At 45.0% G+C, this 140425-nt stretch overlaps 5 protein-coding genes across 9 annotated transcripts in view; all 5 read left to right on the top strand.

Annotated features, from left to right (window-relative positions):
- SYT17 (synaptotagmin 17) overlaps window positions 1-8802 on the top strand; it is a gene marked incomplete at both ends in the record, with an annotated part of 23418 nt that extends 14616 nt beyond the window's left edge. For both annotated transcript variants that reach the window (XM_083373115.1, XM_083373116.1), the window contains 5 exons: window positions 691-839; window positions 2513-3132; window positions 4255-4375; window positions 6790-6945; window positions 8606-8802. In XM_083373115.1, the coding sequence (XP_083229241.1) occupies window positions 691-839; window positions 2513-3132; window positions 4255-4375; window positions 6790-6945; window positions 8606-8802 (1243 nt within the window). The remainder of the gene's footprint in view (window positions 1-690; window positions 840-2512; window positions 3133-4254; window positions 4376-6789; window positions 6946-8605) is intronic.
- Window positions 8803-16255: 7453 nt separating this feature from the next.
- CLEC19A (C-type lectin domain containing 19A) lies at window positions 16256-29842 on the top strand. Of its 2 annotated transcripts, XR_014493684.1 has the most exons (6): window positions 16256-16574; window positions 20097-20262; window positions 22112-22205; window positions 23846-23978; window positions 27937-28089; window positions 29639-29842. XR_014493684.1 is itself a non-coding variant. In XM_083372876.1 (5 exons), the coding sequence occupies exons 1-5, from the start codon at window positions 16466-16468 to the stop codon at window positions 28014-28016; spliced, it is 582 nt and encodes a 193-aa protein (XP_083229002.1). In that variant the 5' UTR covers window positions 16256-16465; the 3' UTR covers window positions 28017-28895. The 2 variants fall into 2 exon arrangements, 1 of the variants encoding a protein (XP_083229002.1); XM_083372876.1 differs by lacking the exon at window positions 29639-29842 and having other exon boundaries at window positions 27937-28895.
- Window positions 29843-39490: 9648 nt separating this feature from the next.
- Window positions 39491-111963, top strand: SMG1 (SMG1 nonsense mediated mRNA decay associated PI3K related kinase). Of its 3 annotated transcripts, XM_083372724.1 has the most exons (62): window positions 39491-39752; window positions 48061-48224; window positions 49304-49459; window positions 50428-50564; window positions 51836-51894; window positions 53321-53534; window positions 54015-54140; window positions 54230-54302; window positions 54932-55029; window positions 55613-55786; window positions 56923-57147; window positions 58350-58451; window positions 59133-59402; window positions 60809-60939; window positions 62111-62272; window positions 62662-62780; window positions 62981-63068; window positions 63176-63277; window positions 63759-63899; window positions 64283-64482; window positions 65569-65765; window positions 66758-66922; window positions 67636-67790; window positions 68644-68789; window positions 70446-70647; window positions 71121-71230; window positions 71396-71543; window positions 72026-72185; window positions 72964-73084; window positions 74342-74590; window positions 75361-75645; window positions 76382-76526; window positions 77148-77283; window positions 78159-78389; window positions 78505-78682; window positions 79479-79640; window positions 80931-81148; window positions 81315-81469; window positions 82572-82794; window positions 84379-84625; window positions 86081-86310; window positions 88098-88340; window positions 89362-89610; window positions 90840-91058; window positions 91556-91746; window positions 92398-92570; window positions 92931-93210; window positions 94103-94375; window positions 95885-96119; window positions 96572-96795; window positions 98341-98491; window positions 98843-99032; window positions 100078-100547; window positions 101857-101994; window positions 102848-103000; window positions 104012-104191; window positions 104579-104806; window positions 105717-105928; window positions 106238-106344; window positions 107227-107406; window positions 107552-107658; window positions 108906-111963. In XM_083372724.1, exons 1-62 carry the CDS (start codon window positions 39622-39624, stop codon window positions 108981-108983), a joined length of 11016 nt encoding a protein of 3671 aa, XP_083228850.1. In that variant the 5' UTR covers window positions 39491-39621; the 3' UTR covers window positions 108984-111963. The 3 variants fall into 3 exon arrangements, with proteins under 3 accessions (XP_083228850.1, XP_083228851.1, XP_083228852.1); XM_083372725.1 differs by lacking the exon at window positions 49304-49459; XM_083372726.1 differs by lacking the exons at window positions 39491-39752; window positions 48061-48224; window positions 49304-49459; window positions 53321-53534 and having other exon boundaries at window positions 50434-50564.
- A 1879-nt stretch (window positions 111964-113842) lies between these two features.
- On the top strand, window positions 113843-126286 carry ARL6IP1 (ARL6 interacting reticulophagy regulator 1). Its single transcript, XM_083373073.1, has 6 exons — window positions 113843-113922; window positions 119204-119337; window positions 122077-122196; window positions 123049-123166; window positions 124001-124085; window positions 124243-126286. Exons 1-6 carry the CDS (start codon window positions 113887-113889, stop codon window positions 124359-124361), a joined length of 612 nt encoding a protein of 203 aa, XP_083229199.1. The 5' UTR covers window positions 113843-113886; the 3' UTR covers window positions 124362-126286.
- A 2137-nt stretch (window positions 126287-128423) lies between these two features.
- On the top strand, window positions 128424-139024 carry RPS15A (ribosomal protein S15a). The gene is made up of 5 exons (XM_083372886.1): window positions 128424-128537; window positions 131285-131422; window positions 132079-132158; window positions 137437-137522; window positions 138883-139024. Exons 2-5 carry the CDS (start codon window positions 131290-131292, stop codon window positions 138974-138976), a joined length of 393 nt encoding a protein of 130 aa, XP_083229012.1. The 5' UTR covers window positions 128424-128537; window positions 131285-131289; the 3' UTR covers window positions 138977-139024.
- The last annotated feature ends 1401 nt before the right edge of the window (window positions 139025-140425 follow it).

Here is a 140425-nt window from a genome sequence, read left to right as displayed (position 1 = left end):
TGTCATGGTTGAGAAACAGTAGTCTAGGGTCCACTGTCCCATCATCTAATGTCTCTCATATATTTTGAGAGTTTAGGGGAAAAAAACTCAGAGAAGAGCAACTATGATGATCCAAGGCCTGGAGGCTAAAACATACGAAGAACGACTGCGGGACTTGGGTTTGGCTAATCTAAAGAAAAGAAAAAATAGGGGAGACATGATAGCAGCGTTGCAATATTTGAGGGGCTGCAACAAAGAAGAGGGGGTCAAATTATTCTCCAAAGCACCAGAGGGAAGGACGAGAAACAATGGTTGGAAACTGACCAAAGAGAGAAGCAACCTGGAATTAAGGGGAAACTTCCTGACAGTGAGGACAATCAACCAGTCCCCAGAAATCGTGGACACTCCATCACTGGAGTGAGTTTTTAAAAAGAGGCTAGACAGTCACCTGTTTGAGATGGGTATAGATTCTCCTGCTTGAGCAAGGGGCTGGACTAGAAGACCTCCAAGGTCCCTTCCAGCTCCATTTTATTCTATATATATATTTTAATGCTCCGTCTAGGATGTATCGTCAATGCACTCATGAAGTAAAAAAAAAGGGTTTTATCTTTTCCTGAAATGTCCAGGCACTTGCATGCTCTTGGTACTGGGGAAGAAAACGAGGCATGGAAACGTTGCCTGGATGATTCCAAGATTTGATCTTTCCAACAGGCTAAGCAATCGAAGTGAAGACAAAAATGGCAACTCGGATAACGCAACGGGTGAACCATCCCCAACCCCTCAGAACGTTTCATTGGACAGAAGACGGTCGTCCACGGATACCTCCCGTTCCACTTACAGCCTTACAAGACGGATTTCGAGTAAGTTAGCTGGGGATCCGAGAAGCTGGACCACAGCTGGACGCCATGTTGGCAGATAGGATGGGTGGAGCTTGATGGAAGAGAAGGAGGAGCTTAGTTGTGCTGATGATAGATAGGTCTCTCCAGGGCTTTTTTTCCTCATAGAGCGCTCAGAACGGAGTTCCAGCACCTTTTTTGAATGGAACCTTGTAGGGTAGGCAAGGCGGGTTGTATAACATGTGTGAGTTCCGGCACCTTTTTCTTTTACAAAAAAAAGCACTGGGTCTCTCTAAGTACCTTTACATTTAACCTGGATAAGTGAAAACCCAAATGGTAGGGAGTGCCCACCCGATTTATCATTCCACGAATTCTGCAAATTCAGATCATTCAGGAAGCAAATTCAATATGTTGTGTGAACAAAGAGTATGGGGAAATGAATGTTCTCTGCCATCTCCACTTGCTTTCTCACTTTCTCTCATGCCTGCTCATTTATTTATTTTATTTTTTTTAAAAAAAATCACACTTTCAGACACGTACACGTACATTCCGGAACAAAGGCCTAGAGAGATAGATAGTTCTCAACTTACAACCGTTTGTTTAGTAACCGTCCAAAGTTACAGCGGCTTTGAAAAATGTGCTTCATGAGCGTTTTTCACACAACTGTCACAGCCTCCCCCCCCACAGGTCGCGTGATCAAAATTCAGTTGTTTTGGCAACTGACTCACCTTTGTGACGGTTGCAGTGTCCCGGGGTCATGTGATCCCTGTTTGCAGTCTTCTGGGCTAATGCCTCCTTAAGTAACACCAGCTGCCTGCAGTTAGTGCAGGTTCGAGTCCCACCAGGCTCAAGGTTGACTCAGCCTTCCGTCCTTCCGAGGTAGGTATAATGAGGACCCAGATTGTTGGGGGCAATAAGCTGACTTTGTAATAATGCCGCTTGGGGTGTGTGTGATAGCCCTAACAAGCAGGCATATACATAGAATGAAGGCTACTGCTAAGCTTGTAAGCCGCCCTGAGTCTTCGGAGAAGGGCGGGATATAAATGGAATTAAAATAAAATAAAAAAAGTCCAGGGGGAAGCCAGATTCCTTTAATGACCATGTTACTAACTTAACCACTGCAGTGATTCACTTTGCAACTGTGGCCAGAAAGGTCGCAGAATGGGGCCTAACTCCATTAAACCGTCTTGCTTAGCAATGGGAATTTGGGGCTGAATTGTTGGAAGCTGAGGACTACCTGTGCACACACAGCCACCCACGCACACACGTAACAGACACACATACAGTCTGGAAGAAAAGCAAATTCTTCCCCCCACACTTTTTTTTTATCAGCCTCCCACCACCACCAAAAAAAAATCCCCACCAAAAACCAACCCTGCTCAGATATGTCCAGGGCTTTCAGCAGGAGTTCAACTGAATCCAAAGCATTTTTCCCCATTTGGACGACTGCTCACGGCAACTTTCTGCCCTTTTTTAAAATAATAATAATAATTAGTGCAATTAGTGCAGGTTCGCATCCCACCAGGCTCAAGGTTGACTCAGCCTTCCATCCTTCCGAGGTAGGTAAAATGATTAGGTAGGTAAAATAATTATTATTATTATTACTGCTAAGCTTGTAAGCCGCCCTGAGTCTTCGGAGAAGGGCGGGATATAAATGGAATTAAAATTAAATTAAATAATCCTGTTTCTTCCTCCAGGTCTAGAGCTGAGGAGACCGAGTTCTCCCCTTATTGATATTAAGCCCATCGAGTTTGGAATTCTAGGCTCCAAAAAGGAGATTGTCCAGCCCAGCATCCTGCGGAAAACCTACACTCCGGATGAGTATTTTCGGAAATTCGAGCCAGGACTGTATTCTCTCGATTCAAATAACGACGATCTGGATTCCTTGACGGACGAAGAGATCTTAGCCAAGTATCAGCTGGGGAAGCTCCATTTTAGCACTCAGTACGACCTCTTGCACAACTATCTCATCGTCCGGGTCATTGAAGCCAAGGACCTGCCTCCCCCCATCTCCTACGATGGCGCCCGGCAGGATATGGCCCACTCCAATCCCTACGTGAAGATCTGTCTCCTTCCCGACCAGAAGAACTCAAAGCAGACGGGCGTCAAGCGCAAAACCCAGAACCCCATCTTTGAAGAGAGGTACATGTTTGACATCCCGTTTTTGGAAGCTCAGAGGAGGACTCTGCTCTTGACGGTGGTGGATTTTGACAAATTTTCCCGCCACTGCGTCATCGGGAAGGTGTCCATGCCGCTGAGCGAGGTGGACCTGGTGAAGGGCGGCCATTGGTGGAAAGCGCTGGTGCCCAGTTCTCAGGTAACTTCTGGGTCTCCACTCAGTGAATCGAAAGGGCGTTGTTGTTTTTAAAAAAAAAATTGTTCTTTTAATTTGCTGGGTTTGGTTTTAAGGACTCCGCCGCAGTGATATTTCGTAGGTCATTTTAGCCTCAGGTTGCTTACAGTTTCTCCTCCTGACTATCGTGGAGTTCTTTCCCTTCCCTTCCCCATTTTTTCCTTCCCTTCCCTTCCCTTCCCTTCCCTTCCCTTCCCTTCCCTTCCCTTCCCTTCCCCATTTTTTCCTTTCCTTTCCTTCCCTTCCCTTCCCCTCCCCATTTTTTCTTTTCTTTTCCTTCCCTTCCCTTCCCTTCCTTCCCATTTTTTCTTTTCTTTTCCTTCCCTTCCCTTCCCTTCCCCATTTTTTCCTTTCCTTTCCTTTCCTTTCCTTTCCTTTCCTTTCCTTTCCTTTCCTTTCCTTTCCTTTCCTTTCCTTTCCTTTCCTTTCCTTTCCTTTCCTTTCCTTTCCTTTCCTTTCCTTCCTTTCTTTTCCTTCCCTTCCCTTCCCTTCCCTTCCCCATTTTTTCCTTCCCTTCCCTTCCCTTCCCTTCCCTTCCCTTCCCCATTTTTTCCTTTCCTTTCCTTTCCTTTCTTTCCTTTCCTTCTTTCCTTTCCTTTCCTTTCCTTTCCTTTCCTTTCCTTTCCTTTCCTTTCCCCTTTCCCCTTTCCCCTCCTCTCCTCTCTCCTCCCCTCCCCTCCCCCTCCTTCCCTTTAGCTTGTAAAGCGTTGGATTAAAAAAAAAGTGACATGTCAAGAATCCTTTTTAATAATAATAATAATAATAATAATAATAATAATAATAATAATAATAATAATAAGTTGGAAGGGACTTTGGAGGTCATCTAGTCCAACCCCCTGCTCAGGCAGGAAACCCTATACCATTCCAGACAAATAGCTGTCCAGTCTCTTCTTAAAAACTTCCAGTGTTGGAGCATTCACAGCTTCTGGAGGCAGGTTGTTCCACTGGTTAATTGTTCTAACTGTCAGGAAACTTTTCCTTAGTTCTAGGTTGCTTCTCTCCTTGACTAGTTTCCATCCGTTGCTTCTTGTCCTGCTTTCAGGTGCTGGATTGTGTTTGATTCCGCTTGCCCTTTTCTGTTTGCAGAACGAAGTTGAGCTGGGAGAGCTGTTGCTCTCGTTAAACTACCTCCCCAGTGCGGGGAGACTCAATGTGGACATCATTAGAGCAAAGCAGTTACTGCAGACTGACATGAGCCAAGGTTCAGGTAGGGTTTGCGTGAACGCACGTGTGTATTCTCTTATCGGACCTGGAGCGTGTAGGTGAAGATAGAAGTATTTCGCAAATGGGAGGAGAGAACGGCTCAGCTCTTGATTCTTCTGGCTCTCTCGGTTCTCCAGGGCTTCACCCAGAAGGGGTCCCGCCAAGCCCAGGACCTCCGGCTGAACCCTTCCAGGCTTCAGTGTGGCCCAGTGCTGTCTCGATGCCTTCTTCTCAAGGCGGAGACGGTACAGTGGACCTCTCTCTGCCAAGGAGAATCTCCTTGGCTGTTGCCTTCAGCCCCAGTCTGATTTCCTGCCCGCTCTTTTCTGCCGAAGCGGGCTTTCCCCCCACCTCAAAGACAGCAAGGGATTCGTTTCTCCCTCCCCAAGGTCTGATGGGAAGCCAACAGCGCGTTCTGACCTCTCCTGCTCCACAATAGCCGCCTCGCATTTGTCCTTTGAAAAATTGAAATAGCAGGCCTTCGTCTTTGTCCAGAAGAGGCTTCTCTTTCTGAGGAGAGGTCAAGGCTGTTTCTTTCCCCCCCACCACCCTTCCTTTAGAAAAAGGACCCCCTCTCCTTGCAGATTTTCCCCCCATTTTGTTTTGTTGTTGTTGTTGTTTTTACCATAGGGACGCGGTGGCTCAGTGGGTTAGGACGCTGATCTTGTCGATCGGAAGGTCGGCAGTTTGGCGGGTCGAATCCCGAGTGCCGCGTAACAGAGTGAGCGCCTGTTACTCGTCCCAGCTTCTGCCAACCTAGCAGTTCGAAAGCCCGTAAAAATGCAAGTAGAAAAATAGGGACCACTCCGGTGGGAAGGTAACAGCGTTCCGTGCGCCTTTGGCGTCTAGTCATGCCGGCCACAGGACCACGGAGACGTCCTCGGACAAGCGGCGGCTCTTCGGCTTTGAAACGGAGATGAGCAACGGCCCCTAGAGTCGGAAATGACTAGCATGCGTGTGCGGGGGAACCTTTACCTTTACACACACACACACACACCCTTCTATTCCTTAAAAGCCTGCATTGCTATACAGGTAATCCTGTACTTAGGAGCACAGCTGAGCCCAAATTTTCTGTTGCTAAGTGAGACATTGGTTCAGCGAGTTTTCCCCCATGTTACAACCTTCCTCGCCACAGTTGCTAAGTGAATCGCTGCACTTGTTAAGTAAGTTAGTGATACGGTTGTTAAGTGAATCTGGCTTCCGCCATTGACTTTGCTGGTTGGAAGGTTGCAAAAGGGGATCAGGTGACCCCCGGGGACGCTGCAACCGACGTAAATTTGAGTCAGTCGCCAAGAGCCTGAATTTTAATCACGTGATTGAGGGGATGCTGCAACGGTCGTACGCCTGAAAAAGGTCATGTCGCTTTTTTTTCAGCGCCACTGGTCACAGAATGTTACCGTTGTAAGTCGAGGACCACCTGTGTAATGCTGAATTTTTACCATAGTATATATTTAATGAAAATACAAATGTAACACTAATAAGGAAAAATATGCATGATGATTCAAACCAGGAAGAAAGAGAGAGAACGCGAAAGAGGGGAACGATTCATACAGCATTAATATAGAAACAGCTTAACCTTTGAACACACAATTAAATTGAGATTATAGACCTAGGAATATTGGGCCCTATTTTCTCATTTGTACAAACGCAAAGCATTTTAAAGATGGATAGAGAATATAAATGTCTTATCCTCTCTTAACATCTGGCGTGTTGGTTTCTTTCCACCTACGTGGGGACAATTCCCTAGACAGAGCTTGAGATTTTCATAAAATGTCAAGTTCCATATTTTAGGAATAGAAATGCCTCACATTTCATGGTTATGTGTTTCCCCAGAGTTGTGTAACATATGTTTATGACTTGAAACCTAAAAAAATTAGTGTGTAAAGGAGCATGACCAAATCATGTGAGTCAGACAGCCCTCAAATCTCTTATAGTGCCAAGACAGAAAAAAATGGATATCCATCCTTTTTTTATACAGTCTTCAAAGACACCAATAAAATGGAATGAAATGTCTGGGAAAACAACTACATCTCTAGATCATAAGAAATACATTCCACATTTCTTAAAACTTGAATAGAAGATTACGACTCATCCATGATTGCCTTTAGGGTTTCTTCTTGGTTTTCCAATTGGAATTGTGACTTAGCATGACATGTGACTAGGGCATATATTTTCCCGTTTCCTGGGTTGCTCCTGGTTTAAGCAAACTCAGCAAACTATAATTACGCAAAAGGAGAACAGAGGGTTTTAAAAAAAAGGAGCTGGACAAGCAAATTAGGATCTCCAGCTTTAAAATTCACTCTGACTGGTTTTTGACTCGCTCAACCAACTTGGGTTCAAAATAACACGTAGCTTCCTCTGATGCACGCATGGAGCCGTTCATTTGCCAAGCTGGAATTGTTTGTGCTTTGTGTTCAGATCCTTTTGTGAAAATCCAGCTTGTTCATGGGTTAAAATTAGCCAAGACCAAGAAGACCTCCTGCATGAAGGCCACCATTGACCCTTTCTACAACGAGTCCTTCAGCTTCAAGGTTGCGCAAGAAGAACTCGAAAATACTAGCCTGGTTTTCACAGGTATGTGACTCGTATCCTTCCAGTTTGCTTTTCTTGCAATACAATTAAGTGTGTGTGTGTGTGTGTGTGTATTTCCATCAACATCTAAACATGACCCAATGATGAAGGCTGTCTTGCAATTGTAGCATGCAGCCTGCACTGCGCCTGGTTCCTTTCTCCAGATCAGAAACCCTGATAATTATTGCAGGAGTGAGTCATCCCTTGCCAGCGTTTGGGAAAGGAAAGATGGTCAAAATAACATTCGCTGTTTGAAAAAAAAATAAAACAGCGATGCAGTTCCAGATCTTCTCCACCGTGTATTTCTTTTGCATCTACAACAGGACGGCGTTGTGTCACATCTCTGTGGCTTTGTCCCGGGTGTGGCTTCTCTGGATTAGCTGCCCTAGCCTTGAAAGTTGGAAATCAAGGCACCTTTGAAGAAGGCAAGAAGCTCCTGGGATCAATGGGCCATGCCCGGCAATTATTTAATTATGCTTTATGGAATGAACGTGCCTTGAAGGTTTATGGCAAAGCCATTAATCAAGATTGGCAAACATCTCCTCTGAGCTCAGGCAACAATCGCACTGAGGTTCCTGCCACAGCCTAAGCCCAAACCAAATCAACCTCATGATTGGTCAGCATGTTGTTCAACATCATGATTGGTTGAGCTATCATTTCAACCATCGCTGGCTGGGTTAGCCCTTCAACCTAAGCCATCAAACGTGGTTTAGAGACCATAACGTCTGAACTTAGACAATGTGTGAAATCAAAGTTCAACGCACAACAGGATTCTAGAGTGATGGGGCAAAATGAGGACTGCTTTTGTGTCGTGTTGTATTGTCAGTTTTCAGGCATCTCTCTCTCTCTCTCTCTCCCTCCCTCTCCCTCCCACCCTCTCTCCCTCTCCCTCCCTTTCTCTCTCTCCCTCTCCCTCCCTTTCTCTCTCTCCCCCTCCCTCCTTCTCTCTCCCCCTCCCTCCCCCTCCCTTTCTCTCCCTCCCACCCTCTCTCTCTCCCTCTCCCTTTCTCTCTCTCCCCCTCCCTCCCTCTCTCTCCCACCCTCTCTCTTTCCCTCCCTCCCCCTCTCTCTCCCTCTCTCTGCCTTCCTCTCTCTCCCCCTCCCTCCCTCCCTCCTTCTCTCCCCCTCCCTCCCCTCCCTTTCTCTCCCTCCCACCCTCTCTCTCTCCCTCCCTCCCTCCCTCTCTCTTCCTCTCTCTCCCCCTCCCTTTCTCTCCCTCCCACCCTCTCTCTCCCTCTCCCTTTCTCTCTCTCCCTCCCTCCCTCTCCCTCCCTCTCTCTCTCTTTCTCCCTCCCTTTCTCTCTGTCCCCCTCCCTCCCCCTCCCTTTCTCTCCCTCCCACCCTCTCTCTCCCTCTCCCTTTCTCTCTCTCTCCCTCCCTCCCTCCCTCCCTCTCTCTTTCTCCCTCCCTTTCTCTCTGTCCCCCTCCCTCCTTCTCTCTCCCCCTCCCTCCCCCTCCCTTTCTCTCCCTCCCACCCTCTCTCTCTCTTTCTCCCTTTCTCTCTCTCCCCCTCCCTCCCTCTCTCTCCCTCCCTCTCTCTCTCCCTCCCCCCTCTCTCTCCCTCTCTCTCCCTTCCTCTCTCTCCCCCTCCCTCCCTCTCTCTCCCTCTCCCTCCCTCCCTCCCTCTCTCTTTCTCCCCCCCACTTTTTTTTTATTCCTCCAGTCTACGGCCACAACGTGAAAAGCAGCAACGACTTCATCGGGAGAATTGTCATTGGCCAGTATTCGACAGGTTCCTCAGAGTCCAAGCACTGGCGACGGATGCTCACTTCCCACCGTACCGCCATCGAGCAGTGGCACAGCCTCCGCTCGCGGGCCGAGTGTGACCGGGTCTCGCCAGCTTCCTTGGAGGTGACGTGAGCCGCCAATGCGGCTCCAGACGCCCGTCAGACCAGTTTCCCTCACATGCACGCCATATACACGTTCATTGCCTTTGGATTGACCATCCACAACCGTTGGCAGCCCAAAGTTTGCCATTGCTCCCTGAGTTTTGGTCATCTTCAAGTCTCACCTGCAGTTTTAGTTGTCTCAGGCTCATGGATGCACCCTTATCCAAGATGCTCTTGTCGCTGTTGAGGAAGCGTGGGCTTTTGGAAAGATGCCCATGCTTTGAAGGCCTCCTTTGATTGCCACCCGGCATTAACCATCTAGGACAGATCATTAGCCATACAAAATGCCGGGCTACATTGACATTTTTCTGTCCTTATTGCTCCACCCTAACTCTCCATTCCGACGGTCCGTTGTCTTAGACAAGGTCAATTCTCCCATGTGAATGTCTGGTGAGCCAGCTAGAAGCTCTGACAGTATTTTAGCAGTAGAGTGTAGGGCGAAGTCTGTGGTGTCTAAATCCCGTCTTTTGTTCTTGTGGTGGCTTGGCAAAATATCACGTGCGCTTCTGTGTCTCAAACGGTCCACGTGGGTGAGGGCCAGGGGAGGCCAAAGGGTCTTTCACCCACAACCACGCTTGTTTGTCCCACATTTTCATCTGACGGATCCCACGGCCAGAATGGACCACCACAGGGTCAAGAATGGGTGAGCCCCATGGAGGAACCGCTATAGGTTGGAAGGAAGGAAACAGGGCCATGGGTGATGAAGATGTGGAAGACATCAATCTGTGACTTGGGGAAAAAATGCATTTCATACCTGCCTCTCGACTACACATCTTTGACCACATGAGTGAGCTGGAACGAAAAGCTTGTCAAGAATTCTGGACAATGGTTTATTTTTCTAACCATCTTGAACCTCTGGCACTTGAGTTTCAAAAGCCCCAGTGAGTCGGTCTTTACTCTCCCGGCTTTAGATTTCAGTGTAGTTAGCTGCTTCAGGGCTTCGTCTTATGCCGAGCTTTTGACGTTTGGAACGATTTTTTTAAAAAAACAGTGGCTTAAATTTGAGAAAATGATGTTTAGTTCGGCGCCAAATGGTCTAAATTTGAGATAGACCTCGACTTCCAATCACAACTGAGATCAGAATTTCGGTCGCTAAGCAAGGTATTATTGAGGAAAGCATGACTCGTGAAGTAAACCCCTGCAGTTGGAGGAAGGAAGGAGCTTGGCTGTCCCAAGGGTGCATTTTTTCCACGAGGCAACTGGACTTTCTTGTTTTTCTTCGACAAAGTTTTGCTTCTCATCCAAGAAGCTTCTACCATCCAGTCAGAGCTGAGGAAGCTTCTTGGATGAGAAACGAAACATCTTCGAAGCAAAACAAAGCCCAGTTGCCTCGTGAAAAAAGGCAGCTTTGGAACAGTTCCATAGGACTTCTATTCAGCCTCCTCAGAGCTATGGGAAATTAATTTTGCCATGCCGGAACTGTGTTGAGACTGTGGAAATTGTAAGTGGGAGCGTTCGATGGAAGGATTTTGCTCCTTTCTGCAATTCCCGAGGAGACTTCTGTGTCTTTCGTGTATTTTCCAACCATGTTGCTCCTTCCCTTCTCAAAATGGCTCGCCAATTTAACGATCCTCAGATTCTGTCAGCTTCTGTAAATCCCTCCTTTGGCACCGAACACGCCACATGCTCTTCAGAGTTCTATTTATGGGCAAATAAAGATCTGTTTTATTTGTGTCGAGTAAGAGACGCGTGTCCATCTTTTGTACAGCTCTTGCAAAACGAGGGCTGCCTTGGGTCTGAGAAGATGGCGGTCTTCCTCAGAGGTAAGAGAAGAACACCAAAAATGCAAGATCTCCAGAGGTTGGTGTGAGCAGCTTCTAGAAGAGCCATCTTGAAACCGATGAAATGATTTTAGATGACAAGGTGGGGGACATGGATGTTAAAATGTCTGAGTACTTCCTGGATAAGAGGGGGTCAGCCACAAACCCCAGGCAATGAGCTTGGCTTCCTCAGAAGAAATGGGTGCAAGATGTCCGGCAAAATAAATCGAGCGTCAGGGTTAGATCCAAATTGAGTTTGTTACGTGCTCCCTCTAAACAGGAATCAGAACTACTGAAGTCTGAAGTGGTGCAGTGTCTCTTGCTTGAGCAGGGGGCTGGACTAGAAGACCTCCAAGGTCCCTTCCAACTTTATTATTATCATCATCATCATCATTATTACTATTACAATTACTATTACTATTATTACTATTATAAAAGTTGGAAGGGACCTTGGAGGTCTTCTAGTCCAACCCCCTGCTCAGTCAGGAAATCCTATTCCATTTCAGACAAACAGCTGTCCAGTTTCTTCTTAAAAACTTCCAGTGTTGGAGCATTCACAGCTTCTGGAGGCAGGTTGTTCCACTGGTTAATTGTTCTAACGGTCAGGAAGTTTCTCCTTAGTTCTAGGTTGCTTCTCTCCTTGGTTAGTTTCCATCCGTTGCTTCTTGTCCTGCCTTCTGGTGCTTTGGAGAACAGCTTGACTCCCTCTTCTTTGGGGCAGCCCTGAGATACTGCATGACTCCTATCCTGTCCCCCCTCGTCCTTCTCTTCATTAAAGTAGACATACCCAATTCCAGCAGCCGTTCCTTATACATTTTAGCCTCCAGTCCCCTGATCACCTTTACTGCTCTTCTCTGCCCACTTTCTAGAGTCTCAAGATCTTTTTTACATAGTGGTGACCAAAACTGGATCCGGGATTCCACGTGTGGCCTTACCAAGGCCTTGTAAAGTGGTATTAACACTTTACATGAAGAGATAAGATTCACGTGAAGAGATAAGAGAACGGAATTGGGCTGGATTTTTTTTAAAATCCCATTTATATCCCGCCCTTCTCCGAAGACTCAGGGCGGCTTACAATCTAAAGCACAATGTGCTTAGCAATAGCCTTCATTCTATGTATATACCTGCTTATTAAGCAGCATTATTACAGAGTCAGCTTATTGCCCCCAACAATCTGGGTCCTCATTTTACCTACCTCGGAAGGATGGAAGGCTGAGTCAACCTTGAGCCTGGTGGGACTCGAACCTGCACTAATTGCAGGCAGCTGGTGTTACTTAAGGAGGCATTAGCCCACTGCTCCACCAAGGCTCTAGACCCTTAAGGATGGGAAGGGACCCTCCTTTGGGCTCTGCCTGGTCATCTCCTACATCAGAACAGATAATGGGGCTGCCCTTGAGATCCACTCGGAAGCTTCAACTGGTGCAAAGTGCAGCGGCACGGACACTCTTGGGAGCCTCTCGATACTCCCATATCACACCTCTCCTCCGTGCGCTGCACTGGCTTCCGGTTGCCTTCCGTGTGAAGTTCAAGGTGCTAACAATGACATACAAAGCCCTACATGGCATGGGTCCGGACTACCTACGGGAGCACCTTCTGCCAATGTCAGCACCCCACCGTCCTGTGCGCTCCCACAGAGAGGGCCTCCTCAGGGTGCCACCGCTCAAGGAATGTCGGCTGGTGGCCCCCAGGGGGAGGGCATTCTCAGTGGGTGCGCCAGCCCTCTGGAACTGCTTGCCAACCGAAATCCGGATGGCCCCCGACCTCCGCACCTTCCGGCGCAACTTAAAAACATACCTGTTCCAGCAGTCCGGCCTGGCCTGATAGCTCTAATTGGGGTCCCAGTTTGTTTTTACTATTGTTTTTCAGTATTGTTCAATCTGTATACCTACCTTACTCTGTACACCGCCCCGACTCCCTCGGGAGAAGGGCGGTTTATAAAAACAAACAAATAAATAAATAAATAATGGTAACAGATCTTCAGAGGGTATAGTTGCTTTATGGCAGAGCTCAACCCGAGCGCCATTTCCTCCATGGGATGCTTTTATCCTGAGAAAAACCAAATGCTTCCCCTGCCTCAAATGTTTTGGAGTCTCACTTAAGATACAGGTGGCCCTCAACTGAACGGCCACAGCCAGGCCCAAGATTTCTGTGGCTAAGCAAAACATTTTCTAAGTGAACCTTGCCCCTTTTACAATCTCTCTTGCCACCGTCCTTAAGTGAATCCTTGCAGTTAAGTTAGTAGCCCCCGTTGTTAAGTGAATCTGGCTTCCCCCTATGGACTTTGCTGGTCAGAAGCACTAAAAAGTGACACTGCAGCGGTCATCAAGGTGAACCAGTTGCCAAGCGCCCGAATTTTGATCATGTGACCATTAGGGATGCAAAAGTGTGAAAAACGGTCTTAAGTCCCTTTTTCCCCAGTGCTACTATAACTCTGAATGGTCACTAAATCAACTGTTGTATGTCAAGGACTTAAGCAGGTCCTCAGCCATACTTAGATTAGTTGGGGGTTGACCTTTCCAGTCCTCTAGATTCAGTTCAGGGGTCTGGCCCTGAGCTAACAGACCTTCATCACCAACTGATGAAGGTTGCTCATTCTGAAGACTCACGTGGAGTTACTTAAGAGTAGTTTCCTTGACTGCTCTTCACCTATAGACAGAATTTTGCCAGACTAAAACAGCTATTTGCAGAACTACAGATATACACCGAGAATTGCTAGGGAGGAGCCATCTTAACTCTCTCCCTACCAACCAAACTATATCTTAAACTTTGCTGTCGCTTGGTCCTCTGGAATGCAGCCCCTCCCTGTTGGGAATCCAGGCTACATTCCACCACATCTTGCTTTTTTTTTGTCATCAGTCCTCTGCTGTCCTTGGAAAATCTGTACAACTCGAAATCCTTACAACTCTTCCTGTTCTTGTCTGATGGACCAATTCTGCTTCTCGGATTTGGCAGACTCAAAATAGCCTCGCTCTTAGTCACTCTAATTCTCTTATGATGAAATAATAATAATCTTTCCATTGTAAACCACTTCGGTCAGAGGGAAATATAGAAATATAACGAATGAAGAGGTATCATCTGTTGATCTGTAATCAGTGATCACCTTTTGATGCCAAACGTACATAACTCTTCGAAGGCTAGCCGGATACACAATTCAGACTTCCTTCCAAGCCAGTTTTAACAACAAGTTTAGCAGATGGTGTATGTAACACCTACACGAGTCAAGCACATTTCTTCTGGAGTATCCTGCTTCGTGGCTGCCTTCCTCAAACATCTGTCGATGCAGCAGAAGAATTCTCAGCCTTTATGAGGGCCATGATGGTGCTTTGCCCACTTTCATTCCAGTTGGAGGTCTGAATGTTATCGACACGGGGGAATTGCAATTCCTTCTTTTGGCACAATCCTGTTAGAATCTGGCAAGCATTAGAAGACACAAAACCGCGCTCTCTGCCAAAATTGTCCAGTCCAGATTTTTTATGTTTTATGGACATCTGTGGCCACGGTGTGGACTGAGATGTTCCAGCTCTACTACGTATGTCAAGCTTTGAATCTGATGTGGGAATATTCTGGATAATTTAATTGTTGTTGAGAAATTTACCATTTTACTAAGCACTAAAGAGGGAATTTTAAGCTGGCCTCTTAAGAGGCTGAAGTTCTAGAAGCAAAGTTTGAACAACGGCAGGAGACTCCATCCCATTCCAGAGAGACATAAGTTGTCTTATCACAGTCTAATTCTACATGATGATTTTTCCCCCCTCCCTCTTTTCCATCTACAGTTAGTCCTCGGCTTACAACCAAAATTTTGGTGGCTAAGCAAGGCATTTATTGAGTGAGTCACATCTGATTTTTACATCCTTTATCCTGTGGTTTGTTAAACAAATCACTACCTCAGTAATGTCAGATTTGGAGTCTTAAGTGTTAAGTGAATTGGTTGTTAAGTGAATTATGCCGTCATTAAGTGAATCTAGCTTCCCCCGTTGACTTTGCTTGTTGGAAGATGGCTGCAAAAGGTGCAAGTGGCGATCACATGACCCTGGATGCTGCAACTGTCCTAAGTACGTGGCAGCTTCCGAGCATCCACCTTTTGATCACCTGACCATGATCAAAATGGCCGTAAATGTGAGGACCAATTGTATGTCACTTTTTCCAATGCTGTTGTAACTTTGAATGGTTGCTAAATAATAGTAATGAAGTTGGAAGGTACCTTGGAGGTCATCTAATCCAACCCGCTGCTCAGGAAGGAAACCTTATATACCATTTCAGACAAGTGGCTGTCCAGTCTCTTCTTAAAGACTTCCAGTGTTGGAGCATTCACAGTTTCTGGAGGCAGGTTGTTCCACTGGTTAATTGTCCTCACTGTCATGAGAATGGTCGTAAGCCGAGGGCTACCTGTATTGTATCGTAATCACCCACAAGCCTTTGGTTTAAGTGGAGCAGAGAGCTCTGCAGAGATAACAGGGGTTAACTAAAAATAAAAGCAGAGAAATATCAAGAGACTGTGCTGCACGCAGAAAGGCATCTGTTGCTCTGTTGCTGTCCTTTGAAAAGTTTAAATAAACACAGCTCCAAACTCATCTCTTAGAATGATTCATCTGGAAAGATGTTTTCGGCTAATCAATTTAAATGTCCCTGTTGATATGGGTAATGGGTTTGTTTATCGTTACCCAAACGAAAAAGCACTTTTACACAATGTGGGGTCACTTAGCCGGGTTTGGGAAGCTCCGGCATAAAACGTTGGTCCACCACTCTAGGAAACGTGAGCTTGTGAGAGATAAAATGGTTGCTGAGTTTGTTGCTGGAAGAAAGTATGTCGGTTGAATAAAGAAATAAGCCGAATATCAATCCAGTTGTTTTTCCCAATCCAGTTCTGTAAGTCGTTAACTCGCCTCTTCCAGCATGGACTCGTAAGTAAAACAAGCCAGGAAATTTTGGGTTCAAATACAGGCAATGCTACCAAGAATGTTAAAGATTAAGTGTCAGCTGAAACCAGAAGTTTCCTGGTTGGGATTAATGAAAAGACAAGTAGAAACAGTCACGGAAGACTATTTTTTATATATGATGACTGCTGAGAGACTACTAGATACATATAATGAATTGATTTATGGGTTCGATCGTCAGAAACAGAGGCTTGTGGAAGAAGGAAATTGTGATGTAACATTAGAGAGAGATGGTGAAATGTAAAGCATAAAATGCATTTATAACCGCTGACAAAAGGATTAGAAACCGTTTCTTTATAATATTTCTGTCTTCCTTTTTTTCTCTTTTCTCTCTCTTTTTCCTTTTTTCTTTCCTTCGTTCCTTTTTCTCTTCGTCTGTCTCTTTTTTAATTTACTGTTTTACTCATTCACTATTCTTTACTTTTTTGTTCTAATATTTATATTGCCCTGTCTCGTTAAAAATATGTATGTATGTATGTATGTATGTATGTATGCATGTATGTATAAGGAAATCTTGTTATATTTCTGGGTGAGTTCTTTAGCTTAATTCCAGCATATTTGGAACAGCCTGAGTGCTTATCCTTAGGTTTGTGTGTGTGTGTGTGTGTGTGAGAGAGAGAGAGAGAGAGAGAGAGAGAGAGACAGAGAGAGACAGAGAGACAGAGAGACAGAGACAGACAGAGAGAGAGAGGGAGGGAGGGAGGGAGAGAGAGAGAGAGAAAGAAAGGAAGGAAGGAAGAAAGGGGAGGGGAAGCTCTGAGTATTTTTTATGGAGTGAAGATGTTGGCTGGTGTATCTTGTTAAGCAATTTTGCTCTTCCAGACCAGAGAGCTGCACAGCAAAATCTCTTTGCAGCTGCTCCAGGAGTTTTACTGGCATTTGGAAATTCTTGGGAAGTTGAAGGAAGGACAGCCAGCCTTTCTGCAGCTTGTGGAGAGATATGTCCTCCAGGTCAGCGATGGTTTTGGGGTGGAATTTCTGGGCAGCTCTGTCCGCCGTCCTCCTCGCAGCCCATACATTCCCGCACACCAACATTAAAATAAGCCAAGGTGAGTTGACTTTTTTAAAAAAAAAATCAGCCAATTTGAACCAGGGCAACGCTAAGTGCTTTGACGGGGAGGTTAATGTAATGTGACTATTTCAGTCCCTGGCTGCTAAAATGGATCAAAGCAAACCATTTCCCTCAGTTAAAGGGCGCTTTATTTGCATTTGGTTTCCAGTTTTTACTTACAGGTCACCAGTGGCTCTGCTAATATGTTCCCTTGGTCTTGAGAAATGCCTACCTGAATAGAAATACTGGATGTGCGCTTGTTTTGAAACGTGGGTCTCTCACCTTAAGGTTAAAAAATGCACTGATTGTTCAAGCCAATTGTGGTAGCTTTGTAGAAAAACTTAGTCAATGGGAAAACGGATCAAGTTTAGCATTTTGGGTGAATGTGCGAGCAGGCATTTAACCGATAGGGTTAAATGCATTTTGTGAAGACTTTGTGGTTATTTTTATTTTCATTTTTTTCTTGTGTAGTTGCTTGTATACCCCTTTTGTTTGTTAAGCGTTTTGTGTATTTTTTTTAAATTGCTTTGTTTGGGGAAGATTGCTTTGAAGTCTAAATAATAATGCTGGGGCTTATTTTGAAGTTTGTGGGTGCGTATGGAGGCTGGCGGCGGTGGGGGGGAGTGTCAACCCAAAGAGTTGATGTGTCGAGAGACAAAAAATTGTCTCAACCTGGACAAATTTGATATCTTCCAAACCTTGTCCAGATGTTGCAGGTTTGAAAAGTTGTGCCCATTTCCCCCCCCCACCAACTAATCCTTCTAGAATCACACAGTATGTATAATCCACCAGACGGTTTTTTCAATAAATGTGTTCCCACATAAAATCTGATGCTGCATTTCCTAACACCGTGTGGATGCAGGAATCAAACTCGACTCCAAGAGAGGCAAACTTTTTTCTTGTTGTGACGTAGCGGTTGAATAGTTCTGCATTGGAAGAACGCAGACCTGTTGTTGGAAAACTATTTGTAGACATCTTGCACCTTTTAACCTAGCTGACATCTGTAGGTGAGGTTAAAGGAGGTAAGATTGAGCACCGCTGGAGTAAAACCTTAGCTGAACCGGATCCTGTCTAGCAAGACATAATGGGATTTTGGTGTGGCAAATTGTGTGAACTCAGCCAACTGGAGTTGATTTAATGAACAATGACTTATTGTGATGTGTGCATTCAGCCACTCAAGATGTTGGAGTAAGGATTAGCAGACAGAGGGTGAGTTTGGATGCCGAACAGAGGGGGGGGAAAAACTGAAGAAGAGATGAGATTTAGGGCACGCCAGCTAGTGAATGTCTTAATTAATGTACTTGTTATTGCTTCTCAGACAGCAGAACTATGCTTTATTTTTTTTTTCTAAGGCAGGCTGGAAAAATGCTCCCTTTCCCCAACACTCAACATTTTTAACTGTGTGCTTTGCATTGACAGCATCTCTGTATGTGCACCTTGGTGGAGCAATTCATGGGCTTGACTTACAAACTGTGTCTGGAGGTCTGGCTCCTTTTTATTCCTTCCAGCCCAATGGAATCTTGGAAATCTATTGTCTAAAGAAGCTCAGGGTCTGTCCGTCTGTCTAACAGGCAACAAGATAAATCCCTGTAAACAGAAGAGAATTAAACTAAATTTAGAATGTGTAGCAAAGCCAGGGAAAGAAAGATGGAGATTAAAGTTGAGTTGGATCTTCCCGGAGTCTGCAGAGAAGAAAAATCCTGAATAATTTCCCAATGCATCCTCAATGGAAGATGCCACAGCTGCCGATTCCTCCATTTTAAGCATCCATCCTTTATGGTCCCTTCTCTTCTTTTCTCTTCTCTTCTCTTCTCTTCTCTTCTCTTCTCTTCTCTTCTCTTCTCTTCTCTTCTCTTCTCTTCTCTTCTCTTCCCTTCCCTTCCCTTCCCTTCCCTTCCCTTCCCTTTGTCCTCTTCCCTTCCCTTCCCTTCTCTCCACCCCACCCCAACCTTTTTCGGGGTCCAAGAGCAAATTGGTCCAAGGGCAGATACGTCCTTTTTGATTATCATCCTCTCTGAGTTCAAAGCTTGATGGATTCTTTGCTAAAGACCATTGACAATTTAACCGGACAGGTGCTAATTAGAAATTGGCCCGCTTGTTTCTTCTTCTCTTCTGGCACATTCAGCCCTGAAATTCCTGGGGGCACTTTTTGCACACCGGAGTTAATCGAATTAGCCTTACCTACTGGGGTAACTGGGGCTTGAAAACCAGAAGGCCAAAAAGTTCAGATGACCTCCCCCCCCCCTTTGCATTCCAGAGGACTTTTTTTTTCCTGAAAAGGAATGCAGAGATGCCGAGGGACAGACGAGGTGGGACAGCTTAGAAACCTCTGATTAGGATTTGAATTCAGCACTATGGTGCTTGATGTTTTTTTTTTTAAAAAGGGTATTGTAACCTGACTGAATCCTCTTAGTCAATTTAGGATTCTCAGTGCTGGTCAGCAGCAGATGGCTTTCCCAGCCTGGCCTGGAGAACTTGGAAGTTCTGCCATTGTAAAACAAATGGGCCGGGCTTGGAAAATGTTGGTGCCTTTATCTTACAATGGGCCAGCTTTATCTAATCTGTGGAGTGGGGAAATTTTAACTTTGGTATCCTCCCATATCTCCTTTAAGCTCCCGCTCTGTAATTCGGAGATATAGACTCAACAGCTCCCTCTTGTCCTATCTGACAACACGGAGAGATAGAACGGCTTCTTGACCCTCGTAATCTCCACTCTGACAGCAAGTGTATATACATAACATGCACCGTATGTTGTGTAAATCTCATAGGGAAAAAAAGGAAGTGTAAACTGCTGCTACTTATGGCGTTAATATGGACTTTGAAAGAGAAGGCGGGGAGATGGGGAAGGCTTGGGAAACTATCATAAAACCAAACCCCTAGATTTTGATCAAATTGTTCAAAAGACCCTTTCTGTTTTTTGCTTTCTTGTCACAACTGATCTCAACAGTCCATCGTGGTCAATTCATTAAAGCAGGGGTCTTCAAACGTGGCCCTTTGATGGCTTGTGGACTTCAAGTCCCAGAATTCCTCAGCCAGCTACAGGTTGAAGTCCACAAGTCATCAGAGGGCCACGCTTGAAGACCCCTACGCTAAAGCCATTCTAAATGATAATTCATTAGGGCGTAGAAGAATTGTTTTGTCCATCTGCCGTGTAAGAAAAGTCTATAATCTGTGTGTTGTGTGGCTGGGGGAGTACGTAAACACACACACACACACACACTTCCTATAATCTATATACATTGGTGCCTCAGTACTTCTCATTAATTGGTTCAAACTCACAATATTCTGCCAATGCAGCTTTGCAATAAAATAGAACCAGCTTGTCAGGTTGCGATTCCTGTCTGTTTTACTCTGCAAGGCTGATAAAAGGCAGGACAAGCCCAAAGCATATGAGTTAATATTGGCATCTCCCAATACTGATAGGTAGGGTTGCCCACATAAATCTAAAACCTCAGGCAGGACAGGAGAAAGAAATATACAAATATGTACCTTGTAAAACTGTTCCATCTTTTCTCCCAAGCTTTGCCAGAGTCAATCCTGTCTTATTCTTGCCCTCTCTTCTGGACCGAATATGAAGGCTACTGTTACCGGTATTTTCCCATTAATAAAACTTGGGCAGAAGCGGATCTGTACTGCGCAGAGTTCTCCATCGGCTTAAAATCAGCCAAATTAGCGTCTATTCACAGGTAAGAACCACCGAATGGGCTACGCTCTGTGTTTCCTGTTCTCCATTGTTATGGCTGATTACAGATAAGTCCTCGACTTACTTACAGCTCCTTAAATAACCGCTTGAAATTACAACGGTACAGAAAAAGGTGATTGATGACCATGTTTCACACTTATGACCATTGTGGCGTTCCCATGGTCGCAAGATGAAAGGTAGATGCTTGGCCACTGAGTCATATTTATGACAGTTGCAGAGTCCCGGAGTCGCATGATCCCCTTTTACGACGTCTGGCAAGCAAGGTCAATGGAAGAAGCCAGATTCCCTTAACAATTGTCAGAACATGCACAGTCTTAATGCTCTGAGGTTTACCCAGGAGTAAATGGCGTACACAGTGGTTTGTATTTAAATGTGGTTTATATTACAACTATATCTACAAATAAAATACTAGAAATAAAATAGATACATGTGGTGAAACAGCAAACTCCAATACAGAGCAGTTACAGGAGGACAAGAGAGAGAAAAACTCCAGCGAAAACCCTCCCTTTTATACTCAGACTCTTAAAGGGATACACATACCTGCTGAGTCATTCTTATTATTGCATCATCCACATTACATTACATTTTTACATATGCTGTTTAGCTATTTAATTACCATCCTGATAACTTAACAACTGTCTCAGTTGTTTTGGGCACCACTTATGGTCATAAATCAAGGACTACCTGTAGTTTCTTCATTTGGATCCTAGCCAGTGCTTTTTTTGTATAAGAAAAAGGTGCCGGAACTCACACATGTCATACAACCCGCCTTGCCTATCCTACAAGGTTCCATCCAAAAAAGGTGCCGGAACTCCGTTCTGAGCGTTCTATGACAAAAAAAGCCCTGATCCTAGCATTGTTGTGATTCAGGGTCAGCCTGTGGGTTCGGCAGTTGGGTCGGATGATTCAGAGGAGGAGGAGGGGGGTGTTGGAGAGGTTGCTGAGGGGGTTGGAGAGCTTGCTGATGAGAGCCCTCAGCCAGGCCCCTCCCACCTGGTCACGACGCAGACCCAGCTGTGTGAGCCTGACAGTGTGGATGAAGATGACCCACAGCTGGCCCTGTTCAAGGACGCCCGATGCAGGAGGCAGTCAATCAGGAGTAAACAGAGGAAGGCAATGGGGCACCTCGGAAGGAGGCAGAGAGAAGCCACGCCCTGAACTGTATAAAAGGGGAATGCGTGGGAGGGCTGGTTTGCTGAAGGCAACCGCTTGAAAAGCTCCTGTTTCATGGTTCATGTTTGCTCTCTTTGCTCTCTTTGCTCTGTTTATGTTTTTATGTTAATAAATTTGGCAGGCTTAGTTCCAGCCTCTTGCCTTCTTGTAAAAGGGGTTGTCCCTGCCTTATCTGCAGGGCCGGTAGGAGGCTGGTACAGAACAAGCATATCCAGGGTTTATGATGGCACTCAGTAGCATTATAGTGTCCTGGGGGGACAAGCCCAAACCATACGACGTGGCTTTTCCATGTAGGAGCAAAAAGGATACAATCTGAAACCCCCTGCCTAGTCTTTAAATTATGTCTTTAGAGTGCTTTTTTCTTCTTCTTCTCTCAACGGTTTTTAAACTAATGGTTGTAAGTCTAGGACTAGCAGTATTATATTTGTGGCTACAACTTAGCCGTGTGACAGTATCTTCACTAAATTCACTTTTTGATGTTTTTTATACGGACCAGCATCTTTAAGTATCCTTTCGATCCTTAAAAACTAGAGGACTGAACTGGTTTAAATAATAATGCTTTTAAAAAAAATAATAATTGGAGTATTTGCAGTTAATGTTACCTGTCAATATAATTTATCAACTACAATAAACTTTCATGTAATATATCTCTCTGGCAGCTGGGAAGAGAACGTCTTTGTCTATGACCTTGTAAACAGCAGAGTACCTGGTATACCCACGGATATCTGGATGGGATTGAATGATCTTAGACAGGTAAGAAAACTCCACTTTTGTGGGCTCCTTGGTGCTCTCTGAGTTTGGTGGCCTTCTTCAGAGGTTTCATGACAAACTCGGTGACCTCATCAGTGCTAGAAGGGAGTAAGAGTTACTCTCTGTTTATGTACTCTGTTTATATACAAGGAACTACTATATACTAGTGGGACGCGGTGGCTCAGTGGGTTAGGACGCTGAGCTTGTCGATCAGAAGGTCGGCAGTTTGGCAGGTGGAATCCCGAGTGCCGTGTAACAGAGTGAGCGCCTGTTACTCGTCCCAGCTTCTGCCAACCTAGCAGTTCGAAAGCACCTAAAAATGCAAGTAGAAAAATAGGGACCACTACGGTGGGAAGGTAACAGCATTCCGTGCGCCTTTGGCGTCTAGTCATGCCGGCCACATGACCACGGAGACGTCCTCGGACAAGCGCTGGCTCTTCGGCTTTGAAACGGAGATGAGCACCGGCCCCCAGAGTTGGAAACGACTAGCACGCATGTGCGGGGGAACCTTTACCTTTACCTTTACTATATACTACTGCAGAGGTCCCCAACCTTTTGGGCACCAGGGACTGGTTCCGTGGAGAGAGGTTTTTCTGCGGACTGGAAAGTGTGTGGTTTTGTGTGCTGCCTGCATCTTGTGGATGGGGGTTTTTCTTATTTGTGTAGACCAGTTGCTGGCATGCTGTGGCCCGGTACTGGTCCACAGACCAGGGGATTGGAGATCCCTGTACTAGTGGCTTGCTCTGCCAATGTTAGTGCAGTGTTTCTCAACTTTGGAAAGTTTAAAATGCGTGGACTTCAACTCCCAGAATTCCCCAGCCAGCACAGGGAATTCTGGGAGTTGAAGTCCACACATCTTCTAGCTGCCAAGGTTGAGAAAGACAGATTTGGGGAGTATAACTAGCTTGAATGTTTGCAACCTCTGCTTGCATTAATGCCTGAAGATTGTGATTAAATACAGACTCCAGAAGCATCACAGTGGGGACTGGAATCTAATTTGTATGTCTGTAATTTCCTCCCACGCTGAATCTTGAAACAATAGTTCAGCTGCAAGCTGGATATTACCATCAAGAAAACAGACTTTCCTGCATCTCTTTGAATGCTGGGCATCGTAGCACCGACTCCCATCGTAGATTGTGGCCTTGCCTTTCTCCTATTTTTTTTTATTCAAGCCAATTTATTTTGGCCTTGCTCTCTCATTCAGACAATGTCGTTTCATAGCTTGACGGGTTGGGGTGGGGATTGGAAGTGGAGATTTACACTTGTGTTTGTGTTTCTGCCTCTAAGTCAGTGTGTCGCAACCTTGGGGACTTTAAGATGCGTGGACTTCAGCTCCCAGAATTCCCCAGCCAGCATGCTTTAAGATGCGTGGACTTCAACTCCCAGAATTCCTCAGGCGCATGCTTTAAGAGATATGGGGACTTCAACTCCTAGAATTACCCAGCCACCAAACTGGCAGAGGAACTCTGGGAGTTGAAGTCCGCACCTCTCCAAGTTGCCAAGGCTGAGAGACGCTGCTTTAAATGGCAGGAAACAGTGACCTTGTTTTTGCGCTTTGGAGGATTTGGAGTTGCATAGAGTCCTCAAGCCACCAGTTGCCCACCTCTGCCCCAAGATTAAAGCTCCAGGGATTTCTTTGGCAGGAGAGCAACTTTGAATGGACAGATGGCTCTCCCTTTGACTACAACTACTGGGATGGCAATCAACCGGATGATGGGATCCACGCTATCCCGGAGGAGGAAGACTGTGTGCAGATCTGGTACAGATACAGCAGTGGTAGGTGGCATCTGATTCTCCAATATGTCCTCTTCCCAACCCCAAACCCTTCTGCTATCAGCAGCACCTGGGCAGAAGAAGCTAGGATTCCTCTCTTGTGTGGGAGCATGGACAGTCCGGGACTGTGGTCTTCAAGCTTGAGAAAGAGGGTGGAGAAGAAGGGAAGCGGGAATGGTCTGTATCCATATTCCTCAATCTGGGCAAATTTCAGCTGTATGGACTTCAGTTCCTTAGCCAACATGGATGTTCCTAAGAATCCTGGGAGCAGAAGCTCACACATCTGGAAGGTGTCCAGTTTGGAAAAGGCTAGGCTAGTTTTCCATCCCACCACTCCTTCCTTCCTTCCTTCCTTCCTTCCTTCCTTCCTTCCTTCCTTCCTTCCTTCCTTCCTTCCTCTCTCCCTCCCTCCCTCCCTCCCTCCCTCCCTCCCTCCCTCCCTCCCTTCCTCTCTGTGATAGGATTCAGGCAGAAGTTCACACATCTGGAAGGTGTCCAGTTTGGAAAAGGCTAGGCTAGTTTTCCATCCCACCACTCCTTCCTTCCTTCCTTCCTTCCTTCCTTCCTTCCTTCCTTCCTTCCTTCCTTCCTTCCTTCCTTCCTTCCCTCCCTCCCTCCCTCCCTCCTTCCTTCCTTCCTTCCTTCCTTCCTTCCTTCCTTCCCTCCCTCCCTCCCTCCCTCCTTCCTTCCTTCCTTCCTTCCTTCCTTCCCTCCCTCCCTCCCTCCCTCGCTTCCTCCCTCCTTCCTTCCTTCCTTCCTTCCTTCCTTCCTTCCTTCCCTCCCTCCTCCCTCCTTCCTTCCTTCCTTCCTTCCTTCCTTCCTTCCTTCCCTCCCTCCCTCCCTCGCTTCCTCCTCCCTCCTTCCTTCCTTCCTTCCTTCCTTCCCTCCCTCCTCCCTCCCTCCCTCCTTCCTTCCTTCCTTCCTTCCTTCCCTCCCTCCTTCCTTCCTTCCTTCCTTCCTCCTTCCTTCCCTCCCTCCCTCCCTCCTTCCTTTCTTCCTTCCTTCCTTCCCTCCCTCCCTCCCTCCTTCCTTTCTTCCTTCCTTCCTTCCCTCCCTCCCTCCCTCCTTCCTTTCTTCCTTCCTTCCTTCCTTCCTTCCCTCCCTCCCTCCCTCCTTCCTTCCTCCTTCCTTCCTTCCCTCCCTCCCTCCTTCCTTCCTTCCTTCCTTCCTTCCTTCCTTCCTCCCTCCCTCCTTCCTTTCTTCCTTCCTTCCCTCCTCCCTCTCCTCCTCCTTCCCTTTCTTCCTTCCTTCCTTCCTTCCCTCCCTCCTCCCTCCTTCCTTTCTTCCTTCCTTCCTTCCCTCCCTCCCTCCCTCCCTCCTTCCTTCCTCCTTCCTTCCTTCCTTCCTTCCTTCCTTCCCTCCCTCCCTCCCTCCTTCCTTTCTTCCTTCCTTCCCTCCCTCCCTCCCTCCTTCCTTCCTCCCTCCCTCCCTCCCTCCCTCCCTCCTTCCTTCCTTCCCTCCCTCCCTCCTTCCTTCCTTCCTTCCTTCCTTCCCTCGCTCCCTCCCTCCCTCCCTCCCTCCCTCCCTCCCTCCCTCCCTCCCTGTGATAGGATTCAGGCAGTTCACACACTTCAGCAGAACTGGTAGATTTTTGTTGTTGTTGTTGCCCAGGCCTAGAAAGTACATCCACGTAGAGAACTGGTGGTTCACATATTTGAATCCCACCACTGGCACCGTCCCCTGTAGGCAGCGACGGCTAGCAGAGTAAAATCCACCGGGACTCTTTTATCCTTATGTATGTTAGTCCGTAAGACCTGGACTTTGAATCCTAGGTTGCATTCTCCCCCTCCCACCTGTCTGAGTCAACAGGCACATGATTCCTTTCCTCCTGGCCTTGAAAGGGCCCGCCATCTGCCCACTGTTTACAAAACGGCTTTCTCTGGCATGAGAATCAGAGATTCCTCCCTCGCCAGCTTCACCCTTTACGCTGAGGCTGCTTCTCTGGCTTTCTGCTGTTTGTGGAAATGTTGGGGTCCAGAAGCCCGGTACTTTCCAGAGGTCTAAATTGGAGGTACAAGTGCCCTAGCTGGGATGCTAATGCACAGTGGTCCTTTCCACATACCCACCTCTCCTCAGGTCAATGATTCTGTGCATCCAATTGAATTGAGTTGCATACTTTATTTGGCCAAGTGTGATTAGACATGCAAGGGATATATCTCCAGTACAAAAGCACTCAGGGGTATGTGCAAAGCAGCATAATGATAATGCCAATAAAAGGGGGAGTAAAGAAGATAAGAAAGGTAAATAATAATAATACAGCTACAGTACATGGGTTAATGGAATAGAATAGAATAGAATAGAATAGAATAGAATAGAATAGAATAGAATAGAATAGAATAGAATAGAATAGAATAGAATAGAATAGAATAGAATAGAATAGAATCTTTATATGGAAAGGGATGGAATAGAATAGAATAGAATAGAATAGAATAGAATAGAATAGAATAGAATAGAATAGAATAGAATAGAATCTTTATATGGAAAGGGATGGAATAGAATAGAATAGAATAGAATAGAATAGAATAGAATAGAATAGAATAGAATAGAATAGAATAGATGGAAAGGGATGGAATAGAATAGAATAGAATAGAATAGAATAGAATAGAATAGAATAGAATAGAATAGAATAGAATACAACAGAATATAGAAACTTTATTGTCACTTCAAATGTACACTAAGCAGCATACATTAAAATGAAATGTCGTTGCATTCAGCTCACAAAGGGTGTAACCACCTCCAATGTGCACTATATAAACACAACAAAAGATTATGCGTATACCCACATACACAAACATATATGACGCAGAGAAACAACACAGTCTAGGCAGCGCTGTGAGAATTAGGTGTTCAGCAGAGTGACGACACGAGGGGAAGCAACAGTCTTTTTGTCCAGTTGTTTTGGCATGCAGCGCCCTATAGCGCCATCCTAAGGGTAGGAGCTGAAACACTGTGACCAGGATAACTTCTCAGCCCTCCTCCTGACCCACACAATATACAGGTTTTCTACAGAGGACAAGACTGCTTGCAATTGTTGTTACGAAGACAGATATAATCCTTGACCTACCACCGTTTGTTTAGCAACCGTTTTTAAGTTACAACAGCACGGAAGAAGGTGACTTATGACCGGTCCTCCTCCTTAGGGCCGTCTCAGCATCTCCACAGTCAAGGGGTTCAAAAACCGGGCACTCGGCAAGCGATGCGCATTGACGATAGTTGCAGAATATCGTCCTTTGCAACTTTCCTAGCCAGCACACTCAATGGGAGAAGCTGGAATTGTATAATGGAACACACAACTCATTTAAGAACTGCAGCGATTCACTTGGCCGTGGCGAAAGAAAATCTCACAAAATCCGAACACATCTCACTTATCGGCCACTTTGCTTAGCAGCAGAACTTCTAATCCCAGTTGTGGCTGTAAATTGAAGACGACCGAGAGCTGAGATGGAAGACTTTTTTCCGGAGGGGTTTTGGATTCCTTCGGGCAACCTACCTCTCAATATTATTATAGGAAACTGCCAGTGTGAGTGTGTGTGTGTGTGTGTGTGTGTGTTGTAATAGCATGGCTGCTTGGTATAGTGTGCCTTCACAGACAACTTCAGTTTGTAAATAAGCCGCTGCTGGCTGATTTGAGATTTAAGCTAAGCTTTTCACCAGCAGTGCTTCAAGTTTGCTGGTTCTTCTTTAAAAAATATTATAGGGGAAATACAAAAAAAAGTAAATAAATAAAAATAGAAAAAACAACTGCTCAGAGAAGAAACCAATTTTTAAAAAATGTATTTTTGCAGATCTGCAGAGATCAATACATCCTTCGCTGTGGTCACCCGTGAACGGATGGGTGATCCATTAGTGGATGATCTATTAATACCTCAACCCTCTAAATGGTTGGAACCACGTGTTTGTAGAAGCCTGTCTAATTCTCCTCTCCTCTCCTCTCCTCTTTTTTTTTGTGGTCTTTTTATAGCTTTACGGTCTTGGAACGACAATAGCTGCAGCCGAGAGTTTCCATTTGTATGTAAGATCCCCTCCTTGGCAGCTGATTAACCGACTTCCCAGCCCTGGAGAAAACATCGGAATCTCCAAGGATCAGCTGGAGCGAAATGAGTGTTTGTTTTAGGTGTTGTATTGTGTTGTTTGTGTTCTTCTCCTAGGCATCCTTTACCAAATGCTGCACTGACTCACGTCCTCTGACAAATCATTCTTGGATCAGGGCTAAAAAAATATCGGAGCGGGAAGACTGTGACATGCGTTAATTTACCGTAGCCCCCAATCAGAAAGAATCTGACAGCTCCTTTTCTGACTAACCCGGTTTATTAAAAGGCGCTTTTGCGAGTTTTTTCTGCCTTTGCTGAACTTTGCTGATCCAAAGGCTTTTGTGAGCTTATGCCTTTTAATAAGGGTGTGGGGTTAGTCTGCAAAGATGCAAATTAGATGACTGAGGAAAGATAGTAGGAGCAAAGTTTTTCTTTGGCTTTGTGGTCTATACGGGGTGGGTGGGTAGGTGGGAGGCAAAATGTAGCTCCACCGTTTGGGAAAAAAAAAGGAATGTCTATCCTTTTTTTTTTAAATGTTCACCAGCTCAGCTTTAGAGTGCTGTAGGGATTGCGCTAAAAGAGTCTGCCTTGCAAAAACATCCCTGCAAAGTTGGTATGGGCCAACCGGAAGGGCGTTGTTGATATGATCATTTTCACGAGGGCGGAAGTGTGTTAGAAATTGTTGAAAATTATCCATAGCTCGGGTGATAGGTTTGTCCAGCTGCTTGCCGTTTAGCTTCCAGATGTTTTGTTAGCCTGGCACCCTACCAATGGATCCGCCAACAAAGAAACTGATTTTGAACCAGCCTATGGCTCATCTCATAAGGGACGCGGTGGCTCAGTGGGTTAGGAGGCTGAGCTTGTGGATCAGATGGTCGGCAGTTTGGCGGGTCGAATCCCGAGTGCCGTGTAGCAGAGTGAGCGCCTGTTACTCGTCCCAGCTTCTGCCAACCTAGCAGTTCGAAAGCACGTAAAAATGCAAGTAGAAAAATAGGGACCGCTACGGTGGGAGGTAACAGCGTTCCGTGCGCCTTTGGCGTCTGGTCATGCCGGCCACACAACCACGGAGACGTCCTCAGACAAGCACTGGCTCTTCGGCTTTGAAACGGAGATGAGCACCGGCCCCTAGAGTCGGAAACGACTAGCACACATGTGCGGGGGGAACCTTTACCTTTACTTTATGGATCATCTCAACCACTATTCAGCAACAGAACCGACCCCCTCCTCACCAGTTGAATTTCATGCCCATAAACAACCAGGTGACGTGACTAACCGACTGCAAGACCACACAGGACTTATAGAGATGGTGAAGAAGCCATATGAGATGCTTTGCCCAAGACACCCAGCTGGTATTGAAACATCTGGAAGCTAAACAGCAAGCTTGGAGAACAGAAATATGCTGAAGATGCCACTGCGACGGAACCAACTCTGTAGTAGTAGTAAAGTTGAACCGAGTATAGGGTAGCCCTTGGCCTACGATGGAAATGAACCCAAAATTTATGTTGCTAAGCGAGGTGGCTGTTAAGTGAGTTATTTAACTACCTTTCCTGCCACTGTTATTAAAATGAATCACTGCAGTGAGTAACCTGGCTGTGAAATGAACCTGGCTTCTCCGTTGACTTTGCTCGTCAGGTCGCCAAAGGGGATCATGAGACCGCGGGGCACATTGTGACCGTCATAAATATGAGCCAGTTGCCCAGCAGCTGAATTTGGATCATGTGACCATGGGGGAGGCTGCGATGTAAGGGTGACAAGTAGCCCTGGAACGCTTCTTTTTCAGTGCCGTTGTAACTTCTAACAATCACGAAATGAATTAGTTGTAAGCCAAGGACTAGCTGTGATACAGTTAAAGTTGAAAGCTTCAGAAACTGGGGATCGAGAGTGTTTTATTTTGGAGGGTTTTGTGATTTTTTTTGCCCTTTTGAGGAGCATTGTTGTTGTTAGCTGTGAAGTCGTGTCCAACCCAACGCGACCCCATGGACAACGTTCCTCCAGGCCTTCCTGTCCTCTACCATCTTCTGGAGTCCATCTAAGCTCACGCCTACTGCTTCAGTGACTCCATCCAGCCACCTCCTTCTCTGTCGTCCCCTTCTTCTCTTGCCCTCAATCTTTCCCAGCATTAGGCTCTTCTCCAGTGAGTCCTTCCTTCTCCTTAGGTGGCCAAAGTATCTGAGTTTTAGTTTCAGGATCTGGCCTTCTAAAGAGCAGTCAGGGTTGATCTCCTCTAGGACCGACTGGTTTGATCGCCTTGCAGTCCAAGGGACTCGCAGGAGTCTTCTCCAGCACCATAGCTCAAAGGCTTCAATTCTTTGGCGCTCAGCCTTTCTTATGGTCCAACTTTCACTGCCATACATTGCAACTGGGAAGACCATAGCCTTGACTGTACGCACTTTTGCTGACAGGGTGATGCCTCTGCTTTTTAGTGTGCTGTCTAGATTTGCCATGGCTTTCCTCCCAAAGAGCAAGCGTCTTTTAATTTCTTGGCTGCAGTCCCCATCTGCGGTGATCTTGGAGCCCAGGAAAATAAAATCTGTCACTACCTCCATTTCTTCCCCATCTATTTGCCAGGAATTGAGAGGGCCGGATGCCATGATCTTGGTTTTCTTAATGTTAAGTTTCAAGCCAACTTTTGCACTCTCCTTCTTCATCCGCAACAAGAGGCTCTTTAGTTCTTCTTCACTTTCTGCCATTACAGGAGGAGCATTACAGTTCCAGAAATGAGAAGTGATTAAGATGTCGGCAAGGACATTCGTTTTCCTTCTTTATTTTTCTCCTCCTGTTCTTCCTCCGTGGCTTTATCTCCTCCTCCTGTTTTTCCTTCCTTCCTCACCCTTCGGCTAACCTTCCCTCCCCTCCCCTCCTTTTCTGACCCCCCCTCGCAAAAAAAAAAAAACCTGGCTGCTAGATCAGCATGGAGCTGATCCCCTGGTGAGAGAGCTTTCAAAAGTAGACTGTCACTTGAGATTAAGCGGAGATCACAGGATCCATCAGAAAGAATTTCAAAGGCTTTGCCCCGGTCCTCCCCGTGTAATGTCAAGAGAGACCCCCCCACCCCCATAAAAAGGAATATTCAGGCTTCGGGGGCCTTAATCTAGCTAATCAATTAAGGTTTGGCTCAACCAAAGAAGCTGCCTCGATTTTTTTTAATTATTTTTTTCTCCCAATGCAGCTATTTTTATCAAACGACAGGTGGCAAGCCCTGTTTTAAGAGGCATTTTCCGCCCCTCTTGGAAGGGACATCTGTGTGTTGTCAGCAAGCAAAGGAAATGTGTCCTTCTAGAGTTCTTCTGGGTTTATCACTGGCAGATTAGTCATTCAGTTAAAATCCATATGATTGACGTGATTTCCTCAACTGAGTAATAATTACCCTGAAATTGGAGTAACATGGGAGTACTGTTTACATCCTTCAAGCCTGACTTTACACCAGGGGTATTCAGCAGGGCAGAATTCCCTAATCAGTCGTGTTGAAGTCCACAGGTCTTAAAGTTGTCAAGGTTGGACAACCCTCATTTACACATTCCCTGGCCCAATGTGCCTTATTTGGGCTCTGGAGTATTTTTTTACACAGCTTCAGGAAGAACTACTAGGTGAAGAGAGCTGACAGGATATCAGAACCATGGAGAGCTCCCACTGGAACACTAGAATTGGGGTATTCAACTAGCCCAAAACATCGACAATGGGATAACAGAGTAACACAGGGGTCTTCAAACTTGGCCCTTTTATGACTGGTGGACTTCAACTCCCAGAATTCCTCAGCCAGGCATTCTCTCTCTCTCTCTCTCTCTCTCTCTCTGTGTGTGTGTGTGTGTGTGTGTGTGTGTGTGTGTCTGTCTCTGTCTGTCTGTCTGTCTGTCTGTCTCTCTCTCTCTCTCTCTCTCTTGGATTAGAACTTGCCATCTCCTGGTGATTGACCCAAAGTCACCCAGCCAACTTTCATTCCCAATGTGGGACTCAGTTTCCTGGACTTTGGGTTCCTGGTCATTACCCAGCTTTCACACCTAAGGTGGGACTTGAACTCAGGATCTCCCACTTTCTAACCTGGTGCCTTAATTACTAGACTATACTGGCCCTAAGTTCTGTTCTTGAGCCTGTGGCTGGGAGGGAGGGGCTTAAAATGCAGCGGCTGACCATCTTCTGAGCTGCTGTCCATCTGCCTCTTCCACAGAGATGAATGGGGATCTGGGGGAGATTTTTTTTTATTATGCCCCCAGCCTGATTCAGCCCATGGTTGAACTCAGTCTTTCTCTGCTTGGCTTCTCTCCCCCCACCCCCACCAAATTTGGTCCCGCGGAGTTGTGTTTTCAGAGAGAGACATCTCGCTGATGGACCGGTGGGCTGACCTTTTCTGTTAATTCCTTCCAACTTTCTGTTGGTGGGTTGGAAATAACACAAACGGACGAAGCTTGCCAAGCTTTCTGGAGACCTGGGGGAGCGTTCCGAAGCTTTTGATTTCAGAGAGCATTAAACAGTTTGCTTCCACCTGACCGGTTTGTTCGAGCTGATATTTCCCAAGGAGACGAAAATGTACATAATTGCCTTGCTGTATATAGCTGGCAATTTGCTCTTGGCTAAAGTCCTGGAGCCTTTAGAAGTCAAGTGATTGTTGGGGTTTGGGTCCAAGGCAAGTAAGCAACAGAGGTCTGCAAATGAAAGTTGTGAACTGGCGACACTGGAAGGAAGCCTTGTTTGCTAAAAAGTCACATCTTGGTAATCATCCAAGCAGGTGGGCACTGAAAGGTTGGATTCTCACATCACATTAAGCCATGTTGTTGCTGTTTTTTTTTAAAAAACAATCCACATGTTGAACTACAAATTGAGACCAAAAAAAAAAAAATTCTGAATGGTGGATGTGACAATACCTCCAATATCTGGAGAAAAGTAGAAGAGAATTGCAAAATTCTTTGTATTGCAAAATACAAAGACTTGCAAGTAGGAGGAGAACAACCGTGGCAAAAGAAAGCAAAGATAGTAACAATAGTTACCCTTGGGTGCAGCCCCAAAATGTCTGAAGGACCCCTTGAACACAATCGGCCTTGACAAAACCACCACCAGTCAATTGCAAAAGGCAGCTTTACTCGGAATGGCTTACATCCTGAGACGACACCTCTAAGACCATCAAACATCTACATTTGCTTATTCCAGATCATGGGGAGGGCCACAATAGGTGGACAAAAATGTCAAATCCAGTCTGAACAGCTGGCCAGTTTGTGTGACCAACTATAATAGCTTATTAAACATAATGCCACCCGACTCTCCACAACTCTGAGCATTAATACATCAGTAATGAATATTTTATAGGTAATATGTCATAAAAGATGGCTTGGCAGATTGCTGAAACTCCAGGTGAGACTCATGCCAGCAGCCACGAGCCATCTAGTTGTTGGGTTTCGTTGAGCCTGCTATGAAATTCCTAGCGTGGTGACTTAGTTAACTGTGGTTTTACAGCTTACTAGCTTGGATGAATCCTGACAATTGCGGCTGATGGTGTCAACCATAATTAAGCTACGGCACAACAAAACTTGAGAAACCAGCTGGTCCGTAGCTTGTAAGCCAAATTATGACAACATAACTTTGAACAATATTATTTAAGAATTATCTGTTTCCGTTGTTCCTCAGATGGGCTGTTTGTTCAGTCTGGGAGATTTATTGCTGTTCTGAAAATTCTTAATTAACCTTAATTCGTTATATATATATATATATATATATATATATATATATATATATATATATATATATATATATATATATATATATATATATATATATATATATAAAAGTAGATGATTCACCAAAGAGGGAGACGATATGTAGCAATAATCACACTCTTGATGTTAAGCAACTGGAAATAAGACAGGTTGGCCAAGAAACTAGAAATATCTGTGGATGATTCCTTAAGCCACAAGGCATGAGAACATCTGGGCTTCGCTTGGATGTGACTGCAATTATATTAAGCTTTAGTGCGTTTTCCTTGTAGTCATTCATCCCGTTTGAAGCCGAACATACTAGAAAACTTCAGTCATTGTTTCAACATGAGACAAGCCACATCTGGACAGAAAATCAAGTGGTGATGAGACTTAAGGGGACACACATAGCTGTTTCCTGGTTTCCAAACCTTCAAGCTGTACATAAACAGACAACAAATCAGAGGTGGAAAATGTGAGAAAAGCTAACAGTTTGGCTCTCTGGTGAAGCGCCATCCTGACTACAGGGGAGCAAAACAGTTTTCTCAACTTTGCAATAATGCTGGGCAAAGAATTGAGCACTTTGCCTAATGGTATGTCAAATGTAGGACATTCAAAATGCTATGAATTCCGAGTGGCTGAATCAAAGAGCATTGAGCTCAGAAAAAAAATATCCTTTCCTTTCCTTCCCTTCCCCATTTTTTCCTTCCCTTCCCTTCCCCATTTTTTCCTTTCCTTTCCTTTCCTTCCCTTCCCCATTTTTTTCCTTCCCTTCCCTTCCCTTCCCCATTTTTTCCTTTCCTTTCCTTTCCTTTCCTTTCCTTTCCTTTCTCTTGCCATCTCCCTCTGGGCACTGTACAATAAAATTCTGAATACCATCGAATGCAGAAAAAACGGTAAAATTTAAAAGGGGCATCGAATGTTAGAAATTGATTCGAAGGAGGGGAAAAGGGCTTTCCGGCTGCCAACCAGCTCTGTGGAGGCTGTGGGTTCCTCTGTCCACCCAAATCAAGGGCAAAGAGCCATCTTTTCACACTTTTATGGAAGCCCTAGAGAGGGAAGGTCTACCCGGCTTCTGGGGTTGGAATAGGGGGTGGACAATGTTCCACAGGACAGAGGCTTCAGAAGTCTCTCTTCCTGGACCGTGCTGGTCCTAATTCTTTGATAATAGATGGGTGATAGTTTGCAACAACTGAACAGGCCACATTGGGGTTTACATTGAGTGTGTAGGCTGCATTATTTATTTCCCCCCACGCTTACCTCTTTCTTTTGGCCAGCTTAGGATGTGCAAGTGTCTGTTTAACAGGCCGCTGTCCACCCTTCCTGTGGAGTTGAGAGGATGCAGCCTTAACGAAGGCTGTTCCCCGTGAACACAAGAACCTCAGAGAAGCTGCTAGACACACACACACACACACACACACATTTTGTTTTTGAATCCTCAGCCCGCAAAAGCTACAGAAGCAGATGTCGCAGCCCCCAAACTCAGCTCTCCACCTTTAGGCTGACTCAAGCCAAGTTACTCCAAGGATTCTATTTTTAGCATTATCTCTACTCGGGGAGGAGTTGCTTAGCAGCTCACCTTTTGAACTCCCAGAATGAGCTGGGGAGCAAAAGGGTTTACGCAGAGGTTTATAGGTAACCTGATATATAACTGCTTGGGGGCAGTGATGTTAGGAAGACAATAAAATATCTTTTCAGAGTTGTAGCAATCTTTTCAGTTGCAACTTTTTTTTTTTACAGGGAAATAGCCAAAGGGGTGCAACAAGGAAAAAAAAAAGATGATGCTTGGAATGGACAGCTATTTTAAATGCTAGCAGTTGATCACACGTCCAGCTGAAATTTGTCTACAAGCTGTATAGGCCCTTCCTTGTTGGCCTTGTGGGATATTTAACACTTATTTATCTAAGAAAGGCTGGGATGCAAAACGGTACCACTGGGCTAGGTAAATAATTGTGGTGAAATTCATTGGGGTGATTACGATTTGGCTTTAATTAAACAGAACAAGGAAAAGCTTTGGTGGAGCAGTGGGCTGATGCCTCCTTAAGTAACACCAGCTGCCTGCAATTAGTGCAGGTTCGCATCCCACCAGGCTCAAGGTTGACTCAGCCTTCCATCCTTCCCAGGTAGGTAAAATGAGGACCCAGATTGTTGGGGGCAATTAAGCTGACTTTGTAATAATGCCGCTTGGGGTGTGTGTGAAAGCCCTAATAAGCAGGCATCTACATAGAATGAAGGCTACTGCTAAGCTTGTAAGCCGCCCTGAGTCTTCGGAGAAGGGCGGGATATAAATGTAATAAAAATAAATAAATAAATAAATAAATAAATAAATAAATAAATAAATAAATAAAACAACAGAGAAAGAATAAAAGAAATTATTTGTACTATCAAGTTAATATTGAGATATTCTCCTCTGTGAGTGTTTGTTCCTAATTTGAATTTCCAAATATTCCAGTGGTGCCCTCATCACCGCTGTAACTGAGTCCGTCCGTCCGTCCATCTATCCATCCATCCTCTTCTCTTTCCTTCCATCTTTTGTAGCATTTAAAACGTCTTGGGAAAATGAAAACCTACCGACGGAGGAAGAATTAATTAAGAAAATCTTAGACTGTGCAGAAATGGATAGATTGACATTGAAGATAAAAGAGAAAGAAGATTCAGTATACTTTAGAACCTGGGAAATTTTTTTATCCCTGGCTAGAAAAACGAGTTAGAGAGAAAGGAATGTGATATGTACTATGTAATATTAAATAGGTATTCGTACGAAAAAGACTATCTGGCGAAGTGAAGATGTAAGAAACATATTAACTAACGTATTGGTTATGAAAATACAGGAACTAATTATTACTAAATGTGTTTTAAACACATGAATCCAAACGTGCTGTTTGCTAAATGCTAAAGAATGTTATTTTATAAAAATTAATAAAATACACCTAAAGATAAATAAACAAAATGCCTTGAAGGAACTGAGTCTTTAGATAATGTACCCCAAGTATGGTAATGTCTACACAAGCTCTAAACCAGACATGTCAAACACAAGGCCCGGGGGGGGGTGCATGCGGCCCGCGAAGTGGTTTCATGCGGCCCGCGAAGCCATCCTGGAAACAGTGAGGGAACGGCCCCCACTGCCTTGGCCCTGGCCCAGAGACCCTCCTTCTGCCAGAGACCCCCAGATCTGTCCCACTCCTGCCCAGGCCCCCATAGGCACCCTTGATGCCAACGATGTAGAGCTGGCCACGCCCACCCAGTAGGCCATACGCACTCTAGCCATGCCGACCCAGTAGGCCACGTCCACCCTGGCCATACCCACCCGGCCCCTTGAGGGCAACCGCAATGCTGATGCGGCCCTCAATGAAATTGAGTTTGACACCCCTGCTCTAAACCCCTTAATGCTCCACGTTTTGCATCCCTGCAACCTACATTTTCATCTGCAAAAAAAAAACCCCACCAAAAACTCAATCTAGACATCTGCTGGCAGGCGCAGGAACTACATCAAAGGTTAAGCTTGGCTTGAGAAAAGACAGTTGCCGGGTTCACAATAAAGTCCCTCCCCATCTTTTTTCTTTTTTCCTTCTTCTTTCATCTATTTCTATCTTAGAATCTATATTTCCATCTATTTATCCACCCATCCACCCATCTAAAAAACAAACACACGAGTAAGCAAGCAGGCTAGCCTGATTTACCAATCACATTGGTTGCAACCGAAGCTCAGTGGAAACCTTGCCAGAATGGGCTCCAAGTGGGTGTCTGTGTATTGTGTGAACACAACCATTTCACCTTCACCGTACTCAGCTGACAATCTGGGTGGCTGCTTCCACACAACCATCCAACGTAGCTGAGCCTGTGCTTTGAGTGCGTTGTGCAAAGCCAGAGCTCAGCTACAACGGGGGGGGGGGGGTGTGTGTCAACTCAGAAGAGCAGAAGCTGGAGGGCATTAATGAAGACGGCAAAAGTGCAGGTTCAAATCCTGCTTCTGGAGATCTTTGGAGGCCAGGACAATTGGAAAACATCTGCTCCCGACCCAGAAGCAGTTAACTTCCTTAGATATTGAATAATAACATTTATCCCATTGCGACTCTATAAAATTTATATTATGATTTTATTATCATCATCATCATCATCATTAGGCCTTGTGCAGAGCATATGGGGCGGCAAGTGTTTTCCAGTGGTTTCATTTTATTATTATTCCCATTTTATTATGGTTTTGTCTTAATTTTTTATCTTGTATATCATATTGTCCGTCTATCTATCTATCTATCTATCTATCTATCTATCTATCTATCTATCTATCTATCTATCTATCTAATCTAATCTATAGATAGGCCTGCCTGTCTGCCTGCCTGCCTCTCTCTCTCTCTCTCCCTCCATCATCTATTTATCTATATCTATCTATCCATCTATCTGTATGTACATCCATACATCCAGATGATCCATCCATCATGTCTGTCTGTCCATCTATCTATCTATCTATCTATCTATCTATCTATCTATCTATCTATCTATCTATCTATCTAATCTATAGATACGCCTGTCTGCCTGCCTGCCTGTCTGCCTCTCTCTCTCTCTCTCCCTCCATCATCTATTTATCTATATCTATCCATCCATCTATCTGTATGTACATCCATACATCCAGATGATCCGTCCGTCCGTCTGTCTGTCTGTCTGTCTGTCTGTCTATCTATCTATCTATCTATCTATCTATCTATCTATCTATCTATCTATCTAATCTATAGATAGGCCCGTCTGCCTGTCTCTCTCTCTCTCTCTCTCTATCCCTCCATCATCTATTTTACTATGTCTATCTATCCATCTATCTGTATGTACATCCATACATCCAGATGATCCATCATCCATCTATCTATCTATCTATCTATCTATCTATCTATCTATCTATCTATCTATCATCTATCTATCTATTATCTATCTATCTATCTATCTATCTATCTATCTATCTATCATCTATCTATCTATCTATCTATCATCTATCTATCTATCTATCTATCTATCTATCTATCTATCTATCATCTATCTATCTATCATCTATCTATCTATCTATCTATCTATCATCTATCTATCTATCTATCATCTATCTATCTATTATCTATCTATCTATCTATCTATCTATCTATCATCTATCTATCATCTATCTATCTATCTATCTATCTATCTATCTATCTATCATCTATCTATCTATCATCTATCTATCTATCTATCTATCTATCATCTATCTATCTATCTATCTATCTATCTATCTATCTATCTATCTATCTATCTATCTATCTATCTATCTATCTATCTATCTCCATCATTTGTCTGTCTGTCTTTCTCTCTGTGTCTTTCTGTCTATCTGTATGCATGTACACATACATACATAAACGATCTGTCCATTATCTATTTATCATCATCATCATCACCATCATTAATCTCTCTATCATCTGTCTCCCTCCCTCCCTCCCTCCCTCCCCGCATACACCCACCCACCCATCCACAGCCAGACGAGCCAAGAGACGCCCACCTCAGCTGCCGCTAACACCCCCCCCGGGGACCACAACTCCCGGCGTGCTCCGCGGCGGCCCGTCTTCCCGGCGTGCTCCGCGGCGGTCCGTCCTCCTCCTCCTCCTCCTCCTCCTCCCCCGCCCCCCGCGCAGCGGCGGCCCCTCGGTTTCCTTCCCGGCATGCCGCGCGCGCTGCCTGAAGCCTGACTCGATCGGAGGAGCCGCCTCAGCAGCCGCCTCAGCAGCAGCAGCAGCAGCAGCAGGCGGGGCCGTCGCCGCCGTCGCCCTTCCGCCGCGCCTGAGGAGAAGGAGGAGGAGGAAGGAGGAGGAGAATCCCGCCCCGCCGCCGCCGCCGCCTCTTCCGCCGCCGGGCTCCCCTCCGCCGGCCCGCCCTCTCCCCGCGCCGCTTCCCCCGGCCGGCCATGCCGTCTCGGGCAAGGTAATGAGCCGCAGAGCCCCGGGGTCTCGGCTGAGCGGCGCTTCGTCCTCCTCCTCCTCCGGCGGCGGCACCAGCAGCGGCAGCGGCAGCAGGCAGCACTATCACCCGCGGAGCTGGAATGACTGGCAAGCCAGGTGGGCCGCCGCCTCGGTCGCCGGGAGGGAGAGGCGCGGCCTAGCCGGGCGGGAAGGAAGGAAGGGAGGAAGGAAAGGAAGGAAGGAAAGAAGGGAAGGAAGGAAGGGAGGGAGGGAGGGAGGGAAGCCGGCCGGGACGGGCAAGGGGGAAGGAGGCAGGCCTCAGCCCCGCTGGTCTGCCTGGCTAGGCCTCGGCCGGCCCTGACAGCAGGAGAAGGAGAAGGCGAGGAAGGGGCCGTTGCTGCGGCCTGCCGCCTTCCCCGCCGCCCTGGCCCGCTCCCCCGGCCGCAGTTGCCGGGCTCGGCCTCCTCGGGGCTCCGTCAGGGGGGTCCCAGGGAGCCCTCTCCCCCCCCCACAAGCCCCCCCGCCCCCTTTTCTGGGCCAGGCCCGGGTTTTTCTCCCCCCCCTTGCCTGGAGCAAAAGGGGTGGGGTGGGGGTCGGAGGAGGAGGGTGGGTGGGGGTGTCGTTGGGTTAAGAGCCTCGTTCCCCCCCCCGAGAAGTGGGGAGGGAGGAGGGGGCGGTTTACTAACCGGGGCTGGCTTTAAACCTGGTTACTCGGCTGGCCTGCAAGGAGAGAGAGGGTGGGGGGGTGGGGTGGGGGGGGGTTGCAAGCCGAAGGGTCTTTAGGGCTTGGTTTTAAAGTTTGGGGGCTTTATTTGGTGTGTGTGTGTGTGTGTGTGTGTGTGTGTGTGTGGTGTTTCCCCTGAAACTCATGGCCCGTTTTATTCTTCCTCTCTTTTTTTGGGAAAACCTTTACTCCGGTAGTCCCAAAGGTGCTCTTTCTTTCTTTCTTTCTTTCTTTCTTTCTTTCTTTCTTTCTTTCTTTCTTTCTTTCTTTCTTTCTTTCTTTCTTTCTCTCTCTTTCTCTCTCTCTCCCTTCCTTCCTTCCTTCCTTCCTTCCTTCCTTCCTTCCTTCCTTCCTTCCTTCCTTCCTTTTTCCAAAAGGCAACTGGACTTTCTTGGTTTCCCCCCCCCCTCTGAATAGCTTTCGTTTCTCCTCCAAGAAGCTTCTTCGGGACTGAACCGAATTGAAGAAGTTTCTTGGATGAGATAGTGAATCCTTTTCAAGCGGGGGGGGGGGAGAAATACCCCAAAAGAGTCCAGTTGCCTTTTTTGGAGGGCGGGGTGTGTGTGTGGAAAGAGCAAAGCACCGTTGGGACAATTATGACTTGGATGATTGAGAATCTCCATAGATTAGTTTAGCGATTCCTTCCTCGTTGGCAGTTTTTACTCCAAGGGACATGTTTAAAAAGGGATTTCCCCCCCCCCCCCCCCTCTGTTGGTTTTGTCCGGTGTGGAAGGGGAGATGTTGTCCCATCGGATGAGCTTCAACCTTGGGGAAGCTGGACAAACAGGCAGGTAGTTTTTTTGGTGACGAGCCTTAGAAGTTACTTTCGTTTATGGTTATGCACCTGGGCGGGTAATATTTCAAAAGTGTACGTAGGCATAATAAAGTTGGCCAAATGGAGCTAACAAGGTCTGCCAGAGAGGTGATTCATAAGGTTTTTCTTTCACTCTTCCTATACTTTTCAGTAGGCCTTTTCACAGAAGGATTGCTTCTGCAACGTTGTCTTTCCTTGTTGTGTGTCTGTTGTACACAGAACAAAATGTTGTGCTCTGTGTGGTTCCTGTTTCCTGTTATCTAGCTTACTGTGCTGCTTTTGGGATGGGTGAGAGAAGGAGACCAGGAAAAAAGCATAAGGCCTTTTTTTTTTAAAGAAGACTTACAGGGAGAGGGAAAACTATATAAGAGATTTAAAATGTTGAGAAAGACCTTTCTTTCTTTCTTTCTTTCTTTCTTTCTTTCTTTCTTTCTTTCTTTCTCTTTCTCTTCTTTTCTTTCTTTCTTTCTTTCTTTTTATTTCTTTCTCTTTCTTCTCTTTCTTCTCTTTCTTTTCTTTCTTTCTTTCTTTCTTTTTTCTTTCTTTCTCCTTTCTTTCTTTCTTTCTTTCTTTCTTTCTTTCTTTCTTTCTTTCTTTCTTTCTTTCTTTCTTTCTTTCTTTCTTTTCTGTGCCAATTCTACTTTATTGTAAAGAAACAATAGACTCTTGCGCTTCTGAAGGTGCAAACTTCCCACCACCGCTTTTTTTTAAAAAATCAATTTTATTTTCCCATTTCTTCCACAAACAAGCCAACAAATATATCGCAGTTCTAGGAAACTTCCAACTGGGAGTAACATTTGATGAAGTGCAGCCTCTTTCCTATTTGTTTCTAAAAGGTAGTAAAATTAAACAGTTTTGCTGTAACAAACTATCAGCGCTCGTCTCCGTTGAAATATTTCCAAATATGAAATATTTAGATACGCAGAAAAATATCAGTCGTATTTCAGTTTTATTTCGCAGGATCTTTAATATGAATTGGGATTTTTTTTAAAAAAACTGGGGCTGTTGGAGGGCTTGGATAATTTCACAGGACTTTCCTTTTGCAACTTTGTTGCCTAGTTGATAACTTGTTGATAGCTTTATGGGAAGGAGAAAGTCAGTGAGATAATGTGTTTGTTAGATGTTAAGGCTTCTTTGCCCCCCCTTTTTTTGTAGATTCACACTTCTTTTTTTTTTAAAGAAATACACTACTGCAAATTTGTGATAAGTTAGAAAGGCATGCCTGTCTGGAGCAATTTGTCATATTTGTCATTTGACATGGACATAGACAATTCAGATATATAAAAACAAAAACCAATTCTGCTTTGAGAGCAAATACAACCTCACAGACAGCTTTTATATTATTTTAAGATCCCAGTGATTACTTTAGCTATGCTTGCAGGCATAACCTTGAGCTTTTTTTTTTAAACTATTACGTAAGAACAGGTCCTTTTGTGATATCACGATCTACTTTTGAAAATTCCTTGATGTAGCCTGGAGACTTAACTTGTTCAAGAAACTTAAGGCCCACCTCTCCTTGGGCGCATGGAAACGGATGCACGGGTGGGTTCTGGGGGGCAGGGGAAGTCCCGAGTCTTTATCTTCTAAAAGGTTTGTGTTTTTAAAGTAAGATATATTTTAGTGGTCTGTCAGTTGGAAGAGGGGTTCAGACCGTGGTCGGCTCAAAAGCCACAGTAAGCTTGGTCTGATGTGTTAAGATCTGCATTTCAAAAGCGGGCAGGTCCCCAATGAGCCTGATCTTGTGGGGTTTTCAGAGGGGGAAATGGGTGACTAAGGTGGCTTTTAAAAAGGATCAGAATGTTTTGGTTGGCCACGTGTGGTCTGTGGGCTACATCTTTTATGCAGTTGGGTTAGGGAATCATCTTATTAGGACCAGACAAACTATTATCACTAGTTTATTTATTATTATTATTATTATTATTATTTTTAAAAGACGGAGTTTTGGTGGGAAACCGATTGGTTTCGCTCACTAGAGACCTAATGTGATGTGCCCGGTGTTTGGTTTAATGTGTTATGGTGAACCCAGCCATTGCAGATTCTAAAGCATTGTTATGGCTTAGAATGACATGTGAATCTAACCACTGGCCAACACAATCTCAAATGTTTCCCACTGTGTGTACAATTAAAGGCATAACGTTGGAGCTTTGACAATTCTTTTTGAGTTTTCTTGTGGACTCCAGAACGTCTCTCTGAAGTATTGTATATTTGTTTTATTTATTAAATTGTTTGCCACCCATCTTGCTTCAGAGTGACTTGCAACATTAAAAGGCAATAAACCCATAAAAGATAAATATCTCTTAAAACAACAAAAATAGAATTACAATCCAAAGTATACATTGATTTTTCAAACATATAAAACTAGATTTATTTCAGATATAGAGATTTGCCATTACAAAGCCCTGGAACACTTGAAAGCATACATCTATGTCAGGGGTGACAAACTGCCGGCCCATGCTCACCCCATTGCTGATGTGGCAAGCTTGACACCCCTGATCTGTGTGGATATTCAGCCGGGCCCGGCATTACAAGATCTTCCTTTCTTAGTGACCAGGTTTCCCCCATGCTGGCTCAGGAATTCTGGGAGTTGAAGTCCACAAGTCATGAAAGGGCCAAAGTTTCCCCCATGTTGGCTCAGGAATTCTGGGAGTTGAAGTCCACAAGTCATGAAGGGGCCAAGGTTTTCCCCATGCTGGCTCAGGAATTCTGGGAGTTGAAGTCCACAAGTCATAAAAGAGCCAAGGTTGCCTATCCCTGGCCATGCTGAATGAACTGGGAATTCTGCCTCAGCAATACCCGTAATCCTTGACTTACAACCATTTGTTTAATGACCATTCGAAGTTACAACAGCACTGAAAAAAGTGACTTATGGACCAGTTTTCAGATGACCTTTGCAGCATCCCTAGGGTCACATGATCAACATTTGGATGATTGGCAACTGGTTCATATTTATGATGGTTGCAGTCTCCTAGAATCCTACGATCCCCTTTTGTGACAATCAAAAAGTCAACGGGGAATCCAGATTCACTTTACAACCATGTTACTAACTCGAACAACTGCAGGGATTCACTGAACCCTGGCAAGAAAGGTCATAAAACAGTGGAAAGCTCCCTTAACAACTGCCTTCCTTAGCAACCGAAATGTTGGACTCCATTGTGATCGTAAGTCGAGGACTATCTGTATCTAGAGAATCATAGGTTCCCCACCCAATTCTGATATTTCATGTGGTTAGATTTGTTTCTTTCCCCCTGCTGTCTGAAACCAAACTTTGCATGTTTCGCCTCCATGATGTTGTGCTGTTTCTGTTGAAACTATTTTTAAACTGACGGAATAGATGGTAGATGGGGCTGTAGTTGGGTAACGCAGCTCTTCCACCAAGGTGAACCCCGTCAGGTGTTGCAACCCCCCCCCCCAAAAAAAAACCCCAAACCCGAAAGTACGTGGGAAATGAGGTATTTAGATTTGAGATTTCAGGAAATACTCCAGCTGTAGCTAGGTTAGTGAATTACTAATTATTCCCATCATGCAGTTTAGATTGGCTCACAATCTGGCCTTTATTTCTCTTGTCTAGACAACTTCATAAAGCTAGTAAGATTCTCGTAGAACTTCCACCTAATTTGGATTTGCTTGAGTTGGGGTCCGGAAGGGGAAATAAAGCATTATTTGTCTTTAATTTGATTCGGACTGTGATTTAGGATGGCTGCTTAAATAGAGGCATGCCTTCTGAAACATTTCAAGTATGAAATGCTTCATTCCAAGCATGAGAAGTATCTCAGCCCCCCCCCCAAGTATCCCAGCCTCAGAATAAAGGCTTTCAAGCCTGAAACTGCATTTTCGCTCTCAAAACGAGGCTTTTGAAAATGAAATGCATTTTGCCTACCTTAGTAATTAGTCAGTGAGGTTTTGCCCACCATGTAATTGCACAAGTTTGGGCTCTTAGTAGATGACTTTACAGCCTAAGCTTCTTAGAAGTATTTGGTTTCCATTGTCTGTCTGCAACGCCACATGATTTTTGCAATTGTGCGTGTAGGAAAACACTTGTACACCACCATACATGTTTAGTTCCCTTTTAACAGGGGCTGCATTCTTGTTATCATACTAAGCCATTAATATGTCTTGGCGCAGCATGTCACATGAACCTAGGCATGTGGTTGATCTATAATGTTACAGCTTAGTGGTGCGTGTAGATTATATACGACGGGTCCTGCAATTGCCCTGTTTTATATGTAGAAAAAGATGACATTAAGACTATTTTGATTAAATATTCTATCTACATTTATAGAGATTAAACAAATCCTCAGTATCAATAAAAACATGTCAGTTGTATGGTGACTTAGCTTGTATGATACCAAAATACGGCTAGAGTCCTACATTTTATTAATATTAAGCTGTGGTTTATTTTAACCTCCTTTTTTCCCCCATAAGCCACTGTTACTGATTTGTACACGGTCATTCCGAAACCAAACCAAACACATTTATTGTCATGCTGCGTGATTCTCTCCTCTGCATAGTATTCAGAAATTCTCAATTCAGTTTCAGGATTCTTAGCAAGGAACGTGGTGGCTGCAGTTGGGAACGTTATCTGCCTACTATCTATAGTACTATATACTATATATATATATATACTATATACCCAACCGAACGCTCTCTGTTGGGTATATTGGAGACAAAATGAGGCTTTTGAAACTTTGAGTATTTCCACACCTCTTGAAAGTGATGGCTGCATTGGCTTTTGTTTCTCCACAAGATATTTCCTGTTGTTGACCCTGCCCTCTGAAACAGCATTTCTCCCTGTCCCCATATGCATATTGTGCCAACACTACTACAGTTCTGGGAGGCTCTTAAGACCTGGCTTTGTTCCCAGGCCTGAGGGGTGTGTGTGTGTGTGTGTGTGTGTGTGTGTGTTAATTTTGGTGGTTGATTTTAGTTCAGGCTGCCATGTTTTGTTTTGTTTTTAAAACCGTTTCATTTGTACATTTGGATTCTGTCAGCTGCCCAATCTTCTGGAGGGGTGGCCATAATAAATTTAATTAAAATAATAATAATAATAATAAAGCCCTTTATTTATTATGGTTCTCTGCACAATCAGCCAGATGTTTACACTGGATTTGGCATTTTTTTCCATCTATCAAGTCCTTTCCAGTGATCTGCCTCAATCATCATCATCAACATCATCATCATCATCATCCCTTGATCAAGGCAGCTTTATGTATTAGCTAGTTTCGATTCTGAAAGCCATTTTGTTTAGTAAAGCGTATAAAACTCATGCTCGCTTAATAATCATGTTGGTTATTTTTAATGAGATATGGGATACACGTGCATTATAGTAATGACCTACATATTATGGCTTTTAATATATGAAAATTAATAGATCCGTATGTTACCTTACCCTCTGAGCAACTGTTTATTTATTTATTTATGCGTGGCATAGTTTGATGTGGTGATGAGTTAACTTGAAATGGCATGAAAAAACATGTAATTGTGCATTTCTCAGAAACTAGCATGCAAAGAATATTTGGCTATGTATTTTTATAGCAGACTCAAAGAAGGAAACTTAAAAGAGGTTCCTTATTTATCCACTAGGTTACTCATAACAAGAAAATGTTCCTGCCTGATTTTAAAATGGAATTCATGTACTAACTTCTGTATCCATGTTTTATCAAGTCCCAGGGGATACAAACTGCAAAATCTATCCCCTGGCTGAAAGCTTTGTCAGAATATCCAGTGATGTTTGCTGGTTTGTCTATAGAGCTGTGTACATTTGTGCTGACGTCATTGTAGATACAGGCGAGTATGTAAACAGCTCTGCTTCTTTCTTGGAAAATGACCCAGTATGGCTGTTTAATAATCTCCCTGTCCCTTCTATCTTTGCACAGTGATCTTGTTCACACCAGGGGCCCAATGAGCTGAAAGAGGGTGTTCTAACCCTCTAGGTCAGGGGTGTCAAACTCAATTTCATTGAGGGCCACATCAGCATTGTGGTTGCCCTTGGGGGGGCAGGTGGGTATGGCCAGGGTGGGCGTGGCCTACTGGGTGGGCGCAGCTAGAGTGCGTATGGCCTACTGGGTGGGCATGGCCAGCTCTACATCGCTGGCATCAAGGGTGCCTATGGGGGCCTGGGCAGGAGTGGGACAGATCTGGGGGTTTCTGGCAGAAGGAGGGTCTCTGGGCCAGGGCCATGGCAGTGGGGGCCGTTCCCTCACTGTTTCCAGGATGGCTTCGGGGGCCACATGAAACCAGTTTGCGGGCCGGATCCGGCCCCCCGGGCCTTGTGTTTGACATGTCTGCTCTAGGTAATAATACAGCATTTCCACCCTCCACTCTGCACGTTTCTTGTCTCAATGGGATGCTCTGAAGCTGCTCCTTGTTGAATTCTGCTCTACAGTGGGCGGGTGAAAAGATTGCAGAAGAAAGAGCGTCTAAGCATAAATGCTGGGGCACACGGCATCCATATTTGAGAAGGGAGCCGAACGAACTTTTTAAGAAGGAGACGCCCTCGAGTTTTTATTCTGCTCGTGGTACATTTGCTTCTTAATGCATAGAAGAGCTCTTGCTACTAGTCTTTTTGGCCAAAATTTAAAAAATTAAAAATAAAATAGTATCTTCCTGGCTCAAGTGTCCCTTCTCGGCTTGTGCAGGTGGTAACAAATCATCTTAGGGGATTAATGAAGAACTACTATTAATTTGTTATCTCTTAAGGAAGATTCGTAGGTTTTACTTGTTATCTTATTTATTTTTTTCTCTCTTGTTTTACTATTCAGCCCTTTTGGTTTAGATACGTTTTAATGTTGTAAGCCACCCATAGTCGCCTTGCGGTGAGATGAGCAGGAAGTGATTGGTTGAATTAATGACATTGTATATTCTAAACGTCAACCCAACTCCTAGGGGCCAAGGCTTGAAAGCACCTCACAGACTTTTTCTTCTTACAGAAGTGACAATCAATCAGCTGACCAAGAGAATTTAAAATACTCTTCATCCAGAGACCGGAGTAGTTCTTCCTCCTATGGATTACAACCTTCAAATTCAACGGTGGTCCCTCGACACAGACATGATGATATCAGAGTCTCCGCTGACCTCCAGAATGAAGAAAAAGGTACAAAGATGATCTTAATTTGATACGAAGCAGTTACGGCTGTAAAAGAAATGAGTTAGTTTGGATATTTTGGTTTCATGGCTGTCACCCAAGCTCAGGGTTAGGCAACCTTGGCTCTTTGATGACTCGTGGACTTCAACTCCCAGAATTCCTGAGCCAGCGCGGCTCAGCTTGGAAACCTCTCCCTTTCCCCTCGGCATGGCTGGCTCAGGAATTCTGGGAGTTGAAGTCCACTAGTCATCAAAGAGCCAAGGTTGCCTACCCCTGCCCAAGCCCCTGGTCAGTTTTTATTGGACTCAGTATTGTGCTGTGTCACATTTTGTTAAAGATGGGGCAATTGAATCACATCCGTGTTAATTAGTGAAATGATTTTTATAGGTGGAAGCCAGTGGTGGGATTCAAATGTGTGAACCACCGGTCCTCTCTGCGGATGCCGCTTCCGGAAGTCCATTCTGGGCCTGGGCAACAAAAAAATTAGCTACCGGTTCTGCCAAAGTGGTGCGAACCGGCTGAATCCCACCACTGAGGCTAACCCACTTCATGATTGTTGTGATTTTTGACACTAATTACCAGGTTTAATTATGGTCACAATTCGATATATCATAACTCTGTTAAGGACAGGCTATAAAAATGGCTTTTGTGTGAAAAGGGAGTAGAGTTAAATGTTTTTTTTTCTTATTTAACTTTTGAGAAAACAAAAAACTCAGAAAGAAAAGAAAAAAATCATTTATTTATTTGTATCCAAACTGGTGTGAACTCGCTGAATCCCACCACTGGTGGAAACCTTTTTTAAAAATAGCAAGGTTAAAAAAAAATTGAAATATTGATCACTTTCTGTCCTGCCTTGTTTCCTGGAGGAGGCTATACAGTATTTTTAATTTGGGGGTAGGAGAAACAATTGGCCAGATATGCTTGCAACATCAGGACCGGATGTTATTGATCAGTGGTGCACCCCTGCGGGGCCTTTAACCCCCCCCCCCCAAAACATTGTCAGCTTCTGCTGTAGGACACTGTGTAATTTCCAAGCGATTCTAATGCTTTCCTTTTAAAACAAAAACAAAATCTGGTTTTAATCAAAGGTGGCTACAGTGTCAATGGAGGATCTGGGGAAAATACTTATGGTCGGAAGTCGTTGGGGCAAGAGCTGAGAGTTAACAATGTGACCAATCCTGATTTTACCAGTGTTCAGCATGGCAATCGTGCTTTAGTCGCAAAAGACATGAGGAAAACACAGGGTAAGAACCGCGTGCGCCGGTAGAAAATGGGACGTTGCTTTGAGTTGGTTTTATTATTCCAGTAAGCACTGTAAAGGTCTCCTTAAAATTAGAATCATGTCAAGGGCTTGACAATATAAAACTCTAATACTGAATATAATCATACTGTGGTTTATTTTACATCAGATATAAACAGAGGCATAGAATCAAGATCATGTGGGGTATTTGTACCGCTTTATAAAACCCTAGTGAGGCCACACCTGAAATGCTGCAGCCAATTTTGGTCACCATATCACAAAAAAGATGTTGAGAGTTTGGAAAAAATTCAAAGAAGAGCAACTAAAATGATCAGGGGCCTGGAGGCTAAAACATACGAAGAACGGCTGCGGGACTTGGGTTTGGCCAGTCTAAAGAAAAGAAGAAATAGGGGAGACACGATAGCAATCTTCCAGTATTTGAGGGGCTGCCACAAGGCAGAGGGGGCCAGGTGGTTCACGAAAGCACCAGAGGGCAGGACGAGAAACAATGGTTGGAAACTGATCGAAGAGAGAAGCAACCTGGAATTAAGGAGAAGCTTCCTGACAGTGAGGACAATCAACCAGCGGAACAGCTTGCCACCAGAAATCGTGGGTGCTCCATCACTGGAGGTTTTTAAGAAGAGGCTAGACAGTCACCTGTTTGAGATGGGTATTGGTTCTCCTGCTCGAGCAGGGGGCTGGACTAGAAGACCTCCAAGGTCCCTTCCAGCTCTGCTCTATTCTAAGTTGCCCTGAGAACATTGTAATAAAAGGGTGTTTTTTTATTAGGTGGCCCCTTTTTACAGATTTTGGTTTCTTTCTGAGCCAAAAATCCTGCAGCAAAGTTGATGGAAGATGTTTACCGTTAGTTGTGGCCAAGTGAATTAAAAATAGAAGATCTGTTTATTATGATGGGAACGGGTCTGATTCCGGGAGAGAAGGACATGCGTGTGCCATTATCTCAATTTCTAGAGCGATCATTGTCTTACTCTGATGAGTCTCGACTGTCAAATCTTCTTCGGAGGATTACTCGGGAAGATGACAGGGATCGAAGACTGACTACTGTAAAGCAACTGAAAGAGTTTATTCAGCAACCAGACAACAAACTGGTTAAGTATTGTCATGTATGGCTTTGTTTTTCGTTTCTTTTCTTTTTCTCTTGACTTAAGCGCCCCTTTGCTTTAAGCGTGACGACTCCTGGTGCCTCCATGCAAAGGATCATCCAGGCTTCTTCATAACAAGGCTGGAATTGTTGACCTTTGACCTTTTTCCCCAGGAAGGTGTAGCCTTCTGGTACTGTAGCCTTTGTGTGTTACAGGGAGTCCTTGACTCACAACCAGAATTGAGGCCCTAATGTCCCTTGCTAAGCGAGGTGGTGGTTAAGCGAGTTGGGCTTGATTTTACACACACACACAGACAGATACACCATTTTTGCCACAGTTGTTAAGCAGATCCCTGCAGTTCAGTTAATCCCCCGGTCGTTAAAGAGAATCTGGCTTCCCCCATTGACTGGTCAGAAGTCAGCTGGGAAGGTCACAAAGGGCAACTAGCTGACACTCACACACTCACTCACACACACACACACACACACACACACCAGATGTTGCAACCCTCCTCAATTGCATGTCATTTGCCAAGTGCCCAAATTTTGATCGTGTGACTACGTGAATTCTGCGACGTTCATAAGCGTGAGGACTGGTCCTAAGTCACTTTTTCCGCTGCGGTTATGACTGCGAATGCTCGCTAAATCAGTGGCTCTTAAGTCAAGGACTACTTATTTGCCTATAATTTTTAGCGAGAGTCAAGAATTCTATTTTTATCCTCCAGCTTACATAAAAGATGCTGACACACTAAAGTGATAAGGGAAGTGGAGGGGGGGGGGAAAGCTGGACCCGTGAGCGCCGAAGGCCAAAACAAGCTCATGTCTCTTAAACAAGCATTTATGTTCTGTTCAGGCCAGACTCAGCTCCCTTGGCTGGCGGGTTGAGTTCAGGCAGCAACGGATCACCAGTTGGACCAGCGGATGGAAAATAAATCGTGGTGGCAGTTGCCACGAGAGAAGACAGACTGAAGGTCTGTGGGGATTCGCAGCCATCCAGGTCATAATTGTCTCAAAGGTCCCTGAGGAGGAAGACGAAAACGTTTCGCTTCTCACCCAAGAAGCTTCATCGGTTCTGACGGCAGGGGATGAAGCTTCTTGGATGAGAAGCGAAAGGTTTCCTTCTTCTTCCTCAAGGGGGAAAACACACACACACACACACACACACAAACACACACAGAGTCCAGTTGCCTTTTGAAGAACAACACTTTTGAGAAGACAGCCTGAATTTGCATTGCAAGTCACCCTGTTGGTGAAACCTTTCCATGTTGACTCTTGCAGGTCCTTGTTAAACAACTGGATAATATCTTGACTGCCATACATGATGTGCTTAATGAAAGGTAAGTCGGAATAAGGCAGCTTCGGAAGGGCGATCGTTCCTGACCAAGCCCCTCTGGGAATAATGGGCAGCTCTGGCGATCCCGGCAAGCGTTCCGTTTCCCCTTCCGAGCCTGCCATTTCCAACAGATGGCTTGGCAGCTTCTGGGAAGAAAATCCTCCCAAACTGGAAGTCACTCAAGCTATTCTTGAGGGTCATCTGGACCCGGAACAAGCCCAATTTAGGGGGGGTCATCTGAAAACTGCCAAGCTGGGCTTGTCCCCGAATGACAAGATCCACAGGGGGTGGAATGTTCTGGCACGTCCTAAAATGGATCCATGAATTCTGCACCTCCTTTTAGCCAGCCATGAGGAAGGAAGCGGTAAAAAAGCATCAAGGAAGCTTGTTCCGTCCTGTCAGTTTGTTCAGAGCGCTTGGCACAAACCATCAGCAGGAAAATGGCTTCAAAGCTGTTCGTTGATCTGAGGGGGGAAGGATGGGCGTAGAAACGTACAGGGGGGGCCTTGACTTATGACCACAACTGAGCCCAACGTTTCTGTTTTTAAGCAAGGCAAGATAAGTGAGTTACACCCCAGTTTACGACCTTTTTTGGCCACGGCTGTTAAGTAAATCCATGCAGTTATTCAGTGAATCATGGGGTTGTTAGGCAAGTCCAGGGGTAGGCAAGCTTGGCTCTTTTATGACTTACGACAGTTGCCGTGGACTTCAACTCGTGGACTTCAACTCCCAGAATTCCTGAGCCAGCCATGCTGAGGGGAAAGAGAAAGGTTTCCAAGCTGAGCCATGCTGGCTCAGGAATTCTGGGAGTTGAAGTCCACGAGTCATGAAAGGGCCAAAGTTTCCCCCATGCTGGCTCAGGAATTCTGGAAGTCCACAAGTCATGAAGGGGGCCATTGTTCCCCCATGCTGGCTCAGGAATTCTGGGAGTTGAAGTCCGCAAGTCATAAAAGAGCCAAGCTTGCCTACCCCTAGGTAAGTCTGTCTTCCTCCATCGACTTTGCTTGTCAAAAGCTGGCTGGGAAGGTTGCAAATGGTGATCACATGACGTTGTGACACGGCAACTGTCGTAAGTACATGCCAGTTGCCAAGCACCCAGATTTTGATCACTTGACCACGAGGGATGTTGCAGTGGTCCTAAGTGTGAGAACCAGTCGTAAGTCACTTTTCCTCAGTGCTGCTGTGACTTCGGTCACTAAATGAATGGTTGTAAGTCGAGGACTACCTTTATGCATGAATGGGAATTTATATCTGTGTAGATGAGATGCTGGCTTGGAATGTGTGAGTCCATTCCTTGCCGTTTCTGTAGTTTTCACAAACCAACTTTCAGGAGCTGTAATGGTCATTTTTAATTCCAGGCTGGATTTGTTCACAGGCTTTTATTTCATAACCCGTTTTATTTTTTTTCTCTCCCTCTTCCTCAATTGCAGTAGCAAATTGCTTCAGGAGTTGAGACAGGAGGGGGCTCTCTGTCTTGGCCTTCTTTGCGCTTCTTTGAGCTACGAAGCTGAGAAGATCTTTAAATGGATTTTTAGCAAATTTAGTTCCTCCACTAAAGATGAAGTTAAACTGCTTTACTTGTGTGCAAGTTACAAGGCGCTGGAGACTGTGGGAGAGAAGAAAGCCTTTTCATCCGTAATGCAAGTGAGAACCAAAGTTAATCTGGAGATTGTTTTGCTTTTCAGACAAAGATCTGAAGTCCCAGCTCGTGTCTTAAGTAAAAGTTTCTGTTGGGCTAATGGCATGCAAATGAACGAGAGATTATATTAGTCAATGGGAATCTGTCCAGCCAGCCAGCCGTCTATTCATCTATCCATCTATCTTTTAAAAAATATAAAAGACCTAAGGACATGGAATAGAGTATCAAAAGTACAGGCATAAAGGGAAGCTCATTCTAACTTTGCAAGCAGCTTTTCTGAAATCCTTGCTGCTGACGATTACAGTCGTGCTTCTTAGTGGATTGGATGACTTTTGTGAATTGTGCAATAACTGCATCCATCTCTGATTTATTTAATTGCTTTTTTGGATAGTTGTAGCCATGCTTGTTTTACACGGATTTACAGAACTGTCTCTCTCTCTCTCTCTCTCTCTCTCTCTCTCTCTCTCTCTCTCTCTCTCTCAAAGCTCGTCATGACTAGCCTGCAGTCTATCCTAGAGAATGTGGATACACCCGAATTGCTGTGTAAATGTGTCAAGTGCATCCTTCTCGTGTCTCGTTGTTACCCTCACATTTTCAGCACTAATTTTAGGGTAAGAGCCTTGCCCCCCTCCCCCTTTTGCCTCTTACGGGGCCCATGTTGTGTTGCAGGTGGATTAACTTTTGTGTATTGCTTTCCAAGGACACAGTTGACATATTAGTTGGGTGGCATATTGATCACACTCAAAAACCTTCTCTGACCCAGCAAGTCTCAGGTAAGCCTGAAAAATAAAATAGCTTCATGTGATGGCCGTGTGACATGCTCTGATTTCCTTTGGGAAGATCAAGAGTTACTTCTAATATGTATGCTTTGCATTGGTTAGTGCATGCAAAGAAAATAATGTTGCTTGCACAGTTTCAGTTAAACATTTCAGCTTGTTGCAAAAATAAAAATCTGGGTACACTAAATTTCATTTTGATCAGAATCCTACCTGCTCCTCTTCCTCCATTCCCTCCCTCTCCTTCCTTCCTTCCTTCCTTCCTTCCTTCCTTCCTTCCTTCCTTCCTTCCTTCCTTCCTTCCTTCCTCCCTCCTTCCTTCCTCCCTCCCTCCCTCCCTCCCTCCCTCCCTCCCTCCCTCCTTTTGAATAGCTATAATAGGTGCAACATTGATTTCTAAAGCTTTTGCCTGCAAAAGTCATAGTTTATTTATACCAGTATAGAGATTGTTAACTAAAATGTAGCTAGTATTTTTTTTTCCTGCACAGCCGTTTACGCACGATGCATGGTTTATTAGCGCTGCTAGTTTTGCTTGCTTAATTTTTATGCTACCATTTTCAGATTAATCGGACCTAGCTTTAATCTTCTTTTTTTCTCCCTCCCCATTGCTCTGGCACTTTTTACAGGATGGTTACAGAGTCTGGAACCATTTTGGGTAGCTGACCTTGCCTTTTCTACCACACTCCTGGGTCAGTTTCTAGAGGACATGGAAGCTTATGCTGAGGTAATGAGGCCGTCTCTCTTGAATTGGAATAAATGCTGGGGGAAAAGTGAGATACTTTCTAGCGAGTAACTCCGGTTCTTAGCTGCGTCCCTGTCAGAAAGCGAATACTGTGAACCCTGTAGCTAATTTCCTGAAGGATCTTTTTTTTTCACTCTTGGAAAAAGGTTCTCCTCCTCGCTACCCCTTTACGTCACGAATTACTTGCTATCATGTTTGATTTGTTCCTTAGAAGTTACCCACAAGAGTAACTTAAGCCAGCGTTTCTCAACCATGGCAACTCTTGCTGGCTGGGGAATTCTGGGAGTTGAAGTCCACGCATCTTAAAATGGACATGGTTGAGGGACGCTACTTTTAAACCCACTTTTGCTAAACTCCTACAGCACTTAAAAAGGTCGGTAGGAGTTTTACGGACTGCGTATAAATGAAAAGGAAGCAGGGAGATTTGAAGGCTAAGGAGGTCGCCAGCCGTATCCTTTGTCCCTCGATGTTAAAGACCTACCCCCCCCACCCCCCCAGGCTGCAATTCTGAGCACAACCTCAATGAGGACCACCTTTATACGTTGTTGTTTTTTTTTTCACGTAGGACCTCGGCCATGTCGCTTCTGGAGAGTCCGTTGATGAAGATATTCCTCCTCCGTCTGTTTCGCTGCCCAAACTGGCAGCTCTGCTTCGCGTGTTCAGCACGGTGGTGAGGAGCATCGGGGAGCGTTTCAGTCCCATTCGGGGGCCACCGATCACCGAAGGATATGTAACTGACGTGAGTCTCCTTCGTGCGGTTGAGCAGTTTCGTTTATTTATTTATTTTCCCCCGTTTCTCTCACAAACAAATCAACAAATATACCGCCGTACATAGATACCTACACATAGGTTTGGGTGCTGCTCGCCCATTTCCCCTTTCACTGTATCCACCCTCCTTCTCTCTCTTCCCTCTTCTCTACTTTCTTTCTCCCTTTCTCCTTTCTTTCCTACTTCCCTCTTCTTCCTCTCCTCTCCTCTTTCCCTCACCACTCCCCTCCCGTTTCTCCCCACTTCTCCTCCTCTTTCCCTCCAACCTTCCTACTTCCTTCCCCCTCCTCTACTCTCTTCCCTCTCTCCTCTCCTTTCTTCCCTCCCATTCCTCTTCCGATACAATTCAGGGGTGATGTCCGAGCAGCTCCTCTCCTTAGATTTTCAATATCTATATTAGGTATGATAACATTAATTTGCTATTACATCAACTGCGGTTGAGCAGTTTTGTTGGCAAATGACGCCATGCTAATCTAAAGGTATAATAATAGTGACTTCCATTTCCGGGGTGAAAGTGGAAAATGTGTTGCTTTCATCTCACACACCTTACTGCGTAGATGTAGTCCTTTCAAAGTTGCAACAGACTTACCTTGGGGCTACTTACGACTGGGATTCAAGATGCCAAGGCCTCATGTATAACCCTTTGCAGCATCCCATCATCAGACGGCCCACATTTTGCAAAACATTTTCTGCAAAACCACCGCCCGTAGCGAACCATTAGTTCGCTTAACGACCACGGCACTTGCTTAGCGGCTGCCACAGAAAAGCCTTTTTAGGGCAGTTCGGTCACAAATGTTGCTCTCCGTAGCAATTAAACATCTGATTCATCCCAGAGATTGCGCTGAGATAAGCTTAGATTTGTGAGATCGAGTTGTAGTTCCTCCTAGGGCAGGCGTGTCAAAAGTCGCAACGTCACCTGACATGTTGCAACGTGTCGTGACTTTTTTTTGCCATTGCCGGCAATGGGGTGGGGGTAGTTTTGCTCTGATGCAAAACTAACAAAAAATTGGACATGCCTGATCAAAAGACCTTCGGATGGACAGCGTGAGTTCAGAGGGATGACGTGGTGTACTTTCATTGTGACTAACACTTATCTTTTCCCCCCAGGTTTTGTACAGAGTAATGAGGTGTGTGACAGCCGCAAACCAGGTCTTTTTTTCTGAGACGGTCTTGACTGCTGCCGATGAGTGTGTCGGTGTCCTCCTTGGCAGTCTGGATCCCAGCATGACTATACATTGTGATATGATCATCACCTATGGATTGGATCAGCTTGAAAACTGTCAGATTTGTGGTACTGATTATATCATCTCGGTGTTGAACTTATTGATGCTGGTACATACAATCCTCATAATATCTGCATTTAATGACACAGTTTTGTTCGTTTAAAAATGTAAGACCAGGAGTGATTTTTTAAAAAAAAGGGTAGATCGGAAAAATAAAGTTAATCCTTTGGCTTTGTTGTGAGTTTTAAGAGATACATGTTATGGCCTTAAACAAATTAGTGTTTGCTATCTATTTAAAGTGGGATTTTTCTTGCCAGGATGAACAATTCCTTTAGGATACGCTGTCAATGCTGTACAAATTATATTTATTTATTTATTTTATTTTATTTTAATTCCATTTATATCCCGCCCTTCTCCGAAGACTCAGGGCGGCTTACAAGCTTAGCAGTAGCCTTCATTCTATGTATATGCCTGCTTGTTAGGGCTTTCGCCCCCCCCCCCAAGCGGCATTATTACAAAGTCAGCTTAATTGCCCCCAACAATCTGGGTCCTCATTTTACCTACCTGGGAAGGATGGAAGGCTGAGTCAACCTTGAGCCTGCTGGGATGCGAACCTGCACTAATTGCAGGCAGCTGGTGTTACTTAAGGAGGCATTAAGCCCACTGCTCCACCAAGGCTCTACATAATAAAGAAAATATTCTCTACATAATAAAGAAAAACAATATATTTTTCTTCTAGACATAACACCAATAACAAGACCAGTTGGGAATATGCATGAAATATGCTTCGGTATAGTTTGATGCCAGTGATCGTTGTTGAATTATGTTTCACGGGTCCTTCATAACTATGGGTAGGACCTGTAAAATACAGTTTTTAAAAGAATTAGCCAGCCAAATAGAAATCCTCTCCTGCTGGTACAATCAGAAAATAAAGGAGCAGGTTTGCTAAGAGCATCTGAAAGGGCTGGCTTGGATTTTCCTTCCAGGAAAAGTGGGATTTGATAGATTAAAAACTACTAACTTTCTTAGTTTTTATCGCAACTTAACCTTTGTGGACCTCATCCCGTATTTAAGAGGTTCCCAAGGGGTGTGTGCGTAAGTGCACTAAAGTGCCTATCATCCCTGTCACATTTTACTTTTACATTGTTAACTTTGATGAATTAACTTTCTTTTGACAAAGAACTAAAGAAATACACTGGTTTAACAGGGAACAACATTTCAAACAATCCATAATCCATGTTTTAAGTCAAAAGTGAAAGTTTACTCGGGAAATACCAATGCCCTCTTTTTTTTTTTTTTTTTTTTGCCTAGATCGTTGAACAAATAAATACGAAACTTCCATCATCATTTATAGAGAAATTGTTTATACCAGAATCTAAGCTTCTTATGCTCCGCTACCACAAGGAAAAAGAGGTAAGCAGCAAATTAAATTGCACGCCACAAGAAACGAGCCCTTAGAAGATTTTGTTTTCAGAGTAACCTTTAAATTACCATTTTTAAACTACCATTTTATTCTCGCTGTCAGGACCCACCCCAATCCACGTCTTAGGAAAACAAAAACTCTTGGAGTCAGTTCTAGTCCAAAAGGAATTTTTTACTAGGACATGCTTGGTTGTGGAAATGCAAGACAGGACTTAGTATTGTTTTACAAATTGAAACTTTATAAAGGGTTCCCGGTTCAACCCCCCCTTCCCTCAACTTTGAATCTTTATGGTTATTGCCTTTTTCCTCTCCAGAATTAAATGAAGACACAGGCCAGATGCCTTCTTCTCTAACCCTCCCTGTTGTTCCCCCAGTTCAAAAGGTTTCCCTTGGTCTTTGAAATAACCTAAGGCAGGCTGAATCCACATGCGCTCCTCCTTCCTCGGGGGATGGCAGAATCCATAGGGGGGGGATAATGTTTTAAACATACATTTATGAATGTGATATAAATGGATTCTGGCACTCGCTCAGCAAATCAATCTCAGTTGAGACATCACACCTATAGGGAAGGAAACTTAACGGGTTTGAAGCATGTCTTGAATCAATGTGAGTTGTAGGAAACATTTCATGGGCAGGAACCTTCTTGACGCATTGTATTTTTCTGTTTTCAAGGTGGTTGCTGCCGCACACGCTGTATATCAAGCAGTGCTAAGCTTAAAGAACATTCCCGTTTTGGAAACAGCCTACAGGTTGATTCTGGGTGAAATGGCATGCGCCTTGAATAGTCTCCTTTGCAGCCTGCAGCTTCCCGAAGCTTGTTCGGAAATTCTCCACGACGCTTTCAAGAACCACGTTTTTGACGTGGCCAATGCAAAATTTGTTGTCATATTTGATCTCAGTGCACTGACTACAATTGGAAATGCCAAAAATTCGTTGATTGGGGTGAGTTATCTCCACAGTTGGGGCACGGGTGATTTTTGAGTTTCCCAACTGATGCAGCTGTGGCAAACGTAAAGCAGCCTTGCACCCATCGTGCAAAGTAAATGCGCTTCTGTGTGTGAGGAGTTATGTGCTTTTAAAAGAAGTCCATTTGTTTATCTTAAGCTCTGCAATAGTAGCAGAATGGAAATACATGGCTCTAAAGGAAATTTACAGGATTTTATTCACAAATAAGATAAAGTAGCCTTATTTACTTTTAAAACTCCTTCAGTAAGTAGGTCCTGTATTCTCCATCTCAGTTTGTGCACTGGTGTGTTTACCTTTCCATTGGAAATACAGTAAATAGCTTTTTTTTTATTTGAATGGAATACTTTGTTTGGCCAAGTCTGAATTTGTCTCCAGTGCAGAAGCTTTTAGTGTACATGCAAAGCAACGGAATAATCATCATCTTCATCATCTTCATAATACCAATAAGGGGGGGAATAAAGAAGATAATAAGGATAAATAATATTACAGCCAGTGTTCCGTGCGCCTTTGGCATCTAGTCATGCCGGCCACATGACCACGGAGACGTCCTCGGACAAGCGCTGGCTCTTCGGCTTTGAAACGGAGATGAGCACCGGCCCCTAGAGTCGGAAACGACTAGCACGCATGTGCGGGGGAACCTTTACCTTTACTATTACAGCCATACTACATGGGTAAATACACACAGACATTAGACAGTACTGTGGGAATTAGGTGTTCAGCAGAGTAAGGGCCTGAGGGAAACAACTATCCCTATGTCTAGTTGTTTTGGCTTTTTTTTTTTATTTGTGTAAAGCAGGGGTCTTCAAACTTGGCCCTTTTATGACTTGTGGACTTCAACTCCCAGAATTCCTCAGCCAGGCACACGTCTGGCTGAGGAATTCTGACAGTTGAAATCCACAGGTCATAAAAGGGCCAAGTTTGAAGACCCCTGGTGTAAAGTATCCAGGTTCATCTCTGCCCCGTCCTTTATATCAAGATATTTTTCACAACTGTTCTAGTCTTTGTATTTATTATTGGAGAGGGTTGTAGAAAACCTTAATCTATTTTTTTTGTCATTTTCAACCCTAATTCTGCTAGGAACGTACAGTGGTACCTTAGTCCTCAACTGCTGTGAAAGCTCATCGAATTTGGTATTCAGCACATTTTGACACAAAAACTTTGTCCCGGTACTCATAGTTTGTTTGGTACTCAACACACAAGTTAGAACCTGTCATTGTCAGCTGCCTTGTGACTCACTACATTATTCCTCATGGGAAAATTTTGTTTGGTACTCGTCGTTTTTGGTACTCATTGCACCTCCCTGAACCAATTAACAATGAGTAGCAAGGGTACCACTGTAATTTCGATATATGCTTTAGATTCTACTACGGCTTGTTTTTCAGATGTGGGCTCTGTCCCCAACGGTCTTCGCTTTGCTGAGCAAGAATTTGATGGTTGCCCACGGTGAAATAGCCGTTCACTTTCCAGCTGTCCAGTATGCAGTGCTGTACACCCTCTATTCACACTGCACCAGGTGCGAAGGAGTTCGTTCTTTAAATAAGAAACTGTGGTACTTAATCAGTTTACAAATGATTTCAATTTTGTTCTCCTGGCGGGAAATCCTGCTGGACTCTTAAAACGGTCCTTGCGTGTTCTCTAGGATCTCCCTTATTTGGTAAGAGAGGATGCGCTGTGAGATCCCTGTGGCAAAATATAAGGATTCTTTGAGCAACTTTGGAACCAACTTCCCACGGAGCTTAGGACTGCCCTCGACCTTCGCTCATTTCGCAGGGACTTGAAAACCTGGTTTTTCGAGCTGTCTGGCCCAGACTGAGGGGTTTTAATTATTTAATTAATGGGGTTTTAGTCTAAATTCAGGGATTTAATTTAATCTTAGTTTTAATTGATTTTAATTTTGTGTGTGATGTATTTTAATTTTTTAATTTTTCCCTGTAAACCGCCCTGAGTCCTACGGAAATATGGTGGTATATAAATTTAAATAATAAATAAATAAATAAATAAATAAATAAATAAATAAATAAATAAATAATAAAAAGATAACCAAGGCTTTGAGAATTAAACAGGAAGATTAGATTCTGCACAGGTTTTTTTTCCCCTTTATGAAGGAAATGAGATGCTCAGTTGTCAAGAATTAGCCTTTTAAGAGAGAAGAAACGCTCTTGATAAGGGGGAAGATTGATGCAGACAGGAAGGGAGAAGTTTCAGACCTATTGCCGAAGTTATAAGGGGAAAATATGGCGTAAATAAAAAACAAGAACGATCTGCGCAAGTAACTCAAGCAACAACACCCCTAATTTACATGAGTATAAGAGAAGCTGGGGAGGGGGGGGGAAATAAAGCAGAGTCGAATGGGCAAAATTCTGTTTATACAGCCCTCTTGGGGAGTTGATTTCTTGGTCTGGTCTACAATTCTGGGAGTTGGAAGTCCACAAGTCATAAAAGGGCCAAGTTTGAAGACCCCTGGTGTCAAGTATCTCAGTGCTGTAAAGAGACTCAGTGCTGCATTCTTAGAAGGTAGCAAAGGAAGATAGTAAAGTTACCTTCTATGGAAATGTTGAGCTTCAGACTTCAACAATTTTAACATTTAACACTATCAGGCTACCACAACACACATTGCCTCCCCAAATGTACAGCATTTAGCCTGGTTGTATGACTAAAATCTTAATTCTTTCTCCCTCTTCCAGGCACGACCACTTCATATCTAGCAGTCTCAGCTCCTCGTCTCCTTCTTTGTTTGACGGGGCTGTCATAAGCACTGTGACCACAGCTACAAAGAAACATTTCTCTATCATTGTCAACCTCCTGGGACTTCTACTCAAAAAGGATAACCTGACCCCTGATACCAGGTAACCAGTAGTTTCATCCGGTCAAAATAATGTTTCTCTAATAAAATGATCAATAATAATTAAAGATGCAATAGCATGAGAAAAAAAGGGCAGGGTGGGAACTTAAGAGGTTTTTTTTCTTCCTTAGTATTCACAGGAAGTAGATTCCTGGATATTTGTGATATGTGTCTGTTTTTCATTTAAATCTTGGGTATTAAATTTCACTCCAGAGCAGTGTTTTTTCAAAGTTGCCAACTTTTAAGGCGTGTGGACTTCAGCCCCCCAGAATCCCACAGCGCGCATGCTTAAAAGTTGGTCGTTTGAAACTGCCGTGTTTGAAAAGCTCTGCTTCTCTGGAGAAACGCATGGCTACGTAATATAAAAATTGAAGAGACTGGTTGCGTTTATAGGAAACTGCTCATGACTTGGGCTTCGGAAGTAGCTGTTTTGATGAAGAAATCGGAGACGTATGCACCCTTGTTCTCTCTCCCCTCCTTCCATAAGTTTTGCAAAGGACTTCTGGCCAACAGTAAGTTTTACTTTTCGAATTTAAAAAAAGAGATAAGCGAAAGGTCTGCAAATTTTCTTGTGACTCCTCTGTTAGAAAACTTAGCAGAGATCTTGCATTTTATATTTTACTTTAATATTAATGGTCACTGCTAAACGATAAAACAGATTGTATCATTCTGATGGGATAATAAAACCACCTTAATTCCACCCAAAATGCAGCTCTCTTGGAGGATGTTAACATCTGTCTCCAAGCATGCAACAGCCTTCATGCTTTGTCATCCTCTCTCCCGGAAGATTTCCTCCAGAGGTATTTAGTCTATTAACGTTTTGCAAATCTATTGTTTCTGTTGTGAGATTTTGTGCAAGTACCTGCATGATTTTCTTCTGAGTTGTTTTCACTGTTTTTCGGCACAGGTGCGTTGACGTATGCCGCGTCCAGCTGGTCCACAGCGTTGCTCGGATAAGACAAGCATTTGGAAAACTCTTGAAGTCTATCCCTCTGGATGTCATACTAAGGTAAGCGAGCGAGTTGCATTGGGCACACATTCTTGCAAAATCTGTGTGTGGGAAAAGGAAGACCAAATGACGTAATGCAGTCAGATACTTTCAATTCTAATCTTAAGATCAGTTGCTGGGGAATTCTGGGAGTTGAAGTCCAGCCGTCTTAAAAGCTGCCAAGGTCGAGAAACACTGCCCTAGATCCTTTCCCAATCCACAAGGAGAATTTGATGGATTGGGAGATACATTCTTCAGGATTTGAGGGGTCTGATGGACTGCGCAGTGGGTCCAGAGTTTTTTTCATACCTTTTCTGCATGGCAAGTGGTAGGTCATATTGTGTGTAAATAATGTGAGGCCCGTGTAAAAGCAGAGTGCCATTTTTAGGTCAAGGAAGGGTTTTACATTTACAAGACAACAGCTGGGAAGAAGTGTTGGGTCTGTATTTGCCTCCCAAGTTCTGACTTGGTGGGGGTTTTTTTTCCTTGTAATTTTTGATAGCAACCACCACCACACAGAAATACAAGAAATCTCCCTGGCCATCCGAGGTCATATGAGCAAAGCTCCAAGCAATACATTTCACCCACAAGACTTTTCTGATATCATCAGTTTCATCCTGTATGGAAGCTCTCACCGAACAGGGTAAGAAGCACGTGCGAACTTCAAAGCTACCAAAAAAAAAAAAAAGTAGATTATTTGGTGGGGTGGAAGAACGAGGAAAAATGGGTGTGTTGCAAGAGGTAGTCAGTCACTGAGAAATTATACATGACATACTGTATTAAATAACTCCGCCTCTGCGAGAGGTTTTGCTTGTGGCTGCAGGACAGAGGAGAGAGATTGACACCTTGAGACGTACAGATAAGATAGAATGAAAAACTGTAATTTTATTTGATAACTAAACCTCAGTACAGCCGCTGTTGTCTGAATACCGCCACCGTTACTGTAAATAACATTCCTTTCTTCATCCAAATGAAACATTGTTGTTGACATTTGCTCACCTGCCTTAATAATCCGTTTTGTTTCAGGAAAGACAGCTGGCTAGAAAGGTTGTTTTATAGTTGCCAAAGATTGGATAAACGCGATCAATCAAGTATTCCACGCAATTTATTGAAAACAGAGGCTGTACTTTGGCAATGGGCTATCTGGGAAGCAGCCCAATTTACTGTCCTTTCAAAGTTAAGAACACCCCTAGGCAGAGCCCAGGACACGTTCCAGACTATTGAAGGTAAGTAACCTGCAAAAATTTACAGTATACATTTTCAGAATTTTACCTTGGATGACTAGAAATGTTTAAAACATGCTCATGTACAGTATGCATGCGTGTTTCCCAAAAATTGAGGGGCATTTTAGAAATAATGTGCTTATTTTTTCAAATCTAACCTTGCCTTAACTTAAAATGCGTAACGTACAGTTGCAGTTTAAAAAAAAAGCATTCTGTTTAGCACGTTACCGAAATTTACACCAGCATTTCGTTGAGCTATTTTTTCTAGACTTCCAAGGCACAGCACCTACATAAAATTCCTACGCATTCTCATCTGAGAATATTTTTAATTTTAATTTTAACTGGGTTTTAATTTTCTCAGGGTTCTATTTAATCTCTTTTAATTTTGTTTTAACGTTTGTATTGACTGTTTTTTAAATGCCCTGTAAACCGCCTTCGGGAAAGGGCGGTATATAAATCTAAATAATAATAATAATAATAATAATAATAATAATAATAATAATAATCTGGTTATAGAAAATAATGATAATAAAAAAAATCCCTTTCTAGTGGGATGGCAAATCACACGTAAGGTTTTGAACCAATAAATGAGTGAATGTACTCATCAGAGCTTTGCGAAGGGCTCTCGTTTCTGGAATTTCCCTACCTAGTTACTAGTTACCTAGTTATTAGTATCCCATGTGAGATAAAATTTGTAATTATGAATCCATGGGCAACGTTTGATAAACTTGTATATAAAGTTAATATTAAGCATAAGGAGGTCTGTGCGTTCAGTCTGAATCCCATTCAAAATGTTCAGTGTGATAATGCAGCCTCTTTTCTGCAATGAACGAATTCCTTTTTTCAAGTTTGGGTCCAAAGGATTACCAGGGGTAGGCAACCTTGGCTCTTTTATGGCTCGTGGACTTCAACTCCCAGAATTCCTCTACCAGTGTGGCTCAGCTTGGAAACCTCTCTCTTTCCCCTCAGCAGGGCTGGCTCAGGAATTCTGGGAGTTGAAGTCCACGAGTCCTAAAAGAGCCAAGGTTGCCTACCCCTAGGTTAGACTGAAGCATTGTACCATGATTTATTCTGAATGGGTGCTTCCAGGTATCATCAGAAGCCTTGCAGCCCACACGTTAAATCCGGATCAAGATGTCAGCCAGTGGACTACAGCTGACAACGATGAAGGTCACGGCAGCAACCAGTTGCGGCTCGTTCTGCTCCTTCAGTACTTGGAGAACTTGGAGAAGCTGATGTATAATGCTTACGAAGGGTGCGCCAATGCTCTTACATCCCCACCAAAGGTAACACTAATCCCCCCCCTTTCTCCTACTTACACGGTAGCCTTAAAACATCAGTTTGCTTTAATAAGGGAGCAGACCAGACCAGCTGTTGATTGGGGTTATCTTCATAGTTCAAAGCTCCTTCTGAAGATAGACACCGCACAGTTGTGCTACATGATGCAATGCAAACCTGCTTTCCATTGATTTAGCTGTAGGTGGTGGTGGAGGTTGTTGTTGTTGTTGTTATGGATAGGCTAGCCCAGGGATAGGCAACCTTGGCTCTTTTATGACTCGTGGACTTCAACTCCCAGAATTCCTGAGCTGGCATGGCTCAGCTTGGAAACTTCTCCCTTTCCCCTCAGCATGGCTGGCTCAGGAATTCTGGGAGTTGAAGTCCACGAGTCATAAAGCGGCCTAGGCCTAGGCCACGGGTAGGCAACCTTGGCTCTTTTATGACTCGTGGACTTCAACTCCCAGAATTCCTGAGCTGGCATGGCTCAGCTTGGAAACTTCTCCCTTTCCCCTCAGCATGGCTGGCTCAGGAATTCTGGGAGTTGAAGTCCACGAGTCATAAAGCGGCCTAGGCCTAGGCCACGGGTAGGCAACCTTGGCTCTTTTATGACTCGTGGACTTCAACTCCCAGAATTCCTGAGCCAGCGTGGCTCAGCTTGAGAACCTCTCCCTTTCCCCTCAGCGTGGCTGGCTCAGGAATTCTGGGTGTTGAAGTCCACGAGTCATAAAGCGGCCTAGGCCTAGTCCAGGGATAGGCAACCTTGGCTCTTTTATGACTCGTGGACTTCAACTCCCAGAATTCCCGAGCCAGCCTGGCTCAGCTTGAGAACCTCTCCCTTTCCCCTCAGCGTGGCTGGCTCAGGAATTCTGGGTGTTGAAGTCCACGAGTCCTAAAAGAGCCAAGGTGGCCTACCCCTGGGCGAGACATAATGCAGACCTTTCTATTGTACAGCTGTGAGTAAATAACAATAAGTGAGGTTTCTCCCTCTCCATTTATGAAGGTAATCAGGACCTTCTTCTATACGAATCGTCAGACCTGCCAAGATTGGTTGACTCGTATTCGACTTTCCATCATGCGTGTTGGGTTATTGGCTGGACAGCCCGCTGTCACTATCCGTCATGGCTTTGATTTGCTGACAGAAATGAAGACTAATAGTATATCTCAGGTACAAGACTTCTGGGCAAATATATTTTCATAGTCTTCTGAATAAATCACTGAGTAAGCCAAACGCTGCTGGTTTACTTATGTCTTATGCTCTCTCTATGCTATATGCTGGTGATGACCTATAAAGCCCTAAATGGCATGGGTCCGGGTTATCTTAGGGAGCACCTGCTGGCAGCATCAATCTCCCATCGTCCTGTGCGCTCCCACAGGGAGGGCCTCCTTAGGGTGCCGCCGGTCAGTGAGTGCCGGCGGGTGATCCCCAGGGGGAAGACGTTCTCTGTGGGCGCGCCTGCCCTGTGGAACGACCTGCCTGTGGAACTCCGGACCGCCCCAGACCTTCGTTCATTTTGCCGGGACCTAAAAACCTGGTGGTTTGATTTAGCTGGCCTGGACTGAGGGGTTTTAAATTTTTAAATTTTATATTTAAATTTTAAATTTGGGCTATTGTTATTTAATCCTATTTTAATTTTAACGATATCTTAACCTTTGTACTGTTTTGACTGTTTTTAACTTTGCCCTGTAAAACGCCCTGAGTCCTTCGGGAATAGGGCGGTATAGAAATCTAATTAATAAATGAATAATTAATTAATTAATAAGGTGCTATTGCTATTGGCTTCTGGATTTTTGCCATCCTTTACAGGAATGAAAAGGGCTCTGGGTTGGGATAACCGGGTATAAATTGGAACTAACCATTTTTGACCCCTCTGCTATCAGGGAAACGAACTAGAAGTAACTATCATGATGGTGGTTGAAGCCCTCTGCGAACTTCACTGCCCAGAAGCCATTCAAGGTATCGCTGTCTGGTCTTCAGCGATAGTTGGCAAAAACCTCACCTGGATTAATTCTGTCGCTCAGCAGGCTGAAGGACGGTGAGTGGTCTGTACTACAACGAACGTACCACGTTTTCTTTCCCCTCTGTTACGTTTAGACCATCCACGCATGAGTGGCCATCAAGGGAGGGAAATCAAGTGGCATCATGTGGCTGAAGACTTCCTTAGGGATGTAGTGTCACACTGGCTTGTAGGAGCCCAGTTATCGGGGTGCATACATTTCCAGAGCATCCGTATAACGTAGGGGTAGGCAACCTCGGCTCCTTTATGACTCATGGACTTCAACTCCCAGAATTCCTGAGTCAGCTGACTCAGGAATTCTGGGAGTTGAAGTTCATGAGTCATAAAGGAGCCGAGGTTGCCTACCCCTGACCTAGTAGAACTGAGACTGGTGCTCAGCATCTTCTGAAGAACTGTTTTAAGTCGTAGTACGGTTTGTTTGACGGGTGTCACTTTATTCCCATCGTAGGCTCTTTTGTTTATGTGGCATAGTAGCATAAATACCAACTAGGAGCAGATCCAGTACATCGCTCTCCAAATTTGGTTAACTCTTTTAAGACTTGCGGACTTCAATTCCCAGAATTCCGGGAGTTGAACTCAACAAGTCTTACAAGTTACCATGTTAAGAGACCCCCCCCCCCCTGATTTAGAAGTGAAGGGCTGGTGGGAAAGTGGAAGCTTGACACCTTTTTCTGAATGGGAGAACAGAGACGAGAACAGGATGGTGGGTTCACTTCGCCGGAAAAGGTGGGTTTTGCAGGCTAAATCTGCACTTCTGGCCTGCTTATTGCTTTTCTGCCCAGTGAGGAGCATCCTACTGTGGGACTGATTAAAGCAGTCTACATAGTCCCAGGAACTTTTGTTATCTCCTAAACACTTGACATCCTCACAGGTTTGAAAAGGCGGCAGTTGAATACCAGGAACATCTCTCTGCCATGACGGGGGTGGATTGCTGCGTCGCCGGTTTCGACAAAGCTGTCCTCAAGTTGGCTAATTTGAACAGTGGCAATAATGCCAGCCCGAAACACTCCCTCAATGGTGTGTATTCCCTTTTTTTTTTTTTTTTGAGAGGCCGTGTTTGTTTAGTCAGTTCCTTAAAGTCCGTGACAGTCGTGGCTTTGTTGTTGTTAGTTGCGAAGTTGTGTCTGACCCATCGCAACCCTATGGACAATGTTCCTCCAGGCCTTCCTATCCTCCACCATCTTCTGGAGTCCCTTTTAAGCTCACGCCTCCTGCTTCAGTGACTCCATCCAGCCACCTCTTTCTCTGTCGTCCCCTTCTTCTCTTGCCCTCAATCTTTCCCAGCATTAGGCTCTTCTCCAGTGAGTCCTTCCTTCTCATTAGGTGGCCAAAGTATTTGAGTTTCAGCTTCAGGATCTGGCCTTCTAAAGAGCAGCCAGGGTGGATCTCCTCTAGGACTGACTGGTTTGAACATCTTGCAGTCCAAGGGACTCGCAGGAGTCTTCTCAAGCACCATAGTTCAAAGGCCTCCATTCTTTGGCGCTAAGCCTTTCTTATAATAATAATAAACCTTTATTGTCAAAGTACAACATGTGTACATTGAGATTAGCTGAGCCTTCCCCCGTGCTCTCTCCCCACAACAAACAGTGACAACAAACCCTCCATCCCACCACACTATGTGAACCAACATGGTCCAAGTTGTGGCTTAGCAGCATAGAATAAAGGGCGTGTGTCTCTCTGTGTGTATGTGACAACACTTATAAATGAACAGGCACATAAGCCTAAAAAAAAGCCAACTGCATGTTCCCTGGGCACATGGAACAAGTGTGAGTATAAGGTTGGCTGTCACGTTTCCCACGATGTATGGGCTTTTCAAGTGACTCTGAGGCATGGTTTACCTTAAAAGTCCTTTATTTAGCCTAATACACCGGCAAATGCTTGCTGGAAGGAAGCTGGAATCTGAAATCTCCGCCCCCCCTTGCACAATATATTAAAACACAATTGTCCACCTTTCTAATTTTGTCATTCATCATCTTCTCCAATTAATTTAAAGAATCAGTTTCCCTTCCCTTAGAAAAGCTGTCAAGGCCTTATCTTCCTTAATTAGAGATGGCCTTGAAAGGTGCAATCCTCCTCTTCCCCCCCTCCCAACCTTAAACTAAATCTCTTAAAGCAGGGGTCTTCAAACTTGGCCCTTTTATGACTTATGGACTTCAACTCCCAGAATTCCTCAGCCCTGAGGAATTCTGGCAGTTGAAGTCCACAAGTCATAAAAGGGCCAAGTTTGAAGACCCCTGTCTTAAAGCAACACACAAGTTTAACATATGAAATGGCTGTTTCTTCATCTCTTGTCAAGCAAGAACATTCCATGTTAGCTGCCTTGACATTGGCACCATTGACTTGGTAGGAGCCTCTTTTGGGGAGAGTTCACTTGTGGAGGCTCCCCCTGAGAAGTAATGGTGCAACCTCTTTTTGGCAAGGGGAGGGGGGGGAATTGGCAATGGCATTTTCTGTACCTTTGCCCAGGAAACTAATATATTGCAGCTTGGGTGACTGTCTTGCAGGCAGGAAAATAAAACTCTTTCCCAAAAAAGGCCACACTAAATGGTCCCCTCTAGTCCAGCTTTCATCCCAAGAAACGAATTCCAAGCTGTATGTCCAGGTTTTCCCCCCCCCCAAATATTGTGTTTTACGTCCGTGGAGGGCACTAACAGCCGACTTCGTCTTACGCAGGAGACTCGCGGAAGATGGTGCTGACAAAGCCAGGGGATTCTTCCCCTGAAGTCATCAATTACCTGGGGAACAAAGCTTGCGAGTGTTACATTTCCATCGCTGACTGGCCCGCCGTGCAGGAATGGCAGAATGCGGTGCATGACTTGAAAAAAAACAGCAGCGGCGGCTCAGTGAATTTAAAAGCAGACTTCAACTACATCAAGTAAGTTCTGCTGGCTGATTGTTGGCTGTGCTGTGCCAGAGGGAAGCCTTTCGGGCAACAAGATGTGCTTGGGACGTCTCACCTGTCTGACGGATAAAAGGACACCAAGAGGAGATGACAACCTGAGGTTTCCCTGGAGAGGACAGCCTTTTGATTTTGAGCCGTAGTAGTTCTGCTGGGGACGTGGTGGCTCAGTGGGTTAGGACGCTGGGTCAATTGAAAGGAACGGATGAAGCCAAAGAGGGCAAAGTGCAAAATCCATTTGTTTTCCTCTCTGACCTTTTCCTAACGAGAGAGAGAGAGAGAGAGAGAGAGAGAGGGGGGGGGGGGAGGGAGGGAGGGAGGGAGGGAGAGAGGGAGGGAGAGGGACCGACCGATCTTTGCAGAGGTTGGAAAGTGACTAGTGCAGGAATAAAGCAGAAAGCTGCTTGTTGCTGAGCTATATTAAGGAATGGGTTTGATTTTTGTCGTAGGTCCCTGAGCAGTTTTGGAGCAGGAGAACTTGCCGAGTGTACTGAACAACTGGAACTGCTGCCCGGGGAAGACATCAACCTGCTGATCGGAGGGGCCAAAGAAAAAATAGGTACTCCAAATTAAAGACTTATCTCGACTCACGGGGGTTCAGCTTAACTCTCACGCCCATCCATCGGTGGTGTTGGTGACCGTGGTGAGATTAAAAAAACAAAACAACCCAGCCTGAAGTCAGTGAACATTAGCAACTCTTAATATCTGCTGACGCTCGTTGTAGATATGAAGAAGCTGCTTCCCAACGTGTTGTCTCCCGATCCCAGAGAACTTCAGAAAGCCATTGAGGTTCAGCTCTTGAGAAGCTCCGTCTGTCTGGCCACGGCTGTAGGCTACATCGACCAGGAGCAGAAATGGCAGCCCATGACAGAGTGAGCCTGGTGTGGAGATCGGAGGGTCGGGATAGGCCTTACACGCGTTTAATGGAAGGCTAGCAGCTCGAATAGGGACGCGGTGGCTCAGTGGGTTAGGACGCTGAGCTTGTTGATCAGAAGGTCAGCAGTTTGGCGGGTCGAATCCCAAGTGTCGCGTAGCAGAGTGAGCGCCTGTTACTCGTCCCAGCTTCTGCCAACCTAGCAGTTTGAAAGTACGTAAAAATGCAAGTAGAAAAATAGGCACCACTCCGTTGGGAAGGTAACAGCGTTCCGTGTGCCTTTGGCGTCCAGTCATGCCGGCCACATGACCACAGAGACGTCCTCGGACAAGCGTTGGCTCTTCGGCTTTGAAACGGAGATGAGCACCGGCCCCTAGAGTCAGAAACGACTAGCATGCGTGTGCGGGGGAACCTTTACCTTTTACCTAGCAGCTCAAATAATTCTTGGATGTGCGGTTTGGTGTTTTTTTTTTTTTTTAGGAATTTAACCAAGTACTTGAAGCAGACGTCCCGCATTGCTCTCGGGCCTTTACGGCTGTCCACCTTGACCGTTTCTCAGTCTTTGCCAGTCCTCAGCACTCTGCAGCTGTACTGTTCGTCCGCTTTGGAAAACACCGTTTCGAGCCGGCTGTCCTCCGAGGTAATACGTCTTTGCCTCCTGAAGGACAGGACCAGAACACCAGATATGGATGGGGGCTCTTGCTTGTAGCCTGCCCTGGCCAAGTGTGTGAATTTAGAAACTCTTGACCTTAAAAAGACCTCGTTTATACGATGGAGAACAAAGTCCGGACCGAACAAAATACTTTTGAGAATAGCCACCCTAGGCTTCAAATATGAACATGCATCAATTAGGTTTACCGGGGGTGGGGGGAATCAAGTCCTATTATGTAGTTGCAGATAAATGTTATTTTGGTGCTTTTGTGTGTGTGTGTGTGTGTGTGTGTGTGTGTGTGTGAGTGAGAGAGAGAGAGAGAGAGAGAGAGAGAGAGAGAGAGAGAGAGAGAGAGAGAGAGAGGATTTTCTTGCCTGAGGGTATTTCATAACTAATCTTGCTGGGTTTTTTTAAATATTTCATTTAAAGATCTGTATGGCTGAGCCATCTTAAAGCAATTCTGGGCAAGTCCCAATAACGATAAAACTCTGTACAGCTCTTTAACTCTTAAAACATAATCATAAAACAATAAAAACATAATTGCTGCAATACCCAAAGTCAGCTGGCATCGCCGCTGACTTTCCATGATTGTATTATCAAACCCCCTAGGATTAATGAAGAGGTGTGTAGACGTGAGGCAGACAGCACATACTTTTAATCATGTGTCCAAGACCTGTGTAAGCGTGTTTCTATTAAAAGCTGGAAGAAAAGGCTCCTTAACGGCCCCCTCAATTACTCCTGTCCTCTGTTGTTTGTTTTTTTACAGGATTGCCTCATTCCCTTGTTCAGCGAAGCCTTGCGTTCATGTAAGCAACATGACGTAAGGCCGTGGATGCACGCTTTAAGATACACCATGTTCCAAAATCAGTTGTTGGAGAAACTGAAAGGTACAGACGCTAAAACACGCATGCATTCTGATAAGCAGATCCTCGCGTTCTCCCTCTCGATAATTGCGTAGCAGCTGTGTCCATCTGCAGTTTGTTTCACAGAAGCCCATCATATCGTCTCAATGAATGTCCGTTCCGTTTCTTACCGGTTGTTCCTGAGAGAATCTAAAGCTATTTCCCCTAGACTACAGTTAAAAACAGGTGGCAGAATCTCTCCAGCTGATTTTCTGCCTGACAAGTTTGCAAAAAGAAGGGAAGAGTTGTATATTTCATCCGGGTGAGTTAGCCTTCGGGTTTAAGAGAACCTCGAAGTTGAGCTTGAGATCGTGCTTTCAAATAAAGGGAAACAGGATTTAGATCCACTGCTTGGTAATATTATTCAAGAGAAGAGATTAGATATCTTTAGTCGGAATAGACCTGGAAGGGACCTTGGGGTCAAGCAGGAGAGCTTATACCATTGCAGACAGGTGGCTGTCCTGTTTTTTTTTTCCTAAAAACCTCCAGGGATGGAGCACCCACAACTTCTGGTGGCAGGCTGTTCCACTGGTTAATTCTTCTCATTGTCTGGAAGTTTCTCCTTAGTTCCAGGTTGCTTCTCTCCTTGACTAGTTTCCATCCGTTGCTTCTTGTCCTGCCTTCTGGTGCTTTGGAGAACAGAGCAGAATAAGAAGGGACCTTGGAGATCTTCTAGTCTAACCCTCCTGCTCAGGCAGGAAACCCTATACCATTCTAGACAAATGGCTGTCCAGTCTCTTCTTAAAAACTTCCAGCGTTGGAGCATTCACAGCTTCTGGAGGCAGGATGATAATGATGACAACGATGATGGTAATGATTATAATAATGATGATGATGTTGGAAGGGACCTTGGAGGTCATATAGTCCAACCCCCTGCTCAGGCAGGAAACCTTATACCCTTTCAGGCAAATGGCTGTCCAGTCTCTTCTTAAAAACCTCCAGTGTTGGAGCATTCACCGCTTCTGGAGGCAGGTTGTTCCACCGGTTAATTGTTCTGACTGTCAGGAAGTTTCTCCTTAGTTCTAGGTTGCTTCTCTCCTTGGTTAGTTTCCACCTGTTGCTTCTTGTCTTCCCTTCTGGTGCTTTGGAAAATAAGTTCTCATACACACACACACACACACACACACACACACACACACACACACACCCTTCTTCCTCTTCTTTGTGGCAGCCCTCCTTCTCTGTAATTTGTGACATCTTGATTCTTTTAGTTCACCCCTTTCTCGACCGCTGTGTTTTCAGACCAGAGTGTTCCAGTTAAAAGCCATTTGATGGAACTGGGGCTGACCGCCGCCAAATTTGCTAGGAAACGTGGGAACGTGGCCCTGGCAACGCGACTGCTTGCTCAGTGCAGCGAAATTCAGCCCGGGAAAACCACCACGGCCCAGGATTTAGTCCACCACTTTAAGAAGCAGCCGGCACCGATTCAGATGGACGAAAAATGGGGTCCTGACCTTGAAATAGAGAAGACCAAACTCTTATACACAGCTGGTAAGTGCCGCTTGTGTAACTTTCTCCAAAAAAAAAAATCACTTTTCAGTACTAGTCATGTTTTCTTTGATTAATTAAATTTATACGTTGCCCCTCTCACTATCTGAAGTGACTATTGGATTTATCTGGCTTCAATGAAATTTTCAGATTGCGCATAACTTGAGAAATTAACGTACATCTAATTTTCCACATGGGACTCAGATTAAGGTGAAGAGTTAAATTTCAGTATATCTAAATTCACGGTGAGAGCCAGGTTGGCGTAGTGGTGAAGGGACCAAGAGACTTGAGTTCTAGTGCCGCCTTAGGCACAAAGCCAGCTGGGCCAGACACTGTCTCTCAGCCCTAGGAAGGTAGCAATGGCAAACCATTTCAGAAAAAAAAAAACTCACCAAGAAAACTGCAGGGACTTATCCAGGCAGTCTCTTGAGAAGGGGGAAAAAAAATTATGGCAGCTCTTGCTGCGTCAGTAGAATACTAAATGGGGATTTAAAACTTTTTAAGATGACCCTTTCTCAAATTCTCTGCCATTTCCCACTTTTTAAAGTTGGAAAGTGGCAAGACATTTTAGGAAACACATCTGCCTCCAGTGTTCTGGGTTAACACAGTGAATGTTACAGTTTTTTAACACAGATGCTTTATATCTGTCCCTTCTTCTCCGCCCGCCCCCCCCCCCCGTGGGTTGTTAAGGCAACCTTCATCTCTGAAATATGCAGAGCTGAAATGCCAGCTTCTCGTTCTCGTGCCCCTAAAACAGCCTTCCCTGTTTTCAGGCCAGTCCACCCACGCCATGGAAATGCTGAGCTCCTGTGCCATATGCTTCTGCAAGTCTGCCAAAGCCGAAAGCGCTGTGGCCAAGTCCATCCTTACCTTAGCCAAGTGGATCCAAGCCGAGTGGAAGGAAATTTCAGGACAGTTGAAACAAGTGTACCGAGCGAGGCAGCAACAAAATCTCGCTGGCCTTTCCATGCTGTCCAGAAACATCTACACCTTGATTGATCTGCCCTCTGTTAATTCCATGGAGGAAGACTATCCGAGGATCGAAAGTGAATCCACAGGTAAAAAGACAAACAAACAAACAAAGTCGGGGTTGTTTGTTTGTTTGTTTTGCTTTATCTGCATAGCAGGTGGTTGATGGACCAATAGCAGATCCCACCTCACCTGTTGCACACCCTGTTCCTATCTTCTCATCTTTTTTACCATAATTTTAATCATAATTTATATTTTTATTTCCATCTATCCATCTATATCTGTCTGTCTATTCACCCACACACCCATCTACCTACCTACCTACCTACCTACCTATCTATCTATCTATCTATCTATCTATCTATCTATCTATCTATCTATCTATCTATCTATCTATCTATCTAATCTATCTTATCTATCTGTCTGTCTGTCTGTCTGTCTGTCTGTCTGTCTATCTTTCTTATCTATCTATCTTATCTATCTATCTATGTCTGTCCATCCATCCATCCTCCCTCCCTCCCACCCACCCATCTCTCTCTCTCTTACCTACCCACCCACCTATCTATCTATCTATCTATCTATCTATCTATCTATCTATCTATCTATCTTTTTTTTAACCTTGAAAGCCACCCAGAGTCACCCAGGTGAGATGGAGGGCAGGCAAATCTAATAAGTAAATAGACTTTTGATAGTCTGGCATCATGGCATTCACCTGAGATCTTTATTTTCTCTGCTTGTTAAAATTAAGCGTGGTGAAAGGTAGACCGCTGGCCTTTTTTCCTCCCCCTCGAGATAACCACACCATGCTTTGTTCTCTTTCTCCAGTAAACATCGGTGTTGGAGAACCTGATTTCATTTTGGGGCAGCTGTATCGTCTGTCTTCAGCCCAGGCTCCGGAAGTAGCGAAATCATGGGCAGCTCTAGCTAGCTGGGCTTATAGATGGGGCCGAAAGGTTGTTGACAATGCCAGGTAAATCCATTTTTTTAAAAAAAATGACATGGCTGTGAATACGTCTCAAGTTAATAACTTTCTGTAAACGGATTTCAGGTGGAATCATTATAAACCTGCCTCGTTTAACTTGTGAACCTCTTTTGCAGAGTCAATTTAAATTGCAAAAGGGTGCATCCTGTCATTTTCCAAAAAGAGGATGTTATCAAGAAACAAAAGAGATTGATTTTCTTAATCACAGATATAAAATACAGCTTCCAGGAAGTCTTTAACTTGACCCTTGTTGTGAGGTTGAACTGTAGCTTTCCAAAAGTGGTTTGCTACCTGCAGGCTTATCATAAAACTAATCGCTGCAAGGTCTTTCTTAATTTCAAAAATTAACACGCTGGTTCTCTTGTCTTAACTTTCCAAATATTTCTCTTGCATTTTAAGAAGTTGAAAGAACCACAGTAAACCCTGATTCCTTTGTGTTTCTAAAGTTTTTTTATTTTCTGTTGATAGCTTTTATGGGCAGGGGGAGATAATTGAATAAGCAGACTGCACAGTAGGCTATCTGGGGGGGGGGGAAGAAATCGTTCTGGCAAAACTGTATTAGCACCACCCAAATAACTTAACTTTTGGAAAAATTCCTCAATGTTACAGTCAAGGAGGCGTGCGCTTGCTGCCGAGGGAAAAATCTGAAGTTCAGAGCCTACTTCCGGAAGACATTACCGAGGAAGACAGAGAGAAAATCTACAACATCCTTGGCCAGGCAGTCTGCCGCCCGGCTGGGATCCAGGTAAGTCTGAAATTTGCAGGTGAATGGTGGCTGAAAAGTCAGATTACAGGTAGTCTTCACTTAATAATAATAATAAGTTGGAAGGGACCTCGGAGGTCATCTAGTCCAACCCCCTGCTCAGGCAGGAAACCCTATACCTCCACGTACGTCCACAGTTGAGCCCAACCTTTACATCTGTTAAGCGGGTTTCGCCCCATTTTACGACTTTTTCTTGCCACGGTTGGTTGGGTGGGCCACTGCCGTCGTTAAATTGGTAAGAGGGTTGTTGAGTGAATCTGGCTTCCCCTCATTGGCTTTGCTTGTCAGAAGGTCGCAAGAGGTGGTCAGGTGACCCCGAGGCACTGCCTCCGTCATAAATGTGAGTCAGTGGCCAAGCGTCCACAGGTCGATCACGTGACCGCGGAGAGGCCACAATGGTCCGCACCTGCGAAAAAAAGGCCACAAGCCGCTTTTCCCAGCAATTCTATGTGTAGCTTTGAACAGTCACTAAGTCAACTGTTGTAAGTCGAGGACGGCCTGCACTGTCTTTGGTTACAGAATTAAGAGCTGATTAACGGCCTTGTACGAACCTGCTCAATCTTAATCGAAAGGCCAACGTCACTAGATCGCTACCGCATGGCTGTTTCTTTATAGAATAATATATTTTGAGGGCCATGCGTCCTACGGGAAAAGGGCGGTATATAAATCTAATAAAATCTAAATCTAAATCTTACCATCAGAAGCTTGCCTAGAAAGTGGCTCGCTTAAAAAGACCCTTGACTGAAATAGGACAAAAATTGGGCTTTGCGTGTTTTTACTTTCCCAACTTGTAACCTGCTTTGGTGTTACCCAGGGTGCGGGGGGAAGGTAACCTTTCCATTTAAATTCCCCTTTAGGATGAGGACATCACCCTTCAGATTGCAGAGAGCGAAGACAACGAGGAAGACAATATGGTTGACGTGATCTGGCACCAGCTGTTGAGCAGTTGCCCCTGGCTCTTGGACCTGGAAGAGAACTCGACCGAGGGACTCATCAAAGTGTGGAGGAAAGTGGTGGACAGGATCTTCAGCCTTTACAAGCTTTCCTGTAGTGCCTATTTTACTTTCCTGAAACTCAATGCCGGCCAGGTAGGCAGTTCTGCATGGCGATCGGTTTGCCAAACCAGCTGTCAAGCCCCACTGAGGCTTGTTATAAAGGGGCTGTCCTCTCAGAAAGAGCTTGCTTCCTCTTTTGTGTTAACAGGTTCCTCTGGATGAAGATGACCCCAGATTGCACCTGAGGAATATTTCAGAACAGAGCACTGATGATGTCATTGTAATGGCCACCTTGAGGTTGTTGAGGCTGCTTGTGAAACACGCTGGGGAACTGCGGCAGTACCTGGAGAACGGGCTGGAAACGACTCCTACAGCTCCATGGCGAGGTAGGGACATTTTTGTTAGTAGTTCAGAATATTATTCTCTTGGCCTTCAAGCTTGTTTTAGAGAAATAAAAACCAACTTGAGTTAATAGGCTACAATTGATTGATTGTAATTATCCCATGCTGATTATATTTGCATTTCGTGGGGCTAGAAGTTTGGTCATGGTAGACCTGGTAAAAACACACTTTTCCTCCCCCTCGTAAGTAACTGAAGGAATTCTATTCATTTATTAATTTTACATGCTGCTCATCTCACTTCTGAGCAAGGACTGAATTGAGGAGCATTTTCTTTTGTGACATTGTGGGATGCTTTACAAATGTGTGTCCGTTTCTCACCCTGAGCTTCACAGCACAGACATGGAATCTTTTGTGCATTTGGAACTCGAAAAAAATATTTTCTTGACAGGGTGTGAAAGTGTATGATAAATAGGAATATGAGTAAGACAGCATTGCTAAAAAGACCAGTGAATTTTACGATGTATCAACGAAAATGTGTTGGCTGTATTCTGCATTGCTCTGAGTTCGCCGCTTAAGAATTCTGCACAGTTCCGGCTTCTGCTGGGCAAGATAGCTATTTACAGTAGCACTTTTAGCACTTGAAGCATTTTCGCGCTTCAGCTGTAAGACAGTCAAGAATGGTGCATGTGCTAACGAGAGATTATACTCATTAGTAGGTGTTTAAGAGCAATAAGACTTAATTGCAGTTTTAAGTGGTCAAATGCAAAAACAACAGTTACATCTTTCGTTTGCAGCGTGCCAATCAAATTCTTTACGCTGTCTGCTTTTTGTCTTTGTAAAGGCATAATTCCTCAACTCTTCTCACGACTAAATCACCCGGAAGTGTATGTTCGACAGAGCATTTGCAACCTTCTCTGCCGAGTAGCACAAGACTCTCCTCACCTCATCCTGTACCCTGCAATTGTTGGCACCATTTCTCTTAGCAGTGAATCTCAAGCCTCAGGTATGTTTGATTTGGTACCTTTTGAAATGTTCCATTTCTCTAGGTCAGGGCTAGGCAACCTTGGCTCTTTTATGACTCGTGGACTTCAACTCCCAGAATTCCTGAGCCAACATGGCTCAGCTTAGAAACCTCTCTCTTTCCCCTCAGCATGGCTGGCTCAGGAATTCTGGGAGTTGAAGTCCACGAGTCATAAAGCGGTCTAGGCCACTGGTAGGTAACCTTGAGTCTTTTGTGTCTCGTGGACTTCAACTCTCAGAATTCCTGAGCCAGCAGGGCTCAGCTTGGAAACCTCTCTTTTCCCTCAGCATGGCTGGCTCAGGAATTCTGGGAGTTTATTTATTTATTTATTAATTTATTTAGATTTATATACCGCCCTTTCCCGAAGGACTCAGGGCGGTTTACAGGGCATTTAAAAGAAAGTCAATACAAACGTTAAAACAAATTTAAAAAGATTAAATAAAACCCTGAGAAAAATAAAAAACCCAATTAAAATTAAAAAATTCTCAGCCTGGGCCAGAGAGCTCGAAGAGCCAGGTCTTCAGGTCCCGGCGGAATGAACGGAGGTCGGGGGCAGTCCTAAGCTCCGCAGGCAGCTGGTTCCACAGGGCAGGCGCACCCACTGAGAAGGCCCTATCCCTGGGTGTCACCCGCCGGCAATCTTTAACCGGCGGCACCCTGAGAAGACCCTCCCTGTGGGAGCGCACTGGACGAAGGGAGCTTGATGCTGGCAGCAGGTGTTCCCTCAAATATCCCGGACCCTCGCCATTTAGGGCTTTATAGGTCATCACCAGCCAGGGGTAGGTAACCTTGGCTCTTTTGTGACTGGTGGACTTCAACTCCCAGAATTCCTGAGCCAACATGGCTCAGCTTGGAAACCTCTCTCTTTCCCCTCAGCACGGCTGGCTCAGGAATTCTGGGAGTTGAAGTCCACGAGTCATAAAAGAGCCAAGGTTGCCTACCCCTGCTCTAGGTCATTTATTTTACAGCCAGGTTGCAAGTCCATGCTGGTTGTACGCTGAGGACTACCTGTATTGATGTTCTGTTGGAAAAATGGCCCTGTGGGTGAACACTGATGCTGCTCCATCTTTGAATGCATCTTCCACAATTAACCAGCTTTGTGGCTCTGATCCTCCATAGCTCGTCTTTATAAAGGACCAATATTGCTGAGGTGGCCAAGATGGGCTCACGCCAGTCTGAGGATGTGTAGATAATCTAACCAAGTTAAGTCTGGCCATCTTTGGCCGACTTTTGGATTTTTCTGCCTAACCGTCTTTTCCTTTGAAAACCTAGGGAGCAAATTCCCCTCAGCAATTCCTACCTTTCTGGGCAACATTCAAGGGGAAGAACTGCTGGGCAGCGAGTGTGATGGGGCAAGTCCTCCAGCTTCTCAAGAGAGCCTAAAGGATGAGGCCAAACTGGGCTTAAATGAAGATCAGGCAATGATGCAAGACTGCTACAGCAAAATTGTCGAGAAGCTGTCAGCTGCAAACCCCACAATGGTGTTACAGGTATTATTTTTCTGCCTCAGTTTTGCTGCTTGTGTTTTAAGCTGGACCTTCCGTGCTTTTAACGATTCTGGCTTAAAGCAGGAAGGAATCGGTGTTCTTTGCCCCTGGGAAAGACGTTTCTGCCTTTGTACCGCTAAAAGAAACGTTTGCATTGATGTCAACTCAGGTTCAAATGCTTGTAGCCGAGCTGCGCCGAGTCACGGTTCTCTGGGACGAACTTTGGCTGGGGGTCCTTTTGCAGCAACACATGTACGTCCTCCGGCGGATTCAGCAACTGGAAGATGAAGTCAAGAGAGTCCAGAATAACAACACCTTACGCAAGTAAGCTTTCTCTCACAATGCACGAGAATGACGTACTTGTAAGCAGCTCTCACGAGAGATCGATGGGCTGTTAAGGTGCTTCCAAGTAAAAGAGGCAGGATGCAGAGATGCAATCATTATGAAGCTTTATTCATCGATAGATTATATAGAAAGAGCTATATGGCATGGAGGCATCCATGCCTGTATGATAGAGAGAGAAAGCATGCAAGAGTGAAAGAAAGAACTAAGAACAGCCCTGGAGCAGAGGTATTTATGGGGGGGGGGTCTCAGCCCCTCCCTAACCATAAAACTCTCCAATGGGGCTGCAGGGGTCTGAGGCCCTTGACTCATCAATGGAAGCAAAGAAGCCTCTTTGCTTCCATCTGATGACCTTTTTGGGTAACTGCCAATGGCTGGCACAAAACATCTAACAGTGCTGCCTCATGAAATGTCCTCGTGAGAAATTAGTTGAATGGTTTTTCTCAAAGAACTTTTGGTAAAAAAAAAAAGTCCACATTTCATTCTTTTCCCTGAAAACAGTTTGCAGGCAGGTTAACTGGAAGTCACAGAGGCATTAAGCACTTTAGAAAAAAAAAGTTCATAGTCTCTTATCTTCTGCAGATCGGTAGTCCTCAACTTACGGCTTTAATTGAGCCCCCCCCAATTACTGTTGTACGTTGTGTTGGTCATTAAGTGGGTCATCACCTCTGCAGTGATCATTGAGTGAATCCATTATCCAAAATGGGCGTCTTTGCCAGAAACAAAAGTCTTTTAACGTTGGGATCGTGTGAACACAGGACCAGAAATGTGGGCTGGTTGCTGAGCATTCAAAATTGTGAACACACAAACCTTGGAGGGGGCCAAGCTGTCAGCACTTTGAATCAGGGTCATAAGTGGTCGTGGGGAGGTCCGTCGTAATGGTGAAAGACCGCTCAGTGACCGGTTGTAAGTTGAGGACTACGGTAAGTAGGAATTAAATTTCAGCCTGCCGTCAGATTTTGTAATGGAATGCTAATAAAAACTGCACCGTGTGGGGGGGAGGAAGGGAGAAAATAATATCAAGGAATAATTTCCCCCTAACTGCTCTTGTTTCCCTTCTCCTTCCCCCCCACTTTCCTTTAAGAGAGGAAAAAATAGCCATCATGCGTGAAAAACACACAGCCTTAATGAAACCCATCGTGTTTGCTCTGGAACACGTGCAGAGCATCACGGCCGCTCCCGCTGAAACGCCCCACGAGAAATGGTTTCAAGATAATTATGGGGAGGCCATCGAAAATGCCTTGGAAAAGCTGAAGAATCCCTCAAATCCTGCAAAGCCGGGAAGCAGCTGGATTCCTTTCAAAGAGGTCGTGTTTTTTTTTATATATATATGTTTTCTGAGGTTTTCGCGGGTGTTCGTATGTGGATCTTTGGTTATTCGGGTTTTTCCCCCGCGTAGAACTAAAGGTGTAGGAGCGACGTTTCGACGGAAGCCCATCCGTCATCATCAGGCTGGTGGCTTCTGCTTCCTTCTTCTGGGAGAAGCATGTGGCTGTTTGTTCCTCTTTTTTAAACTGCCAGAGGGGGTGTGTTCTGTGGGTGGAGGTGTGCTCTGATTGGGTGGGGGATTAAGTGTGTTCTGATTGGGTGGGAGTGTGTTTTGAATGGTGGGTGTGTTCTGATTGGGTGGGGGTGTGTTTTGAGTGGATGGGCTGGTCTCAGCTGCCAGCCTTAGACCTGCCAGCCTTAGACCTGCCAGCCCATCCACTCAAAACACACCCCCACCCAATCAGAACACACCCACCATTCAAAACACACTCCCACCCAATCAGAACACACTTAATCCCCCACCCAATCAGAGCACACCTCCACCCACAGAACACACCCCCTCTGGCAGTTTAAAAAAGAGGAACAAACAGCCACATGCTTCTCCCAGAAGAAGGAAGCAGAAGCCACCAGCCTGATGATGACGGATGGGATTCCGTCGAAACGTCGCTCCTACACTTTTAGTTCTACGCGGGGAAAAACCCGAATAACCAAAGATCCCTTCTCCGAAGACTCAGGGCGGCTTACAATCTAAGAAGCACAAATCAATGTGCTTAGCAATAGCCTTCATTCTATGTATATGCCTGCTTATTAGGGCTTTCGCCCCCCCCCCCCCAGCGGCATTATTACAAAGTCAGCTTATTTCCATTTTTTTACTGTGCGTGCATAAGATAACAGGATGGGCATACAACTGAGCACTGATGGGTCCATCCTTGTTTTGCAAAAGTTGGTGTTGCATCCCTCTCCAAAGTGAATTCTCATTCCCAGAAGAGGGTCTTGGAGTGGTGACTGCCTTGATCCGCAGATCCCAAGATAAAGCTCCAGGATGAGTGAGACTCTCCCTATGTAACAAGTCAAGGATTTTTTTTTAAATGGTTCCTTTGTAGAACGTGGAGTTAATTCATCAGCTGGCGTGGTTTGATATCCTGGATCACCTTTTTCTTTTCTTTTCTTCCCCCCCCCCCTTTTTTTTTTAAAACTATTTATCTCCAAAGTTAAAATATAAAATTGGGAAAGAAAATTAAAACAAGCAAACAAACACGAAACGTTAACAATAAAAATAAAAAAGACGTACAAGAAAAATAACATAACGCACGTCCCAAAGGTGCTGTTCGACATTCAACTGGATTTTCTTTCTTTTTTCCCTTGTTTTTTTTCCCCCCCTTGAAAACATTTTACTTCTCATCCAAGAGACTTCTTCACTTCTGGCTTCTTGAATGAGAAGCGAAACGTTTTCAAGGGGGGGGGGAAGGAAACAACCCCAAGAAAGTCCAGTTGCCTTTTGAACGGCACCTACGGGACAGTCGTGGGCTGGACGACTCAACACAATGGACCTTAACACTTAACACCCAATGGACTTCACACAATGGACCTTTTCGTAACCCTGTCCGTGTGTACAAAAACAGGTGATGCTCAACCTTCAACAGAGAGCCCAGAAGCGGGCCAGCTATATTTTGCGCCTGGAGGAGATCAGCCCCTGGCTGGCGGCCATGACCAACACGGAGATCGCTCTCCCCGGAGAAGTGTCCGCCAGAGACACCGTCACCATTCACAGCGTAGGAAGCACCATCACCATTTTGCCAACCAAAACCAAGCCGAAGAAGCTCCTGTTTCTGGGTTCCGATGGGAAGAACTACCCGTATCTTTTCAAAGGTAAGACTTTTCAGCCAGTGGGGCAGCATTACTTCAGCGATGAGGTCTCGTGACTAGAAATGCCAGACTTCTCTCAGTCTACGTTACTCTCATTGGCCATTGGATTAGTTTAATTATTCAGCTGGCGGATGCACCTGCTTAGAGAACCCAGGGCCACTTTTCGGAATCCCTGCAACTCTCCAGCCCGGGGGTCTTCAGAATTCCGGAGGGCTGGCTGAGGGATTCTGGGAGTTGAAGTCCACAAGTCTTAAAGCCGCCCAGTTTGAAGACCCCTGATCCAGCCAGTGGGCTTTGCAAGAACATTGACTGCATAAACATACAGGTTGTTAGTTGCGAAGTCGTGTCCGACCCATCGCGACCCCATGGACAACGTTCCTCCAGGCCTTCCTGTCCTCTACCATTGTCTGGAGTCCATTTAAGCTCACACCTCCTGCTTCAGGGACTCCGTCCAGCCACCTCATTCTCTGTCGTCCCCTTCTCTCGCCCTCAACCTTTCCCAGCATTAGGCTCTTCTCCAGCGAGTCCTTCCTTCTCATTAGGTGGCCAAATTATTTGAGTTTCAGCTTCAGGAACTGGCCTTCTAAAGAGCAGTCAGGGTTGATCTCCTCTAGGACTGACCGGTTTGATCGCCTTGCAGTCCAAGGGACTCGCAGGAGTCTTCTCCAGCACCAGAGTTCAAAGGCCTCAATTCTTTGGCGCTCAGCCTCTCTTATGGTCCAGCTTTCGCAGCCATACATTGCAACTGGGAAAACCAGCGAATGTGTTATCTCCTTTTTTTAAATTATGATATGTAGTGTTTAGTTAGTGATTCATATTTGGGAAACCAGGTACTCTTTTAGTCTAAAACTGAACGGCGATTTTTAGTTTAAAAAGTGACATACTGGTAATCCTGGACTTGCAACCCACCCTTGGGATCAGAATTTTCACTGCTAAGCAAGGCAGTTGTTAAGTGGGCTGCACCCAATTTTGTGACCGTTTGCCACATTTGTTAAGCGAATCGTTGTACCCGTTAAGCGAGTTTTGTGGTGGTTGGGTGAATTTGGCTTCCCCTGTTGATTTGGCTGGCAAGAAGCCAGCTGGGAAGGTCGCAAGTGACAATCAGATGACCCCGGGACACTGCATCCATCGTGAATACATCCCATAGCCAAGCACCTGAATTTTGATTATGTGACTGTCAGGATGCAGTCCAGGGGACTCGCAGGAATCTTCTCCAGCATCGTAGTTCAAAGGCCTCCATTCTATTTATGACCATTTTGCTTAGCGGCCGCTCAAAGTGACAATAGTGTCGAAATAGTCCTTGCCCTTAAAGACGGTTGCAGAAACCCGTAGTCAGGGGATTGCGATTCGGGCGCTGGTCAGTCGCTGGCCCCAAACCCCAAGGGGAGGCTGAGTTGGGGAGCAAGGAAGGCACCTCCCACGTAACCCTAACCCTCGTCTGCTTTTTCCCCCCCACAGGTCTTGAAGACTTGCACCTGGACGAGCGGATCATGCAGTTCCTGTCGATCGTCAACACCATGTTTGCTACAATCAATCGCCAGGAGACGCCTCGTTTCCATGCCAGGCATTACTCAGTTACTCCCCTGGGAACGAGATCAGGCCTGATTCAGTGGGTGGATGGAGCCACACCTTTGTTTGGGCTTTACAAAAGGTGGCAGCAGCGCGAGGCAGCGTTGCAAGCGCAGAAGGTAAAGACAATGCGGGGAGGGGTGCGTGTGTTTCCCCACTTCTGGAGACCCTACATTGTGTGGCATTCGCATTCCATAAATGACTTGCATCTAGGGGTGGGGATCGCTTCAAACTTGGATCAGGTGATTTTATTTTCCCCCTGAGATTTGGGGGTTGTATTCCTGTGCCAAAAATCTTTTTCTTTTCTTTTTTTAGAAAATTTTATTAAATGTACATTTAAAAACAAAAGTGGACATGATTCAACTTCCCTAGCTACAACATTACTATTAGTATTACCTTATGTTACAGAAAGAAATAACGAAAAATTAAAATACATTCTATGACAGGACAGGGTATAACAAACTGTACATATAACATCTGTAAATGTTTTAGTAAACTAGCTTTCAATCGTCAGCGTTATATTTACATATCTTTCAGTTGTGTCCTGATATAGGTGCTAATAAGAAATCCTTACATTATCAACTAATCAAACAATAGTCATCTCGGTGATCCTCCTTATCTCTAACCAATTGTACAAATTTTGCCAAATTTCATCATACTCTTTTTCAGCCTTATTTTTGATCTCTAGGGTTAACCTGTCCATTTCGGCGCAGGATAAAATTTTATCTATTATTTCTTCTTCAGTGGGTGTTTCCTTTCTTTTCCAAAAATCTTTTCATTGGAGGCCTGGATTTCTTCCCCATTTCAAACTGGAGATTTCAGGAGAGCCTGCGTACTTAACACAGGAAAAGAAACCTGAGCTTAAAAAACAGCCATTCCCCAGCCAGCTCTTTGCAACTCCCATAATCCTTGCTGGCTGGGGGGACTCTGGGGAATCTGATCTGGATGGTATTGGGCTGTAACACCCATAATACTTAGTCTACTGCTTCCTCGGTGGGATTAATCAGGTTGGCCTCAAGGCAGGAAGAGCTTTGCTTTCTGTCCTTTTGGGTTTGAGCATCACAGTTACAGCTAACTGTTGGGGGAAAAAAGTCTTTAGTACACCATTGGATCTTGGAAAGAAGTTGGGCAATCAGTAAGCAGTTACTTATTTTGTGTGTACTTATACTGAGGAAAAAAGGGACGCGGTGGCTCAGTGGGTTAGGACGCTGAGCTTGTCGATCAGAAGGTCGGCAGTTTGGCGGGTCGAATCCCGAGTGCCGCGTAACAGAGTGAGCGCCTGTTACTCGTCCCAGCTTCTGCCAACCTAGCAGTTCGAAAGCGTGTAAAAATGCAAGTAGAAAAATAGGGATTACTACGGTGGGAAGATAACAGCGTTCTGTGCGCCTTTGGCGTCTAGTCATGCCGGCCACATGACCACAGAGACGTCCTCGGACAAGCGCTGGCTCTTTAGGTATGAAACGGAGATGAGCACCGGCCCCTAGAGTCGGAAACGACTAGAACGCATGTGCGGGGGAACCTTTAACTTTACCTTTTATACTGAGGGAAGATAGCATTCCCCACTCTTCTTAGCTTAGTGTTTAGCAGTCAATATGATATTATTTCTCCTTGATAAAATAAAACGACACAAGAGGCATCAGGTGACAGACAGGCCGCATAATCTTTACTTTAGAAGTGTTGTAATCTCTCGTCCTATCTAGAGAAGGTAGAAGATGCTTTGAAATGGGAATAGTAAAAAAAAAAAGGTAAACCCTTAAGATTTGCTATCCACCATACATTATTGGCTAGCTGGTAATGTGTAATATTACATGAAAGGTGTGCGGTAACAATTATTCGGCTAATATTCTTTGGCATGAGCTGAGCTGGGCAAACCCCATTTTTAACAGGCTGTGTTTTTAATATGCAGGATTCTTATCAGGCCCCACAAAATCCAGGGATTGTGCCCAGACCCAGTGAACTCTACTACAGTAAAATTGGACCAGCCTTGAAAGCAGTTGGACTTAGCCTGGATGTTTCCCGTCGAGACTGGCCCTTAAATGTCATGAAGTCGGTTTTGGAAGAATTAATGGAAGCCACACCACCCAGTCTTCTAGCCAAAGAGCTTTGGTCCTCATGTGCCACGCCTGATGAATGGTGGAGAGTGACTCAGGTAGTACATTAAAACAGGGTTCCCCAACCCCCGGTCCTTGGACCAGCACCGGGCCACGGCATGCCAGCAACCGGTCCGCACGCACAAGCAAAGCCCCATCCGCCGCTGGATGCAGGCAGCACACAAAAACCACGCACCCTCTGGTCCATGGGAAAAAAACCTTTCTCTGCGTAAACCAGTCCCTGGTGCCCAAAAGGTCGGGGGCCTCTGCATTAAAAGACCTGGGGTGTGTGTAGTGTAGTTAGATAAGATTGGCCCCCACTTTGACACTCTTTCTCAAGGCTCTGAAGATCTGGTTTTGCCAACAGGCCTGGAGAACCCAGAGTGGGATGAAGCCCTCCTCTTGGCTTATTGATTGATTGTTGTCCCTGGGGCGGAGTGGGGAAGGTTATGGCTTTTTATTGTTTCTTTAGACGAGATTTTTTTTTATCTTTGTAAAGCAGCCTGCAGTGTGAGTTAGGCAGCTGTATAAATTTTCTGAAATAAAATAAATTGTATCTGTACCATTCCACTTCTCGTTTGGATTTGCTAGACGAGATAAAATTAAATTAAATAAATTCAAGAGTTCTTTCCCCCCCCCCAAAAAAAAGGTTGCTCTTGCTTTATAAAGCCGTAATCGTCGGACATGATTTCAGAGTTATGTAATGACTCTGGAGGTCCATCAATTTTGATTGTTAACGCTGGCCGTTCTCCTAAAGGCTTGTCCATATGTGCAGGAGGAGGAGGATTCCATGTCCAGGTGTGACAATTCCCCAGCCAGCTGTTAAAAACAGCCCTGGAAATGGAGAAACAGGCGCGCACACAATTCTCCCCGCCTGTATGACGCACCCTAAAGACATGGTTACATTTTACTGGGAAGGCATTCTGCGCATGGGTTGGCATTGTTCCCTTGGGTCCTTTTCCTACTTAGAATGGACTTACATAAGCCTTGGTGAGCAGTGGGTGGGGAAAGGCGATGGTGAGAAAATAGATGACTTATACGGTTTAATGTTTTTTTTTCTTTCTCCCCCCTCCTCCCAAGTCGTATGCACGATCAACGGCAGTGATGTCAATGGTTGGCTACATAATTGGCCTGGGAGACAGACATCTCGATAACGTGCTCATCGACATGACCACCGGGGAAGTTGTGCACATTGATTACAACGTTTGCTTTGAGAAAGGGAAGAGCCTGCGTGTGCCTGAGAAAGTCCCCTTCCGGATGACCCAAAACATTGAAACTGCCTTCGGAGTGACAAAAGTGGAGGGGGTCTTTAGGCTTTCTTGCGAACAGGTAAGCTGGCAAGGATCCGGGCTGAAACGGGAAGGTTTAAATCCTCGAGATCTTTTGTTTTCTCTTTCGTCAGGAGGAACGATATTGCTTACAGTTAGTCCTCAACACACACAACCGATCGCTTATTGACCGTTTGAAATTATGAAGGTGTTCTGTCTCTGTCTCTGTCTCTCTGTCTCTGTCTCTCTCTCTCTCTCTCTCTCTCTCTCACACACACACACACACACACTCCCAGATATATTTATGACCTGGTTCCAAAGTTCCCAGGGCACTCCCCCCTCCCCCATGGTCATGTGACCACATTTCGGACGCTTGGCAACCAGCTCACACTTATGGGTGTTTGCATTTTTACAACATTTGAGCCGAAAGCCAGTTTTAACTTCCAGTTTTCAGCAAAAACGTCCCACAGCAAATAATGGATTCACTTTAACAACTGTCGTGTTCGCTTTAGCGAAAAAGGTTGTAAAATCAGATCCGCTTACATGATGAATAGAATAGAATAGAACAGAACAGAACAGAACAGAACAGAATAGAATAGAAGCTGGAAGGGACCTTGGAGGTCTTCTAGTCCAGCCCCCTGCTCAAGCAGGAGAACCTAAACCATCTCGGACAGATGATTGTCTAGCCTCTTCTTAAAAACCTCCAGTGATGGAGCATGCACGATTTCTGGTGGCAAGCTGTTCCACTGGTTGATTGTCCTCACTGTCAGGAAGTTTCTCCTTAATTCCAGGTTGCTTCTCTCTTTGATCAGTTTCCAACCATTGTTTCTCATACTTCCCTCTGGTGCGTTTGTGAACCACCTGGCTCCCTCTGCCTTGTGGCATCCCCTCAGATACTGGAAGGCTGCTATCGTGTTTCCCCTATTTCTTCCTTTCTTTAGACTAGCTGACTCAGGAATTCTGGGAGTTGAAGTCCATGAGTCATTAAAGAGCCGAGGTTGCCTATCCCTGGGCAAGCCAAACCCAGGTCCCGCAGCTCTTTCTTCCTATGTTTTAGCCTCCAGGCCTTCTCTGAGTTTTTTTTCCCCCCAAACTCTCAACCTCTTTTTTTTGTCACAACCTATGACTGTAACGGGGTAGTCTCCCTTATGTGCACAAGCTGAGGATTAGCAGCACTGCCTTTCGAAAGAGACCTGAGTAGGCCCTGCCCCTGAGACGTTGGACAGAAACGTTCCCTTTCTGCAAACGTTGCTCTGGGCTCGCGTATAACTGCAGCTGTTCTTAAAACAGGTCCTGCACATCATGCGCCGAGGACGAGAAACCCTGCTGACGTTACTTGAAGCTTTCGTCTACGACCCGCTAGTAGACTGGACCGCCGGGGGCGAAGCCGGCTTTGCTGGAGCTGTGTACGGTGGCGGCGGTCAGCAAGCGGAGAACAAACAGAGCAAAAGAGAAATGGAAAGGGACATTACTCGCAGCCTCTTCTCCTCAAGAGTCGCAGAAATAAAGGTATCGGCATCCCGTGACACAGCTTCGTATTTGAAAGGCCTAACTTTGAGGAGCGGTAGGCAAGTATTACTGCCAATAATCGTGTCAGTAATTTTAAATTACTGTACGGAGACGGCCTTGAAGAAACTATTCAGCAGTTGTTAAGTGAAATTAAGTTTAGCCTGTGAGAGTGAGAAAGAAGCTCAAGATTGCCCCACTTTGATTCTCTTTGGTATAAAACTGGGGAGAGAGAATGTATTAGGCTTTCAAGATTCTCTTATTCTTGGGTAAACCGTTTCCTAAGCTGGCTTATTTTTAAGGGTTCACTCTTACACCATTTCAAATTTCCTTTCTGGCAAAAGTCAATTTGCATTTTAAATTTTTAAAGCATTCCTCTCTAGCTATAGATGTGGAAACCAAGCAGGATGATGATGATAATTGTTAATTTACACCCACTAAAACCCAGGAAACTTGCAATACTTAGTTTAGCTTACTTGTAATGTAACGTTTGTTCACAGGTCAACTGGTTTAAGAACAGGGATGAAATGCTGACTGTGATTCCTAAACTGGATAGCAGTTTAGGGGAATATTTACATTTGCAAGAGCAGCTGACAGACATTGAAAAATTGCAAGGCAAACTATTAGAAGAGAGTGATTACCTGGAAAGCGCCGAAGGGATTGATCATCCATCTCATACACTGCAGCACCGGTAGTTATTTTTGCTAAATGATGCTTATGTTTGGTGAGTCTGAAAATAATGTATGAAACTCCAGGTAACTTTTACTTGATAGACCACGCGGTCGGTCTTAAGGTGAGGAGACCTGGATACTTGGATAACTCTTGTTTAATGCTTTTTTTTAAAAAAAAAAACTGTCACAAGGCTTGCAGTCATGCCAGTGGGGTGTTCAAGAACTTTAGAAAAACTTTTAAAAAATATATTAAGGAATCTGGAAGTTCACTGTGGTGGGCTTGGCTGTTTACTTATTATGGTTGATCCCTTGTGAAAATGAACACGCTTGAATTAGGAGCATTGTAAGCATTTAACAGGTTTATCAACTGTTTTAAGAACCATTTTTGCTCTTGCAGGGAAATGGGGCGGCAAACAAATTTGATAAAGAAAATAAACCAAGCAAATTTTATGTTGTTATTCAGTTCAGTATTTTTAAAGGAGAACTGCTAAACCAGGTCAGATTTTTGAAATAGCCTGTTTGGAAATAATTAGTTTCAATTCACTTAACAGATGTGTCCAAAGAATAATATATCAAACAGATGTAAAGTTGATAATAGCTGTCTAGGGATGTTGACTTCAACTGTGTGTCTTCATACTCCCCTCTTCTTCTTCTTTTTTTTTAAAATGCAGATATTCCGAGCATACACAGCTGCAGTCCCAGCAGAGAGCAGTGCAGGAAGCCGTCCAAGTAAAACTGAACGAATTTGAGCAGTGGATCTCTCACTACCAAGCTGCTTTCAGTAATCTGGAAGCAACTCAACTTGCAAGCCTGCTTCAGGAGATCAGCACCCAGATGGATCTTGGTATGAGACGGAGGCTTGGGTCTAATTTGAGATAGGATGTGGGGACAGATCAACTGTCTGTCTGTCTGTCTATATCTTTCTGTCTGTCTATATCTATCTGTCTGTCTGTCTTATCTATCCATCCATCTATCTATCCATCCATTTGTCCGTCATGTCTGTCTGTCTGTCTGTCTATCATCTATCCGTCCGTCCGTCCATCCGTCTATCTATCTATCTATCTATCTATCTATCTATCTATCTATCTATCTATCTATCATCTGTTGGCTTTACTTAATGATATGATGCATGAATGACGTAGACGTTGCTCTCTTTAACATGAGTAGATTTGAAGGGTTTTCCTGGCGTTTCGTTGTTTTTAAGGTCCTCCAAGTTACGTACCTGCCACCACCTTCCTTCAAAATGCCGGCCAGGCCCACTTGATCAGCCAGTGTGAGCAACTGGAAGGGGAGGTTGGTGCTCTTCTCCAGCAGAGGCGCTCAGTTTTGCGCGGCTGTCTCGAACAACTGCACAACTACGCCACCGTTGCACTGCAGTATCCCAAAACCGTGTTCCAGAAGCACCGTGTCGAGCAGTGGAAGGTCTGGATGGAAGACCTCATTGTTAACATGACCATAGACCGTTGCCAGGATCTCTATCGGAAGTAAGCTCTCTCTCAGACTTTACAGGGGGAGGGAGGATGGAATAAGATTTCAATCAAAGTAATTAATTTCTTTCGACTGGACTCATTAATGTGCTATATATATTGACCTAGGAAATACGCATATTTTTTTTCCCCCGATGGGCCAAAAAAAGTATTTTGACCCTTGCATCAATCTCGCGCTTTAGCTTCGCCAAGCTTGGCTGCTTTTTTTTTCTTTTTAGTACTTAATAAAAGTATAAGGTGAAGGTAAAGGTTCCCCCGCACATGCATGCTAGTCAATATCATATTGACTGCTAAACACTAAGCTAAGAAGAGTGGGGAATGCAATCTTCCCTCAGTATAAAAGGTAAAGTTAAAGGTTCCCCAGCACATGCGTGCTAGTCGTTTCCGACTCTAGGGGCCGGTGCTCATCTCCGTTTCAAAGGCGAAGAGCCAGCGCTTGTCCGAGGACGTCTCCGTGGTCATGTGACCGGCATGAGTAGATGCCAAAGGCGCACGGAACGCTGTTACCTTCCCACCGTAGTGGTCCCTATTTTTCTACTTGCATTTTTTTACTTGCTTTCGAACTGCTAGGTTGGCAGAAGCTGGGACGAATAACAGGCGCTCACTCTGTTAGGCGGCACTCAGGATTCGGCCCGCCAAACTGCCGACCTTCTGATCGACAAGCTCAGTGTCCTAACCCACTGAGCCACCTTGTCCCAATAAAAGTATATAGTGCTTTTATTACGCCACTTGCAGTATTTTAAGAAGATTATAATGTCTACCGATGGGACTCAGTCAACTACCTCATGCTCAGCGGACCGGCTTTTGCATTATAGCGAACCATATAGCAAGAGTCTTCCTTTTTTAAAAATAATTTTAAAAAAGGTTGATAATTTTGTTGCTTCCCCAGGTACGAAATACAATATGCCCCTCAACCTCCTCCGGCAGTGTGTCAGTTTATCAGCACGACGGAAATGACTTTGCAGCGCTACGCGGCAGATGTCAACAGCAGGCTGATCCGGCAGGTAGAACGGTTGAAGCAGGAAGCCGTCACGGTCCCAGTCTGCGAAGAGCAGCTGAAGGAAATCGAGCGTTGCATCAAAGTCTTCCTCCATGAAAACGGAGAAGAGGGTTCGCTGAGCTTAGCCAGCGTGATCATCTCTGCTCTTTGCAGCCTCACCAGGTGAGACGCTGGGCAAAACGGACTCACGAGTTGCTCATGTGTTAGGAGGCTTTTCCTGTTTTCAAAAGGTTTTTGGTTTTTTTTTAACTGATTATAAAACATGGTGAATGTGTTGTTGTTAGTTGCGAAGTCGTGTGTCTGACCCATCGCGACCCCATGGACAACGTTCCTCCAGGCCTTCCTATCCTCCACCATCTTCTGGAGTCCCTTTTAAGCTCACGCCTCCTGCTTCAGGGACTCCATCCAGCCACCTCATTCTCTGTCATCCCCTTCCTCTCTTGCCCTCAACCTTTCCCAGCGTTAGGCTCTTCTCCAGTGAGTCCTTCCTTCTCATTAGGTGGCCAAAGGATTTGAGTTTCAACTTCAGGATCTGGCCTTCTAAAGAGCAGTCAGGGTTGATCTCCTCTAGGACTGACCGGTTTGATCGCCTTGCAGTCCAAGGGACTCGCAGGAGTCTTCTCCAGCATCGTAGTTCAAAGGCCTCCATTCTTTGGCGCTCAGCCTCTCTTATGGTCCAGCTTTCGCAGCCAAACATTGCAACTGGGAAAACCAGCGAATGTGTTATCTCCTTTTTTTATTATGATTTGTAGTGTTTACTTAGTGATTCATATTTGGGAAACCAGGTACTCTTTTAGTCTAAAACTGAACGGCGATTTTTAGTTTAAAAAGTGACATACTGGTAATCCTGGACTTGCAACCCACCCTTGGGATCAGAATTTTCACTGCTAAGCAAGGCAGTTGTTAAGTGGGCTGCACCCAATTTTGTGACCGTTTGCCACATTTGTTAAGCGAATCGTTGTACCCGTTAAGCGAGTTTTGTGGTGGTTGGGTGAATTTGGCTTCCCCTGTTGATTTGGCTGGCAGGAAGCCAGCTGGGAAGGTCGCAAGTGACAATCAGATGACCCCGGGACACTGCATCCATCGTGAATACATCCCATGGCCAAGCACCTGAATTTTGATTATGTGACTGTCAGGATGTTATAAAAGCGAAGGCTGGTCCTGTAACTTTTTTCAATGCTGCTGTAGCTTTGAAAGGTCAGAAATGAATAGTTTGTAAGTCGAGGCCTATCTATAATATACCTCTTAGTAAATAACTACTCACATACTGTAAAACTGTAATCTCCATGACATTTTAGATGCCACTGTTTCTCATTTGCATTTTTGCTATTTGCACGTTCCTCTTTTATTCTACTTATTCCCCACTTTATCTTGGCTTTTATTCTTTCAAATGCTCAGCAAGAAAACTGCCTCAAATTTCATTTTTAATACCTGCCATCATACTTCAAAGGGGAAGACTCAAAATGAGCAGCTGGAGCAGGGGTAGGCAACCACGGCTCTTTTATGACTCATAGACTTCAACTCCCAGAATTCCTGACTCAGCATAGCTGACTCAGGAATTCTGGGAGTTGAAGTCTGTAAGTCATAAAAAGAGCCGAGGTTGCCTACCCCTGGGCTGGAGGGAGGAGGAGAACATCTGCCTTTGACGAACCAAGTTAATTTCTTACCTAGGCGTAATTTAATGATGGAAGGCGCTGCGTCCAGTGCCGGGGAACAGCTTGTGGATCTGACGTCCCGTGATGGAGCCTGGTTCTTGGAGGAGCTTTGCAGCATGAGTGGCAACGTCACCTGCCTTGTCCAGCTGCTCAAACAGTGTCACCTGGCCCCTCAGGATTTAGATATTCCTAACCCCGTTGAAGCATCAGAAGCTATTCACCTTGCTAATGGAGTTTACATCTCCCTTCAGGTAAAAAGTGCGCTCCGTAGATCTTACTATTCTGCAGAGCTGCCGTTGGGATAAATCATATTTTTGATTGAATGTGGGTTACTGGTGGTGCAGTAGTTAGAATGCAGCACTCTAGGCTGACTCTGCCCGCTGCCAGGAGTTTGATCCTGGCCCTCTGAAGGTTCACTCGGTCTTCCATCCTTCCGAGGTCAGTAAAATGAGGATCTAGATTGTGGGAGGCAAAATGCTAGCTCTGTAAAGGAGCAATGTATAAATCTAAGCGCTGCTGCTACTCCTTTTCTCAAAAGTTAAAAGAAAGTGGCCGGGTAGAGTAAACCACCGTTCTCAAGCTAAGCCAAGCATGACATGGAACAGTTCATCCAGAGTTCGGTTCCTTATTTGGTTACACTGCTGACTCTTTCTCTGTGTGTGGCTGCCTATGGATTCGAAGTGTTTTTGTGCTTTCCCGACAGGAGCTGAATTCAAACTTCCGTCAGATCATTTTCCCGGAAGCTCTGAGGTGCTTAATGAAAGGAGAATACACCTTGGAAAGTATGCTGAATGAGCTGGATAACCTGATTGAGCAAATCACCGATGTTCCTTTGCAAAACCTGGTGGACTCGCTCCAGGTTTACTTAAGAAACGCTGCCATGGGTCTTGAGGAAGAAACACATTCTCACTACATCGACGTTGCAAGGCAAGGAGGGGAGAGCTTTTTTTTATCTTTCCTTTGGCCCCGGGTTCATTATATCTTTATCTTTATTAGACTTATATACCGCCCTTCTCCTGTAGGACTCAGGGTGGTTCACAAGGTTTTTAAAAATGACAATACAACAATTACAAAAATTGAGAACAGTTAAAATAATTACATTTAAACCTTGAATAAATATAAAACCCCAATTAAAATCCAATTTAAAACCCCAATTAATACTCTCAGTCCAGGCCAGAAAGCTCAAAGAGCCAAGTCTTCAGATCCCGGCGGAATGAGCGAAGGTCAGGGGCAGTCCTAAGCTCTACGGGCAGCTGGTTCCAAAGGGTAGGCGCGCCCACAGAGAAGGCAGGAGGAAGCTTCCTAGTAATATCTGGGGAGAACAGAGCGGACAGAGAAAATCGGGAATGTAACCATCTTGACCTCTTTTTAAATAAGACGAGCGTGCTCTCTATGGGGCTGGCTTTGTAGACCTTCTGGGAGCCTCACTTGATACCTAAGGCAACAGCCCACTTTCTGATGAACGACGGTCATAAAACACACGAGATTGGCTGCCCCCAATCTGCCAAGTTCAATTCAAGAGGGGTTGGATTTTAAAGTCTAATGTACCACGTCCGTCTCTCTTCAGAGCCGTCTGCTTATTGCTTCAAGCAGGGGTGTTCAGAGTTCCCCCCATGTTAAGGTTCAGCAGGAGATGAAGGAGGAGGAGGAGGAGGAGGCCGTGTTTTTCAGTTAGGGTACCCTCCCTTTAGAACAGACAGGTCAAACACAAGGCCCGGGGGCCGGATCTGGCCCGCAAAGTGGTTTCATGTGGCCTGCGAAGCCATCCTGGAAAGAGTGAGGGAACGGCCCCCACTGCCTTGGCCCTGGCCCAGAGACCCTCCTCCTGCCAGAGACCCTCAGATCTGTCTCACTCCTGCCCAGGCCCCCATAGGCACCCTCGATGTGAACGATGTAGAGCTGGCCATGCCCACCCAGTAGGCCACACCCACTCTAGCCATGCCCACCCAGTAGGCCACGCCCACCCTGGCCACGCCCACCCAGCCCCCTGAGGGCAACCGCAATGCTGATGTGGCCCTCAGTGAAATTGAGTTTGACACCCCTGCTTTAGAACAACATTTCCCCCCCTCCCCCAATCTGTGTGACCCCCTTCTCTGCTGACATTCAGCAAGTGATTGAGGGTTTCACAGACCTTTCAAATGGTCAAGCCCATTGCTGGAAGGACTGGGAGTAATGCTTCTAACCTTGCGGGATTGGACTTATCGGGGTCTCTCGTATTCACGGTTGATTTTAATTTCTGTTATACATTGCATTTCCATAAACCACCAAGAGCCTCGGAGGAGCACGGTGCTTTATTACAAATGCAGCAAGTTACTAATCGAATTTGCGTTAGGCAGCGGCCTCAGGGGATCCGCTCCCGCTCCTCCTGTCTTCATGTCTGTTCAACTGCTGGAGGATAAAAAGTAGCTCAAATGTAATAAATAAATAAATAAATAAATAATAATAATAATAATAAAATGCTTCTTCCTTTAGGATGCTTCACGCCCAGTATGGCGAACTGATTCAGCCGAGAAATGGCTCGGTGGATGAAACTCCGAAAATGTCAGCAGGCCAGATGCTATTGGTGGCATTTGATGGAATGTTTGCTCAAGTGGAAACAGCATTTGGCTTATTGGTTGAAAAGGTATAGATTTATTTGCAAAGGGGTTTTTGTCTCTCTCTCTCTCTGTGTGTGTGTGTGTGTGTGTGTGTGTGTGTGTGTGTGTGTGTGTGTGTATGTATCTTTGGTACTACGTACCTGGTGGCTCCATGGATAGCAACGTTTCCCCCCCACACAGACACACAACTGGCTTGCCAATAACTTCTTCCTAGGGTTGAGAGACAGTGACTGGTGCAGTCATCCTGCTGGTTTTATGCCTAAAGCAGAGCTGCTGCTCTCCCAGTGTAACCACTACAGCCTCCTGGATCCCTTCCAGACTTACTAAGGTAGAGATGAGGCAAGCTAACCCTTCTGTTTAACTGAATTGCCCTACAGCTAAACAAGATGGAGATTCCTGCCGCCTGGCGCAAGATTGACATAATCAGGGAAGCCCGCAGCACTCAGGCGAACTTTTTTGACGACGACAACAACCGGCAAGTCTTAGAAGAGATTTTCTTTTTGAAAAGGTTGCAGACAATAAAGGAGTTTTTTAGGCTTTGTGGCACTTTTTCTAAAACCCTTTCAGGTAAGTATCTATAGTCAGTCTCTCTCTCTCTCTCTCTCTCTCTCTCTCTCTCTCTCTCTCTCTCTCTCTCTCTCTCTCTCTCTCTCTCCCTCTCCCTCTCCCTCTCCCTCTCCCCCTCTCCCCCTCTCCCCCTCTCCCTCTCCCTCTCCCTCTCTCTCTCTCTTTGTTTTCCACTACAAATTTGCTCAAATAGAACTTCTTGCCTTGGGCTTTTGAATTAAAAAAGCAACTCGGAGGCAAATGTTACTTTTAGAGGGGAAAAGCAGTACGAAAATTGGATTTAAACTTGAGGACTGAAGCTGGGATCTACTGTACCAGTGAAGTTGAAAATACTGATTGGTGACTGTTCAAAGTTACGATGGCAGTTTTAAAAAAAAAAAAAGCCCTTATGATTCCTCCCCCACAATTATGACCATTGCAGCATCCTCGTGGTCACGTGATCAAACTTCAGATACTTGGAAACTGGCATTTATTATATAACACAGAGGTCCCCAACTTTTTGGGCACCAGGGACCAGTTCCGTGGAGAGAGGTTTTTCCACGGACCGGAGGGTGCGTGGTTTTGCGTGCTGCCTGCATCTTGCGGATGGGGCTTTGCTGGTTTGTGCAGACCGGTTGCCAGCATGCCGCGGTCCGTTACTGGTCCACGGACCGGGGGTTGTGGACCCCTGTTATAACAAGTACAATGTCCCAAGCTCATGTGATTCCCTTTTGCCACCTTCTGACCAACAAAGTCAATGGGGAAGCCAGAGTCACTCAACCGTGTCACTAACTTAACAACCGCAGTGATTCACTTGACAACTTTGGCAAGAAAGGTCGTAAAATGGGCCCAAAATTAACGTATTGACCTCTTGCTTAGCAACAAAAATGTGGGGCTCAATTGTTAGTCGTAAGTCGAGGACAACCAGTACCGTCCTATTCTGACGTCTCCTTGATCCGAAACATCACCATTGTTGGTCCTACTCAAAAAAAAAAAAAAATTAGGGATACACTTGTTCTAAAGGTGTCGTCCTTTTTTTTCTTTTTTCCCCCTCCACCCTCCCCAGGTATAAATTCAATGGAAGAGCAGACCACCGTGAACGGACCGGTGCCCATAGTCAACGTGAAAACCTTGTATCGGAATTCTTGCTTTAGCGAAGACCAGATGGCCAAGCCAATCAAGGCCTTCACCGCCGACTTTGTCCGCCAGCTTTTAATTGGCCTTCCCAATCAGGCTTTGGGGCTCACCTTGTGCAGCTTCATTAGTGCCCTGGGGGTGGACATCATCGCTCAGGTGGAAGCCAAGGACTTTGGAGCCGAGAGCAAAGTCTCGGTCGACGACCTGTGCAAGAAAGCCGTGGAGCACAACATCCAGGTCGGCAAATACTCGCAGCTGGTTATGAACAGGGCCACGGTACTGGCCAGTTCGTACGACACCGCCTGGAAGAAGCACGATCTGGTTAGGAGGCTGGAGACCAGCATTTCTTCGTGCAAGACCAGTCTTCAGAGAGTACAGCTGCACATTGCAATGTTCCAGGTCGGTAGGGTGTTCACGTCCGAATCCTTGCCCCTAAATCGGGGAAACTGCGTAAATAACTTGCAACGGTTGGAGAGGGGAAAACCCACGCCCTGAAAAAGGGCTTTTCCCAGACCAGATCTCCTTGAGAGCGCAGTGCTAAATAAATAAATAAATAATAAAAAAATACTGGCCCTACGAAATGGACCGTGTTGAATTAAACAAGGCAGCAAATAACAGGATTATTTATCGATAAGCCACCCGTCTTAGCAAACGACTCTGGAGGGCTCCCAGTTCAGAAACATATATGACAGTTAAAAATCTTAATAAAAAAAACATTTCAAACCCGATAAAATGTCTAATTCGAGTACGTACAAAGATCTCTGGCCTGTTAATATAGCAAGGACGTAGCGGCCCCAGACTCGGGAGATTTTCTTAAAATCGTGCTGGCGGCAAATCTTTTATTTTTTATTTTATTCTGTCACACTGGCGTTTTTGTTTTTTGGGTGGATTTCCTGCATCATGCTACGCCACAATGTATTTTTGGCTCAGCATGTTATGAATAAGTAATAATAGCGGTCACTGTTACAGTTACTACTTCTGATTGTTTTATGTTTTTAGCAGCTTTTGTTGGTAATCTTATGTTGTAAATAACTGGGAGTGATTTTTTTAAATTCTTGTCCATGGTATATTACTATATTACTATATACTATTAGTATATATATATAAAACCCTGTACTATACTTGTCTGAAATGATACAGGTCGTCCTACTGGGAATGTTTTTTTTAATTGTTGTCCATGGTATATTACTATATACTATTACTATATATATAAAACCCTGTACTATACTTGTCTGAAATGATACAGGTCATCCTGCTTGAGCAGGGGGCTGGACTAGAAGACCTCCAAGGCCCCTTCCAGCTCTATATTCTATTCCATATTACTACATTCCTATGATATGTTGCCCGGTCAGTCTGATGTTTAGACTGGATTTGGAGTTTTTGACCACCGGTCAAGTCCTTCCCAAGGACCAGAGACAGGCAGATGTTGTTGTTTGATGGTGTTAGAGGTATCGTGACAGGACGTAAGCTGTTAACAAACAAAGCTGCCTTTTTGCAGTTGGTGATGGTGATTATCATTGTCCCCAGATACGTGGCTTTACGCGACAGTTAAATAAGCCACAGCTCGGTGGCATGCACAAACCAGACTTGCGTACGCAACCGAGGTGGTAACTCTAGCACCGTAATAGCGATGTTGTAAATTGCCGACTCCCTACAAGGCTGAATGAAAATGCTCTTTTTCCCCCCTCCACCCCCTCTCTTCCAAAAGTGGCAGCATGAGGATCTCCTCCTCAACCGCCCGCAGGCCATGACGGTCACTCCTCCGCCTCGTTCTGCCATTTTGGCCAGCATGAAAAAGAAACTTCACACACTGGGACAGATTGAAGCTTCCATCGCAGCAGTTCAGGTAAGCTAGATCCCCCAACCCAGCTGTAGAGGTATAGAGAGAGGAAAGGCAGAAGAGTTTATTAATCTTGTCAGCTGCTTAAGAAAACCGAAGCCGATCCTCAAATACGGCTGGAAAAGGCGCTTCCAGACTCTTGATTTCCACCCACCCACCCACCCCCTCTCCAACTATCGGTTATCTTTATCTTTATTAGACTTATATACCGCCCTTCTCCCGTAGGACTCAGGGCGGTTCACAAGGTTTTTAAAATAACAATACAACAATTACAAAAATTAAGAACCGTTAAAATAATTACATTTAAACCTTGAATAAATATAAAACCCCAATTAAAATCCAATTAAAACCCCAATTAATACTCTCAGTCCAGGCCAGAAAGCTCAAAGAGCCAAGTCTTCAGGTCCCGGCGGAATGAGCGAAGGTCAGGGGCAGTCCTGAGCTCTACGGGCAGCTGGTTCCAAAGGGCAGGCGCGCCCACAGAGAAGGCCCTCCTCCTGGGTGCTATCTTTTACCGGCGGTACCCTGAGAAGACCCTTCCTGTGGGAGCGCACAGGACGATGGGAACTTGATGCCGGCAGCAGGTGTTCCCTCAGATATCTCGGACCCTCGCCATTCAGGGCTTTATAGGTCATCACCAGAACCTTGAATCTCACACAGCTCTTTTCCTACAAGCCTGCCCCCTTGCTTCTTTTTTCCCGAAAAGGGTGTTTTTCAGTCGCTTTGCAGGTGACTCGAACATTTGATTCCTCTTAACTGTAAAAAAAGAGAGAGGAGAACGAGACAGATTTCTTCTGTACAGGAGCGAGGTCCTAAGCCCAGAATGTTAAAGAACTTAATCCGTTTTATACTCCTGCAGGAAAAACTGGCCGCCTTGGAAGCCAGCATCGAGCAGCGTTTGAAGTGGGCCGGGGGCGCCAATCCAGCATTAGCACCAGTTCTTCAGGATTTTGATGCCACCATTGCCGAAAGAAGAAACCTGGTTCTTAAAGAAAGTCAGAGAGCCAACCAGGTAATAGGAGTGGTGTGACTGGGTTAGCTTTTTTTTTTTTTTTTTTTGGCGTAAGCGATAAAATCGGCAGTTCAGTATTTAGGACAAATTCTGCCTGACCCGGTAGATCGGTGATGGCGAACCTTTTAGAGACCGAGTGCCCAAACTGCAACCCAAAACCCACGTATGTATCGTTGGGTGCCGGGTGGGCGTGGCCCGTTGGGTGGACGTGACTGCGGTGGTAACAGCAGACTGGGCGGGACTAAACAGTTCAATCAATCAATTCCAACTTTGCGAGGTCTTGTCCCCCCCCCCCGCGAGAAGTTGAAATTGATTGATTGATTGAACCTCCACAGCGGCGGAGGTTGTATAAAACCCAGCTGAAGGCCCAGGACTGGGGCAACGACGCGCGTGCCCACAGAGAGGGCTCTGTGTGCCACCTGTGGCACGCGTGCCATAGGTTGGCCACCACGGGATTTAAGGAGAGGCTGTAGAAAAGAACTTGGATCTTTTCGGCTGTAGAACCGAATACTATTATGTCAGTAATAACGTGGTTATTTTTGCATATAGAATTGTTGTTACCTAACAAAAAAATAACGTAATTTTTTTAAAAAAAATCTTTTGGAGTCAGTTCAGTTTTGGGATGAAAAAGAGAATGACTTTTTTTAAGGATGCTGTAGTTTCCCAGTTTATTATAATAACATACATTATCCAGTGCCACTTCAAGCCTAAATATCAATTGCAAGAAGGCAAAGAGGGAATCGACATTTAGGTGACACTCTTTCCTCCCCCGTGGAAACAATTAGTTTGAGTTTTGAGTGACCAAGAAGAAAGTCACGTTCTCTGTTTTCCAAACACATTTCTCAGCAGCAGAAAAAAAAACCCCGATCAAGGGGAGATGGAAGAGCTAAACAAGAGTTTTCTTGTTTCCCAAGCTTTGAGTTAAGTTTCAGAAGGAGTCGGAAGGAAAGCTTTGCGCTTTTAAGGTAAGGAAAGACGAGTCATTTCTTCTTTTTTCTTTCTGTCTTGCAGGTGACTTTCCTTTGTAGCAACATCATTCATTTTGAAAGCTTGCGCACCCGAACTGCCGAAGCCTTAAACCTCGATGCGGCTTTGTTTGAACTGATCAAGCGTTGCCAACAAATGTGCTCATTCGCGTCGCAGTTTAATAGCACCGTTTCTGATCTGGAGCTCCGATTACTTCACAGAGTGGTACGTTGGGGGGGGTATAAGAAAAGAAAGAGGGGGCAGCCATCTTACAACAGTAGATACTGTCTTGGCTTCCTCCCTTAACAATTGCTTTTCCTTCACTCCCCCCCCCTTTTGACCTCTGAACAATTTCATCCTGCTTTTAACAACGTTCGGATTTTCTGCTACGCTCTACCGTTCGAATAAATGTATTGTGTCGGTTGCCTTGCTTCCATTCTTCTGAGCAACCGAATGGAGTCATCCTGGACTTTCTCCTTTTACCTTCGCAAGAACCTTACCTAGCAGATAGCCATTTGCTTAAAGCTGTTGGCATCCTGTGGCTGAGTGGGCACCATTCAGCTTCATTTAATAACCTTGAACGCTGTCTGAATATTCCTTCCCCCCCTTTAGGGCACCAGTCACGACCACCCCATTGGTAGCTCCGAATGGCTTGTGATAGCTCACAAGCAGCTGACCCAGGACACGTCAGCTCAGAGGACTGCGCAGGCCGAGAAAGAGCAGCATATAGACACCGTGTGTGAAACCATTCAGAATCTGGTCGACAGTATTAAAACGGTGCTCACTGGGCACAACCGACAACTTGGGGACGTCAAGCATCTGCTGAAGGCCATGGCTAAGGTAAGACCGGCGCTGCGGAGGATTTCTGGACTCATTGCGGATGATAGCATCCTGGAAGCCAAGAGGAGCTCATCTTAGAATTTCTCCTTGAGCTTTTTGAAATGTTAAAAGAGTGGCACCTGGCACCTAAGCAGCCACTGAAACGTTGGGTGAGTGCAGCGGTGGGATTCAAAGAGGTAAACCACCGGTTCTCTGCGTGGATGCCGCTTCCGGAAGTCCATTCTGGGCCTGGGCAACAAAAAATAAAATAAAAAAAATGAGCTACCGGTTCTGCCCAAGTGGTGCGAACCGGCTGGATCCCACCACTGGGTGAGTGCCTGACGATGCACGTGTGTGATGTTGAACCTCTGCATTTGTTGGGCAGGCTACTCAAGTTGGTGTGTGATGTTGAAACTCTGCATTTATTGGGCAGGCTACTCAAGTCTGCCTCAATCTGAGTCAGTCCAGACCTCGTTATCAAAAGAAGCTGGAAGCGTATCCATTAAAAATGGGGGGGGCAATGTGTAGAAATAATGGATATTTCTAGATGAATCTGATATTGAAGCTTTCTATGGGCTCTTCTCAAGAATTACAGTGGGGAAGCCCATTCATGACAGAGAAGCAGATATGATGGAGCTGAGCTGGAGGGAGAGAGGGAGGAAGGAAGGATTGAAAAAGAGGAAAGAAAAAGGGAAGGGGAGGGAGGAAGGAAAGGAAGGAAGGAAGGAAGGAAGGAAGGAAGGAAGGAAGGAAGGAGTGAGTTATCATTGTTCCAGCAGTGTCGAAGCCTTCTTCAACCCAAATCTTACCATACATTATGGGACCTAAACAGTAAATAAGGTATGTTCAAGCACTGTGGCTTTTTAAAGGAAGCAGTTACAGTCATTCATGTCTTAAAAGTCCTTCACCGATGTGATTTTTTTTACTTCAGGATGAAGAAGCTGCTCTGGCTGATGGTGAAGATGTTCCTTATGAGAACAGCGTTAGGCAATTCTTGGGAGAATATAAATTATGGCAAGACAATATCCAGACTGTCTTGTTTACACTGGTGCAGGCTATGGGTCAGGTGCGCAGTCAGGAACATATTGAAATGCTGCAAGAAATCACACCCACCCTGAAAGAGCTGAGAACACAGAGTCAAAGGTAAGCAGCCATCCTTATTTATCTGTCTTACCAATTAAAAGGCAGTCGTTAACTGTACCGGGGGGGGGGTAGAGTTGCTGTTAGCAACCGAAATCGCTCGACTACCCGATGCAAGTAGGATCTTGGCAACTCTCCGTGGCATGCATTTCAGCAAAACCAGAACGGCACACCGGCGATAAAAAGACAGCTTTGCAAATACACCGGGGACAGAGGTGCAGTGAAAACGGTCTGATGGAATTCCTTTCATGCCCTTCAGAGCTGTGATTGACCGATTCTCCTTTGTTTGTTTCTGTTTGCTTGTTTTTAAAGTGTCTACAATAATCTAGTGAGTTTTGCCTCTCCCTTAATCACGGATACGCCGAATGAATGTACCAGCCCGACGTCTGTTGCAGTGTGTCAGCCAACGTTTGCCGCAGGTAAAAATTGGGAGGGGATTTGGTCTCCAGCTCCCCTGATCCTCCCCGAGCATCAGCGCCCAGTGAGAATCCTCGTTAACTTTCAAGCAGCAGCGGAAGGCTAATCAAGGTTTTCTCTCTCCTGGGAAAAATGGGGAAGGTAGAAAGCCGTTCTTTGAGAAGGTTAAACCCCCTTCCCCTCTTTTTGTGCAGACATGGTTTAGATTCCGATTCCTTTTTTTTCTTTTTTGGGGAATCACACTTTGCAGTCCTAATCAAGATGTCATTTTAACTCCCTTTTGACTGTCGTGGGACAGTCAGTATCAGCCTCTCCACAGAACTTAAAATGACCACCACTGGGATTGGAAAATTCAGGCTTAAGCAGTGACTGCAGCCAATTTTACAAACTTTTTGCCCCGGTCGTTAAGTGAGATACCACCTGGTTATAATTTGCAACTTCCCCATTGACTTTGCTTGCTGGAAGCCAGCTGGGAAGGTCACCAACGGTGATCACGTGGCCCCAGTGGAGTTGGTTGCAAGGCGCTGGTTTCAATGCTGTCCTAACTTTGAAATTACTACCGGTTCATTTCTGAGGGATTAATGCAGGGGTCCTCAAACTTGGCCACTTTTAAGACTTGTGGACTTCAACTCCCAGAATTCCCCACTCCTGCGTTAATGGATGGGCCAGCTCCCTTTTATACTTCAAAGCAAGCACCTTGCCTCTGAATTGCGTCTTTTAGCAATCGGTGCCAAATGTTCGCCACTGGGTTTGGAGGGCGGAGCAGGAGCTGTCCTAAAAAAAACCCAAGTCTACACCTTTCTTGCTTTTTCTCTTTGACTGTAACACAATTTTAATTCATTGTTTTTTACAACCTTTTCCAAACTGAAATTGCCTTTGATCAGCGGTCCGTAGCAATGCGGGACAGAAAACCCAGCCAGAGCTCATGTCGCAGAATACAAGGAAAGTAATTCAGAAAAACCTGGCACCGTCAGCAGATACTGCCCCAGGCACAATTGCAGGAGTTGGAAAGAGCGCTATCTCTAGCCCTAAAAAGGCCATCAGAGACCCTAAAACAGGCAAAGGTAAAAAACACGAGCTTAAAAGCATCTATTCGTACGTCCTGTTGGCTGTGTGCGAATGCACCAGTGAGTTTTCGTACGATGGGTGTTTTAACATATCATGGGGGTGTGTGTTTTTCTCTCTCTCTCCTTTTCTTCTCCTTTAAAGCGGTGCAAGAGCGGAATTCATACGCTGTAAGCGTGTGGAAACGTGTCAAAGCCAAGTTGGAAGGCCGGGATTTGGATCCCAACAGGAGAATGTCTGTTGCTGAACAGGTAAGTTTAGGGCACTGTCCAAAATCCAGATTGCAGCTTCTGTTTTTGTACACGGTTAGTACTAAATTAAAGACTTAATTACTAATTTATACTCTGGCATGAAAGAATGGAGCTTTCCCCAGTTAGATTCCCTGCAAAAGTTCGTTATGCAGTTGAGGAACAATCCATTGTATATCCTGATGACAGTTTAATATGTCAGCTACTTAACCACACTGTCAAGTGGACGTGCTGACTTTGCTGATAAACTAAAATTCTCACCGCTGGCCAGATTTAGACCCAAAGTTAGACAACTTTGTTTCTCTGGGTATAATCATTTGGTTAAAAAGAGGTCTTAAGTGATAGGCCTCTGTGACATCTTTTGTGTTGTCCCCGTTGTACAGATAGTCCTTGACTTACGACCGCTCAAACTTACATTGGCGCTGAAAAAAGTTACGATACTTAACGACCACTGTGGTATCCCTGTGGTCGCATGATCAAAATTTGGGCCCTTGACAACCAGCGTGTATTTTACACGACTGCGGAATCCTCAACCATGTCATCGCAAGGAAATGTTGCGACTCTTCCCCCGGGGGGGACGCATTTCCTATGAGCAAAGTCCGTGGGAGAAGCCGGAATTCGTTTTTAACGACCACGTCGTAAGGTTATAAAATGGGACGCAGCCCAATTAACCATCACATCGCTTAGCTAGGGGCGTTCCAGCGCCAATTGCGGTCGTCAGCCGAGAACTACATGTGTAAATGTCTCTAGCTGGCGACGGGAGTTTTTAAAGCTGATTTTCTGATCAAACGTAAGGGTTAGGGCAGTGACAGCGAACTTTTTAGAGACCGAGTGCCCAAACTGCAACCCAAAACCCACTTAAGTATCATGGGGTGCCGGGTGGGCCTGGCCCATTGGGTGGGTGTGGCCCATTGGGAGGGCGTGGCTGCAGTGGTAACAGCAGATTGGGTGGGACTAAAAAGTTCAATCAATCAATTCCAACTTTGCAAGAAGTTGAAATTGAATTTTTTTTTTTTTTGCACATGGCGGCAGAGGCCTAAAGCGAAAAGGTTTTATAAAACCCAGCTGACCGGGGTGACGGCGCGCGTACCCACAGAGAGGGCTGTGCGTGCCCACCTGCGCCACGCGTGCCATAGGTTTCGCCACCACGGGGTTAGGGTTTTCTGATCAAACGTTCACGGCAGCATCTCTCTCTCTCTCTCTCGCACCGGACCGGAAAAGCTCTAACTTTCTAATTTGCCATCCCTTAGGTTGACTATGTGATTAAGGAAGCCACTAATCTAGATAACTTGGCTCAGCTGTATGAAGGTTGGACAGCCTGGGTATGAACAGGAAGAGAATGGGTCAGTTTGGTTCAGCGAGGCGAGCGGCATCCATCAGAATCAACCCGGGCCTCAAGGCATCCATAGCGGCACCACAGCTGGTGGTAACGCCTATTCTGGGGCTTACTGCGAGGAGACCTCAAGCAGTCTCGGTGCGCTGGGAACGTCAGCCCTGCAGAGTAGCTGCACTCAGGGATATGCTAAACACAATGGCCTGGACACCCTCCCTCTCTTCCCCCCCCCCTTTTCCCGGGGTCAAGGTTGGAAGCTCATCGCCTGAACACGTAGGCCCGTCTTTCTGCTCCAGAAGAACTGCAAAGGTGTCATGGGGGGGGCCTTGGGGAGGGACTAGCTGCAGAAAAAAAAAAAAGGAATTGGGAACGCTACAGACCACCGCAGAGTGATTTTTTTTTTGGGAGGGGGGAACTCGGTTCCACCTGACCCTGTGAACAATCCAGGAAAAGACGACGACGACAAGCGCGCTTCCCCGCCACCCCTTCCCTCCTCTTCCTCCTGCCCCTGAAAAAACAAAAAAAGGAGGGCGGGCGCGAAGAAAAAAAAAAAACTGCAGCAAAGGAAGATTTGGGGAGATTTCGGAGTTCCTTGTCGCTCTGGTTGCTAAGCAACGGCGCCGGTTCGGGTCGACCGGTTGGTGCAAAAAACGAATAGATTGGGGGAAAAAAAAAAGGAGGAAAAAAAAAAAAACAAACGAAACAGCTACACGCGATGAACTTCAGAAAGAGACTGAAATGCAAAAAAAAAAAAATAATAATAATAAAGCTGTACATCGGCTGTACGGAAGAACCCTCTTGAGAAGAGAGACTTTTTTCTTTCTTTTTTTCTCTTTTTTTTCCCTTTTTTTTTTCAAGGTCTTTTTTTTTCCTGTCTTGGTTTCTTCTCTTTAACTTGGTGGCGGCGGTTGTTTTATTTTGTTTGTGTGTGTGTGTGTGTGTGTGTTTTTCCTCCGGCCCCCCCTCCTCTCCCCCCCCCCCAGAAGCGTTGATTTCAATCCTTGGTATTTCACTCTTCAAAGGGATCTTTTTTTTTTTTTGTTTGGGCGAGCCAAATTTCCGAATAAGTAAATAAAAACCAAACGGGGGAAAATAAAGAAGCACACAGGGAATGCCGAACATTTAAAAAAGCCATTGCCTTCTGAATGGGGCTGATCCAATGCAATTTTTTTTGGGTCGGTTTTTAAAGCGAGGGGGGAGGTGTGTTTTTTTTTTGTTTTTTTTTTTACTTTCCTTTTGATGCTTCTATCATGTACGGTCCCCCCCCCCCCCGATTCACTGTGCATTTCAAAAAAACCACAAAACACAAAAACCCCACCTTGAACAAGGCATCCGATTTGATCTGTTTCTCTCTTCCGGCTTGCTTGCAGCGCGTACTTCTTTGGTAATTTCAAATCCTCGGCCCGCCTACCTAAGCTCATTCTGTTGTTGATTTTGCTGTAGTTTCTTTTGTAAATGTAGCTACTCCGATGTAATTTTTTTACCTTTTGCAACGAGGAAGGGAAAGAAAGACAGACGGGGGGGGGGGAAAAAAAGAGAGAGAGAGAGAGAGAGCGCAACTACAATATCTTAATTAGCCTTTTGTGTTGTTGATGACAGAAAAAAAATATCAATAAAAGTGAAGTTTTAGTGGAGGTAGTTTTATGCTGATTCACTTCAAATTTTTTTGGATTTACACAACAACCTAAGAGTGTTTTTTTTCCCCAGTTCGATCTGGGGATTTAAAGGCAGACGTATAAACTGAAAATAGACTTTTTTTTTGGGGGGGGGGGACGGGGAAGACGGAATCGTATAAAGGTTTTGTGTGGCGTTACTTTTCCATATGACTTCCGAAAAGGTGGTGTTCTGTACAATAGATTTCATAGCGGATTTCCCCCTCTCCCCTTCCAATCCGTTTTTCCTAAATCTACCATGCACTTTTGAATGGTGGGTGTGAGAAACGTTGCTTATTAAAAAAAAAAAAAGGCACTTTAAACCAGTCTGTTTCCATACATCTTCAGTGTTTTGCTTGGCTGTGAAATAAAAATTTCGGTTACTCATGAGCTGGTGTTAAGTGTTGCCTAAGGGAGAAAAAAAAATCAGGCTGCTGATTTATTTACTGGGGTGTGTCCATGGACTGAAAACCTGAAGGGCACATACCCTTCCTCCACCCTCCACCCACCTCTGTATGTGAACTTAATCTAATTTGAAAGAAGAAATCAGGATTCTGCACATACCCGCTGTAGTATTTTGAATATTTAAAAAAAGCTTTTCGAGGGAGGAAATATTCCTGTACAGTTAATACCTACCTATTCATGAGTGGTGATGCTCTTATGCCTTTCTTTTTGAAACAGCCTATGGCATAAATGCAGTTCAGGATAAGGATTAAAAAAATAAAAAAATAAAAATGACCAGTATTTTATAATGTAGAAAATCTTTTGGCTTCCGTAGGCTATCCGATAAAAAGAATTGATGCTGTTATGGAGAGAAAAAAAACCTTTGACCTCCTCAATATTATCTGATTAAAGATTGACTTGATGCTTTTAACTATTTTTTTTTTTCATATAGGCTTTTTGTCTTTCATTTTGATAACTTGCCCTGAATTGTCACGTGCACTGCCAACATATTTGCTAATGCTTGTGAGTAAAATGTATTTGGAATCTGATACTCTTAACCCCTTCGCCACGTTTTGCAAAAAAAATGAAGACGGCTGAATTCCTCCTAAAAAGCCGAGTCGGAATTCATCCAGCTGGTGACTGCAGTGTTGTTACTCTTCGCACTGTGGAGCATCATCCTTAACCAGCAGTCTGCATATGGACAGCAGTTGGGATAAGAGAATTACATATTTTATTTCTTGGAAGCTGTGGGTGGAACAAGCCACTTACACCTGTGTTTCATGTATGCTTATACTTTTGTTCAAAAATGAAACTTGTACTGAATGGGGTCCTTACTGCATAATGTAATAAAACTAAAAAAAACCTACCTGTATTAATTAATTCCCTTTATGGCTTTGTTTTTTTTCTTTCTTTCTGAAACAAGTTTCAAAGTATGAAAGCTTCTCTCTACCAGATGTCTGTGGAGATTTTCAATCATTCCAAGACATGGTTGTTGCCAAGGTGCTTTTTTTCCAAAAGGCAACCGGACAATTTTTATTTTTTTTTGGAAAACTTTTCGCTTCTCATCCAAGAAGCTTCTTTAGTTCTAGTTCTACTAGAACCGAAGAAGCTTCTTGGATGAGAAGTGAAATGTTTTCAAAGAAAAAAGCAAGGGTTTTCCTCTTTTTTTGGGAAAAAGCACCTTTGGAGATGTTAAAAGCATCTTTGGGTGTCTACTAACGTGGAATACTCACCCCATCACTTTGACAGGCAGACACGGAAAACAAGATTGGAACTTTTAATGTATTGTCACACCGTTTCTACTAAATCCCCAGGTATACACTGGATGTATAGAACCATCTCTCAGCTCTGAATTAGTTATTTGCAAGGGACAACCGTTTCTTTGTCTGCCTGTTCCAGATTTCAGCTTTTTGGAGGTTAATCCTCTGCTGTGCTGGTGGCGTTTGCTGCTTCAGGGGTCCCGAAGATTGTTGGCAAGGTAGAAGAGGAACAGGTGGCTTTGGAATTCTTCAGAAAGTTTTGTTCCTGGAAGATCTGATTTTACACGTTTGCTCATTTGGAGTTAAAAGCCAACACCATTTCCAATCGGCTATTTTTAATTTTGCATTTGATGGTGTTGCGTGAACCACTGTTAAAGATACATGCCCGCCTTTGGAATGCATAATCACAAAGGAACTTGTGCAAAAGTTGCTATTGTCTCACACACCCCTTTCCCCCCCTAACGTTTTGCCCACTTGCAGATCAGGACTATAACCTTTAAAAACACAAAAATACATGAATACAAGGTGAATCCTAGTTTGCTTCACCTTCCTGTTGTGCTTATGCTTTTAGATCGCATCCTTTTCCAGTTCAGTGCAGGTTCTGCTTTGTGGCGATATGCAAAGTAGCAAGCTTGCATTGGGAAGCCATCTTCCCCACAGTTTTTTTTCCACTTTTGAGCACTTTAATCTTCCGACTGACATTTTGCTGGTTAAAGGAATCACTTCCCCTAAAAGGAGTATTTAATTTGACCCAATTAGGAGAAACGTGGAGCCCTTGGTGCTCTCTGAGCTTGGTTCGTTTTCTTGCAGAAGTTCCATTGCTCAACAGTCAAAAACAGGGATCTTCAAACTTGGCCTTTATGGCTTCTGTACTACAACTCCCAGAATTCCTCAGCCAGTCATGCTGTCTGAGGAATTCTGGGAGTTGTAGTCCAAAGGGCCAAGTTGGAAGACTCCCCACGGGTCAAAAGCGTAGTTTCTTTGACTAAAACCAGGGGTCTTCAAACTTGGCCCTTTTATGACTTGTGGACTTCAACTCCCAGAATTCCTCAGCCAGGCACGCTGTCCGAGGAATTCTGGGAGTTGAAGTCCACAAATCATAAAAGGGCCAAGTTTGAAGAGCCCTAGACTAAACCATTCTGACGGGAGTAAAAGTACTTAGACTGCAAGCTTATTCAAAAGGCAGGATGACCGTTCCCATCATGCCTGCTGGCTGGGGCTTATGGGGGCTGGAGTTCAAGCACCCTTTGCAGCCTTCTGCTTCATTTCCTGAGCCGTTAAAAGGCGCGGTGTGGGTTTTTCCCCTCCTGGGAAGGGGCGGGGCTTGCCTGGCACCTCCTCCTCCTCCTCCCCCTTCCGCGCGCCAACCCTAACGACGGCAGGAAAGGAAAGCGGCGATTGATCCTCCCTTCGAAGAAGGGACCGCCTCCGAGCGGGCTCCCGCCCAATAGGGAAGCGGCGAGGGCCCTCGGCCGCGGGTGGGCGTGGCCGCGCCAGGCCAGGGCAGCGACGGGACGACGAGGCGCTGCGGCTGCCGCACAAAATGGCGGAGGGCGATAACCGGAGCACCAACCTGCTGGTGGGTGAGGGCCGAGCGGCCGAGGGGCAGAGGAGGCCGGAGGGGGCGAGAAAGCGCAGGGGCCGGGCGTTATACGCGCGGTGGCGGGGAAAGAAGCGCGTCTGAGGCGGGCGAGCGGCAAGGGAAGCGCTCGCAGCCTCTGCCTGAGGGGGGAGGGGGAGAAGAAACCGTCCTTTCGGACGCCGCTCAGGCGTCCGCAGAGCCCGCGCGCAACGTGTGAACGCGCCAACCTGCGTGTACGCCGCCGCGTTTACGCCTCCCTTGCTTTCCCGAGCAGCCCCCTTTCTTTCCCCCCCCCCCACACGCACGTGTATTTCCCGGGGTCTTCGCATTCCCCCCCCCTCGGTGATTTGGGCGGTTTGCCTGGAGTCGGAACGGCCGCGTTCGCACAGCGCGCTCCACCCCGATTCGTGCCTTTTCTTCTTCTTTTCAAGCCGAGGGAGCTGAATCACTCGACGGGGCTGGATTTGCATGAGAGGGTTGGGGGGGGGAAGAAAGGGTGGGTCGGGGAAAGGGAGGAATGACCTTTCAAGACAGAGCAGGAAGCTGCGGCCGATGTGTTTGCTTAGCTCAGGGGTAGGCAACCTTGGCTCTTTTATGACTGGTGGACTTCGACTCCCAGAATTCCCGAGCCAGCATGGGGAACTATGGCCCCTTGATGACTTGTGGACTTCGACTCCCAGAATTCCCGAGCCAGCATGGGGGAAATATGGCCCCTTCATGACTCGTGGACTTCGACTCCCAGAATTCCCGAGCCAGCATGGGGGAACTGTGGCTCCTTCATGACTCGTGGACTTCGACTCCCAGAATTCCTGAGCCAGCATGGGGAACTATGGCCCCCTTCATGACTCGTGGACTTCAACTCCCAGAATTCCTGAGCCAGCATGGGGAACTATGGCCCCCTTCATGACTCGTGGACTTCAACTCCCAGAATTCCTGAGCCAGCATGGGGGAACTATGGCCCCTTCATGACTTGTGGACTTCAGCTCCCAGAATTCCTGAGCCAGCATGGGGGAACTGTGGCTCCTTCATGACTCGTGGACTTCAACTCCCAGAATTCCTGAGCCAGCATGGGGGAACTATGGCCCCTTCATGACTCGTGGACTTCAACTCCCAGAATTCCTGAGCCAGCATGGGGAACTATGGCCCCCTTCATGACTCGTGGACTTCGACTCCCAGAATTCCCAAGCCAGCATGGGGAACTATGGCCCCTTCATGACTCGTGGACTTCAACTCCCAGAATTCCTGAGCCAGCATAGGGAACTATGGCCCCTTCATGACTTGTGGACTTCAACTCCCAGAATTCCCGAGCCAGCATGGGGGAACTATGGCCCCTTCATGACTCGTGGACTTCAACTCCCAGAATTCCCGAGCCAGCATGGGGGAACTATGGCCCCTTCATGACTCGTGGACTTCAACTCCCAGAATTCCCGAGCCGGCCTGGCTCAGCTTGGAAACCTCTCCCTTTCCCCTCAGCATGGCTGGCTCAGGAATTCTGGGAATTGAAGTCCACGAGTCATAAAAGAGCCAAGGTTGCCTACCCCTGGCTTAGCTTGTAAATGAACAGGGAGTTATGCAAAACACTGACCTCTGGTTGATAAGGAGGGGGGGTCCTGCCCTCCCAGAGCGCCTGTCCGGCGATGGCCAAGCCAGTCTGGAACTTAGAATAGAATAAGAGAGTTGGAAGGGACCTTGGAGGTCATCTAGTCCAACCCCCTGCTCAGGCAGGAAACCCTATGGGGGGGTGTCTTCAAACTTGGCCCTTTGATGATTTGTGGACTTCAGCTTTCAGAATTCCTCAGCCAGCAAACTTGGTCCACACACGTTTGAAGAGAGAGAGAGACAGACAGACAGACAGACACACACACACACACACATACACACACACAGTCAAAAGCATAGGTTTCTTAACTAAAGCATCTAATGGGAGTAAAAGTACTTAGACTGCAAGCTTATTCAAAAGGCAGGATGACAGCTCCCATCATGCCTGCTGGATGGGGCTTATGGGGGCTGGAGTTCAAGCACCCTTGCAGCCTTCTGCTTGCTTTCCTCAGCCCTTAAAAGGCATTTTTTCCCCCAGGGAGGGAGGGTGGGTGGGTTGCCCTTCCACCCTATCCCAGGGGTCTTCAAACTTGGCCCTTTTATGACTTGTGGACTTCAGCTCCCAGAATTCCTCAGCCTGTGAGTTGAAGTCCACAAGTCATAAATGGGCCAAGTTTGAAGACACCCCCCCCCCCCGCCCTGTATACCATTTCAGACAAATGGCTGTCCAGTCTTTTCTTAAAAACTTCCAGTGTTGGAGCATTCACCACTTCTGGAGAGGCAGGCTGTTCCACTGGTTAATTGTGCTAACTGTCAGGAAGTTTCTTCTTACTTCTTTAGTTTCCAAGATTGTTTAAAGAGCAGGAGATTGGTTGGTTGTTTCTCCCGAAGACGAGCGGAGGTAGTCCTCCACGTATGACCACAACTGAGCCCGAAATTTCCATTGCTAAGTTAAGACAGTTGTTAAGTAAGTTTGGCCCCATTTGGCGACCTTCCTTGCCACAGTTGTTAAGTGAATCACTGCAGTTGTTAAGTTAGCGTCACGGTTGTGAAGTGAATCTGGCTTCCCCCACTGACTTTGCTTGTCAGGAGGTCGCAAAAGGTGATTGCTTGGCCTCCAAGAGGCTGCAACCGTCATAACTGTGAGTCAATTGACAAGCATCTGAATTTTGGCCATGAGACCACAGGAATGCTGCATTGTATAAGTGTAAAAAACGGTCGTGTTGTTTTTTTTTCCATTGCCCTTGTAACTTCAAAGAGTCACTGAATGGCTGTAAGCCGAGGGCTACTACTACTTATCCATACATATTGTGACATACATCATCGTGTTTTTATCCCACCTTTTAAATCTATAACTCAGAAGGATAGCCACGCACCAGTGTTCTGTCTTGCTGTTGGCTCTACGTCCTCCCTTAAATCAAACAAGGCATGGAATGTTTCAGAGAGAGATCCAGACTTAAACGCTGACATATTTTTCCACTGGAATGCAAATTTGTCCTGATTTACAGAATACGGAATAACAGAGTTGGAAGGGACCTTGGAGGTCTTCCAGTCCAGCCCCTTGCTGGAGTAGAGCAGGAGACTCTATACCAGGGGTAGGCAACCTTGGCTCTTTTATGACTCGTGGACTTCAACTCCCAGAATTCCCGAGCCAGTTATGCTGAGGAGAAATGGAGAGGTTTCCGTGCTGAGCCATGCTGGCTCAGGAATTCTGGGCAGTGGCGTAGCGTGGAGGGTGCAGGGGGGGCCGGCCGCACCGGGCACAACATCTGGGGGGGCGCGCTCGCACTGAGCTGCTCAGGGAGCCCCAAGGGCTGCACAGAGTCAGCTTGGCTCTGCTCTCGAGCAGCTCTTTCTTGCAAAGCGAAACGAGTCCGGCAGGTGAGATGGGCGGCCACATAAACTGAATAAAATAAATAGAAGCGCCCAACTCTCCGCCCAGGCTCAGGCCAACCGCAAGCGCCCCGCAGGCGCCCCGGCAGGCTTGGCCGAGCGAAGACGGACCCGCCGGCCGGCTGGCCTAGCTTCGTGCGCATGCGTGGCTTTATTTAGCGGGGCTCACGTGCGAGCTTGAATGCAGCGGCTCTTGCAGGTCGGAGCCTCGCCCAGCCGCCCTCAAGAGGGACCCGGAAGCATCCCGCATGCGCGCGACTCTTCTTGGAAAGTCTATGACGCTGCGGGGCGCATCTTTTCGGCGGTGCCATGACATCACTTGCCTTGCCCCGGGTGCTGACAACCCACGCTACGCCACTGATTCTGGGAGTTGAAGTCCACGAGTCATAAAAGAGCCAAGGTTGCCTACCCCTGCTCTATACCATCCTAGACAAATGGCTGTCCCAACTCGTTCATAAGAAGGGGGTAGACATACCTAATATTCCTGCTGGCTCTTTTCCCTGCAACCACCTTCTGCAGGTGGGTTAAGAGAAGGACTGGCCCAAAGTCACCCAGCTGCTTCCAGGCCCAAGATGGGTCTAGAACTCACTGTCTCCTGGTTTCTTGCACCTTCACCCCCTACACAAAACTATGTTTATGGGAGGTGTTCTCTCCAACTCTTTGAGACAATGCCCAGAAGGCCGGTCTGGAGGGCCGCATTCCCTGCAATAGGCTGTGGATTGTGGGAGTTGTGACCTCCCAGCTGTTTGGGGGAAACCAGCTTTCCTTGGAAATGGTGATTGTTAGATTATATTGGTTAACATGCCCAAGGCAGGCCTAAAACCCACAGTCTCCTGGTTCCTAGGTCAGAATGCTTACCATGACTCAAAACTGGCCATCTGCTTGCCTGTGGGCTGCCAATGAGTGCTACAGAGCATATACCACTTTCGCTTTCTAGTTGGGAAAGCCTGCAGGCTACAAGATCCCCTAAGCTGCTAGAACAGGGGTGTCAAACTCAAGTTTCATTGAGGGCCGCATCAGCATTGCAGTTGCCCTCAAGGGGCTGGGTGGGTGTGGCCAGGGTGGGCGTGGCCTACTGGGTGGGCGTGGCCAGAGTGCATATGGCCTACTGGGTGGGCGTGGCCAGCTCTCCATGGTTCGCATCAAGGGTGCCTATGGGGGCCCGGGCAGGAGTGGGAGAGATCTGAGGGTCTCTGGCAGGAGGAGGGTCTCTGGGCCAGGGCCAAGGCAGTGGGGGCCGTTCCCTCACTGTTTCCAGGATGGCTTCGCGGGCCGCATGAAACCACTTCGAGGGCCAGATCCGGCCCCCGGGCCTTATGTTTGACATGTCTGTGCTAGAACCTTGAGGAGGAATCACTTTGAAAAATGCAGCATTGGGTAGATTTTCCTTATATGTCCTGCTGCTGATTATATAACACCCACCATATATCCCTTTTCTGCAGATGCGATCACAATGTACTTCTTGCTTGCTGAACTAATACACGTCGAGAGCTATTTAATGGGGGAGAAAAAAACCACGAGTTTCATTTTGCTGTTTTTTTTCTGACATCTCTCTGCATCTCCCTCTGTGGTTTCAAGTGATACTTGCTAAGATAGCCATGGTAATAGGAAGAGGAACAAACAGGATGTTTTGTTAAGGGTACCAAAGTTGCTTCAGCAAGGTCAAGTACACAACATTTAGCCAAACTCAAATCTTTTCTCAGATGTTTTTTTACCCCCCAAATTGCAAGTCTTCAGTTATAGATTATTTCAGATTTAACACCCAAGGAAAAAAAAGCTTGCAGACGTCATTATTTAAAAATGTCTCGCTTATGGAATGTACATACCTTTTCACATTTTGCTGCAGGCTGCAGAGACAGCTGGCTTGGAAGAACAGTTGCAGGGATGGGGTGAAGTGATTCTGGTAACTGACAAGATCCTTCGTTGGGAGAGACCATGGTTCCCGGCTGCCATGCTTTCTGTCGTGTCTATGATCTTTCTGTAAGTTACGTCATTTCAACATTACTTTTCAGCAGTTCTCTGAAATAAATTAGGCAAGTTTTCAAGACACTGCAGTGCTATGCAAAGTGAAGAGGATTTGTTTACGTAACTAAAAGTAGGGTACTGCAGTAAAAAAAAAATTTTTGGGTGTTGACTTAGGGTGCTGTCTTAATTTTCTTTAAAATAAAGGCCTACTGGGAAATCAGCAAAGAGCAAAACAAATAATGAGAAGGGGGGGCTCTCAAAAATTTATGTTTAAAGCAAACCTGATGCTAATACCCTTTCATAAATCGACAGCGCCGTTTTAATTAGGTGTGCAAAACATTTAGTCCTCTTAAGCAGAAGGGCTGTGAAAATGGTTTACAAATATCAATACCAAGCGGAGTTGTGCAAAATGAGAATCTACTGGCACCGGACACCGTCTGGAACTTAGGATTTGGGCCTGCTTATAACATTCTGTTAGTAGAGCTGTCACTTTCCTAGAAGCGAGACCGTCTCTGCTTATTTTCCTTACTTTCTACAAGACCATACTACAGGACGGCGGAGGGGGACAAAAGATGGGCTTATGCACCAGAGTGTAAATTTACACCTCATGTTCTAGCTAGTTAATATAGAAATAGTTGAGGAGGCTTAATGGAATGGCTGCTCTGTGAGATTTGAGGAAGAGCTCAACAGAGGCCACACAATCGTCTGTTTTTCTTCACTGAACTCCTTAACACAAGACCTGCTGGCTGAGTGACAGCTGAAGTAAGCCGAAGGCAGCTGATCTCTCAGCAGAACTTATGAAATGCATGACTGGTTGCAGATAAGGGAAAGGCTGGTAGTCATGTTCAACTACTTAGGGGGAAGAAAATGCTGCCAAAAAGGTGGGGGGAGGGGGGAAGCACTATAGTAGCCTAAAATCTGAATTTGGAAAGAACAGATTGTCTGCCTTAAAAGTTTGCCGTGACTAGAACCAACAGGGTGAAGCTTAAGAGATTAGAATAGTTTATTTAAGTACAAGCATTCTGAGAACTCAAAACAGTATTACATTTCCTTATTTGGCAACTGTTTGCAGCCTCGCAGCTCTGGGCCGTACCAGAGCCGTAGTAAAGGTGAAATTAATTACACGGCTGCAGTAACGTCCCGTGTTAAACATTCATACAGCATCTGGGTCCGAGGAATGTAGGAAAAGCTTTTTTGAACCCCTCTTTTTCACTAAACCGTGGCCTTTCTATCCTAGAGCAGGGGTAGGCAACCTTGGCTCTTTTATGACTCGTGGACTTCAACTCCCAGAATTCCTGAGTCAGCATAGCTGACTCAGGAATTCTGGGAGTTGAAGTCCACGAGTCATAAAAGAGCCAAGGTTGCCTACCCCTGTCCTAGAGGGGTTCTTTCTTTGATGCCAGTGAATTCTGTTTGTGCAAAACATGTATCTGTTTTAAGTGTCAAAACAGATTGTACAGCTTGTTCCTTGTAACATATTTGCTTTTTTTAAAAAAAAATAGAAGTGGGAGCCATCGGTGACCGAATCTAGGTTATTTTGTTTTAAGTGGCTTAATCTAGAATTTGTTTAATTTATAGCAGCGATATTCACAAGCTAATATAGAAATCCTAGCGGGATTTGCAGTCCTGATATTTTAACGTCCGCTTTTGTTTGAGACTTGTTTACGTAGCCTTCTCGGCCTCAGTGCAAATAAAAGTAACGGTGATGGATTACAATACATTTAGAGAATATCAGGTTGTAGAGGATAGCAATTGTTACAATTCAGTCCGAGTTTCTTTGACAGGTTGGTAATGAACTTTGTTGTCTTTCAAAGTCAAATAGGTTTTCCCTTTGCCCTAACCCTGCTAAGCCCGTTCTCCCATTAGTCAAGTTATGTTTCTGTTGCAGAAACAAGATACGCTGCAAAGTGATAAAAAAATTTTTTCCCAGATCTCTACTTGCTCCTGTTCCTTTCCCTCGCCCTCCAGCGCACTGGTGTATCAGTTGCAATTTTTAATTAAAGTGCACTGTGCATACTAATCCTTGTATTCCCTCTGGGACGTAGATAGAATTTCACGTATATTTAATTACAAGTGCTTGTGGAGAAGGTTGGAGGTGCGTTGGTAGAACGTGAATGTTACTTGTAATTTCGCACGTGGGTGATAATTATTGGCTGAGAACCCAACAAATGATTGGCAACAAATATTGGATCAATTCAGATGCAACAAGAAATGTTGCCTTAGTCAAAATTAGTCTTAATTTTAAATGAAAAATTAATGAAAAATCGAATTGATATCCCTCCTACTTGAGGTTTTCCAATGGATAAAATTGCTTGAATCTGCTTTGAACTGAACGTTGCCTTGTACAAGTCCTCTGAAGTGGAGTAAGGCACAGTGTAATTTGGTTACCTGGAAGGTTTATGCTTCTTGGTTGTAAGGAAATGGATGGGTTATTTGGAGTGGGTAAGCAAGTAGTCACCACTTTGCTTCGATTACTGCCATGTGCTGTACATAGGACTTCCCTCGAAGGCTATTTGGACGTTGTAGCTGGTCCACAATGCAACAGGTTAGTTAGGAGCACAACTTAGTATGCTTAGGTAACCTCATGACTGTAGAAGCTATATTGAGTGTAATTCAAAAGTGCTGGTTGTTATTCACCGAGTCTTTTATGGCGCAAAAGTTGGGTAACCTGCAGGGGTGCCTGTCTGGATTGGATTGCATATGTTTAGCTTTAATTGTTGGATTACTATCTCAATTCTTTCTTTGTTTCAACAGGTTGATCTACTATTTGGACCCCTCCGTTCTCTCAGGTGTTTCCTGCTTTGTCATGTTTCTTTGTCTGGCTGACTATCTTGTACCTGCTCTTGCCCCTAGAATCTTTGGCTCCAGTAAATGGTATGTTTGAATATTAAATTCCACGAATGGTTCCTGGTTTTTTTTAAAAAAAAACACCTAGTAAAAAAAATCACTCAAGAAATGAGCGCCGATCAACCCTTTTCTCTGCGGACTGTATGCGTTGGTCAGAGAAAACTAATAATAATTGGGAATAAACAGCCCTCCATGAAAACAGTCTACCTACTCCTGACTCTTCCCACTGTTGCCAGCGCAGTCATGGATGGGCAACTTTACAACTTCTGCATTTCAACTCCCAGTTCCTGCTGGCTCAGGAATTCTGGGAGTTGAAGTCCATAGGTTGTAAAGCTGTCATAGTTACCCACCCTTGGGTAACTATGGGCTGAGTCAATCTCTTCTGTTTTCTTATTTTGCTTACTTAGCAAACAATACCATTGCACCCTTGGAACAATGTGAGGTAATGCAGCTTAGGAACCTCCCTGTTGCAAATAATTGTTTGCTGACCCGGCAACATAAAATAGGAGGAGGGACCACTGTGTATGTAAACCCCTTGAGCTCCTGTTACAAAAAGTAGGATTCAAACCAAATAAATATTCAACGGAAAATGGCCATCTTAAATAAAGCTTCAGCTTGCAGTTGACGATACCTTCCTTCATCCCTGTGTGGTCAGTGCAAATGAATGCAGATTCTACAAAGAAAATTACAGAGAATATCACGTAGATCTTAAATGTATGGAAAACCTAACAAGACAATAGACAGGGATAATAAGTCTAAGGAGATAACTTATTGGAGTGGGGAAAAATGGAGAATAAATGATGAATGTGTATGTAGGGATGACCATTTTGTTCAGGAGAGGAAAAATATCGGTGTTCTGCTTTGAACATTTCCTTGAAGGACAACTGAACAACAGCAGCGCTTCCACGAAATCTGCAGCAACCTGGTGAAAACACGCCGCAAAATCGTTGGCTGGTGGAAACGCCTCTTCACATTTAAGGAAGAAAAACCTAAAATGGTAATTTGTTTGTTTTCCAGAAGACGTTCCAATCCCATAACACGATTAACTCAGTTTAGATCAGGGGTAGGGCAACCTTGGCTCTTTTATGACTCGTGGACTTCAACTCCCAGAATTCCTCAGCCAGCGTGGCTCAGCTTGGAAACTTCTCCCTTTCCCCTCAGCGTGGCTGGCTCAGGAATTCTGGGAGTTGAAGTCCACGAGTCATAAAAGAGCCAAGGTTCTCTACCCCTGGTCTAGATTATAGTGTGTGTAGTAAAATCAAGGCCTATGGAGATTCTCAGTCGTCCGGGTCATGATTGTCCCAAAGATGTTTTTTCAGAAGGCGATTGGACTTTCTTTGTTTTTCCTTGAAGACGTTTTGTTTCTTATCTAAGAAGCTTCTTCAGGTCACAAAGCAGGCTGAACGTCTTCGAGGAAAAATAAAGTCTGATTGCCCTTTGGAAAAGCACCTTTGGGACAATAACATCGAAAGCTTTAATTGCTACACCTGATTTGCCTTTCTCTAACCGGCATCCATCTTTATTTAAATGTAAATTTTTAAATGTGGGCTTTTAGAACGTGCACCTAACCGTCTAATTTAAATTAAATTTTGATTTTACTTGCTAGCAGTAACTTTACCAGGAGTCCCCGATAGCACTACTTTTATGCCTTGAGGACAGTCAGATTGTCACACCTTTGAATCAGTACGGAAAATAAAATCTTATCCAGAATAAACAAGCGAACTGTTTTGTTTGTTAACGGCCAGGAGGAAATGCTGAGCTGAATAAAGCATTTTATAATGCCTTCAGAAGCTGCATTTTATAACGATTACGTGTGGTCTCTCTCTTCTAGTACTTCACAACAATGGTGTGTTTGTTAGCTGTGATTTCTTGGATAGGACAGCAAGTTCATAACCTCTTCCTGACTTATCTTATTGGTAAGCAATAGATAAAGCTGACAAGCTTGGGGTGGGTGGGGGGAATGGTCGTTTTTCTCTGCCAGAAAATGGAAACATTTAAATTAGCAAGTGCGGGGAAACAAACTTGGTACAGAAAAAGGCTGATAACTTATTTTTATTTTGCTTTTTTTTAAAGTGTGCATCGTCTTCTTGTTCCCTGGATTAAACAAACATGGGGTAATTTCCAAATACGCTGGAATGGCAAAAAGGGAGGTCAACAAACTCCTGAAGCACAAAGAGAAGAAAAATGAATGAAGTGTTGCTTGCCCCCTCACCCAAATATTACAATTCTGTTCTGGGAACAATTCAGATGACTTGCTGCGTATTTAATAGTATAGAAGTGCTTATACCAGCCATTGCCTTTCAACTTTTAATGTGGGACCCTTTTCTGCTGTACAATTCCCAACCACCTGGTCCCCAAACCACACATTAATACAGTGTGTTAACACAGCATCATTCTTCTAAGTAAGTGTGATTAGCAATCTTTAGTGTAATAAGGCTGTGGATCAGTAATTATTGGTGATGGTAAGCTGATTATAATTGTGGAGCTATCCTGTGTTAATATTTTTGGTGTAAAAAAAATAGCTAAACTTCTGTATTCCTTCTAAGTGTTTTACGGACATACACTGGACTGACCCGATTTATTTGGAAATATCCTCCAGATTAAATGAATACAATCCGTATTTTAAATTGTGGATTACCGTGATTTGAATAAGCAAGGCTGCTAGAATTGTGCATCCAAGTTAACCCCTGTCTCCATAATAAAATATATTGCACTGGAACCATACAGGAAACAGGTTTAGGAAGCTAAATCAGCTTTGTTGTTTAAATCGCTGTAATTTTGATGTCGTGTTCTGATGACTTTTTAACAAACATGGTCTTAAAAAATGTGTTGAAAATACTTGATGCATCCATCTTGTGAACATGGTCTACCTTTGTTTCCTTCTTGCTACTCTGCTTTTATTTTGAATTTAAAAAACTATATCCTATTTGTCTCCAATATGCATTTAAATTTCATAATTTCAAATGAATGAACAGTGTTATTCCCAGTTTGAAACCAGTCCTGAGGAACCTTAATGGTTTTTTAAAATTACCGTTAGGCTTTCTTTCCAGCAAAACAAAGGTGGTTAGGATGCTTAATGCTTTTATATTATTGCCTTAGAACTGCCTCATTTTAATTAATAAGCCACCAGTATAAATTTTTACAGTTTTCTATTAAATAAAGGAGCACATTTTAAAAATCTGCTTTGAGCAAAATTGGTTTGGTTGCATAAATTGGACCGTGTTTTTCCTTTATTTACCTACAAATATAGTGACTGGGTGTTGATCAACACACAAACTGGCCAAATAGGTCAAAAGTATTATTCCCTCCTGGGCTTCAGCACACCTAAATTACCTTTATTCTTTTTTCCATGGCAAAATTTTCTTTTGCCAGTGACACCAGTGTGTTTGACTGGTAAGTGGATTGAGAAAGTGACACAAGGTAATTTTTATCTAAATATTGGCAATGCAGATTTTTTTGGTTGAGAGATTAATTCAATCAATTGTAATAACTTAGATTTACTAGAATCCATTTAGTGCTATGCAGAGATTCAGATAAACCTAATTCCAATATGATACCAAACTCATGGTGTTTTTTGGTATTAGAATTTATTTTTGGAGAAATTAAAACTTGGCCAAGATAGTGCTTCTCCAAACCAATTGAAACCTTGTATTTGAAGATGCCAAGTTGGTCAACATTGTAGGAGTGACTTTCGCTTTTATTAATGCCACCTTTACTTTTAGATAGTGACTAGATTGCAGTAAAAACATGCAATAGCAGAAGCACAAGCAAATGACAAAAAAGTCTTTTGATAATTTGATTCATTGTTTTTTAGGGTTTTTTTTAAAGCACACACTTTACTGTCAGTCCCTTCCTCTTTTTTATCATTTTTTTTTCTAGAAGAAAACCAACTTTTAGCCTGGATCGTAATGCTGCAGTGTTTTAAATGAGCAAAACAATATTACAAGAGGAAAGAAGCTTGCCATGTATAAAAATAGGACAGGGAAGTTAGGATAAGTTTTGTGTGCTGACCATTTTTTTTGTCCTTTCCTTTGTGTTAAATGTGTAATATAGAGATGGATGTTAATGTATACTTAGGAAACTAAAAGTTGAAATAAAAATGTGAAGAGAAGAAAAATGTGAGTAATGTTTTATTGATGGTCTACTACACCAACCCCAGTCTCTAGGTTATTCAATAATTATCCGGAAAACCCCCAGCAAAACATGTCTGCTATTTCTGGGATACTCAGCTGCTGAGATCTTCATGGTTTCAATTTCTTCTCGCTTTTTCTTAACTTGCTCTTTACTTGTTGACAAGCTGTTTGCATATCAATGTTGGACCCCAGCTTATATCTACAGCTGCTAAAGACATCGATCACTTCCCCTCGGTCTTTGGCAAGATGATTACACTAGTTTGAACACAACGTGGGGTTAGGCTGACGACGAAAAGATCTATCTGGGTAAAAAATTCTGACCGAAATTTAAAAAAATGAAATACCCTCCAAACACTTCTTAGTGCCAACCACCAGCCATTACAGCTTGGGACACAGTCCTTGCAACTCAACACAGTTGGAGGACACCAGGCTGGCCCAGTTGCTCAGGTCAATATCAATAGATCAATATAACCATTATTTCATGCAGCATTTTGAAAATATGGTTGGGACTTTGGAAGCTAAAAACCATTTATGGTCTATAAACTATAGTCTATGGTCTGGTGGCATCAGGCAAACGGTGTTCTAAAAAAAACCAGCCAACTATTTGTACAGCGTTGAACTAAGATTTGGGTTCTAATCATGGAAGGTCACCAGGCCCCTAGTTGTTTCTTCTCAGCCCAACCTATTTCGCTGAAGCGTGTGACAGATGAAAAGAGCACTGCTCCTGGAGGAAAGTCTGGGACTTATGATTCTAATCAATAATACTAACCTCCACTTTCAGCACCAAATTTAGATAGCAATAGGTTTATATCACTATCTGCTGATTTTTATTCTTTTAAGCTGATTCTGTTGTATTCTCAAAGCTTGGTTTGTAAAAGCACCATTTTCTTTTCAGATTCCTGACACCGGATAATCACCAACTTTAGCTTGGTGGCTGGATTCATTTGAAATCCTAAACCATGGTTTGTTGAGTAGACTACAACTGGCTGAGGTCACGTAACAGCATTCAGATGAAGGAAACCTGAGTTCAAATTAAAGGGACCTGCCATGAAGTGGGAACTTAATTGGGGAAGAAAAATGGGGGCATTTGAACATGAACGTTAGAAATCCTGCTGAAAATCAAGAAGCCAAGCTCACATTTAACTAGCCTGCTGCATATCCCCAATTCACATGGGTTCAGTGTGTTCTGTAAAATTACAAAATTTAGATTTGAGTAAACCATGGTTTGGCTGGGGTGGCTATCCCGAGGTTCTGCAAGAACCATTCATTTGTGAGTTCTCTTCCTAAGATAACGGTTGAAGTTCACCTATCTTAAAGTTGCCAAGTTTGAGAAACCCTGGATTAAAATTACTGAAAGGTACAGTTCTTCAGACATGTGGACCGCCATTCACAGTGCAAGTCGACTTGAAATTTAAATCCCCAGGGCATAAAAACTCGCATCAAGCAGGCTAGAAGTTACATACAAGAAATTGTGCACTATAGTCCTACTGCAGGGGATCTTCAAACTTGGCCCTTTGATGACTTGTGGACTTCAACTCCCAGAATTCCTCAGTCGGCATTTTGATGAAACCACGGGCTTAGATCCAGACCATGGGGTCTTCAAACTTGGCCCTTTGATGACTTGTGGACTTCAACTCCCAGAATTCCTCAGTCGGCCATTTTGATGAAACCACGGGCATAGATCCAGACTTGTGGACTTCAACTCCCAGAATTCCTCAGCCAGAGCACGCTGGCTGGGGAATTCTGGGAGTTGAAGTCCACAAGTCACAGATTTTACTCAAAGATGCAGATCCTTGCTGCGTTAACCCTAGAAAAGATTTTCTCCAGCGAACTAAATTCCTGAACATTTCTCAATAAAGAAATCCCTTAAAAATCGCGTAAACAATTGCCGTTACCCGGGTTGATCCTACACTACGTTGTGGGTTGCAGGGCAACCGTGTTGTGCTTTGCAATTCCCTTACATTCCCTCCTTCCCACCCGCAAAAAAAACCCAAAAAAATCCCCAGGGCTGGAGGCAGAACTCCTTCTCACCACAGCCCAAACAAAAGTGACCCCTCTAGCCTTTCCATTCTCTATAGTCTCCCATCCATTCCCGAAGCCGGGGAATCCGGAAGGCTTGGATCCGGAAGTTCTCTCTTGTCTCCGGCTCCTTCCTGGTTACCTTGCCGCCTCGAATTCCCATAATAACCCGCGCGCGCGCGGCCGCCTTCCTTTTTCCGCCATCTTGCTGCCCTGGTGAGTAACGAGACGCTTTGGGTCCCCGCTAAGATCCGTCCCGCATCGCCTCCATCCCGCCTCTTCGGCCCGTTTAAACGCCGCTGCCGGCAAGCCGGGGCTCCGCTCGAACCGCTCGGTTCTTTCGGAGGAAGCCGCGCCGTTCCTGGCCTTCGCGGCGCCGGCCTGAACCCAGCCGGGGGGTAGTGGCGGCGGCGGCGGCGTCGGGTTAGGAGAGGAATGGCTGGTTAGGAGTGGAGCTTGGAAGGCAAGCTCGGGAAGCGAGCTGGGCTTGAGGCTGCGGGACAGGCCTCAGGTGGGAAGAAGGGAGGCCGAGACGGGCTGGCCCGAACTTCCGAGCCCAGTTCCCTTCCCACTAGGTTAACCACGTGTCGTCTGAACCCAGGACGTGGGTTATTAATTCCCGGGTTAAGGATGTTGTGGGAACAGGCTAGTCCAGGGCAGTGCAAAGCAGCCCCCTCTAAAACCTTGGTTGGGGGCGGGTGGGGTGGGGGGCTGGAAAGGGGCAAACCTGGCTAGAGAAACACACACACACACCCCTCTATAAACCGAGCCAGGAATCTGGGGTGGTGCTGCAGCCAAACCTAGGTTTGCATTGGAGCCTTGCATCTCTTGCGGGGGGGGGGGGCCGCAGGCTGTTTCACCCCCCTCCTTTTCCCAAGTTTGTAAAGTGGACTGTCCGACTTGTTGCCAAGTGCCCGTCGTGTGTCGCCTTGTCTTCCATGATGGTTGAGGGCAGGATTATGGGCAAAAGCTATTTGAAGTCCCAGAGGTTTTTTTTGTTGTTGTTTTGCAATTTGTATTTGGGAGCCTTCTGCCACATTCTGCACATGGATCCATCCATCCATCTATCCATCCATCCTCTGGTTCTTCAAATGCACTGCTGCACAACTCCCTGGATTCCCAAGCAACATGGTGGTTGTAGTATGGGGACTTGTAGTGACATGCACCACCTGGGAGAGAGAGAGAAGCTTGGGATGGTGTGCTGTGTAGAGAGAAACGTACCAACTTCCCCTGGGTGTTTTGTTTGGCTTTTAAGATTTATTGCAGATATTGAGGGGATAAATCCACAGAATAGGAACCACCCAAACGTGCTCTCAGTTGCAGCTTTTCTCCTGAAAAGAAATGGAAGCATAATTTTTTTTAAATTTTAATTCCATTTATATCCCTCCCTTCTCCGAAGACTCAGGGCGGCTTACAAGCTTAGCAGTAATGTACCCTTGTGTGTATATGCAAAATAATAACTTTCAACATAGGCAAACCTAGTTCATGTCTTTGGATAAGGAGAAAATGCCGTCTTTTCTAAATTCCACATTTAATGATAATGTTTCAGGAAGGTAATTACCAGTTTAATCTGCATTTTGGTGTCAGTTAATTCATGTTCACAGCAAGTTTCTGATATCTGCCAAGAAAAGGTTCTGCAGCTCTGCTTTAAGTCATCTTGGTTTGCATTTGAAAAGTTTTCCTTGATCTGTACTAAAAAGGGGATACAAGATCACAGAATACTTTGTGAAGTCAAGATCTGAAAGCTTTTCTTGTATTTGAACTTGCTGTTGCTGAAATAACTGGTTTTAAATAATATTTGTTGACTAGCTCACAAGAGTGAGCTAAATTTAAGATTTTATCATCCTGGATTGGTGCAACTTTTGCAAATAAGTCTTCACACTTTGGGTTATTTTTGTGCAATGGCTTTCAAGCTTTTCTTTTTTTTTTCTTAAATAGCATTTTATCATTTTTGTTTAGAAATTCTGGGCACAATCCAGCCAAACTTTTTAACTGGAGAAAATAGGCAAACTGTGTTGTATTAAAGGATGTGGAACTTTATCCTTAACTTGGGCTGAATTAATTTAGTGTAAAATCAGTACTTTAGATGCTGAACATAAGAAATTTATAGACAATATTTTTAAAAGGAATCAGGTGAAAAAGCAGCTACTTCCTTTAAGCGATGATTTGGCTTGATCTGTAACATGCTTTGCACGTTTGCTCTGACAATTGAATTTGAATTTACAAATAATTTATTCAAATAATGCTTTTTTAGGAACTCTCTGTTCCTTCTTGCTTAATCTCTAAAAATTATAATATAAATGTAACATTTGCTGAGTTTGCAAGAAAGACAGTTTGTTTTGTAGGATAGCTGGGCCTGAGTATGGAAGTTGCAACCTGAACAGACTTTTATCATTTATTACCCCCATTTAACACTATTAAGAATGAAATTACATTTAATGTCTCTACTGAATTCACTACTTTGTTGTCTACAATATACTTCTTGGGGATTACACAGTTAATGCATGTAATTCATTATGTTGCTTGTCATTTCTAAAGCCTTTGTGTGTTCAAAAGTGGAATTTTAAACAATCTCGTAGCATTTGGTGTTGCACTGAACATATAAGCACCCTGTTAAACCAATGTTTAAGCTTTTTTTTCTCTCAGGAACCCTTTTCACTTTTAAAAATTATGGAGGACCCCCCCCAAAAGAGTTTTTGTTGGTATGGGTTCTGTTTATTGATATATATCATATTAAATATAAAAAAGGATGCATTTGGTGCCACTATTGCTTCTTAATAGCGGGATGGGATTTTAATGTCGTGTTACTTTTCAGCAGAGGCTAGCAAATAATTTTTAATTTATAAAATCTTAAAGAGGGTCTTGGGGGACCTCGGAGATAGTCAGACCACCCCCGTCTTAAAGCATCCTATGCAATTCTAGACTCCTAACACGCTCTCAAATGTTTTGTGTTGTTTCTACAGGCATCATGGTGCGCATGAATGTTCTGGCAGATGCTCTTAAAAGCATCAACAATGCAGAGAAACGTGGCAAGCGTCAAGTTCTCATCAGGCCGTGCTCCAAAGTAATTGTCCGGTTCTTAACTGTGATGATGAAACACGGTAAGCCCCAGGGCGTACAAACTCACGTGTAACATTTTGGAAAATACTCAGCCTTGTATGTTACCTGGGGCTGTTAGAAACGGTCCAAAAAAATAAATAAAAATAAATCATCCATCTTTGGGTTGGGAAGACCAGTTAAAAAGTTGGAAGATGGAGCTAGTTAAATGTGTTGCGCCCAATTTTATAACCTAATTTTTTTGGCCCCCGCTGTTAAATCATAAGGTTGTTAAGTGAATCCAGCATCCTTCCTTGATTTTGTTTGTGGGAAAGCCCCAAATGGCGATCAAGTGTCCTCAGGATGCGGCAGCCCTCATAAATACCTGCATGCGAATTTTAATCACGTAGGGATGCTGCAAGGGGTCATTAAGTGTTGAGGACAAAATTGCCAGTCGCTCTTTTTCAGGGCCTGTGTTGGTCATGGACTGAATGTTGTCCATGAATTTTATGAGGTCTCCTAAGCAGGAATTTGAACTCTGGGCTTCCTGACCCAGTCTGCAATTGGCCTGTATTCTAGTGTGGATCTCACTAACTTAAGGAACGCTACAGTGAAATAAGAAATGATTGGGTTTGTTCCATCCCAAATAGCACCCAGTGTTTTGGTTCTCAATTTGGATTAAGACGTTGAAAGTTAACAGGCCGTGTTCTTTAATTCACAGGCTACATAGGTGAATTTGAGATCATTGATGACCACAGAGCTGGGAAAATTGTTGTGAATCTCACAGGCAGGCTCAACAAGGTAAGAATTCAAGCTGGGCTCCAATTAATTTTGGGAAGATGTACATTTTGCCCGTATTTAAATCGATCTCGCTTGACGGAAAATTGCCACTGTGAGGCACAGGCGTGTGCCTATAATGCGTCCGTTGGATTTGAAGCGTTTTGTCCAACTGCTTTGACCAAAAAGGGTGGCGGCTCCATCTTATCTTCAGATTACACTCTTAAAGAGAGATGACAAACAAGACAGATGGAGAGCAAGGAGAAGGGTGTCCATTATAGCCAGTCCCCTAAAATTAGCAGTGTAAAATTGTGTGGCCTCTTGCCCGTTAGCAAAAGACAAGGACAGATTCATAGTGTCAGTCACGTAAAGGTAAAGTTTCCCCCGCACACGCGTGCTAGTCGTTTCCGACTCTAGGGGCCAGTGCTCATCTCCGTTCCAAAGCCGAAGAGCCAGCGCTTGTCCGAGGACGTCTCCGTGGTCATGTGGCCGCCACGACTAGACGCCAAAGGCGCACGGAACGCTGTTACCTTCCCACCGTAGCGGTCCCTATTTTTCTACTTGCATTTTGACGTGCTTTCGAACTGCTAGGTTGGCAGAAGCTGGGACGCGTAACAGGCGCTCACTAATGTTCCTTAAACCGCCAGGATGGAGGTCTAGGAAGATTCTCAATCATCCAGCTCATGGTTGTCCCAGAGGCACTTTTCCAAAAGGCAACTAGACTTCCTTGGCTTTTGAAGAACTGGGGAAGCTTCTTGGGTGAGAAGCAAAACGTTTTCAAGGAAAGAAAAAAAAAACACCAAGAAAGGCCACTTGTCTTGGGAAAACAACACTTGGATTGTCAGGATGGAGCAACGTTAAGCAACAGCGTCACAGTCTTTTGCTGTGCTCCATGTCTTGGAAATCGCCGTTCATGTAGCAAGTGTGTATTTTAAACAGTTCACGCCAGAAAGCAAATTAAGGCCATCTCTTAACCTGCCGTTTTATCAGATTTCTCGACGGCTTTATAAGTCATCTCCATCCTGGAAGCTTAAGGAGCTTCAGTGGAGGCTTAGAGATCTTTTTTAACGGCCCCGAGGACTGAAGAAAGATTGCTGGATTTTTTGCGGGATTATTGAAATGTTTCTTTATTAAATGGGACTGCCCAGAAAAACCGAAGTGACATGTTTATGGAAAACGCCTAGGACTGTTAGCAGACAAATCTATCACAACTTCCATTCTGTGGATTCTGTATTTCTGAGTCAGAGACAAGAGAGTGATTGCTTTTTCTAGTTTCCTGTATAGGTCCAATGGAGCAGCTCCAGTGATAAATTTTGAGTTCTGTGCTGAATTATTAGAATGATAAATCTGTTTATACGGGCATTCTTCCTTCTCCCATGCATGAGCAAACATGAATTCTAAATAGTCTCTTATATATCTTGCTAGAAGCCAGCACCTTTCCCCCCCCTTTTTTTGGGGGGGGGATGTTCTCATAACGGGAAGACTTCTAGATGACCCATTTTTTAAAATCATAGATTCATTTTTAGCAAGGTTGAAACAAATAGTGTTGCCCAAACATTGGTATGGCTTCCTTCCTGGAGGATTGCTAGTACTTTGTAGTCGTTGTCAAACTCAGCATCAAGTTACTTTCCTCAATTCTACTCATTCAAATGTCATTCTATAGGTGCTGGTTATCACCTATAAAGCCCTACATGGCCTGGGTCCGGGGTATTTGAGGGAACACCTGCTGCCGGCATCAAATGCCCTTCGCCCAGTGCGCTCCCACAGGGAGGGTCTGCTCAGGGTGCCGCCGGTGAGAGATTGCCGGCGGGTGACACCCAGGGATAGGGCCTTCTCGGTGGGAGCGCCTGCCCTCTGGAACCAGCTGCCGGTGGAGCTGAGGACTGCCCCCGACCTTCGATCATTCCGCCGGGGCCTGAAGACCTGGCTCTTTGAGCTCTCGGGCCCAGGCTGAGGAGACATTCATTTTAATTGGGGTTTTTAATAGTACAGGGTCGATTTAATTTTTTTAAAATTGGGTTTTAACTTTTGTATGGTTGATTTTAACTCCCTGTAAACCGCCCTGAGTCCTCAGGGAAAGGGCGGTATATAAATGCAATAAATAATAATAATAATAATTCTGTTAATTTGTCTTAAAAGATCTGGGTTATTCCTTACTGGAGTGACTGCCACGTGGCTGTAGCTGTGGATTCTATCACCCAAATTAGCACTCAGCAAAAGGAAAAACATAAAACGATGAAACTTTTGACACAGTCATAACCGTTCATCCTTTCCCATCTTTTTTTTTTAATGGCTTGTTAGAGGAAGAATTCCATTAAAAAAATCATGCTGCTGTGTGATTGTGAGCTCCTTTTAAACCTAGCTCCGAGCTGTTTATTTCTGGCGTTGGGAAAATTTTATATGCGTCCTAAGGATCCTGCATTTCATCTTGCAAGTCTTCAGCTTTAGCTTCCTCGGTCCAGAAATGAGGAACACAAGGGGAAGAGCGAGTTCAGGTGCTTTTTTAGGCGGCGAGGCCCACTCAGCAAGCTGACTTGGCCCATTGGTGCAAGCAGGATGTTGGCGTCCCATTGCCCGAATGATTGACCAGGATCACAATATAAAAGTAAAGGTTTCCCTGACCCAGTCGTTTTTGACTCTAGGGCAGGGGTCCCCAACCCCCGGTCCGTGGACCAGTACTGGGCTGCAGCATGCCTGCAACTGGTCCGCACAAGCAAGCAAAGCCCGAGATGCAGGCAGCACACAAAACCACGCACTCTCCAGTCCACGCAAAAAAATTCTCTCCAAGGAACCGGTCCCTGGTGCCCAACAGGTTGGGAACCTCTGCTCTAGGTGGTGGTACTCACCTTTTTTTTCTTGGCCGAGTGACCCAGCGTTGTCCGTAGACGCTTCTGCGGTCCTGCGGCCAGCATGACTATACACTGAGGCACAGGAACGCTACTGCTTTCCCACCAAAATGGTACCCATTTGTCTGCTTGCGTCAGCAGGCTTTCAAACTGCTCGGTTAGCAGGCCAAGGAACAGGAGCTCAGCCCGTCACGCGGCGCTCGGGACTCGCACCTGGGCTGTCGGGCTTTCGAGCTGTCAAGCTCAGCATCTTTGAACTCTTGAGCCACTAGCTTTCCTTGCCCGAGTGATGGGCCAGGATTGAGGCGTGTGCCTCCGCAGTGCCGAATCACCCTTTGGGGTCACATTGGGAGCCAGCGAAAGAGAAGCGTTGGTCGGTGCCGGGCTGCTAAGAGATGCCTTCCTACCTTGGCGTTTGGCAAGGGAAAGTTAATGGCTTTTCAGGTTGCCCAGAGCAGCTGTAATGCCAGTCAAGGCTGCGTATGATTCTCTCTCTCTCCTGGCAGAACCAGACACCCCTGCAGTAGCGGTGAGATTCATGGCTGCTGTCGTCCTCTCTGCGTTAAGGATGGTTCTTTTCGCTGGTATTGCAGACCGGCTGGCTCGTGGATTTATGAGGCTGGAAGCAAGAGCTGCGTGCTAAAGCTAAGAAACAAAACGAGATTTGTGTTTCGCAGCTTTCTTCTTGGCGCCGGTGTGTTAGGGTTTATTGTGCTTTAAATTCAGCGTCTTTAGAGGCAGACCCACGCAGCTGCGTACTTTCATATCCCATCATTGTGTGGCGGCTGTATTGAATGCTGCGAGTTTGTGTTGGTGTCATGGCTGAGCGTTGTCCAGAAAGCTTTTTTTTCTGTCGTCGCTGGGTGAGAATGAAAGAATGATAGAATTGGAAGGGATTTTTCAACCAGCACTGGAGTTCTCAGATCATTCCAGACAAATGTCTGCCCAGACTTACTTTAGAAAACTTCCAGTTTTCTTCTGAGCAGGCACAAACTCCAGGAGGCAGCGCGTTCTGCTCTTAATCTCTCTCGTTAGTCAGGACATTAATTCTGTTTTTGAGTTTGGATCATGCTAAAGTTTCCACCCATTGTTTCTTGTCCTGTTCTTGAGCACCACAGCGGATAAATATGTTTTTTTATTTATCTACTTAAATCAGTCTTTATAGTTGTCCATCGTAACAAGTGACCCTGGTTGGCGAACAGTATCCAGTAAAAAAACAATGGCACCATAAGTACAAAAAAATTAAAATGCCTAGCAGTTGAGGAAAAACGTCGCAATCTGCAGCGAATAGAATAGAAACTTTATTGAGCTAGTTGTGTAACCGTCTCAAAAATAGAAAACTAATGCAAATAGATGCAAGAAGATTCAAGAAAACAATGTCACCCCCCTACAGTTAACCCCAGTCTAATCTAAATATTTTGGAATGGCATTTGAAAGAAAGTATGTGGTCATACTAGTGATAACACAGGTGTGTTCCCTGTAAATAGGATTTGCAAGAATTTGCAGTGCTAATACAGCCAGGAGACAGGTCGTTTCACACATACTCAGGGTGCCACGTTTGGGCACAGGGTCGGAGAGCGAATGTTACATGGGGTGGGCGTTAGGGACACACACACACACACACCCAATCTGGCATTCCTTAGCCAACAGGACCCGGAGCATGCCCATCTTGCTGCACTAGATTAAACAGGGAGAAGCCATTGGGGAAAGGTGGTCCCTCAGGTAACCTGGTCCCAAGCCATAGAGCAGAATGGCTAAACAGAGCTTTTTATGCTGTAGTAGTAGTGTTACGTAAGGGACGCGGTGGCTCAGTGGGTTAGGACGCTGAGCTTTTGTCGATCAGAAGGTCGGCAGTTTGGCGGGTCGAATTCCGAGCGCCGCATAACAGAGTGAGCGCCTGTTACTTGTCCCAGCTTCTGCCAACCTAGCAGTTCGAAAGCACGTGAAAAATGCAAGTAGAAAAACAGGGACCACTCCGGTGGGAAGGTAACAGCGTTCCGTGCGCCTCTGTGCCGGCCACATGACCACGGAGACGTCCTCGGACAAGCGCCGGCTCTTCGGCTTTGAAACGGAGATGAGCACCGCCCCCTAGAGTCGGAAACGACTAGCACGCACGTGCGGGGGAACCTTTACCTTTAGTAGTGTTACATATGCCAAGTAACCAGCATCATTGGCTACCTAAATTTGTTCCTTTACATTTATAGCTGGGAAAATAAATAAATAACGGAATGACTTTCCAGGATTGTGTTCCCCCATAAACCTTTTTCCTGTCCCATTGTCCGTTGCATTACCTCTTCGCAACTACTGCTGGAAAGCTCTGGGTAGGCTAGAAGAGGGAAGGCTGTGAGGATTTATCCACAGCTCTTGAGAACCAGATAGGACAGCGTAACAGTTGCCTAAGCCCCTGTGTCTGCGCCAGTATCACTGTTCTCCCTTGCTTTCTTCCGTTTGGGCAGTGCGGTGTGATCAGTCCCAGATTCGATGTCCAGCTGAAAGACTTGGAAAAATGGCAGAACAACCTGCTGCCTTCACGTCAGTTTGGGTAAGCATGAGTCGAGGGGGAAAAAACCCGAACAAACTTGCTGAGGAAAAAAAAAATGAAATTTTGCCCGAAGATGGGAAGATGATTGACGGCTTTGAGCCTGGCCTTTTTTTTTTCTCCTCTTCTTGTTCCTGCTTCTTTGCTAGAACTTTGCGGAGAGCAAAAACGGCACTCTGGCTTCTTAAAACGGGGGGTTAACTCCACGCTGTTAACACATCTCGTACTAGAAGCTTCCCATTAGCCTTGGTGGAGCAGTGGGCTAATGCCTCCTTAAGTAACACCAGCCGCCTGCCATTAGTGCAGGTTCGAGTCCCACCAGGCTCAAGGTTGACTCAGCCTTCCATCCTTCCGAGGTAGGTAAAATGAGGACCCAGATTGTTGGGGGCAATTAAGCTGACTTTGTAATAATGCCGCTTGGGGGTGTGTGTGTGAAAGCCCTAATAAGCAGGCATATACATAGAATGAAGGCTACTGCTAAGCTTGTAAGCCGCCCTGAGTCTTCGGAGAAGGGTGGGATATAAATGGGATTAAAATAAAAAAATAAAATAAAAATTTTTAAATTTGAGCTGAGGTCTGTTAAAGCTTGGCTGTTCAGCTCGGTTACTCGTGCAGCCTTGGCACCGCTGGAGTGGGTAGCAGCTTTCCAGTTATTTTACTCCTACGTTTTGCAAGATGTGGGTTTCACAAATTTAAATATGCAGTTGGTTTGTAGCGATAGAAGGAGCAACCGTTTTGGGCTGTCATTTACTGATATTTTTTTCTTCCCATCCCTGTGGAGCTGAAGCAGGTATATCTGGTGATTGGAGTTACAGGGGCCAAATTGAGCTTTTGTTGGGGATGAACAGAGAGCCAGTTTAGTCTAGCCCAGGGATAGGCAACCTTGGCTCTTTTATGACTCGTGGACTTCAACTCCCAGAATTCCTGAGCCAGCCTGGCTCAGCTTGGAAACCTCTCCCTTTCCCCTCAGCATGGCTGGCTCAGGAATTCTGGGAGTTGAAGTCCACGAGTCATAAAGCAGCCTAGGCCAGGGGTAGGCAACCTTGGCTCTTTTATGACTCGTGGACTTCAACTCCCAGAATTCCTGAGCCAGCTTGGGGAAAACTTTGGCCCCTTCATGAGTTGTGGACTTCAACTCTCAGAATTCCTGAGCCAGCCTGGCCTAGCTTGGAAACCTCTCCCTTTCCCCTCAGCGTGGCTGGCTCAGGAATTCTGGGAGTTGAAGTCCACGAGTCATAAAAGAGTCAAGGTTGCCTACCCCTGTTCTAGAAGGATCAGTTCTTCCAAGCCAGTCGTGATTTTGTGCCCCGGAATAAACCCCGGGCCGTATTTTTCACCAGCATCTCCATCCTCTCTTTAATAGGTACATTGTCCTGACCACGTCAGCTGGCATCATGGATCACGAAGAAGCGAGGCGAAAGCACACAGGAGGAAAAATCCTGGGTTTCTTTTTCTAAACTTGTAAAAAAAAAAAACCAGACAAATTAATAAATTGTTCAAAAGGACTCTTTGCAGCCAGTCTCTTGAAGTGAATCCTTATGGGTCAGTATTCAGCAAGTGCCTGGAATATTTTCCTCTTTAATGTGTCGCCCTACCTGAAGTAGCCATGTTTTTTTAGATAATAGCAATGACAATACAAGGTGCCGAAGTAAATCTGTGCCTTGGGGTTTTAGGTACTCTGTGCAACTGCTAGTAGGGGTGGGTCTTCAGAGCAATTCTAGCTCTGAACGTAAAACCTCCTCTTTGCATAATAGTCTGGCCCACCGTGGGAAGGCCTAAAAGTTAAACATTCCTCTGTATTCACATGTTTCCTAGCAAAGCTGCTTGCATTTAATGCAATATTTCCCCCCCCCCCCTGGTGAGGGCCCCGCGCGGAAAAATCGATTGTATTTCTTCATTTTCTATTATCTCAGGTTTGGGTTTTTTTTCCCCATGTGAAACAAACTTGTGATGGAAAATTTATTTCTAATAGTACTCTTATGGATTGTTCTTGGATACAAGGCTGACTTTCCCATATCTTCTACTTTCTTTGCTGATGTATTTGTAATCAAAATGAGAGTGGGTTGGTGTATTTTTCCTGTGCCGGGCCAACGTTTCCGCGTAGACTAAATTTCCTTGCTTTTCATATAACTTTTCATATACATAGAGTGAAGGCTACTGCTAAGCTTGTAAGCCGCCCTGAGTCTTCGGAGAAGGGCGGGATATAAATGGAATTTAAAAAAAACAAAACTTGAGCTACGTTTTTCACAGAACAGGCCTCCCTTATCTCAGGTATCCATCCCCGTGGCCACATTTTTCTATATTGCAGTATACAGGTAGTCCTTGACCTACAGTCATTCGTTTAGTGACCGTAGTTACAACAACACTGGGGGAAGAAAAAGAGATTTATGATGCTCGGGACCGTTGCAGCATCCATCCCCCTGGTCCGGTGATCAAAAATTCAGATGCTGGACAACTGGTTCATATTTATGACAGTTGGAATATCCCAGGGTCACGTGATCCGCTTTTCCGACCACCTGACAAGCCAGATGCATTTCACAACTGTGTTACTAACTTAACAACTGCAGTGATTCACTTAAAAACCGGCAAAAAAGGTTGTAAAACGGGGCAAAACTCAAGGCTTTTGCTTGGCAACAGAAATTTTGGACTGAATTGCAGTTGTACGTTGACGACTACCTGTGTTAGAGTCTAGCTCAGGGGTCGGCAACCTCGGCTCTTTTATGACTCGTGGACTTCAACTCCCAGAATTCCTGAGCCAGCTATGCTGGCTCAGGAATTCTGGGAGTTGAAGTCCACGAGTCATAAAAGAGCCGAGGTTGCCGACCCCTGGTCTAGCTCATTTTTTTCTCCATCTCGGCAACTTTTAGGCTATGTGGACTTCAACTCCCAGAATTCCCCAGCCAGCA

Source organism: Vipera ursinii (genome assembly GCF_947247035.1).
Source record: "Vipera ursinii genome assembly, chromosome: 13".
Lineage (NCBI taxonomy): Eukaryota > Metazoa > Chordata > Lepidosauria > Squamata > Viperidae > Vipera > Vipera ursinii.
The sequence above is the reverse complement of the archived record's forward strand: the minus strand, read 5'-3'. Positions and strand labels throughout refer to the sequence as shown.

Bases quoted from the DNA above. Each gene is read 5' to 3' on its own strand.
- CLEC19A (XM_083372876.1), top strand. From the start codon at position 16,466: ATGTCCTCCAGGTCAGCGATGGTTTTGGGGTGGAATTTCTGGGCAGCT. The intron at 22,206-23,845 runs GTAAGAAAACTC...TTTCTTTGGCAG, and splicing joins GATTGAATGATCTTAGACAG to GAGAGCAACTTTGAATGGAC. The intron at 23,979-27,936 runs GTAGGTGGCATC...GTCTTTTTATAG, and splicing joins CTGGTACAGATACAGCAGTG to CTTTACGGTCTTGGAACGAC.
- SMG1 (XM_083372724.1), top strand. From the start codon at position 39,622: ATGAGCCGCAGAGCCCCGGGGTCTCGGCTGAGCGGCGCTTCGTCCTCC. The intron at 66,923-67,635 runs GTACAAGACTTC...CTCTGCTATCAG, and splicing joins AGACTAATAGTATATCTCAG to GGAAACGAACTAGAAGTAAC. The intron at 82,795-84,378 runs GTCGTGTTTTTT...GTACAAAAACAG, and splicing joins GCTGGATTCCTTTCAAAGAG to GTGATGCTCAACCTTCAACA.
- ARL6IP1 (XM_083373073.1), top strand. From the start codon at position 113,887: ATGGCGGAGGGCGATAACCGGAGCACCAACCTGCTG. The intron at 113,923-119,203 runs GTGGGTGAGGGC...ATTTTGCTGCAG, and splicing joins ACCGGAGCACCAACCTGCTG to GCTGCAGAGACAGCTGGCTT. The intron at 124,086-124,242 runs GTAAGCAATAGA...TTTTTTTTAAAG, and splicing joins CTTCCTGACTTATCTTATTG to TGTGCATCGTCTTCTTGTTC.
- RPS15A (XM_083372886.1), top strand. From the start codon at position 131,290: ATGGTGCGCATGAATGTTCTGGCAGATGCTCTTAAAAGCATCAACAAT. The intron at 132,159-137,436 runs GTAAGAATTCAA...CCGTTTGGGCAG, and splicing joins TCACAGGCAGGCTCAACAAG to TGCGGTGTGATCAGTCCCAG. The intron at 137,523-138,882 runs GTAAGCATGAGT...TCTCTTTAATAG, and splicing joins CTGCCTTCACGTCAGTTTGG to GTACATTGTCCTGACCACGT.